This window comes from Crinia signifera, chromosome 2 (genome assembly GCF_055691185.1).
Source record: "Crinia signifera chromosome 2, ASM5569118v1, whole genome shotgun sequence".
NCBI lineage: Eukaryota > Metazoa > Chordata > Amphibia > Anura > Myobatrachidae > Crinia > Crinia signifera.
The window spans coordinates 15,733,093-15,877,271 of record NC_139218.1 but is presented as its reverse complement, the minus strand read 5'-3'; the positions used below and the strand labels follow the sequence as shown (position 1 = coordinate 15,877,271).

Here is a 144,179-nt window from a genome sequence, read left to right as displayed (position 1 = left end):
ACCCAGAGGCAATTGAGAGGGCTAGGAAGAAGTTAAACCACGCTTTAACCAGATTTGTCTTAAGGCAGGGGGGAGTGGCAGTGAGACACCCAGACATTGTGAAGGAAAAACCAGGCATGTACAGGCCAGATGGGGTGCACCTCTCAGAGGAGGGCATGGCGGTGTTTCTGAGTGATATTTTTAAACAGTTAATTTAGTTTTGGCTTGTGTAGTTTATAGGGGATGGCGGGGCATTGGTACTAGGTGTCCAGGACAGTAGAGGGTACCATTGCTGTGGCGGGACAGCACCCTCGACCAGGATTCTAGAAGGGTGTCAGGTGGTCCCTGCGTGGTATTACCCCTCTCCTTGCCAGGAGGGCGGACGGGCCTCGACTCAGCGCGGTGGGGCGACGAACATTTAGGCGGATATGTTCGCATCAGGCCTTAGAGGCGGGGGGATGTCCACGCAGGGCGGGCTGTGCCTTTGGTAAGGGGTGTTTAGGAGATTGGGAACGACCTGGTCATTGCCCAGGGTAACACCCCTGAACGGTCTCTGGTCTCAGGTGCCTGGTCTTTGCCATCCCCTTTATCAGGGGTCATACCAGTTTCTTAAATAAATAAGTATGACCGTTTAAACTAAGCTTTCGGTGTCGCGTCTTTATTTTTAGATAAGTGTGTCCGTGTGAAGTTATTTCTAGGCCGTTACGTAGATATAAGAATACAAGCAACATATTCACTAGGCTGCTTAGGTGGAACGAGGGCTGTATAAGCCCAAGTGTAGTTAAGAGACTGTGAATTGGGCTGGTGTAATAAAGTTTAGTGAAAATGACTAGGCATAGAAGGAGGGGTTAATGCAGGGCGGGAAGCCCCCACCAATGGGTGGCAAAGGGGGTAGCACCCCAGGTCAGGGGTATATAAGCTGAGGTAGCAAAGGTTACACTTCCTCTTTGAGTTTTGATCCCCACCCTCCCTCTCCCTTATTCATAAAGGCTTTGCCTCATCAAAAATTTGATTCAATTGGCTAAATTTCTTAATAGGCGGGACAGCACCCTCGACCAGGATTCTAGAAGGGTGTCAGGTGGTCCCTGCGTGGTATTACCCCTCTCCTTGCCAGGAGGGCGGACGGGCCTCGACTCAGCGCGGTGGGGCGACGAACATTTAGGCGGATATGTTCGCGTCAGGCCTTAGAGGCGGGGGGATGTCCACGCAGGGCGGGCTGTGCCTTTGGTAAGGGGTGTTTAGGAGATTGGGAACGACCTGGTCGTTGCCCAGGGTAACACCCCTGAACGGTCTCTGGTCTCAGGTGCCTGGTCTTTGCCATCCCCTTTATCAGGGGTCATACCAGTTTCTTAAATAAATAAGTATGACCGTTTAAACTAAGCTTTCGGTGTCGCGTCTTTATTTTTAGATAAGTGTGTCCGTGTGAAGTTATTTCTAGGCCGTTACGTAGATATAAGAATACAAGCAACATATTCACTAGGCTGCTTATTGGGTTTGTAAGGCATTGCTTTGCCTAGGGTTTACACAACGGGGCCTAAATCCCAGAGGCAATGGAGTCGCCTGCCGATGGGCTCAGGCCCAGAAGGGGCACCTACAAGTACAGCAGCACTTGTGTGGTTCACAGCGGGATTCAAGTGCAGGGGCGGATTGGCCATGTAAGTCACCGGGAAGTTTCCCGGGAGGCCGGACAAAGGTGAGGCCGAAAATAGACATGGCTCCACCCACTCGCGGGTGGAGCCATGGGCTGGGACCACTAGCATAGGACCGGCACTATGTACTTGCAGGGGCTATTTCCTCCCTCCTTCCCCTCTCCCCGAGTCTCAGCAGGAGCATGATGTCAGGTTACGGTTACACAGCCCCCCAAGGATAGCGGAGCCGGCTCCTGGCCTCCTCCTGCAGCCAGACACTGTTTGTTTAGTGTTGTTGTGGTTTAAAGGGGCGTGGCCACGGGGTCCGCGATTAGGCCACGCCCCCCACTTTATCTGGTTAGGGACGGCTAGTCTCAGACTCTGAGTGCAGCAGCAGCCAGCCTGGTCCTTCCTATTGCTGGCTCCTGGCCTCCTGCGGTCTCTGGAGCAAAAGGTAATGCTTGTTTTGGTACTAGGAGGTCAGAAAGTGGTGTGTGTGTGTGTGTGTGTGTGTGTGTGTGTGTGATATGGTGGGAGAAAACAGGCTATGCATGTGTATTTGTGCAAGGACTGAGGGGAACCATCTGTGTGTATTGTGTAGGGATTAAGGGGGGCAGGCTATTTGTGTGTACTTGTGTAGGGACTGAGGGGAACAAGGTGTGTGTGTGTGTGTGTATGTGTGCGAAGTGACATAGCAATGAGCGCGCAGAGACCGCAATGGCTCTTCCCACCCCCCACCCCAGTGAACTGTTGCGCAGTTCCACCTTTAAGGGGATACTGCAACCACATATTTCATGAGCCTGGACAGCAGCATTTTGTTTTGGGGCCAACACCAAGCGAATCGTCCTGATTGGCTTTGGGTCTGTGGGGGTAGGTGGCTCACTGTTGCTCTGGGAGATTTGTTTCCTAGCTCCAGCACCCCTTTGGTGCTTGTCACCTTCAAGGTCAGCCTGCACCTTCTCTCTGCCACTCAGATTGCCCAGTTCCATCAGTAACAGACAGCAGCTTTAGCAACTCATTACTGACCTCTCCCAGGCTAGGACCAGCGGCATCAAAACCTGCACCACACTCCCTCCATCAGTGTCCGCTCCCCCCAGCTGGCCGCGTCCGCAGCTGGGCACCATCCACTGAATGGTGGCAGCGCACACAGCAAATTACGGCTTTAATATCCCCGTAGTTGAACTCAGCTTCTCCTCCTTAGAGTGCATTACAGGGCATTACTGTGTCTGGCATAATGTATTCAAGGGCATTATGATGTGTCGCATAATGTATCACAGGCATTATGATGTGTCGCATAATGTATCACGGGCATTACAATGTGTGACATAATGTGACACGGGCATTATAATGTGTGACATAATGTGACAGGGGCATCAACTTAGCTAGGGCCTGCTCTGCTCCCTCCTCGGGCACCTCCTCCTCTGATGCGTCTGCAGCCAGGTGAGGTGACCAGTCTCCACGGCTCCTCTGAAGGCCGTAGACGCCGATGGTGTGGTCACACACTCAGCTGCTACCCTGTCATTCGCCCGTGCGTGCCCCTGTTATTTCCAGCATTTTACTGCAGTGTAAAGAAAGGTCCTGCAGCATCGTTAGTTATACTGCGGGCTGTAAATAAGCAGGAGCTTTGCAGCTGTAGCAGACACTCCCCAGCTTTCTCTATTGCCGGGACTCGATTGATGTCACTGACTGCCCCGGCTTCCAGGAACAGCAGCGGGAGAAGGTCTGCGGCTGCCGGTACCTACTATGGAAGAGATGGCAGGGGCGTACAGCTGTCCTGCTGTTGCCGTAGCTGTATCAGAGGTCAGCGGCTATTTCAAATGTCCCGCTGGCTCGCGAGCCAATTGAAATTGGCGGCAACCTATCAGGCAGTGGTGGCTCCTAAATTGGCTGCTGGACTGTGTGCTCGCAAGCCGGCGCGACATTTGAAATAGCCCCTGACCTGAGCCGCTGGGTTGCCCACCGCTCCCATTAAACCACTCTGTCCAGCTGTAATGGGGACAGCAAGTGCACTGCTCTGCCCAGGGTGCACTCGCTGAAAGGATGTAATACCCCATGGCAACCAGCATTTAACTACCCCTGGCATCAAGCATGTATTCCCCATCCCCAGTGGCAACGAGCATTTCACCGCCCTGGCAACAAGCATGTAATAGCCTGTAGCAACGAGCATTTAACTCCGCCTGACATCAAGTTATTCCTTGAGGCAAAGAGCATGTACCTCCTGACAACCAGCATGTAGGTAAGCACCAATTATGTGGCATAATATGCAATATGAATTCCGGTGTGTGGTGTAATGGGCATTACGGCATGTGGTAATTGCAATAGGCATTATAGCGTGTGGCATAATTATGGGGCATTACCATGTGTGGTCTAATGTGTAATGGGCACTATGGTGTCAGAGTGTGGCATGTGAGAGTGTGAGGGACCTACCTATGGGTAAGTATAGTAAGATAGGTAAGTATCAGTATGAAAGGGCTTTGGATGTATTAAAGTTGTATTTTTCATGTGTCAGTGTGTGTGTTTATTTTACTATTTTTAATACTGTAGAACTACAAGTGCCAGCGGGCCCTTTAATGCCCCGCATGCTCGGACTTGTGGTTCTCCAAGTCCCAGCATGCGGGGGAAGCTTGCTGGGACTCATAGTTCCACAGTATCAAACAATAGTTTATTCTATTTTTCAGCCCGGTGACCACAGCCCAGGGTCACCGGGGACAGCAGCAGTCTTCAGCTTGGTCTGGTAAGTCCTGGAGGATTGGAGCCTGGGGCCAATTGTAAAAAATCGGGGAACCCCTAGTTGCCGGGTTTCCTGATTTTTTATTACCAGCCCCAGCTCTTTCAGCCTGGTGCTGGTTACGGCTGTGGGGGGGACCCCACGCCGTTTTTTTTTATTATTATTTTTTTTTCTATTTTTTTTTTTTTTACACACTGCAGGCTGCCTATTCGAATTCGTATTAGCGGCCGTATATATGGACGCTAATATGATTGGATACGCCATTGGTGGATTACAAAGCAGTCGTATTTGACTGCTTTGTAAATTATCCTCCGGAACACAAATTTGCATACGGCTGAAACAGTCGTATTCATTCGTATTAAGAAAGGGAAATTTCATATTCATATTCTTAGTAAATTTCCCCCTATGTATGTGTGAAAAATATATAAATACATACCATTATGGAGCATTTATGGTCTAGGTCCTTGCTATAGTGGTATATCCACTTCTTAATTATTCACTTTTTATTTTATGTATTTTTATACCATGTTCATGTTATTGATGTAATTCATCAGCATTTATAACTATTGCTAAAATAAATATATTGTGTTTCCCTTTCATCAAACCAAGTGCCATTTCTTTGTTTGTTATTTCCTTGGGTTGTGTAGGACTGACAATCCTACTTTTAAGTGGCTGCTATTGACAAAGTACCCCTGGCAGCGCTTGCTTACGTTACCTTGGTAACACCCCCTTCTATACATACATACAAACATACATACATACACACACACACACAGAGGTGAGCCAGCCATGGTACACGTCGTACTGTTCTGAACAAATTTAATGAAGTCCATCATGGCTTCAATCCAGTGCGAATAACGAAACAAAAGACTGCGCTGTACCAGCAATGTTTCAGCACTTTATTGTGCTTTTGTCAAGCATAATACATGAAAAGTGTACAGGCAAACCTACTGTATATATGCAGATTGTTTGAGTGCAGCAGGGACAGCAACTACAGGTGTCAGCTGTCCCTTGACAAGGGCTGGGCTGTCAGCGACTTGCGTACATGTGCAAGGGTCTTGGGCGCACCTCATGTGGCATTATGTGTGTAAGCAGCACCACAAGTGGCATTGTGTGTGTAAGCGGCCCTGCAGGAGGCATTATGCGTGTAAGCATAACCTCACAGGGCATTATGCGTGTTAGCAGCACTAAAATTCCATGGGGGGGGAGCAATATGTATAATTACGCTACTGAGGGAACGCTGGTCCCACCAGGAGAAGATGCATCTTTTGCCATGGAACCCCTGGCATAATATGTAATGGGCATTAAAGTGTGTGGTATACCATGTACTTGCCATTATGGTGTTTGGTATAATGTGTAATGGGCATTACAGTGTGTGATATTACATGTAATGGGCATTACGGTGTATGGTATAATGTGTAATTGGCATTACGGTGTGTGTTGTAATGGGCATTACGGTGTGTGGCACAATTTGTAATGGCAATTACGGTTTGTGGTATAATGTGTAATGGGCATTACGTTGTGTGGCATAATATGTAATGGGCATTACCCTGGCATAATGTGTATTGGGCACGCTTTTTTCCAGGCTAGGATACACCCCTTGTAATTAGGCTCCACCCATTGTTGATTTGGTGCCGCCCACATGAGGCCACTTCCAGATATTTTCCAGGGCCACTTTTAGTCCCCAATCCGCCCCTGTTCAAGTGTGACCACTGCTCTTCCAATGTAGCTTTGTGGTGCTCTCACTGCTGCACAGTTAATCAGCTCTGTACCAGGAGCCCTGCAAACACAATAGGGGACAGGACGGTTCCTGTCTGGTACCACTAAGCCTACACATTAGCAAAAAATAGGGCACCCGCCGCTGCTGCTAAACCGTAAGATGGGACCCACCTCTGACTGTTAGGTTAGGGTCTAGTGCAGGTGTGACTGAGGAGAGCTGTGGCAGCGGCGGATCTGGGGCTGCCATCAGCACTAAGGTGAGAGGATCTGATGCCCAATCACATCTGCCTCAGTGATGGAGGCGTGATTTCATATAGGCAGAAAGCATATCCCTGCCACTAAGGCATTTCTATATTTGCCCCTTATACCACTTTTTTAATGGGCTTTTACAACCTGCAACTTGGCCCCACCCCCTGTTTCTGGACCTTTAACATTGACAGTGGGAGGCACTGCTCTTGGCGCCTCCGAAACCAAGAAAAAAAAATGATGGGGTAAAAATTATTAGAATGATATAAAGCATATACTTATGACACATAATATGTTCCATAAGTATTTTCTTTGTAATATATTATTATGTTAATAATTTATGACAGGGGAGGCACTGCATCTCCTGCCTCTCCTGACTGCCCGTCCCTGCAGCATGGGCACTGATTTTACAATGGTTTACACGTAAGTGGCCCTGCGTGATCCATAGTACATACCAGAGGATCTTAGGGCCTGATTCAGATCTGTTACCAAGTCTGAGATTTTTTTGCAGATGGACAAAACAATGCTGCACTGCAGGTGGGGCAGATGCAAAATGTGCAGAGAGAGGTAGATTTGGGTGCGTTGTATTGTTTCCGTGCAGGGTAAATCATACCTGCCTACTTTTTTTACTCCTCTCTGGGAGAAGTCCGGAGAGGAGTGAAAGGTACGAGGCTACGTGTCGGTGGCGGGACGAGGCTGACACCACCAAGCCTACAGTTTGCAGTGAGCCCTTTGAATGTCACTGTGTATAATATATGTTTATGGGGAATAGTAAAATAAGATTTGCAGGAAACATCTTGAGTCTGTTTTCTGTATCTGTTCTATATAAACAGCCTGGTAACCTGAAGGTGGTGCTTCCTGAGCAGCCTGGGGGAACAATATGGGTTTAACTTTAAGGAAATGGCTAGGGCTTGGGAAAATAGTAATACATTGCCAAATGTGATATATGTTACAGGGTGAGTTACTGGTCTCTGTCTGCTGTAGGAGATACAGTTATGGCCTCAGCTCATTTACAGTGAAGAGCAGAAGAAATAAAAGATTTTGCACCTTGGCCAAATAATGCTTCGGTGGGACTGAGTATAGTCAGCGATTTAAGTGGCAGAAAAAAATCTAGAGCATCTGTGAATAGGGGTATCGTACACCTCAGTGGCGTAATTATAAAATTTCCGCCCCCCTGCCGCAAATTCGGGTTAACAACCCCCCTCCCCCGCGCCCTCCCTGTGCACAGTACCTCCTGCCGCGCCTGGTAGAGATGGGTCGTCCGCGAACGAACCGGTTCTTTTGAACGGATCCCATTCAAGAACGAATGAGCCGCCGATCCCAAAAAGGTGATCCGTTTCAGTTTACAATGCATTTTCCTGATCTCAGTGCTGCCACCTGTGGCAGCTGAGATGTACTACCTCTGTAGACTGAGTACAGTGCTGTGACTACAAGTGATAGAAAGATTAGCTGCTGCTGCCAGGGATGGCCATCGGTGCAGACGCCATCGATGGTTGCCATCGATGGTGATTCTGCACCCAGCCATCGATCAGTGTTTTCACTCGGTCATGTACAGGTATATTCCCTTTTTTTTTTAAAGCGAGTCGAGGACCCGTCCAAAAGATACGTATCTTTTCACTGAACGATCCGGTGGTTCCCGGCTCAGCTTAAGGATCCGTTTTGCCCATCTCTAGCTGCCAGTGCTTATGTCAGGTTCTGGGTCCTGCAGCACATAAAAAGTGAAATCTCAGAAAATGGCTGCCCCCATAATGCAGACAGTTTTTGAGGATGCTAGAGTAGGCGGTGTACTCCTCTAGCAACCTTAAAAACGGTCTGCTGTATGAGGGCAGCCATTTTCTGAGAGTCACTTTTTATATGCTGCAGGAGCCGGGACCTGACGGAAGCGCCGGCCGCGGCAGGAGGTACTGTGCACAGGGAGGGCGTGGAGTACGATTCGCGGCACCCACACCCCTCCCCCGCGATCCCCCCTCCCGCAATTCACGGCATCCACCCACGACCCCTCCTCCCGTGATTCGCGGACACCCCTCACCTCCTCCCTCCCCCCCACCCCCGCGCGCAATTCACGGCAACCCCAGGATTAAATGGCACATGCAAAACACTGGCACGGCTATGGTCGACAATGAAAAAGGTTGACATGAGTTTTTGAAGATTTATTTTTCTTTTTTTGAATGTTTTCATATTCATTCTCATGTGTCGACATGGACACCAATGAAGTGCCACACTTATGTCAACATTTACATGTGTTGAACTTTCTGTGTTGATTTTTTCTTGTAGCAATTTTTTTCCAGTGACAACTATGTGCACGTCAACCTACACATCATCAACCAATTCTTTGTATAATATATAACACCTGTTCTGTTTTACTGTAGGTGTTTTAAGTCAGATCTTTTACTGCTACTATTACTGTTTATGTAAATGCATTCTGAATGACAGCAACATCCTACCATCCTTCTACAAGAATATATAACCAACTAGGTGATTCATCGTGCCCCGTGCCCCCCCCCTCCCGCAATTCACGGACCCCCCGCGCATCCCCCCCTCCCGCGATTCACGCCCCCTCCCACAATTCACGTCACACCTGCGCACCCTCCCTCCCGCAATTCGCTACCCCCCCTTGCGCAATTCACGCCCCCTCCCACGCTTTGTGGACCCCCGACCTCTCCCATGAATCGCGGACACCTGCGCCCCCTCCCTCCCTTGATTCACGGCACCCCCTGCACCCCTCCCGCAATTCACGGCACCCCTTAGCCCCTCTTTAGTCCCCCGTATACTCACACACCCCTGGGGAGTCGCTGATGCTGCTTTGCCCACATGCCCCTATCATGCCTCATAGCCCAGCCTCCTGCTCTCATGCACCCGAACTCCCACCCAGTAGGAGGAGACACTGACTCAGGGCCACCATCTTGTACTCCTGTACTGCCACGCTGGACCCTCACCCACTGGCAGAAGCTGCACAGTATCTCCCACCCTCCCCTTTAGTCCCCCTTTATGCCCACACACCCCTATCACTACCCAGCCTCCTGTTTTCCTGTGTCGTGACCTCCGCCAGTAGGGAGCCGCTGACTCAAAAACACCCTACTATACTATTGCACACACACCTAAACAACATGCACACACAGCCCCCCCCCCCCACAAATGTCACTGTACCATCCACACTATCAATGTACATCTTACTCTGTAACCGCTTTTTAATTAAACAAAACAATACACACCCCCTTCCACATCATATGCTCTCTATTTAACACATTTCACCTATAACACAAGTTGCAATACAGGGCATCTTTCATACAATTCTAACCATCTTTCTCATATACAAATGTTCACAAATTAAGGGGGCGCAGCCCCTTACGACGGTGTGAAGAGCGCCCGTAGGGCGCGATGAATCACCTAGTATGTGCAATAAAAGCCTTATAGTGTTTTCATTTTTCATTACTGCAAAAATCTAGTTTCTATCGATATTTCCCAGCACACTGTAATGTAATAAGAGATAAATCCTCAACTACTGGTTATACGCAGGCGACGTGTGAAAGTTTTTGTTGCTGCCGCGGCAGGAAAGGGGGTCAGCCAGGAGTCGTATCCCAATGAGCAGGATGACAGATGTAATAGGTTTGGTGGAGTGATTTACATACACGGTAGATGCTTATAATAATGTGCTATTTGTGTGTTGTATATGAACAGTTACTGTATGAGAACGAGAACAAGCTGCATTACTTATACTCACCCTGTTCCTGCTGAGGAAATCCTGAATCCTGCACAAGTGCTAAACAATACTATGCAGATACAGACAGGTGAATAACAACACGCAATATATTACAGTATCAGTACACAAATCTGTCTGAGCTTCCTCTCCTATATACCATTCCAACTCACTGTGGACCTGATTCATATTTGTAGGCACACCCGATAGGCCGCATACAAATACGATATTTGGGTGTCTGCAGAGCACAAGACCCGTTCTGGGCATGGGCAGTATGGGTGTCGGACTGTTGCAGCCCCCAGGATTGACAGACTGTGGTGTTTGGCGGCCATCATTTTGCCCCCATTTTAAAGGCATGATGAGTGGGTCTGTGTTAGAGCGCTGGGGCGGGGTTACACACGCGGCCGTTTACTCTACTCATCGTCCACCGCCTCTTACCTTCAGGCCAATGATGGTCCCAGAACCCTGCTGTCTCCGCGTCAGTCCTGAAAAGAGAAAGGCGGCGGTACTGAGCCTCCGGGGGGGGATGGGGGAAAACAGGAGAATTAGGAGAATAGGATGGTCATCATTGCCACTAGTGGCCTCCACCTGTGTGTGCGGGACACGGTTAGTGCAAACTGGGTGGAAATGCCCAAGGGAAAAAGGGGTGGGTCAGGTATGACAGACACACTGCACATGAAATATCCTCCCTGGATATAGGCTCATCCACTGGATGGTGGGAGTTTTAGGACTCCACACCTGGAATAGAACACAAAGGACAACTACGATGGTGCTCTACCCACAGCCTACCTACAGCAACCTAGTGCACTGCAATGTATAGTACATAAACACATAAGCCTAGTGCACTCCAAGCCTAGTGCATGACTATCCTGTGCTCCGAGCCTAATGCCTGACTATAATGTGGCCAGGCCTAATACAGTATCTGTCTATCCAGTACCCCTGGGCCTAGTGCCAAAACTGTAATGTGGCCCTGGGCCTAATGCCTGATGATCATGGGGCCACGGACCTAAAGCCCGAATGTAGAATGGCCGTAGGTTAAGAGGGCCCAACTATCTTTCCCCTCTGGTCCACCTCTTCTTTCTTCTGCCACTTGCCCATACTACCCAGCGGTGCTTCGGCTTTCTTCTCTCCGCATGCTGGGAGTCTTCTGTGATGATCCTTGCATCTTCCGTCTTCTTCCGCAGCCTTCGGAAATCCTGCCGATGCTTCTGCCATCTAGTGGCTCCGGCAGTGCCCTCTTTCTCTTTGTGGTGACCTCATGTTATTCACGGGTGTCAGGCGCCTTTAAATTCCCTGCCGTATTCTGACCTCAGATGCCAGAGGCGGGCCTAAGTACGGCGAGACGAACAATGATTGGCCTGCAGCGGTCATTTCCTATTGCCCGTCAAGTCAATAAAGCACATCGGAATATGCTGCTATATAAGAATCTGTTAATAAATAAATAAAATAATAATTCAGGAGCCAGGATAAGCTTCCGAATAGCGGTAATTTCGATAGGCCGTCTGAGACACTGGAGGCACAGCTCCCCCTTCTGCTTTTCTGGGTGCTGGGAGCAGTGAAGCCATGCCAGCACTGGGGCACATTTCTACACTTGCATCACAGACACCAGTGTTCGGATCCACTGACTTTGACGTAGGTGGGAATGTACCAAGCAGTGAAGAGAGCGCAGAAGTGGACCTAATCAGATTCAGGGTAGCATTTATCAAGTATAATCTATAAAGTGATAGGTTGATAGCTATAAGCCACTTCCCCACTAGTCCACATAACCAAACTTTGTTCTGTTTGAAACATCACCCCTTGTAAGATTACATCGGTGGCTGTGACCGTTCTTCATGTAGCAAAGTCTTCTTGATGGATCCTTGTGAGGAAACTTGGAGGACCAGCAGCATCTCCTACCTAACTGTACGTTACTGAAGGAGTTCTCCGTCACCCAGCATACAACTCCTTCAGGCTGCAGGGCTACACACCTACACACTATCATTGGCTACCAGACAGGACTCCGTCTGGCCAACACATCATTTGTACATGTAAGCTCTATCCAATCTAACTGTTATTTTTCTGTATTATTAATACATTATTTAAATTGCCTTGTGTGCACCAATATCAGTTTGTATTGTTACTGTTCATCCTAAATAACCCCCCCCTTTTTTTTTCTTTCATGCATCCATGATCTGTTGCGCCATTAGTCTATACACTAGCCCAGTGGTTCCCAAACTGTGTGCCGTGGCTCCCTGGGGTGCCTCGGGACACTTGCAGGGGTGCCTCGGGTTGGTGGTACAAGACCATCTAAAATTATTTATGGCCAATTATTTATGGACAAAACCAGTTCTGGTGACTGCCAATCATAAAATATGTGTACAAACAGAACCCTTTACAATATAACTGAACCTAAGGATCACATATAAACACAATTCACTTAATTTTATTTTTCTTTTCTACATTTTTTTGGCCTAGGGGTGCCGTGAAAAAACTTTTGTATTCGAGGGTGCCGTGATTCAAAAAAGATTGGGAACCCCTGCACTAGCCATTCCCCTTATCAGATTCTTGGAAAAGCAGCTGGAGAAACTGAAGGAGGAGCTGAAAAGGATTGCATCTGCTAGGCATGTCAGACTTGTGGATCAAGCCCCTAATTTGCTTCGGCAGGATCCAAGGGTCATCTATCTCTTGAAATCAAATCACAATTGGTTGACGACTACACTTTTCTTCGATTTAATTATTTTTTTCCAACTGACATAAATCTGAAGAGATGCAAAGAGCTGTTGATGAACAAATAGTCAGCTCAAGCGGCATGTGACACCACAACATATACTCCATCAGATTCAACTGCAGCTGCTAGAAAAAAACCTAAATTTTCCAAAGGGAACCACTGTCAAAGCGTATGACATCTGATCAGGTCTAAATGAACTGCCTACAAACAGGGACATGTCCACCATAACTGCATCTGATACCATCACCAGGGCTGCCATTAGGGGGATGCTGTGGGTACAGCTGTCCTGGGCCTGGCCCCTCTGAGAGAGAGATGGGCCTGGGCCACTCATTTTGCCCATTGCACCTCCCTCCACTGTGCTGTGCTTCTTTACAACCGGATCGCTGGAAACCAATTAATATGCGGCACCAGGTGGTGAGCCAATCAGAGCTAGCATACCATTAGCCAATCAGAGCGGCTGTCCGGTACGCAAGCTCTGATTGGCTCACCACCCAGTGCCACATATTAATTGGCCACCAGCATCCTGAATCTGATGTCATGGAGCAGGGCTTCTTTCAGCCACTGAGCAGCACAGGCAACACAGCGGAAGGGGGGATGGGGGAGCCAGCCGGTAAGTGAAGGGGCCTGGACTAGAAATCAGTCCCAGGCCCCAAAATTCCTGGTGGCAGCCCTGACGATCACCATTTAAAGAACGATTATTTTAGTGATAGCATCCAAATAGGCATGTCAAACAGTCCTTTTGCCTACAAATTCCACCAGGAAGAATATTGCCAGCAATTACATCCACAAAATACAGATGCGTCTGTAATGGTGGATTTCAGCAGGGACTAATGCATATTGTGTGAAGAGGAGGATGTACTGTACACACTGATGAGGGTGAGTAATCAGAGGATGAGGATGACATCTTGCCTCTCTAGAGCCAGTTTGTGCAGGGAGAGATAATTTCCAGCTTGTTTTGTGGGGGCCCAAACAAACCAATCATTTCAGCCACAAGTGACAGTCCCTGTGGCTGAAATGATTGGTTTGTTAAACTGTGCATGTCTTGTTCAATCTGTAAAACATAACGGTGACAATTCCATCTTGCACGTCTTTTCTTTGCATTATGGGCAGTTTGGAGCATGTCTTCATAGTTTTTAACCCTTTGAGTGCCAAAATCTCTGTGAGGGACGTGCAAAAAATGCCAGCTTCACACATTTGTTATATAAATTCAAATAAAAAATATGTTAAAAAAGATTACATTTCCTATATAAGGTAACATTACAGGTCATTATGATGAATACAAATGTTTGCTTGGCAATTTTCACACCTATTTTGAAAAATTCACTTGGCACTCAAAGGGTTAAACTACCACCCTGCCTGGATGAATACATTACTGTTGTGAGCTGTGAGCTGGTCCAAACGGAATGGAAATTAGTGGAAATTAATGTATTTGAGGTTAGTAATACCGTAGGAACAATAAAAGGCCAATATTCTATGATGCTAGCTGTATTTATGATTTTTCCCAAGTAATTCAGATCCAAAACTAGCAAGAGCCAGCAAAAGCAAGTGCAGATCCAAAATGAAAATGAAAACCAAAAAAAGAGGCCGGTGCACATCTCTAACAGCTTAATTTTACCACTCTCTCTGTCCACCCCACCTCCATATACATCCCATAATAAGGGTGAGATGTAATAAAATACATTGCCGCCCTTCGCGCCCCCCCCGCCGCGATGGCAGCGCATATGTACTAACATATGCGGCTGGCATCGCGGTGCGGTAACGGAGCCCCCCGCGATACCTGTACTCTGGTCTGCGGGGGGTCTCTGTCACCTCCCAGCCGGCTTCTGCTGCCTACACGCCGGGGACAGCTAAGCAGGCTGTCCCCGGCACCTCCTCCTCCCCCCTGCAGCCGGAAGGACGTCCGGCTGCGTTGATAGGGGGAGGAAGGGCTTACCTTCCGGAGTCCAGGAGGACCTGCAAGAAGGTAAGCCCAAGGGAGGGGGGAAAGGGGGGGTCGGCGAGGCGGCGGTGTTGCGGCGACGTGGAGGGCGGCGAAAAGAAGCCCATAGGCTTCTATAGGGTATCGCCACCCAAAGGTGGCGATACCCTGCCCTGCAATAATGGTGCGGCCGGGTAATAGTACATAGGAAAATGCGGTAAAACGGGGGTTTTACCGCATTTTCCCTTTAGTACATCTCGCCCTAAGACAGTACAGGTGTTATGAAGCCCTTTTTGGGCTGCTTAGGCTGATTAAGATCCCCAGTCCATCCCGGATACAAGTCGTATTATACTCATTACAAGATAGTACAAGAGAGCGAGCAATTAACTTTTTTTCCAGCCAGAAACCCCCTCTCTAATCTCTAGATATTTCTAGAATAGATTCTGTTATTTTTGGCCACATTGCTAATGTCACATGTCACTAGATAGTTGGTCCTCGTCCAGATTTGGCACAGGCAATGAGGGAGTCACATCCTGTTAATCAGGAAGGCAGACAGAAATACGGATACGTCTCTCTGCTCGCAGTTTTGTCACTACAGAAAGCGCTAAAGAAACACTTCTAATATATTGTCCTTCTATTTTGTTGATGACACAGGGGCATATGTACTAAGATTAATAAAGCGGAGAGAGATACCAGAGAACCAGCTCCTGTCTGTTATTTTTCAAACACGGCCTGTAACATGGCAGTTAGGAGCTGACTGGCTGGTACTTAATCTCTGTCCAAGGTTTAGGGCAGTATTCAATGAGAAAAATTCTCTGTGTTTTATGGCGAGTTTGTGCTTTTCTCGCGTTGGACGGAGACTTTTGCTCTCAAAAAACGGGCAACCCTATTCAACGTGCACTTCTCGCCGTCTTTCTAAGTGATTTTCGCCATGTCTCTCCGTGTAGCAATTCTCCATCTTTTCATGGAGAAGTGGAATGTGAACTTTTAAAATAAAAGTTTTTTTGTTTTAATTTTGGTGTAAAAAAATCAGGAATTTTATTCTGTGAAAGGGCATGCTATTTTTATTCATGTGCTTCATTAATAAAAATATATATATATATATATATATATATACTAGGTGATTCATCGCGCCCTATGGGCGCTCTTCACACCATCGTAAGGGGCTGCGCCCCCTTAATTTGTGAACATTTGTATATGAGAAAGATGGTTAGAATTGTATGTAAGATGCCTGTATTGCAACTTGAGTTGTAGGTGAAATGTGTTAAATAGAGAGCATATGATGTGGAAGGGGGTGTGTATTGTTTTGTTTAATTAAAAAGCGGTTACAGAGTAAGATGTACATTGATAGTGTGGATGGTACAGTGACATTTGTGGGTGTGCGGGGGGGCTGTTTGTGCATGTTGTTTAGGTGTGTGTGTAATAGTATAGTAGGGTGTTTTTGAGTCAGCGGCTCCCCACTGGCGGAGGTCACGACACAGGAAAACAGGAGGCTGGGTAGTGATAGGGGTGTGTTGGCATAAGGGGGACTAAAGAGGAGGGTGGGGGACACTGTGCAGCTTCTGCCAGTGGGTGAGGGTCCAGCATGGCAGTACAGGAGTACAGGATGGTGGCCCTTAGTCAGTGTCTCCTCCTACTGGGTGGGAGTTAGGGTGCATGAGAGCAGGAGGCTGGGCTATGGGGCATGTGGGCAAAACAGCGTCAGAGACTCCCCAGTGGTGGAAGTTACGGTTCAGGAGAGCAGTAAGCTGGGTAGTGATAGGGGTGTGTGAGTATACAGGGGACTAAAGAGGGGCTTAGGGGTGCCGTGAATTGCGGGAGGGGCGCGGGGGGTGCCGTGAATCAAGGGAGGGGGGGCACAGGTGTCGGTGAATCGCGGTAGAGGGTGGGGGTCCGCAAAGCGTGGGAGGGGGCGTGAATTGCGCGAGGGGAGGTTGCGAATCACGAGAGGGGGGGTGCGCAGGGGGTCCGTGAATTGCGGGAGGGGGGGGGGGGGCACGGGGCGCGATGAATCACCTAGTTGGTTATATATTCTTGTAGAAGGATGGTAGGATGTTGCTGTCATTCAGAATGCATTTGCATAAACAGTAATAGTAGCAGTAAAAGGTCTGACTTAAAACACCTACAGTAAAACAGAACAGGTATTATATATTATACAAAGAATTGGTTGATGATGTGTAGGTTGACGTGCACATAGTTCATAGTTGTCACTGGAAAAAAATTGCTACAAGAAAAAATCAACACAGAAAGTTCAACACATGTAAATGTTGACATAAGTGTGGCACTTCATCGGTGTCCATGTCGACACATGAGAATGAATATGAAAACATTCAAAAAAAGAAAAATAAATCTTCAAAAACTCATGTCAACCTTTTTCATTGTCGACCATAGCCGTGCCAGTGTTTTGCATGTGCCATTTAATCCTGGGGTTGCCGTGAATCACGCGCGGGGGTGGGGGGGGAGGGAGGAGGTGAGGGGTGTCCGCGAATCATGGGAGGAGGGGTCGTGGGAGGATGCCGTGAATTGCGGGAGGGGGGGTAGCGGGGGGGGGGGTGTGTGTGGGTGCCGCGAATCGTGGGAGGGGTGTGGGGGGTTGCAGTGAATCGCGGGAGGGTGGGTCGCAGTGGCTTGCCGCAATGACAGGAGGGGGGGTCAGGGATGGGGAATCGCGGTTGGGGGGTCGTGGGGGGGCACCGTGAACCGCGGGAGGGGGGCCCGGGGGGTTGGCGTGAATCGTGGGAGGGGGGGTCGCGGGGTGCTGCGAATCGCAGGAGGGGGGGTCACGGGGTGGTGCTGCGAATCTCGGGAGTCACCGGGGGTGCCGCGAATTGCGGGGGGTGTGCTGCAAATCGCGGGAGGGGGGTCGCGGGGGGTGCCGCGAATCGCCACAAGAAAAAATCAACACAGAAAGATCAACACATGTAAATGTTGACAAAAGTGTGGCACTTCATTGGTGTCCATGTCGACACGAATGAATATGAAAACATTGAAAAAGTGAAAAATAAATCTTGTCAACCTTTTTCATTGTCGACCATAGCCATGTCAGTGTTTTGCATGTGCCATTTAATCGTGGGGATGCCGTGAATGGGGGGGGGGATGGGGAGGGAGGTGCATACCCAACATGACCCTCTCCAGGAGGGACACATTGTTCTGTTTCTGGACTTTCTTCTTAATTTATGGATTACCATCACCTGTGCTTAAACACCTTTCTTATCAATTACCCTGTATAAAATGACAGGTGATGACAATCATAAATTAAGATGGAAGTCCACAAACAGAGCATTCTGTCCCTCCTGGAGAGGGTCATGTTGGGAGGTATGGAGGTGTGGGGCGCTCACCTGGTGTGTCTGGTGAGTAGCTGTGTCTTTGCTGTGTAACATGGAGAGGCAGAGGGTGTCTTGCACTGTCTGTGGGCTCACTGGGCTGGTTCTCTGTCATGTGAGTCAGTCATGTGAGTCAGAGGCTCCACCCAGCGTTACAGCTCCAGACACACTTTGAGTGACAGATGTAGCCAAATATATAAGAGATATATTTTTTACACAGAGCAGCCAGCAGGGGGTCGGGAGCCGAGCCGCTCATTAGATATTCATATATTCACTGCACCCGATCATTACATATGCACGATGGGGTGCAGTGAATACACGGTCCCCTGTTGGCTCTCCCAGGGGGCAGCCTGTGCTGCCTGGCTCCCGGGGAGCCCACCTCCCCCCACATATGTTCTGGGACAGGCAGGGAGACTTCCATCTCCCTGCCTGCCGCCGTCCTCAGGCTCCCTGCAGCATCACCTCATATGCTGTATTCGCTGAGACTCGCCGCGAGGGGCGGCGAGTCTCAGTCACATTGAATAGTGTATAAAGTGCAGTGACGGAGAGTCTCCAAACATGGAGAATCTCCGCAAAAACACGGAGAGTGCATGGCGAGCGAAAAAACCCGCTCGCCATGCACAGAGAATATTGTCATTGAATACTGCCCTTAGTAAATCTCCTCCACAGTATGAGAGCTCTTGCCCAGCATGTTTCCGACTCAGTAGAGTTCATCTGATTTGAGGAGATAAATTTCACCGACTGCAAACATTTTTCCGTAGAATTATGATTTTGGGAAGCTGCATGCCAGGAACAGAGGAAATGGGGATGGCGTGGCCATTTATGGGAGGAAGGCAGGTGTCCCAGGAAAGGGTGGGTGTCATGTAACCTCATGCTTAAGATTTAAGCATTTGCTTAGTCACCAACCAGGAATGCCCACTACTTTTTTTATGACATTTCTGCCAAGGTGACCAGTAGCTGCTGATAACTATGACCCATCTGTCAACTTAGACATGTGGTTAATCAGAGCCATGGGTACTGAAGGGGGTGTGGCCATATCTGGATAGACTTGGCTCCACCCCCCAAAAGGAAACAGTTTAAAGCTGGCCATACATCAGAAAGATCGATCTTAAGATCGATTGTGTACAATTTCCCTTGAAATCCCCGGCAGTCCTTGGTGGTTTTTGGACACACAATCTACACACAATCGATCATACAATCAATCATACAATCCATCTACTGCATGATTGTGTACACAAGATGTGCACACAATCTGCATACAATCCATCTTACAATCAGTCATACAATCCATCTGCTGATTGATTGTATGATTATGTACATAAGATGCACACACAATCTGCATACAATCCATCTTACAATCAGTTGAGATTGTATGATTGGGTACAATATCTTTCTGATGTATGGCCACCTTTAGTCCCCCTCAATAGTTGATCTCAGCCCAGAACCAGCTTCATCAACAGGCCAGGGCTCCCCTAATTAAGATTCACCGCCCTCCCTTCTCAAGGGGGCCCTGTGAGCAGCCAGTCATTAGGATTTCTGACAGGAGCACGATACCATACCCCACATAATCACGTAGGGATATTTAGATTGGCGCAGTTCTCTCTTCTGGCTACAAACACCCAATACTTAATGCAAGCCTCTTTTTTTAATGCTCATTTGTAACACCCTGATGAAAGGCTCAGAGTAGTGCTGAAACGTTGGTGAAGCCAATGGAATGACACATTTTCCTTGGGCAGGGTTGTCTTCTGGGAGTTTGTAATAAACCCAAAATCTTCAGCCATCGGTACCTACTAATTTAACCTATAAATCAAGTTGCTGAAAGATTTTGTTCTTGGAAACCCAGTGTCTCCAGTGATGACCACATTATTTTTGAAAAATGTACTAAATAATTGTAACATGTCTATAAGAATATCATAAGAATATTTTATTATAAATGTGTATAACCAAACCTTCATAGCTGCATGTTGGTGTCTATGGCATTTTTAACAAACACATAAGGTTTAAATATAATATAAATATAATACAATCCAAAACAATCAGATAAACCTTAGTTGACATCACAGAACTGAAGTTTAATTAGTGTTAGACAATGATTACTGGCACTGCAGCATACTTGCTTACTTTTGATAAAGCACATCAGTGAGATTGTGAAGATGGCATCCCGAGAGGCGTGTCATAAAATTACTTACATCCAAATGTAGAGAAGACATAAAGTAGTCAGTAAGAATGTACTCGTTAAAGAAAAGACACTGACACCTTATTTAAAATGCAGGTAGCCAAAGGAATTAATGGGGTAGTTGTATGAACCATGGCAACCAATCAGCACTGAAGTTAAATCTATAATTTGCATACAGTAGTATAAAATTATACAGAGCAGCTGATTGGTTGCCATGGGCAACTTTTCAACTTGCTCACTTCTGCTCCCTTATCGCTGCTTTGTATATCTGCCGCATTGTGCTTTATAAACAATGCATGAGAATGATGCTGATGGTATATCTATATAGATATATATATTCTCCCCCCCCCCCCAAAAAAAAAAAAACATTAACAGCTGCATAATATGTTTTAGGTGAAATCAGGGAGTTTAGTAGATTGTTCAGGTAGTCCGGGAGATGGATGGTATTTCAGGGAGTCTCCTGCAAAATTCAGGGAGGGAGGGAGGGAGATTGCTGGTATTTCAGGGAGTCTCCTGCAAAATTCAGGGAGGGAGGGAGATTGCTGGTATTTCAGGGAGTCTCCTGCATAACTCAGGGATTTAGGGGGATTGCTGGTATTTCAGGGAGTCTCCTGCAGAATGCAGGGAGTTAGGGAGATGGCTGGGATTTCAGGGAGTCTCCTGCAGAATGCAGGGAGTTAGAGAGATGGCTGGTATTTCAGGGAGTCTCCTGCAGAATGCAGGGAGATTGCTGGTATCTCAGGGAGTCTCCTGCAGAATGCAGGGAGTTAGGGAGATGGTTGGTATTTCAGTGAGTCTCCTGCAGAATGCAGGGAGGTAGGGAGATTGCTGGTATCTCAGGGAGTCTCCTGCAGAATGCAGGGAGTTAGGGAGATGACTGGTATTTCAGGGAGTCTCCTGCAGCATGCAGGGAGTTAGGGAGATGGCTGGTATTTCAGGGAGTCTCCTGCAGAATGCAGGGAGTTAGGGAGAGGCACTGGTATCTCAGGGAGTCTCCTACAGAATGCAGGGAGTTAGGGAGATGGCTGGTATTTCAGGGAGTCTCCTGCAGAATGTAGGGAGTAAGGGGGGTGGCTGGTATTTCGGGGAGTCTCCTGCAAAATGCAGGGAGTTAGGGAGATCGCTGGTATCTCAGGGAGTCTCCTGCAGAATGTAGGGAGTTAGGGAGATCACTTGTATCTCAGGGAGTCTCCTGCAGAATGCAGGGAGTTAAGGAGATGGCTGGTATTTCAGGGAGTATTCTGCAGAATGCAGGGAGTTAGGGGGATTGCTGGTATTTCAGGGAGTCTCCTGCAGAATGCAGGATGGTAGGCATATATTGTATGAACTACATAATTTCACCTAGTCATTTCCTCTTTCTAAGTGTTCCTGAAACAATGGACCAGGAGCAGCTCAGAACCCCCTGGAGATCCTCTATTTCCCATGAGGCAACCACTGCTGCAATGCATGATAATCATTAAAATGATGTTTCCAACCCAAGGACGTTTGTGGATTAATAAACAGTGCCATGCAAATACAAAGCTTTATATTTACAGTATAGCTTATTGAATGAGCTATAGGGGCAGTTATGGCACATTCCTCATGCCCTCTGCACGTTCCCGTGGCCCTGTTGCAGCCCATTTCTAGACCTTTTCCCTATGAAAGAACTAACATAACAGCCTGCAGATGCAGGCAGGCCTGAGATTCCACCGAGTCTGGCCACAGCTTTAAAGCGGCGATCATTGTGAAGGTGAAACCAGAACCAACCAGGTTGGACTTTGATGAGACAATTATACCTAACCAGTATTGGAGCAGCACTTATAATGGCTATATCCACTTTAATAATAGATATAAGGAATAAATTATTAACATGTAATAAAATGCAGCAGTAGCAATAAAGGGCCTGATTCGGACCTGTTTGCTGGGCTCCGCATGTTTACAGCCTAGCGAACAGGTAAACGCTACTCGCCCGAATCAGGCCCATAGTGTATTTTTCATGATTTCTCTCTTTAGCTTGTGCCCTAATGTTCACAGCTCTTAGCTGAGGAAACTTTTTTCTACATCATATGAATTTCCCTTATAATACTGCGGACACTAGGGGGCGATAAATACACTCACACATTGCATACGCGATGCCACCCACCATGTGTCTTATATTGTAAACGTGGTGGCATCCTCAGTGGCGCAAGATTCTGCATAAGATGCACTGAGCGGAATTGGGGTCTTCCTAGCTTAAATGTAGGCTAAACACCCTCCTCCACCCTGTATTGCACCCAAACGCATCCTTAGCTTCAGACTGGGTAACAGGGCTGCCACTAGAAATTGTGGGGCCCGGGATTGATAACTAGTCCCCCCCTCACATACCGCTGCCCCAGCTGAATCCCACTACTTCTGGAGTGCAGTCTTCAATCAGGGCTCATGGCCCGGTAGCCAATCACGCACATCTTAAAGCCGGTGCCGCATTTTAAATGACCACCAGCGTCCGGAGGTGAAGGAGAAGCCTGCACTCTGGGAGCAGTGGGCTTCAGTTGGGGCAGCTCAGCGGAGGCAGTTGGGGGGTTTGGTGGACAGAATGAGTGCCCCAGACCCTTCCCTCTGTGTCAGAGTGGTCGGGCCCAGGCCAGCTGTGCCCACAATACCCGCTTGATGGTTGCCCCGCTGGGCCATGAAGTGGCCACCAATTGAATGCATGGTATACTGTATATCCCACGATTCACTGCAACCCCCCGCGTCCCCCCCTCCCACGATTCGCGGCACCCACACCCCCCCGCAACCCCCCTCCCGCAATTCACGACATCCACCCACGACCCCTCCTCCAGTGATTCGCGGACACACCTCACCTCTTCCCCCCCCCCACCCCCGCTTTCGCGATTCACTGACACGGCTATGGTCGACAATGAACAAGGTTGACATGAGTTTTTGAAGATTTATTTTTCTTTTTTGAATGTTTTCATATTCATTCTCATGTGTTGACATGGACACCAATGAAGTGCCACACTTATGTCAACATTTACATGTGTTGACCTTTCTGTGTTGATTTTTTTACAGTGACAACTATGTGCACGTCAACCTACACATCATCAACCAATTCTTTGTATAATATATAACACCTGTTCTGTAGGTGTTTTAAGTCAGATCTTTTACTGCTACTATTACTGTTTATGTAAATGCATTCTGAATGACAGCAACATCCTACCATCCTTCCTCAAGAATATATAACCAACTAGGTGATTTATCGCGCCCCGTGCCCCCCCCTCCCACAATTCACGGACCCCCCTGCGCACCCCCCCCCACGATTCACGCCCCCTCCCACGATTCACGACACCCCCCACGCCCCTCCCACAATTCACGGCACCCCTAAGCCCCTCTTTAGTCCCCCGTATACTCACACACCCCTATCACTACCCAGCTTCCTGCTCTCCTGAACCGTAACTTCCACCACTGGGGAGTCGCTGACGCTGTTTTGGCCACATGCCCCTATCATGCCTCATAGCCCAGCCTCCTGCTCTCATGTACCCTAACTCCCACCCAGTAGGAGGAGACACTGACTCAGGGCCACTATCCTGTACTCCTGTAGTGCCACACTGGACCCTCACCCACTGGCAGAAGCTGCACAGTATCTCCCACCCTCCTCTTTAGTCCCCCTTATGTCCACACACCCCTATCACTACCCAGGATCCTGTTTTCCAGTGTCGTGACCTCCGCCAGTGGGGAGCCGCTGACTCAAAAACACCCTACTATACTATTGCACACACACACACCTAAACAACATGCACACACAGCCCCCCCCCACACCCACAAATGTCACTGTACCATCCACACTATCAATGTACATCTTACTCTGTAACCACTTTTTAATTAAACAAAACAATACATACCCCCTTCCAAATCATATGCTCTCTATTTAACACATTTCACCTATAACTCAAGTTGCAATACAGGCCATCTTTCATACAATTCTAACCATCTTTCTCATATACAAATGTTCACAAATTAAGGGGGCGCAGCCCCTTACGACGGTGTGAAGAGCGCCCGTAGGGCGCGATAAATCACCTAGTATATATATATATATATATATATATATATATACATATATATATTTTTTTTACACAGAGCAGCCAGCAGGGGGTCGGGAGCCGAGCCGCTCATTAGATATTCATATATTCACTGCACCCGATCATTACATATGCACGATGGGGTGCAGTGAATACCCGGCCCCCTGTTGGCTCTCCCGGGGGGGGGGCAGCCTGTGCTGCCTGGCTCCCGGGGAGCCCACCTCCCCCCCACATACGTTCTGGGGCAGGCAGGGAGACTTCCATCTCCCTGCCTGCCGCCGCCCTCAGGCTCCCTGCAGCATCACCTCATATGCTGTATTGGCTGAGACTCGCCGCTAGGGGCGGCGAGTCTCAGTCACATTGAATAGTGTATAAAGTGCAGTGACGGAGAGTCTCCAAACATGGAGAATCTCCGCAAAAACATGGAGAGTGCATGGCGAGCGAAAAAAAACGCTCGCCATGCACGGAGAATATTGTCATTGAATACTGCCCTTAGTAAATCTCCTCCACAGTATGAGAGCTCTTGCCCAGCATGTTTCTGACTCAGTAGAGTTCATCTGATTTGAGGAGATAAATTTCACAGACTGCAAAAATTTTCCGTAGAATTAGGATTTTGGGAAGCTGCATGCCAGGAATAGAGGAAATGGGGATGGCGTGGCCATTTATGGGAGGAAGGCAGGTGTCCCAGGAAAGGGTGGGTGTCATGTAACCTCATGCTTAAGATTTAAGCATTTGCTTAGTCACCAACCAGGAATGCCCACTACTTTTTTTATGACATTTCTGCCAAGGTGACTAGTAGCTGCTGATAACTATGACCCATCTGCCAACTTAGACATGTGGTTAATCAGAGCCATGGGTACTGAAGGGGGTGTGGCCAGATCTGGATAGACTTGGCTTCGCCCCCCAAAAGCAAACATTTTTAGTCCCCCTCAATAGTTGATCTCAGCCCAGAACCAGCTTCTTAACAGTCCAGGGCTCCCCTAATTGAGATTTACCGCCCTCCCTTCTCAAGGGGGCCCTGCGAGCAGCCAGTCATTAGGATTTCTGACAGGAGCACGATACCATACCCCACATAATCACGTAGGGATATTTAGATTGGCGCAGTTCTCTCTTCTAGCTACAGGCACTCAATACTTAATGCAAGCCTCTTTTTTTAATGCTCATTTGTAACACCCTGATGAAAGGCTCAGAGTAGTGCTGAAACGTTGGTGAAGCCAATGGAATGACACATTATCCTTGGGCAGGGTTGTCTTCTGGGAGTTTGTAATAAACCCAAAATCTTCAGCCATCGGTACCTACTAATTTAACCTATAAATCAAGTTGCTGAATGATTTTGTTCTTGGAAACCCAGTGTCTCTGATGATGACTGCACATTATATTGGAAAAATGTACTAAATAATTGTAACATGTCTATAAGAATATCATAAGAATATTTTATTATAAATGTGTATAACCAAACCTTCATAGCTGCATGTTGGTGTCTATGGCATTTTTAACAAACACATAAGGTTTAAATATAATATAAATATAATACAATCCAAAACAATCAGATAAACCTTAGTTGACATCACAGAACTGAAGTTTAATTAGTGTTAGACAATGATTACTGGCACTGCAGCATACTTGCTTACTTTTGATAAAGCACATCAGTGAGATTGTGAAGATGGCATCCCGAGAGGCGTGTCATAAAATTACTTACATCCAAATGTAGAGAAGCCATAAAGTAGTCAGTAAGAATGTACTCGTTAAAGAAAAGACACTGACACCTTATTTAAAATGCAGGTAGCCAAAGGGATTAATGGGGTAGTTGTATGAACCATGGCAACCAATCAGCACTGAAGTTAAATCTATAATTTGCATACAGTAGTATAAAATTATACAGAGCAGCTGATTGGTTGCCATGGGCAACTTTTCAACTTGCTCACTTCTGCTCCCTTATCGCTGCTTTGTATATCTGCCGCATTGTGCTTTATAAACAATGCATGGGAATGATGCTGATGGTATATCTATATATATCTATATATATATATATATATATATATATCTATATCTATATATATATATATATATATTCTCCCAAAAAAATAAATAAAACATTAACAGCTGCATAATATGTTTTAGGTGAAATCAGGGAGTTTAGTAGATTGTTCAGGTAGTCCGGGAGATGGATGGTATTTCAGGGAGTCTCCTGCAAAATTCAGGGAGGGAGGGAGATTGCTGGTATTTCAGGGAGTCTCCTGCAAAATTCAGGGAGGGAGGGAGATTGCTGGTATTTCAGGGAGTCTCCTGCATAACTCAGGGATTTAGGGGGATTGCTGGTATTTCAGGGAGTCTCCTGCAGAATGCAGGGAGTTAGGGAGATGGCTGGTATTTCAGGGAGTCTCCTGCAGAATGCAGGGAGTTAGAGAGATGGCTGGTATTTCAGGGAGTCTCCTGCAGAATGCAGGGAGGTAGGGAGATTGCTGGTATCTCAGGGAGTCTCCTGCAGAATGCAGGGAGTTAGGGAGATGGTTGGTATTTCAGTGAGTCTCCTGCAGAATGCAGGGAGGTAGGGAGATTGATGGTATCTCAGGGAGTCTCCTGCAGAATGCAGGGAGTTAGGGAGATGACTGGTATTTCAGGGAGTCTCCTGCAGCATGCAGGGAGTTAGGGAGATGGCTGGTATTTCAGGGAGTCTCCTGCAGAATGCAGGGAGTTAGGGAGAGGCACTGGTATCTCAGGGAGTCTCCTACAGAATGCAGGGAGTTATGGAGATGGCTGGTATTTCAGGGAGTCTCCTGCAGAATGCAGGGAGTTAGGGAGGTGGCTGGTATTTCGGGGAGTCTCCTGCAAAATGCAGGGAGTTAGGGAGATCGCTGGTATCTCAGGGAGTCTCCTGCAGAATGTAGGGAGTTAGGGAGATCACTTGTATCTCAGGGAGTCTCCTGCAGAATGCAGGGAGTTAGGGAGATGGCTGGTATTTCAGGGAGTCTTCTGCAGAATGCAGGGAGTTAGGGGGATGGCTGGTATTTCAGGGAGTCTCCTGCAGAATGCAGGATGGTAGGCATATATTGTATGAACTACATCAATTCACCTAGTCATTTCCTCTTTCTAAGTGTTCCTGAAACAATGGACCAGGAGCAGCTCAGAACCCCCTGGAGATCCTCTATTTCCCATGAGGCAACCACTGCTGCAATGCATGATAATCATTAAAATGATGTTTCCAACCCAAGGATTAATAAACAGTGCCATGCAAATACAAAGCTTTATATTTACAGTATAGCTTATTGAATGAGCTATAAGGGCAGTTATGGCACATTTCTCATGCCCTCTGCACGTTCCCGTGGCCCTGTTGCAGCCCATTTCTAGCCCTTTTCCCTATGAAAGAACTAACATAACAGCCTGCAGATGCAGGCAGGCCTGAGATTCCTCCGAGTCTGGCCACAGCTTTAAAGCGGCGATCATTGTGAAGGTGAAACCAGAACCAACCAGGTTGGACTTTGATGAGACAATTATACCTAACCAGTATTGGAGCAGCACTTATAATGGCTATATCCACTTTAATAATAGATATAAGGAATAAATTATTAACATGTAATAAAATGCAGCAGTAGCAATAAAGGGCCTGATTCGGACCTGTTTGCTGGGCTCCGCATGTTTACAGCCTAGCGAACAGGTAAACGCTACTCGCCCGAATCAGGCCCATAGTGTATTTTTCATGATTTCTCTCTTTAGCTTGTGCCCTAATGTTCACGGTTCTTAGCTGAGGAAACTTTTTTCTACATCATATGAATTTCCCTTATAATACTGCGGACACTAGGGGGCGATAAATACACTCACACATTGCATACGCGATGCCACCCACCATGTGTCTTATATTGTAAACGTGGTGGCATCCTCAGAGGCGCAAGATTCTGCATAAGATGCACTGAGCGGAATTGGGGTCTTCCTAGCTTAAATGTAGGCTAAACACCCTCCTCCACCCTGTATTGCACCCAAAGGCATCCTTAGCTTCAGACTGGGCAACAGGGCTGCCACTAGAAATTGTGGGGCCCGGGATTGATAACTAGTCCCCCCCTCACATACCGCTGCCCCAGCTGAATCCCACTACTTCTGGAGTGCAGTCTTCAATCAGGGCTCATGGCCCGGTAGCCAATCACGCACATCTTAAAGCTGGTGCCGCATTTTAAATGACCACCAGCGTCCGGAGGTGAAGGAGAAGCCTGCACTCTGGGAGCAGTGGGCTTCAGTTGGGGCAGCTCAGCGGAGGCAGTTGGGGGGTTTGGTGGACAGAATGAGTGCCCCAGACCCTTCCCTCTGTGTCAGAGTGGTCGGGCCCAGGCCAGCTGTGCCCACAATACCCGCTTGATGGTTGCCCCGCTGGGCCATGAAGTGGCCACCAAGTGAATGCATGGTATACTGTATAATTCAAGTACACAGTCTGTAGCCTGATCCCTAGAGGAGTAGATGGGCGCTCAGGCAGTGGGGCCCACTGGGAGTTTCCCCTATGGGCCAGTCCAACCCTGCGCACTGGATTATGCTGATTCTCATTCTTTGAGAAAGTCCAACGGTGAATTCCAATTCTTCTGTGAGGGCTTCAAAGAAATATATAGGTTTTATGTCATTTGAAGCAGTCCAGAATTTACCGCTCTATAATTTTTTTGGGTTTGGCAACTTCCCAAATGTTGTCTATCACAAGGATCAATGAGCCCTACTCAGCACTGTCTTACATTAGGAGAACATGTGGAAGTGTCCAGCTTACGTATGGGCCTTTACTTGTGACAGGTAGGATTCGCCAGTTTATTCTGATCTCATATGCCATTTGCCACACACAGCATAAGCGCAATGCACCATGAAATCCACTCTTAGGGGGCGCACTGTGACATTGAGATCTGGGACTCTGGAGAAGCCGTATGAAGTCGTCCACAGCCAATGCCGGAATAGGTCTAGCGATGAAGCGGTTGCGAGGCCTTCCTTCTCCTGGCGCGGCAGCACACCAGCGTCAGAGCCACCACCAACACCAATAGAATGACAACAATCATGGCTATAATGATGGGCTGGAGGCTGGTTGCAGGGGCTAAACAACAATATAGAAGGGAAAATAAATGATGCGTTCAATAAATGGAAAATACATGGAAGAAATTCACATTTATTACAGCAGTTTCCAGTAGTGATATAATACAACACAAGGATTTATTGGGCCAAAGAATAACTCTTATCAAACCACGGCTGTTCTGATTTGTGAATACAAACCTCAGCTAATAACAAATGGACATGAAAATGAGATTATAGCAATTACAACACTGGCGTACCTATAATGGGTACAAGGAGTGTGATCACTTGGGCCCCTGGGTCGAGAGGGGCCCAAACACCCTGCACTTAAGTAAGTTTCTAACCTCTCTTTCATTCTAGCGCTGGCCGTGCAGCACAAAACTCACAGGGGAAAGGTGTCCCGCAGCCATCTCCTGGTGATTCGCACATGTGTAATGTTTGTGGTGACCTGCGGATGTGCACCAGCGGAGAGGATGAAGTCCTCTCTTCCAGCACCTCCGCATCAGCAAATAGTGGAGTTGAAGTGAGCAGTAGAAGCAGGAAGGAAAGGGAGGAAGAAGAAGAAGAAAGCAGGAGGAAGAAGGAGAAATAAGAATAAAAAAGGAAGACAAAGGGCGGTATTCAATGAGCCTGATTCGCCAGGTTTTTATGGCGAATTTGTGCTGTTTGGCGAATTTCTGTCAAAAACGGTGAATCACCCTATTCAATGACCACATGGCGAATACATTTGAAGGTTTTTTTCGCCATGATTCACCGAGTAGCAATCGCTATCTTTTTATGGTGAAGTGGAATGTGAACTTTTAAAATAAAGTGTTTTGTTTTTTACATTTGGTGTCAAAAAATCAGGAATTTTATTCTGAGGAGGGGCATGCTATTTTTATTCATGTGCTGTAAGCACATGAATATATATTTAATTTTAAAAATAATATATTTTTTTTTTTTTACACAGCAGCCAGCAGGTGGCGCCAGAGCGGAGCCGCTCATTACATATTCATATATTCACTGCACGATCATTACGCTCCTGTGTAGTGAATATACGCTCGCCTGCTGGCACCCCCGGGGGGGCAGCCTGTGCTGCCTGGCACCCGGGGAGCACACCTAACCCCCCACAAAGGTCTGGGCTAGGCAGAGAGACTACCATCTCTCTGCCTGGCACCGTCCTGAGGCTCCCTGCGGCAATCGCCGCAGGAGCTCATATTCGCCAGTCAGGGGCTCGCTGCCCCTGACTCGTTGAATACCGGAGCCCGCCGGCTCCGGAACGTGGCGAATGTGCAGCGAATCCAAAAAAGGATTCGCTGCACCTCGCAGGTATTCACATTGAATACCGCCCAAAGAGTAACAAGGAAGAAAAGAAAACAAAAGAAGAAGGAACAAAAAGAAGAAACAAAAGGGAAGAAGTAGAAGAAGAAAGAAGGGAGAAGAAGGAAGTAGTAGAGAAAGAAGAAGAACTGAAAGAGAAAGAAGAAGAGAAGTAAGGCAGAAGAAACAAGAAGAAAGGACTAGGAAAAAGAAGGAAGAAGAAGAGGATGAAGAAAAAGGAAGAAGAACAAAAGAGGGAAGAAACAGAAATAAGAAGAAAAAAAGAAGAAAAAAAGAAAAATGAAGAATAAGCAGAAAGAAGGAGGAGGAAGAGAAAGAGGAAAACAGAAATTATAAGAAGGAAGAAGAAGAAAAAGTAGAAATAGAAGGAATAAGTCATTTTAGTCAGTAAATTACGATGAAGTGAATTATCAATGGTTACGCATCAAGTCCAAAGTGAAAGTAAAATTATATTTTGATAATGTAGAACAAGGTTTTTTTTTATTATCTTTCATGATCATTTTGCTGCAAGTTTGGTGAATCTTTATAGTTGATAACCACTACAGGGGCACTTCCATAACGTGCCCATACCATGGACCATCGCTGTGCCCCCCCACCTCCCCCAACACACACAACCCAATACATTTGCAGGACATCCCAGACTGCGGATCAGCCCCTTTACGTGCTGTTGATAATATGTAGAAAAATACCGATGTTATGTATAAAATACTCACTCTTTATCTCGGACACTGTGTGAACGCTCTCCTTCCCCGCGTGTAGGACTCTGCATTGCACTGTGTCACTCAGCTGACTGTCTGCAGCTTTTATCAGTATCCAGCTGGTAACGGTTACCTGCCCGTCAGAGCTGCTGCCATTGGCGTAACCACCGCCTATGCCGGACCAGGAGATCACAGGGAGGGGCCGCGCCCTGGCCAAACAGGTGATGTTAAGGAAATCATTCCAGTGATCCTTGGATAAGGCCACATTCAGGGGTTCTGGAAGAGAAATCAGGATGTATTTACTGGGCCTCTCTGGGGTCTGTGTTATCTTCCAAAACATGTGCAGTTCCTCTTCCCTGCCTGGGGTGTCACTCTCTGCTGTGGTGCTTCTAGCACAGTGTAGTCTGTACTTCAGCACTGAAATACAGACCACACTGTGTGAATAAAATAGTACGCTTGGCACATTACAAAAATGGGAGCCGTAGCCTTGTGACCGTGGCATTGTCAGGAATCACACATTTACTGCCGGCTCGCCAGGACAAATGCATTTTCTTTAGGAACGTATTTTTCTGTCCATCTCTACATGAGCCCCACTGCGGTTACATATATGGCAATGTGCGCCAGGCCAATCCATTTAACCTTATTTCTTTTGCTTTATTATATCATTCAAGTTAACTTTTGAGACTGACAGCAACGTATACATGGCCGGACATGGGTTTCCTACTCTCCTAGCCAAGAATGAGACAGAATCCCACCAGACTGTGTTACCCGACTACTGCTGTACTTACCATAGACATGCAGAGTGGTTTTCCCTATGGAGGAACCGGACGGGTATGAGTTGAAGATACATTGATAGTCGCCTTCATCGCTAACTTTGGATGTCCCTATGGTGATTGTAGTCACATTCAGACCCTCCATAGTCATGTTAAATACGTTTTCATATTCGGGAAATATAAATGTCTGTTTGCCAGTGTAGAACGTTGCAATATTTTCCCTGTCCTTTTGCCATGTCACCTGTTTGACGTCATATTTGCCGCGAAGGAGGCACTTCAGAGTTACGGCTTCACCCAGCCTGACACTATTGTGTTTTTCAATCAGGACATCACCTATGTGTATGAGCAAAAAACTTATTTTTCCCACTCAACTATTAAATAAAATACATATTTAAGATATTCCGCCAAGTTATTTGCATCCCACCCACGATCAAATTACAAAAACACTGACTTCAAGTGGCGCTAAAAGTACAAACAGACATTGATTTTAAAAATTAAATAGATTTATTCTTAGCAGCATCCAGACAAAATATATACAAAAACCTCAGGGGGTATCAGAATCACATTCAACATCCTAGCATCTGACGTGCGACCTCTATCATGTATATACATTCTCATTTAGTAAACTTACCAACTAAACCTGAAATAAAGACTCGGAGACTTAGGTTTGGCAGAAATTGTTAGCTTATTTATTTAAAGCACTTTAAGCTAGATTCATTTATTAACAACGAATTAATTAATGGTGGCCCAGAAAGAACGGCTAATTAACTAAGCTCCACCCCACAATCTGCATATGTAATCAAACCTACCCTAACAAGCGGTATCCACTCGACCTACTGCATTGACTACCCACCCATCCGGGTAGGGTCGCTGCCCCAGAGCGGGTGATCCAGCAAAGGCCTAAGCCAATGAGAGACGAGCACACCGAAAACAAAACATATACGTTGCATCATCACTTAAAGAAGAACTAATTCCATTAACCTGCCGTTCTTTCCCGCCAATCAGCCAACGCAATTAATATCCACTCACAACAAGCCTACAAGGGAGAAAGGCCGGGAAAACCTTCAGGAAAGAGAGGAAGACTCCTCCCTTTCCTGTACCCATATCCCAGCTAACACTGCCATTCCCTGAATCCTTATTGGGCAACCGAGTCACATGCTTTCCAAGGTACACACAGCCTTGGATGTTTAACCCACTCCATGCCTATTGCAGACATTACGTTCATCATAATATGGTACAATAAATTGGTGTGTCACGGTTAGCCGTCAAGGCTTTAGGCGCTCACTGGTATGTGTTAGAATTATTTTCTGATGAAAAGCACCTGAATATAGAACTGTATAAGTACAGATCCACAATATAGGCAAGTGGTGGATAAAGGCTGCAATATATGCCTAGGATATTGATGGTGGATTTCTTAAGAGTGGAGAGCGGGAATCTCAGTCAGCACTAGCTCAGACGCTGCCCGGCATTAGACTGCGCATGCGCAGTCTAATCCCGAAATCCCGGGATTGGAAACTCCAATCCCGGGATTGAAATCCCGGCATTTTAGGGGCCAAATCCCGGGATTCCGCCAATCCCGATCCCGGGATTGGCCACCCTACTCGTAAGGCATCCACCATCAATATCTTAGGCCAGTGGTTCCCAAACTGAAACTTTTGGCTTAGGGGTGCCGTGAATGAAATTGTGATACTCTAGGGGGCCGTGATTCAAAAAAGTTTGGGAACCGCTGTCTTAGGCATATATTGCAGCCTTTATCCACCAACTGCCTATATTGTGGATAAGTGGATATGTACTTAAACAGTTCTAAATTCAGTCGCCAATAGAATCCTCAGGTGGGAGATTCCACTGGGTTATTGAGCTAAGTGTAAGACCAGGTAGGAGTTGCGCAGTACACACTACCACCAGTTGTATTATTCATGACATTCATGCTTTATAAAATACTTAGGATGCCTCCATGTGCAATTGGTCTCCTTCTGAATCACTGGCTCTATTAGCAATCTCTTACCGGTAAAATTAAGGCAGGGTTCCCCCTTGCTGGATCCGGTGGGGAATACATTCAAGACACAAGTGTAGCACCCTTCATCGTCAGTGTTGGTTTTATGCACGGTGATGGCAGTCTTATTTACCCCTGATAGGCTGACATTCAGCCGATTCTCATATCCCTTGGTGATCAGCGCTACAGAGTTTTTTTCGATAGTGGCCACAGTTATTTCTTTGTTCCCTGTTGTCTTTGTCCAGGTCACTTGATTGATCTCCTTTCCTTCTAACAAAGTGCACTCTAACGTCGCTCTGTCGCCAAATGCTACCTGGTCACTTTTAGCTTTCACACTAGCTGCAAAATCAATGAAGACCCTGTTACAGAACATTTCCAGCACAGACCACTCCAGAAGACAACATGCTTTATATACAGTGTGCCTCTTGTGTCATGTGACACTCACTATCCATTGGATAAATGTTATTAACAGATAATTATTATCGATGGACTAATTCATTACCTACTTTCTGAGACTCTTGCAAAGTACCAAAATGTCCTACTAGCAGGGCTGTCATCAAGGTAGCAGGGTCTGTGTTGCAGGGAGGGGGCAGGGTCTGTGCTGCAGGGAGGGGGCAGGGTCTGTGCTGCAGGGAAGGGGCTGGGCCTGCACTGCAGGGAGGGGGTAGTGGTCTGTGCTGCAGGGAAGGGGCTGGGCCTGCACTGCAGGGAGGGGGTAGTGGTCTGTGCTGCAGGGAGGGGCAGGGTCTGTGCTGCAGAAAGGAGCAGGGTCTGCGCTGCAGGGAAGGCGCTGGGAATGCTATGCAGGGAGGGGGCAGGGTCTGTGCTGCAGGGAGGGGGCAGGGTCTGTGCTGCAGGGAAGGGGCTGGGCCTGCACTGCAGGGAGGGGGTAGTGGTCTGTGCTGCAGGGAAGGGGCTGGGCCTGCACTGCAGGGAGGGGGTAGTGGTCTGTGCTGCAGGGAGGGGCAGGGTCTGTGCTGCAGAAAGGAGCAGGGTCTGCGCTGCAGGGAAGGCGCTGGGAATGCTATGCAGGGAGGGGGCAGGGTCTGTGCTGCAGGGAGGGGGCAGGGTCTGTGCTGCAGGGAAGGGGCTGGGCCTGCACTGCAGGGAGGGGGTAGTGGTCTGTGCTGCAGGGAGGGGCAGGGTCTGTGCTGCAGGGAAGGCGCTGGGAATGCTATGCAGGGAGGGGGCAGGGTCTGTGCTGCAGGGAGGGGGCAGGGTCTGTGCTGCAGGGAAGGCGCTGGGAATGCTATGCAGGGAAGGGGCAGGGTCTGTGCTGCAGGGAGGGGGCAGGGTCCATGCTGCAGGGAGGGGACAGGGTCTGTGCTGCAGGGAGGGGGCAGGGTCTGTGCTGCAGGGAAGGCGCTGGGAATGCTATGCAGGGAGGGGGCAGGGTCTGTGCTGCAGGGAGGGGGCAGGGTCCATGCTGCAGGGAGGGGACAGGGTCTGTGCTGCAGAGAAGGGGCAAGGGCTGTGCTGCAGGGAAGGGGCAAGGGCTGTGCTGTGCTGCAGGGAAGGGGCAAGGGCTGTGCTGTGCTGCAGGGAAGGGGCAAGGGCTGTGCTGCAGGGTCCGTGCTGCAGGGAGGGGGTAGTGGTGGGATACAGTTGCTAAGTTGACACTGTGAAGATCGACATACATTAGGTTGACCATGAAAGGTTTTCAGGGCTTAGGTTGACACAGCTAATGTCGACAGGGTCAGAAGGTTGACACAAGCATTAGGTCGACAATGGGAATGTCAACAGTCAAAAGTGTTTCACATTTTTTTGTACATGCTCGGCCCACTAATATACTCTCCCTCCACACAAGTCGGCTAAAAAAGAACCGTGAAAAACTCATGTCGACATTTTGCTTGTCGACCTTCTCATTGTTGACATAATACCTTTGTCAGCCTTCCGACCCTAGCCCTGTCGACCTATTTCACGTGTCGACCTTTAGTGGTCAACCTAGTGTATTTCAACCTTCATAGTGTCGACCGATGACCCATACCAATAATGGTCGGTGCTGCAGTGTGCAGAAGCAGCTGGCTGGAGAAGGGGCGTGTACATGTATGAGTGTGACATGTAGGTGTGTGTATGAGTGTGACGTGTGTGTTTATATGAGTGTGACATGTAGGTGTGCATTATTGTGAGGTGTGCAGGGGTTAAAGTGAGGTGGAACTGAGTTCCACCTCTACCACAGCCCCGAACAGTAATTCCAACAGAACCGCCTGTCCCAGCGGCTTCTTCTTCTGGCACGGCGTATGTGATGTCATTCCATCACCACAATGAAGAAGAGCCACTAAGAGGAGCAGGCTCTGTGCATGCTGAAGACAAGGTGAGAGGGGGCTGAAGGGACACAGAGGTGGGGAAGCTACTGGAGGGACACAGGGCATAGAGCTGCTGAGGGACATGGACAGTGAGCTGCTGGAGTGACAGATGTGTATAAGCAGCACAACTATGGACATTATGTGTATAAGGGACACTACTGTGTGATTTAATATGAATCAAGAGCACTACATGCGGTGTAATGTGTATATGATTGTGCTACTTTGTTGTGTAATTAGTTACTATTGTGTGATTACACCCCTTCCTTATCCCATTATCCCTTTTTGGGAGGTAGGGCACAAATTCCCTGGCACTGGTTTGGGCTCTGCCTAATGAGGAGGGGGTGGTGGTGGTGGTGGGGGGGGGGGGGGGGTCGGTGTTAGGGGAATGGAGTTCCGCCACCTCTCCAGGACCACTTTAAGCCCTGGAGGTGTGTATAACATGCATGTGTATGAGTTTGTGGCGATCACTGGAAACAGATCCGGCATTACCGAAGTGATATTAATAATCCTTACCACCGGCTCCGGTGACTGCAGAACACAGCAAGCAGACTGCACCGAGGTATCCCTCCTGGAAATAGAAGGAAAGGAACCAGAAATATAGAAACTGATGCTAAATACAGAAATAATTGTATACATAAACATTAAAGTACATGCAAAACATTTGAACACCCCCCCCCCCCATAGAGGTGAGGTGCAGCTTTTTAGTATTTATCAAAAATATTTTTTCAGTCATTTCATTAGTGTAGCGCTCCCTTCTCTCTCTGGTATTGGCTGCGGAACATTTAATATTCTTCATGGTATTTTTTTTAAGCGACCCTCATTGTATGTCTGGGGTCCTGTGCTGTATGTCTGGGGTTCTGTGCTGTATGTCTGGGGTCCTGTGCAATACAAGCTAGTGCTGAATATTTTTGCAAGACACTGTATATGATTCCCAATAAGAACCATGGAAATCCTTAAAACCTCAACGGTTATGTTCTGTACACACTTAACGATATTCGGCATCGGATTTGTGGACCCTCTACAGCAGTTTCCCAAACTCTATTACAGTGCAGGTTTTAAGGATAGCCATCCACAGTTACATAAATTTGACTAAGGCAGTAAAGCCCCGTACACACTATACAATACGCACCACTGCCGATATCATTAACAATATCAACAGTGCTGCTCAATGACCATTCCGTGGATCAAATTCCGAACTATATCGTTAACTAGATCCTTCAGTGATATTAACGGGACCCCACCAAACATATAACGATATCGACAGATTGGACTGCATGATCAGGGTACTCGTTAACAATCAATGAGAGCGCACATCGATAACGGTATAGTGATATCGTTAACGTGAATATCGTTCATGAAAATCGGCTGTGTACCCAGCTTAAGTCACTTGTGCTAAACCACGGATATCCTTAAAACTTGGACTTTCAGTTCGTTGGCAACTTCCTTATATACAGACAAACGCACGTGATGAGACCAGCAAAAATAATACATTCATTTTCAATAATGTTCTTGAATTGTTCTGCTGGAACAAACATGAGTACTCCCATTGCTGCAACTTCAAATTATTAATACAAAGAAGCAGGAGGGCCCTGCACACAATGTTTAGCATTAGCGTTAGATTTACAGTTCACATTAATCAAATCTCAGTCTATTTGTTTTATGAATAACCGCCGTAACACAAAGACCTGCCGCATCTAGTTCCGCAGCCACATAGGATGGTTCTGCCTATAATCTGGATTTACATTAATAAATGCATTGCTAATAATTAGTTATATAGAGAAATTTATATACATTTATGAATTTAATATAGAAAATTTTCAAATTAATATTGGATATTACTATCCTAAATTAAGATATTTGGGGCTTTTAGAATGGTTGATTTGTGCATTTTTTTTATAGCAGGGATAGGATGAAATAAATACTGTAGCTACATGTTAATTGCATAAATAGAAATATTTTGGAGTCATTTTAGTTCACTTAGAATAATAAAAAAAGGGTAGGTACTTGTGTACTTTCACGGCTCCCATCGCATGCCAAATGTAGTGGCATGCGATTTTTGCAGTTTTTAAGCATTTTTGAAAAATCGCATGCGATGCGATTTTTTACTATACGATGGACATCGAGGGAGCCGTGATTGTACACAAGTACCAAAAAAAGTATTTCAAAAACACCTGTAACTCCCGCCTGCAATCTTATACACCTGTCCCCATCCACGCAGCACCCACATCTAACCAGTCCCACATAAATTAACCCATTGTTGTGCACTTTGCAGAATAAAATTACAATAACAGCGTGTAATTATTGGCCCAATTAAGGTAATTGAGAAATTACAATTGCCATGTTAATCATAAGGGTGGGGGCTTCTAAGGGGTACTGAACCAAGGGCATTATTCACATCCAATCGGTCCCCTTTACGGTGTCCATGTTGACATACGGGTAAAAAATGCAGAAAATCATGTCGACCTTTTCACTGTCAACCTAGCCATGTTTACCTTCTGTGGTCGATCCAATGTCCCATACCCAAGCTAAAGCGTAACAGTATGACAGCGCTGTATGAGTAAATGTTCATGAATTGATTGCAATCTTTAGCCTTTATAAAATACTATTGATTTTCGAGCAGAGTATATTACCGCGCTGTTAGAGACTAATCGCTGCATTAACGGATCTTGTTACCAGGAAATGCGCTGCTGACATCGGTAACGAGGACGATAAAACGCTAGGATCATCTCAGGAAAGGGACATCAAGGAGCCGGGTTTCCTTTCAGTTCAGGGATTATTTATAATTAACAATTAATTGCATATGGGAACAATTCCAAAACTCGGTACTGAAGGCATTCTAGCAGTCCAGGTTTTCAGTATGTCCATGTTTGAGCACAAATAACTCAATTAGTGCCTCAGTCAATTTTATTGCAAGATTAACACCAGTGGCGGTCAGCCCAGGTCATGTATTAAGAACTGGGGTAGCCAGTCCTCGAGAGCTACCAACAGTGCATGTTTTCCAGGTCTCCTCACAGAATCGCAAGTGAAGTAATCAGCGCCACCTGTGGATCTATTAAAATGTGTCAGTCAGTAATGAGTGCACCTGTGCAGCAGCTAGGTTGTCTGGAAAATGTGATCTGTTGTTAGCTCTCGAGGACAGAAGTTGGCTACCACTGATTAAGAATCTCTGTCTGTAGAAGCAGGTGGTGTAATTACTGACCCAACAACATAGACTATGTCAGTGGGTATGATTACAGAAATCCATAAAACACGGGCTGCTGTTGGTGCTTGAGGTCTGGAGTTGAAATCCCCTGATTTATAGTATAAATGCTCTAATAGACTATATTTGGGGAAAACAAGCAAAGTGCAGATAAAGTTCTGTAATCATTGCAGCGAGGGAAATGCTGATAGAATTTCCTACAGGAAACAGATTATTGTATAGTATAGTAGTTCTCTATCCGAGATCCCCGCATCATGTACATGTCTAGTAATAAAGTCATAGAAATGTCCTAATTACTACAGTACATTACCCCAGTGTCGTGTCTGATACACCTATTTGTTGAAGCTACGGTGTCCAGCGTTGGATGCACCTACATACTGTCCTGACCGCCACTTGTGATGCCTAAGGCGTGTTACTCCTAATATTGAGTGTAGCTCCCAAAAATAACATTGCATAGATTTTAATTCAGAGCACAAAGACATTTAGTGGAAGAGACAAATAGAATTCGCTCCTTACCTTCCAGCCCATGGCAAGATCTGGATGTGTCTGTAAACCATTTCCTTAGTGTCCAGACATAGACCATGGGAAAAGTGCGCAATGCTGCCCTCTGCTGTCCTGCCTCACACTCGGACAAACCACTATTCATAATTATTGCTTATTTGTATACTGCCACCACTTACACAGCGCTGTACGTACACAGGATGGTTCTTACTATCGGACATTTGTTGGGCTATTGTACCTGGCATCGGCTCTCCCTTAGAGGGTATCACATCTAAGGCTGCCCTTTATTTAAATCACCGAATTTCCCCCAGATTCGCAAACTGGCAGAAGTCTTTTAAAACATCCGATCTTTTAGCCGTGCCGGGGGAGATGTCTCAAGGCTTCGAGAGTGATAAAGTGGAGATGTTGCCCCAAAGCATCCAACCAGCTCCTGTCATTTATTTAGCAAAGTCTCTGAAATAGCAGAAGCGGACGGGTTACTATTGGCAACTACTGCACTTTATCACTCTCCGAGGCTTGATACATCTTCCCCGATGTGCTATATTACAACTTGTTGGGCCCAGTGATATTACCGGTACGATCTATCCATCCGGAAATTCGCATGTATTGTATACTGCTTGTATTATAGGGACTAATTCGGGATGGATAGCTAATCAGAGAATTTGCAAATCGAGCAATTTATCGAATGACTGCACCTGGGCAAGGGCAAATAGCTAAATAATATCAGTATGCATAGAAGTTGCCGAGTAGTCGCAGTTTGATCGACAGGAACCTGGCATTTAGGGGCATAAACATGGTGTTTTCTGGGTGTGTTTGTGATAAAGGCGTGCCCAGGCATTTTTCAGGTGGGTCTGATGTCATCGATGATGTCAGCGATGACCACTTTGAGCCTGGCTCTTGAGCAGAATACGGGAAGCTCTAGACTGGCGCAGATGGAGAGAACTGGTCAATGGTTTTGCGAATCGATCTGCGATGACAGCGCTGTTTGCTATATATTTGCAATAGGGGTCTTTCCTTTCTATCTGGGCAGCGACTTTCTGCGCACAGTCCACTGCGAATTCTCCGATTACCGATCCACGCTGAATGAGGCCCATATTGCGGTACGCGGTTTTCTGTGCAATAACTGGAACGATTTTAAGCCAAACCCAAAAATGAGATCTGTTATAATTATAGCGCTATATACTTAGCATCAGGCTCAATGCGGGATTGAAACGCAGCACAGCGGGGTCCATGTACTAAGCCTTGGAGACCGATAAAATGGACGGGGATAAAGTACCAGCCAATCAGCTCCTGTAATTTTTTAAAACACAGCCTGTAACATGGGAGTTAGAGCATCAGCCACCCAGCTTCTATCTGCAAGGCTTAGTACATAGGGCTTATTCAGGCCTGACCCAATGTGCAAAAGCGCAGAGGAATGCGAGGAGTAAACCACCACAGAGACACAGGACCAGATGTATCAAACTTCAAGAAGTGATACAATGGAGAGTGATAAACTACCAGACCCTTACTGTCATTTTGCAAACAGTGTAATGTGGCAATTAGGAGCAGATTGGCTGGTTATTACTCTCCATTTTATCACTTTTTGAAGCTTGATACATCCGGCCCAATAAAAGAGAAAACTCCCCTTGCAAAATTGCAAATGGATCGGTATCCATTCGCAATTCCTAAACAATCCAACAGTTTTTGCCGTCTATGGAATTGTGGAGTAGGTCTGACCCTCCCACTAATCTGCAACTGAGACAGGCTGGACGTGGTCAGCGGTGACATCACACAGACTCTCCTCAAACACCTGGGCGCGCCAGCGTTTTTTCAAACACGGCCAGAAACCGTCCCAAAACGCCGGCTTCCTGTCAGGCAAGCGCCGGCCGCTTTGTGATTACGATCCATATGTATTTCCAGCCGCTATTTCCCCTCGCGCATGTGCGATGCGTACAGTACGCATGTGCAGTCGTTCAATAATCGCTCAATTTGCCAACTCTAATTAGCGATCAGTTCTGAATCAGACCCCTCTCGCTTATTTGTTCAAAACATGTATTACAGCATCGATTTTAGAAATTAAAACTGAACTTTAATACTGTCTCGTCACGTAGTGATACACCGGAATTAATTAAAATAAATAGATGTCATTGCATTACATATCGGCATAATGTATAATACATCAGAGTGCAATTACAGCGGTACAACGTGTTATCACAGGAAATCCTGGCATAGAAGGCCTGTATAATTATATTATTCAACAAGAATAAAAGACGGCGCATGAGATATGAGCTGGTTTACCATTAAGCAGCAGCTATGGTATCGGGGTAGTCAATCTATATAAAGAATTCTGAGCAAAAACACACAAAATGAAGCAGCGCTGATACTACAATGATTAGTTGACAAAAACTGTAAAAATCAATAAATGTTTTACTAAATATAATACCAATAAAGTGTCACAAGTGTATAACAATATTAAAATACAATAGTATCTTGCAAATAAGGGTGATCATAATTCTTCTTTAGTCACCCTCGAGAGAGAGGACGCTTGGTTCCAGTATTGTCGATTTCCTTCACTCTACAGCGACATTTGGGAGAAACCCCCTAAACTCCAGAGGACCTCAGTATCAACTGTGAGGGTCAATTCCCACCATCCAATACAACCATCCCTCCAGCGGCAAGCAATTGGGATACCGTACAGATAGAGAGGAGTTTGGATGCTATATTTTGGGACCCATCGCCACCAACACAACAGTGGAGCATAAACAAACAGTCCGGTAATGTGCATTTACCTTATAAATCTGACTGCCCTATAACTGCCTGATCACCCAATCCTGTGAGCGAGGCCTATTTGATTTTATTTCCAAGATACTATTGTATTTAATATTGTTATACACTTAAATCACTTTATTGGTATTATATTTAGTAAAACATTTATTGATTTTACCCTGTTTTTTTTCAATTAATCATTGTAGTCTCATTCATACACATAATTATATACATATAAAACGACAAAGTAGAAAACAGCTGCATAAGCATAATAACTTCTTCAGTAGATAATCTTCGATTTAAGGGGCTCCAGCCTCCCATGAAAACAGTGTTGGCAACTGGTATGAATCAGTGTCGACAGCCTATCTAGGTCAACACTAAATGGTTGACACTGACAATATGTCGACAGATGTTAAAAAGGTTATCATGGAATAGGTTGACACATTAAAAAGTTAGACATGATTTTTTCCACATTTTATCGGTATCAAGATCGACACCTAAGAACGTGAATCCACAATCAGTGTACCGAATCTCTCGCCGCGCTTCAGGCCAGGACACTATCGTTCCCACTCGGAGTGTGGATGGTAAACTACGAAAAAGTCCACAATATTTTTTTTTTAAATTGTGAAAAACGCAGACCTATCCACATGTCAACCTTTTGCTTGTGTCAACCTTTTGATGTCAACATAGACATTGTTGACCTGATCGTGTTGGCAACAGACCCAGCTGCATATGTCATCCAGCGATTGGGATGTAGACCTTTGGGGGAGGATGTATAGAGTTCTGAAAAGGTAAACCAGAGATTTGAGCCTCGTTCCTCTCCCCTTCGAGACGGCCGCAGTCGCTTCTGATGCAGAGGCCACAGGAGAAAACAGACCAACATCCAATCAGTCACGGTTAAAGTCTAGTCTTCGTTGGCTGTTGTCTTTTTTGGCGCTTGAGGGTCTCCTTTTGTTCGCTGAGCTTTGCTGGTCTGCCTAAGGATCAGAAGAATCAGGTTATTTATAATGCGGAAACAAGGTCACATAGCGGGAGCCCTACCAGATACGCACAGTAATCCCCTTATAGTGGGGACTGATTCGGAAGCCGCTGAAAACTGATTTACTTTTATATTGAAATGCGCATGTACAGAAACATGTTCAGGGCATTCTATATAAGAGCAGAGTTAGAATTGCAGGCTTTATATGTCTAAAATAGGTATGCTTGGATTCCTTAAAGAAAACACCCCTATCCTACATACCTAAAACTACCTAACTACACCCTTCCACCTCCCTCTCCCCCCTACCCGCAAATTACTAATGACCTTAATGCTGCTTTCCCACTGCAGACCAGTTTAAAGTACTGGTAATCTTAAAATGGTATTTAAAACGGTATTTAGCATTCCCACTGCAGCAGATTACCGTTTTAAATACCATTTAAGTACCATTCCCATTGCAGTGAACCGTGTAAAATGTAGAGTGCCTACCCCCCCCCCAGTGTAAAGAGTGCCTAATCCCTCCCCCCCCACCCCAAGTGTAAAGAGTGCCTAACCCCCCGTACCTGCCCTGTGCCCTCACCTCTTCTCCCCTTGTACTTACCTGCACGGGGATGCAGGTTCCAGGCAGTCCCAGTGCCTGATGAGAACTAGTAGTTCTCACTTTGCGCATATGTAATGAATGCACATGCATACTAATAAGCCGCTCATTACATATGCGCATATGTAATGAGCGGCTCTTTTACACATGCACAAAGTGAGAACTACAAGGTCTCACCAGGCACTGGGACTGCCTGGAGGCTAAATAACGTTTAAGAGGCATTCCCACTGCCTCTTAAACGTTATTTAGCCGTGTAGGACTCTGCTTTAAAAACGGGTTGAAATACCATTTAGCTTTAAACGGTATTTCAACTCTGGCACTTTCCCACTGCAGCCTTAAAACGGTAAATTGCACTGAAAATCGGCAATATACCGTTTTTTAGCTGCAGTGGGAAAGGGGCATAATATGGGTGAACCCCAGTTCTCCCACGTCAACAATATAGAAAACCTTCCGGCTAGATCATTAATTATCATGTATGAAGGATTATACATAAAGGATAACAGGGCACGTGGCGGAGAGGGCCGGAAACCTAACATCCCTTAGCTAACTTAACCCTATGCTCGCACGGTGGCCACCTATATAGAGAATGGTACTTGGTATAATCAGAAAATATATTGTACATCACACAAGGGGAATAAAAGAAAAAACAGGGTATATAAAGTGCAGTGCAATTGAGAAACACAAAATAGGGTACAGTATGTGAGGCATCCCAAAACTACATTCTAATTTGGATCACTAGTCCGGCCAGGTCTTAAGCTCCTGGAAGAGCAGAAGTGAACAAGTAGTCACAGCCCAGTTCACTTGGAGATAACCAGGAGAACGTACAGGATGTATGATCATATAATCCCATGGGTGGGCCACAGCGACATTGAGGCATTCATGTATGAAAAAATAAGGATCGGTAGATTTGGACAACATTACTGAGAAGTAAATATCCAGGGTGGGAGCAATCAAAGGAGCTTCATGTACAGGTATAGCCGCTGGAAGCCCGTGTAGGCTGGAAGCGGATAATGGCGGCAGTCAGAGAAACACCTTACAGGCCAAGATGGCCACGGACTCTCCCGTGCCCCAGCGACATGCGGCTGACTCTGGGTGTCAGGGTGCGGTGGGTTTTGCACTGAGCGGCATATCCCGCCTCACATGGAGGCTGAATCCCCCACCTCCACTGGCAGCCCAGTACAGGTGAGCGGTCACAGGATAGCTGTAGCGGCGAGCAGAGGGAGAGAACGTCTACTCCCACGTCTGCCAAACCCAAGGTCCGGGGGGTATTTAAGTGACACGTGGGGAAGTAAAAATGATAAATTATTGTTGGGACCCAGAAACATTCAGGGTACTTGTGTATTATCACAGCGCCCCCAATTTCCATCGCAGGTCATTGTACAACCAAAAATTCGCATTGCATGCGATGCGACCGATTTTAAGTCGTACATGCACCCAGATGCCCAATTCCTATGTTAAATGCCCCCCTGACCCGATTTTAGATTGTACACCCACCCTGATGGGTAATGACTATGTTAAATGCCCCCCCCCCCCTTGTTAACGCCACAACACTATCAACGCCAACCCGAAGCATGGCGAGCGAGGGGCGGCGGTACGCATCCTACGACCTTTTCATACCCTCACTATCCACGTCGGCGTGGAGTTGATTTTATATAGTGTGGCGAGCGCAGCGAGCACCGCAAGGGGACGCGTAATACTTGTGAAGCTATGTGCGTCCCCTCGCGGGGCTCGCCACACTATATAAAATCAACTCCACGCCGACTTGGATAGTGGGGGTATGAAAAGGTTGGAGGACGCGTACTGCTGCGCTCGCCACGCTTCGGGTTGGCGTTGATAGTGGGGTGGCGTTAACAATTTAACATACTCATTACCCATCAGGGTGGGGATACAATTACATATCGGGTCTGGGTGGGCATTTAACATTGAAATCGCGTTGCATGCCATTATAATGGCATGCGATGCGATAATGATATTTATGTCTTACCTGTTAAATATCTTTCTTCGAGGACGTCAGGGGCCACAGGGATAACATTGGGTCTAGGAGTGACGTCACGACCAATCCAGCACCAGAAAGGTTAAACTTCTGGGCTGCTCAGAGACAGCCCCTGGGCTCTCACCTCCTATACCCCGCCTCCCAGGCTAGTCAGTTTTTTTCCCAAGCCAGGCAGGAGACAAGATAGAAGGAAGAGAAACCCATACAGAAACACATTCAACAAATATATGTGTGTGTGGTTGCTCAATAGAGAAACCATAACTTGTAACAAGTATAAACACCCTCAACAGAGGAAATTTTAACTAAGTTGACTCAACGGAGTAACTCTTAATGTTAATATCATGAAGTAGGCGCGCCAGGGAGGGATCCCTGTGGCCCCTGATGTCCTCGAAGAAAGATATTTAACAGGTAAGACATAAATACCATTTTCTTCTGCGGTAGACGTCAGGGGACCCAGGGATAATATTAGGATGTCCTAAAGCAGCCACCTATGGGTGGGGGCGCGCCTGGGCCGCAGCCAATACACTCCGGCCAAATGCCGAGTCTTGTGAGGTAAACGTATCAAACGCATAGAAGCGTAAGAAAGTATGAGGGGTCGACCAAGTCGCCGCCTTGCAAAGTTGCTCTGCTGTCGCACCACCCCTAACAGCCCAAGACGCACCCACAGATCTCGTGGAATGAGCCCGGACCCCCGTCGGAACCGGAAGGGCGGCACCCAAATAAGCTTGTTTGATGACAGACCTTAGCCACCGGGCAATGGTCTGCTTCGTAGCAGGCCAACCTCTTTTCTGAAATCCATAGAGGACAAAGAGAGAGTTAGATTTCCTAAGTACTTTAGTACGGCGCACATAGATACGTAACGCCCGCACTACATCTAGGAATCACTGTTCAGGAGAAGCCTCCGGCCCCCGAAAGGCTGGGACTACTATCTCCTGATTAACGTGAAATTTGGACACCACCTTGGGAAGGTGTGAAGGGACTGTTCGAAGGACCGCCCTGTCAGGGTGGAAAACCAGGAGGAGACTGACAGGACAGAGCCGATAAATCTGAAACCCTCCTGGCCGAAGCAATGGCCAGCAGAAAAACAGTTTTCCATGTAAGCCAAGATAGATCCACTGATCGCAATAGTTCAAAAGGGGGACCCTGTAGAGCCTTAAGAAGCACAGAAAGATCCCATGGAGCAACCGGTGGGAAAAATGGAGGTTGGATTCGCAAAACCCCCTGCAAGAAAGTGCGGACGTCCTGCAACAACGCCAGCCTCCTTCGAAATAGAATACACAAGGCCGACACCTGTACCTTTAGTGAGGACAGTCGAAGGCCGGCCTCTAAACCCTTTTGCAGAAAGGACAGAATTCGAGACAACCGATAGGTTTTTGGATTAAACTGGCGTGAGCTACACCAGGAAAAGTAAGCTCGCCAGATGCGAAGATAAGCACCGGCCGAAGAAGGCCTACGAGCTCTGAGCATAGTCGAAATCACCCGTGAATTAAAGCCTTTAGCTTTTAACAAGGCGGTCTCAACAGCCACTCCGTTAAAGACAACCGCTGCAGATCGGGATGGAGGCACGGCCCTTGCGAGAGCAGATCCGGCCACAGAGGTAGCCGGATTGGAGGGGCCACTGACAGGGCCTGCAGATCTGAGAACCATATCCTCCGAGGCCAATGAGGGGCCACCAAGATCATCGTGCCCCCTTCTGCCTTCAATTTGCGAAGAACTCGGAGAAGGAGCGAAAATGGGGGAAAGGCATACATGAGAGTGAATGGCCACTGGGCTGACAGAGCGTCTACCATGCAAGCGTTCAGATCTTGAGACCTGGAACCGTACAGGGTGACCTGGTGATTGTGGCGTGATGCCATCAGATCCACCTCCGGTCTGCCCCACCGGTCTACCAACATCTGAAACGCTTTCGGATGGAGGGTCCATTCGCCGGCATCCAGAGTCTGCTGACTCAAGAAGTCCGCCTCCCAATTGAGGAGTCCCGGGATGAAGATTGCCGATAATGCCGGGATCTTGTTCTCCGCCCACTGGAAGATACAAGAGGCCTCCGCCATAGCTGCTCGACTCCGAGTGCCACCCTGGTTGATATAAGCCACCGTCGTCGCATTGTCTTACTGTACCTGCACCGGGTGACCTTGAAGCCAAGGCTCTGCCTGGCGGAGAGCCAGTAAGACAGCCCTCAGTTCGAGAGTGTTGATGGATAGCAAGGATTCCTGTGGAGTCCAAAGCCCCTGAAAGGATTTCTGACATGTGACTGCTCCCCAACCACGAAGACTGGCATCCGTGGTGAGGAGAGTCCACTTTTGAATCCAAAAAGGCCTCCCTTCCATGAGGTTCTGATCTAGAAGCCACCATGATAGGGAACTCCGGGCTGCCGGTGATAAGACAATCAGGTGTGACCGTATGTTGGAGTATGACCCCGACCATTTCCTTAGAATTTCCTGTTGTAATGGGCGAGAGTGGAACTGTGCGTACTCTGCCATGTCGAAGGTCGAGACCATGGAGCCCAGCACCCTCATGCAGGCATGGATTGAGACACACCTGAGCGAGAGAAGATGTTGAACCCGGGACTGTAGGGCCTTACGGCGGATCTCCGGCAAGTAAATCCGCTGATTTACTGTGTCCAACGGGGCCCCTAGGTGAATCATGGATTGAGTAGGGACTATGGATGACTTTGGCCAATTGATTATCCAGCCGTGGCGTTCCAGGACCGCCACGACTTTGGTCAAGTATGCCTGGAGAACCTGAGGCGACTGAGCCAGGATCAACAGATCGTCCAGGTATGGGAGAATCCGAACACCCTGGTGGCGAAGAGCACTGCACATCACTGCCATGACCTTCGTAAACACCCGGGGAGCTGTAGCCAGGCCGAAAGGTAGTGCCTGAAATTGAAAATGACAGCGCAAACCTGAGGAACCGCCAGTGTTCTTGTTTGATGGGTACATGCAGATACGCATCTTGTATGTCGAGAGATGCCATGTAGTCCCCTGGTTGCAACGCCAGCACAATGGACCGCAAGGTCTCCATCTTGAACTTCGGGACCCGGAGGAATTTGTTTAGTCTCTTTAGATTTAAAATGGGACGGAAGGTCCCATTGGGCTTCCGCACCAAGAAAAGACTGGCGTAGAAACCTGTGCCTTGTTGCGACACTGGAACGTGGGCAATGACACCTGCTGACAGTAGTTTTTGTATGGCCTGTTCCAGGGCTACGCGCTTTTCCAAGTCTTTGGGAGAACTTGTTGAAAAGAACGAGCTTGGTGGTCGACGGCGAAAGGTTATAGAATAGCCTTTGGAGACTACGTCTCGAACCCAAGCATCTGTCGTGGACTTCAGCCACATGTCCGAAAACTGAAGCAGGCGACCCCCCGCCCTGGGATCCCCCAGGTGGAGCGCCGGCCCATCATGCCAAGGGCTTAACCTCGGGTTTATGTTCAGCACGTCTAGTGGGCCAGGGACGTTTTCCCCTTGCCCTAGAGGGCTTTGCGGGTTGGGCCTGAGTCTTTGTGAACGACTGTCCCCTACCCCTGAAACGAAAGGACTGGAACGCCGGTCAAGGACGTGGAGCAGGAGTGGATGGCAGGAAAGCCGCCTTTGAGGCAGCCACCGTGGCCACGATTGTGTCCAGCTCTGATCCAAACAATAGAGAACCCGCAAAGGGTAATGCCTCTAGAGTTTGTTTGGACTCAGTATCCGCTTTCCAAGAGCGAAGCCACAGAGATCGTCGTGCCGCCACTGCCGAGGCAGATGCTCTTGAAGTAAGAGTGGCTGCATCTAATGCAGCCTCTCCCAAGTATAGTGCAGCCTGATGCATGATGTCAAGAATAGGAAACATGTCATCTACACTATCTCCCTCAGTAATAATATTAGTGAGGAGAGAAATCCATTTTACCATGGCCTTCGCCACCCAGGCAGATGCCAGGGTAGAAAGAAGGTTGTGCCAGCACTGGCTGTTTTAAGATAAATACACTGCACGGTTCTCAAAAAATTATAACAATTTATTAATATCAACAATAAAACAATATTAAAATAGTGAATCACTCTAGTAACATATGATGAGGTAATTGGAGCTAGCTATCACGGGGATAATCAGGTTTGTTTAGCTGTTCAGCTTAGGGTGAGTTCGATTTATGAAACAAGATAGTTTAGGCTGTATATTACCATCCCATTTGGCCCGATTGATTGGCCCGGTGCTGTGACACGATGTCCTGTGGTTGTCCTAGATTTTCAAGGACTCAGGGGTTCCCAATGGTATCCTCTTGTGTACGTCTGGAACAATTAGGGATCATGCAGTTATCCCACAGATAATTTGTAGTCCAGGAAAAGCGAGGGTCCTTTGTGTCAGGCCCCGGGGAAGTGTCCGGTCAGCAGAAAGGTCTGCTGTGGCCTTTCACTCCCCGGGCGCCTGTCATCCTGCCCCGATGTCAGACTCACCGGCGCTGCTGCTGCAGGAGCCGGCGACGTCGGGACGCACTCCGGCGGCGAAGGGGTGCCGCCGTCGCTCCAAGGCAGCATCACGCCCGGTTGCCTAGCAACCGAGGACGCTGTGCTCGCTCCCCGACGGAAGTGCTGGGGTTGCCCAGCAGCAGGAGACGCCGGGGAGAAGCATTGTGCGTCTCCTGCTTCTCGCAGCGGCGGGCGGCGCTGTCACGCTGTCCCAGCTGCTGTTATCAGCAGCAGCATGCTGATTGGTCCAGGCTCCTTTTTAAGGGAGCTGGGCCAGTCCATTATCGCCGGTTATAGCTTTTGCTACAGGCTGGTCACCGGTTCCGTGCCTTATTCTGTTTGGCCCGCTGCCAGTGCTTTCCTTTGTTCTGCTGCTGGTTCCAGGACATTCCCATCTGCTCCCTTGTAAGTGCCCCTGTTGGGGTCTTTATTTTGTATCGTTATTTGCCGCCCAGTTGGGCCTTTTTCCCTTGGTTCTTTATCTGCTTATTACCTTGCCCATCTTTTCATTGTATGCTGGATTTGTGCGACGGAGTCGCGATTGTTGGCGACTAGGTCGCTGGCGCTTACTGGCGTTAGGCAGGCTTGGCTAGTTGCCATTTATTGTTTTTCTTTAGTTAGGACGTTAGCTAGTTTTCACCTCTTGACTGTACCTTGGGGGGGTCCCGACTCTTTGTCCCACATAACACCTGGCTGTACCGGAGTCTGAGCGGGCCTAACCAGCTCACCCAAACGTTGCGGCTACAGGCGAAGCCTAGTTCACCGCAAGAGTCGGTTACCCAACCCAGGGGGTCAATAGAGAGAGTGTAGGACCGCCGTGGCTGTCCTAAACAGCAGTCACGGCTGCGGGTTAACACCCAAAACCTAACATTTTGTGGGATACGGACAGGTCACTTGGCAGAAAGGTGGGTGGTGGATGAACAGCAGTATTCACAGGTGCTCAACGCGTTTCCCCGGTATCACCGGCTTCATCAGGAGCAAGTATGTTTGTGTTGGATTCAGGGCATGATTTTATACCTGTTTGCTAATCATCTAGGTCAGTGATTTTCAACCTTTTTACCTTGCGGCACACTAAATAAGATTTTAAAATTGCCAAGGCACACCATGAGATACCCAGAGGGGAAAACACATTGGCCCCCACAGGAAAAACACCAAACCTATTGGCCCCCATATAAAAAACAATCACACTGATCCCCACAGGTAACAAAAATAAAATACATTGGCCCTTTACATGAAAAGAGGTGACCAGTAAATAACAGTTGAACTGGTGGTGGCTGTAAACTGGTTTGGGCATCTCTAGATCTGGGGGCACAATTGAGAACAGCTCAAGGCACACTAGTGTGCCACGGCACAGTGGTTGAAAAACACTGATCTAGGTGATTCACCTGTGCATTCAATTAGAAGCTAAAAACATTTCTAATAAGAGAACCGTGTATTTTTATAATACATAAAATATTCCCATTTATATAGGAGGCAGTCATATGATTTTAAGTATGTTTTATAAAACACAGAATTGCTTTTTTAATAAAAACAAAAATATATGGGAGGTTCGTTTGTTAGGGTCACGTGACCCGGAAGGGATTAACTGTATCACAATGAAAAGAAGAGATATATATTTGACACACAAGAGAGATTCCCCCAGCTGTGCCACACAGGTGCCCGGTGCGTCCCGCCGCCATGAGCCGATTGCCGGTATCGGCACCACCGGCGGCGATCCACACACGGGGTTCCGGGCACAACAAATGCGTTGCCGGGCAACAGACGCGGTCACGTGGGATCACGTGACTTGCGCCGTGCCCGGCAGCTGGATGGATGTTCCTAGCCGCGTCTGTCCGTCGGGGAGGACGTAGCGTCACTACATCACATGACATGTGATGTTCCCCGGCAGGGAGGCGGGGTCGGGCCGTACATCGCGTTGTCATAGCAACACCCAAGAGTCAGGTCTCTAAAGACCTGAACCGGAGCCCAAATGTATGAAAATTCGATGTTGTATCAATAACAATTCTTCGAATAAGATATATAAACATAACATGTCGGTATGATAGAGAATAGTACATATAACCTTTTAACATAATAGCAATTTAAGCGAATCAGACAAATAGCAGGTTATATAACAGACAGAATTCATTATTCAGTATAGACATAGAGAATTCTTTTGTTTGTAGATAACACAATAGTATACAAAGTAGTAATAATTGTATGTTATCCAATTGGATGAAAAAATAAAAAATAAATAAAAACCAATAAAAACCAATGGAGGATATGAAAATATGTAAGGATAATGATGATATTGGTAATAATATTAATGGGGGAAAAAAAAGAGAAGAATCGGATAGGTGCCTCAGTAGTAAATTATCAAAGGACAGTATTTAATTCAATTGTCTCATTCAATCCATCTGGATGTAATGAATTGAATTTTAGTGTCCAAAAAATCTCCCTTTTACACAGTAAATTAAATCTATCGCCACCTCTTGGGGTGTGTGCAATATGTTCCAAACCTGTGATGGATAAACAGGCTGGATTAGCATTATGATCCTATAGTGTCTGGATACACTATGTTGTGCGAAACCTTTCAGAATATTGCGTCTGTGTTCCATGAATCTTGTGCGTAAACACCTTGTGGTTCTCCCAATGTAGGGAAGATTGCATCCGCATCTTAAGAGATAGATTATATATGTGGAGTCACAGTTAATAAAGGATCTAGGCACATGGGGAAGATGTTCAAAGGGAATTATTATGATATTAGGTTTTTGAATATGTTTGCACATAGTACATTTATTTTTTCCACATTTAAAGAAACCCTTTGGTTTTTCCGGGAGCCATGTTAGATGGTCACTAGTCTTTTTTGGGGCTCCTGAGATAGGATCTTTTCGTAAATGGCTAGGTGCTAAGATGGTTTTTAGAGTCCTGTTCTTTTTATATATAATTTTGGGTTTCTGTGGGATAATTTTTGTTAGAATTTTGCCTTGATGTAGCACTCTATAGTTTCTCATTATTATATTTTTAATATCTCTTGCACAGTTGTTAAATTTGCTAATGAAAGCTAAATCCTTCGCTGCCTCCAAAGGGGATTTGTTATCTTTTTGTTTAATGAATTTTTGGGTATTATTTGGTTTAAGTAAGTCTTCTCTATCTAGTAGGAGTGTTTTTTGTAGTGCTTCCTCCAATAGGGAATCTGGATATTCTCTTTCACGAAAGGATTCCGACAGAGTATTTGCTTGTTTCAAAAATTGTTCTGTTTCGGTACAGTTGCGCCGAAGGCGCATAAATTGGCCCTTTGGAATACTGGTTTTCCATGGCATGTAATGTGCACTCTTAAAATGAACGTAAGAGTTGGTATTCACAGGTTTGACATAATTTGATGATATAATTTTGTTGTTTTTGATCTCGAGAGTCACGTCCAAGAAATTAACAAATGACTCACTAAAAGTGTGCGTGAAGGTCAAATTATACATGTTTTGGTTGAGAGAATGAACAAAATCAGTGGCAGAAGTGGAGTCCCCATCCCAAATTATAATAAGGTCGTCAATATAACGGTTATAGTAGACCAGACTCCGCACCCAGTCGCTCCCCCACACATGGGTCTCCTCCACCTCCCCCATGTATAGGTTTGCATAGCTGGGCGCGAATCTGGTCCCCATGGCCGTCCCCATCACCTGTAGAAAGTACTCACCATGAAATGTGAAATAGTTGTGTGAAAGTATTTCTATTAATAATGAAGTCCCTATGTTCCGACTCCAGATCAACATCCATTTCCAATCTTCTCTGTATCACCTCACATCCCAATCTATGTGGGATGTGGGTGTACAGAGCACTGACATCCAGTGTTAAAAAGGCATAGCTGTCTTTCCATTTGATGTTTTGAATTTTAGTTAATAGATCTCGGGTATCCTTGATGAATGACCTAAGAGTCGGAACATAGGGTTGTAGGAAAAAATCAACATAATGTGAAAGGTTAGCTGTGATTGAACTGATACCAGAGACTATAGGGCGCCCAGGGGGTGAAATAAGGGATTTGTGAATTTTGGGTAAAAAATAAAAAGTGGGTGTGATAGGATGTGTGGGTAGGAGAAATTTGTATTCTTCCTTGGACGTGACTCCCGATACAACTGCTTTGTCTAACAGTATTTTCAGTTCACTCAAAAAGACATCTGTCGGATCTTTTGTCAAAAGAGAATAAAATTTGGTATAGTATAGCTGTCTATAGGACTCTTCAAGATAATATTGTCTATTCATAACAACAACCCCCCCCCCCCCCCCCCCCTTATCTGCTTCTTTTATAATTATTTGTTTATCCTATTTTTTTCTTTTTGGTTTAGATTGGAAGTTTTAAATGGTTTAGTATTTTCTTTAAGGCAAAGTTCTTTGAAGTCTTCGAGGGTTATCTTATAAAAGGATTCTATGCTAGAGCTTTTGGCACTGATAGGAAAGAATTCCGATTTGTTATGGAATTTGGTCGTATTTGATTTCTGAAAATTGTAAATTTGTATTACGGTGGGTTCTGTGTGATTTTGTTCCCATAATTCCTCCAATTGTATTAGGGGTATTACATCTGTCTGGTCTAGGATAATTGGAATTGAGTCATCTTTTTTTAGGATTAACTCCTTCTGTGCAAAATAGCGTTTTCTGCATAGAGTACGTATGAATCTATTTAACTCCACAAAAAGATCGAAAATATTTGGAGGACTAGTGGGACTGAATTTTAGTCCTTTTTGCAGAACTGATAGATGGCTCTCATCCAAAACCCTGTCAGACAGGTTAAACACACATTGTATTTTGGGAGATTTTAGACTGTTTTAGATTTCGTTTTGGAGGCGTTTGCCTCCTCTATTTCCTCTACACTGTCGTCTCTTTGTCTTTTTGGGGAGTCTCTGATGTAATGTGGGTGATTTAGATCCCATCTGGATGTTTTTGGACGGGCTCCCAAAATAGACGAATGAGACTCCTGGTGTTTTCTTTGTTCTTGGATAGGTTCCATTTGGGGTTTCTTCACATAATTTTTTGAGGGACCCTCAGTTAAACGGGAATCTTTGTTCGTGTATCTATTGTGAGATCTATATCTATTTTGTGGAGAATCATAATTTTTTATTATTTAGTGGTCCACTGTGGCCATTATGATATGGGACATAGTTCCTTTCTCTATCAGCTGATTCTGTTCGATTTCTGGGTTCTGTCTGTCTCCTAAAAGATCTTACTTTGTCATTCTGGTAATACCAGAGGTCTCGTTTGAACTTTTTTTGTTTAGTTAAGACTAGGTCTTTTTCAAATTTCAATAGCCTGTCATTTATCTGTTTGTCTTTTTCAATAAACTACTCATCTGTTTTAAATCTATCCAGAGATTTTTTCATCTCCTCTATTTCTTTCTCTATAGAACTGACCCTATTCATTCTATACTTGACTAGTAATTTCATTAGGGAAAGGGAGCATGAGTCCAGAAGCTGATCCCATTCCAATTGGAACTCTGGGTCATTTTGGAAAATAGAATTCTTAAAATTTCTTAGGCCCCTTGGGATCATTTTTTTCCCAAGGTAATGCTCTAAGTTTGTAGCATCTAACCAGTTTCTGCCAGGGTAGGCCGTGCAACCGCCCCAGTTGTTGTAAAAATTAGCTTAAGAAAGTTCTCCAACTTTCTGTCAGCGGCATCTTTAAGAGAGGCGGTTGGAATGGCTAAAGTATTGGAACGCACAATCTTAGCGATATGTGCATCCACTTTGGGAAGAGTCTCCCAGCGAACTCTATCCTCTGGAGGGAGCGGGTACAGGGAATTAAACCGCTTAGGGAGCGGAAACTTCCTATTTGGTAACACCCAGGCCTCCCCAAGGACATCCTCTAGCTCAGAAGAGTTAGGGAACACTGCCCGCGTCTGCTTGTGACGTTTAAAAGATGGGCCCACAGACTGTACGGGTTCAGAGACCTCCTGTAAATTTAACACGTCTCTAACCGCAATTACCAGGGCCCCTACATCGACTTTTGCTGTTATGTCACCTCTAGAGGTGTCATCAGCATCTGCGTCGACTGTGTCGTCAACCAGCTGATCCTCCTCCTCATCAGTATCATCTGCATCAATATCCTGATGGGTGAGGGTAGAAGGAATCTCCCCACCCCGGGGCTTACGGGTTTTACCCTTTAAAGAGGCACGGATGCCCTGAACTGAGTCTGCCAAAGCAGGGGGGGGGGGGCACACATGGCCGAGACACGGATGGTCCCGGCTGCAGAAGAGAGCTTGTCTATTAACTGCGACATGACCTGGGTAAGCTGGGCCCAAGCAGGTTCCCGCGAGGAAGCTGTCACAGGGAGCTGCGCATGCGTCTTTATACATTGTAAGCATAACCCCTCTACAAGCTGGGGTACACCCGCTCTGCAACGCGTGCAGGACACCAATATAGGGGCCCATGTGTCGTCACCGCTTTCCTCTGACATTGTACAAGAGGCAGCTGACTAACATTTAACACAATATACTTTCTGACAGGCAGTGATAGTGTTAAGACAATATGAGACACAGCACACAGACAGAGCATACAATGCAAAATTAAAACCTGGCACTGGGCTCCGCAAAGCACTAAGGCCGGCAGGAGCATAAATTACTGTAACCTGGTATCCTTGAAGGAGAGGTACAGGGGGGATTTGCCCAGATGCCCCGGCCGTGAAGAGATGGAACTCCAGACTGGCAGAGAGCGCTCTGTGTCCTTCCAACACGTGCAGCAGGCAGGCAGGAAGAGATCAGGGCTGGAAACCCTGTGGGTACATCCTAGCTCCTGTCTCCGGGGGAGGGGCTGTGTGAGGAGATGCTCCCTCCCCCTACTAGCAAATGGCCACCGGGATTATATGACTCATGTGGCGCCGGTAAAATGGCGGGGATCCGGCGCTTGCCGGGCGGCCCCGCGTACTGACGCCACTGCCCACACTCAAAGTCTCCCTGGTGGTCCAGCGGGACAGAGTGCTCGACACTACAAGAGGCGGCGGTTCTGCCGCTTGCTAGTGCAGCCCGGCGATCCCCCTCGCCGACCTGCTCAGCCGCCATTAGACATGCGCGCGCTCCCAGCGGGGAGCGCGTTAGCTGTAAGCGGTGCTTACCGCTGTCGTCCCGGTCCCCGTCGCAGCTGTGCTCTCCAGTGCTTCAGAGCCAGCCGAACACCCCCGCTGTGGGAGCCACGTGGGTGGTATTTGGCTGCCGGGTCCCGGGTGATTGAGCGCAGTGCAGGGGTCTAAAAGACCCCCGGCGCTGCTGCTCTGTCACTGACTCCGGTCAGTGTAAAAATAAGAATAATAAAAAAAAGTAAAAGTTTTATGCTGCTATTATAGCAGCACCTTTCTAATGCGTGTTGGCTCCTGCCAGCATGATAAAAACTGACTAGCCTGGGAGGTGGGGTATAGGAGGTGAGAGCCCAGGGGCTGTCTCTGAGCAGCCAGAAGTTTAACCTTTCTGGTGCTGGATTGGTCGTGACATCAGTCCTAGACCCAATGTTATCCCTGTGGCCCCTGACATCTACCGCAGAAGAAATTAAAATTGTATACTCTGCCCGGGAAAAGCCTCAAATCGAGTCCATCGCATACCTTAATTAGTGGTATGCGATGCGATGGGCGCCGTGATAATAAACAAAGTACCACATTCAGATAGAAACTTTTTATTTTTTTTAAATGCTTAGTCCCGGAAACGCACATAATTACACTGGATACGATTGATATTTGATAATATTGATCTTTTGTGCTTCAAATACTTTAAAATACAAAAGACAAAACCACAATTTGCATGCCCCACCCCCTCCCGATGTGTGGCTGTTCCTCCCACCAAACCCATGATCCTGCAGTCAGTCAATCTGGCGCCACACAGCGGTTGGGAGTCGAGGAGCGCTTGTGTGAATCTGGGCCCTGAGCTGTATTCGCACGGCGGTGTATGTGCATTATATCGCGTACATTCCCGTGTCCGCACTTCTGTAGGTAACAGCTAAGCTTATGGGCCTAACTCAGATTGGATGGCAAAGCACATTTTTTCTCTAATGGCCCAAACCATGCTGCATTGCAGGTGGGGCAGATGTAACATGTGCAGAGAGAGTTTGGGTGGGGAGTGTTCAAACTGAAATCTAAATGACAGTGTAAAAATATAGCAGGCAGTATTTACCCTGCACAGAAACAGTGTAACTCACCCAAATCTAACTCTCTCTGCACATTTTACATCTGCCCCACCTGCAGTGGAGCATCGTTTTGTCCTTAAGAGAAAAAAAAAAAAGTGCTTTGCTATCCAGAATTAGGTCCAATGTACTGAATTGAACCCTGGGATGAGAACAAAATTGTTCTCTCTCTATAGAAACATACAGTACTCCGAATAACTCACCTCGTAAGTCTTCTTGGGGCTGTTGACTGGAGTCCGTTCTCTGAGGATTGTGCACAGTGCATCCATATATATATTTGGTTTTGTGAGCGGTGTCCTACAGAGACAGAAGAAAGCAGTCAGTACTCAGAGCTTGGTTTAATAAATATGCTACAGATTCAAATGGATCAGAAGCAGGTATGAGGCTACAGTATCTCACAGGTGTGGGATGTTAGATTAAAAAAAAAAAAAAACACGACTGGCAAAAGGTCGACACAGAAATGTTCAACACGAGTTCTTCATGTTTTTTTTATGTCAATTTGGATGATTAAGTAAGAAAAAAAAAAAATGTGATCACAGTACAAATTTGTTCTCAAAATGGGCAAAACAATGTGCAGGGCAGGTGGGGCAGATGTAACATGTGCAGAGAGAGTTAGATTTGGGTGGGGTGTGTTGAAACTGAAATCTAAATTGCAGTGTAAAAATAATGCAGCCAGTATTTACCCTGCACAGAAACAAAATAACTCACCCAAATCTAACTCTGCACATTGTTCCATCTGCCCCACCTGCAGTGCGCATTTTGAGAACAAATTTGTACCGCGAACAGATCTGAATAAGGGCCATTTTCAAACCTATTATCCGGATACCATCTCACACGGTCACCATTATGACGGTACATTTCCTATAGTCACCATTTCATGGTTTTAAATAATAGGGTCACAGCCAACATAAACAAAATCATAACCACACATCAAATTGTGTCTTTCACTCAGAAATAGCAGATACTCAAAAAAAGAAAAAAGGAAGGCCCGAGTCCAACAGATGCCTGAGCATAGGACAGTGCACTAACGTAGAACAGAAGCTCCACGAGGACAGCGCTGGGACTGGTGAATGAGGAAAACCTACTACAAGGTGGCCGGGTGGGAAATGCGGCTCTAGGCCCGTAAACATGAGTAAATATGGATGACCTGCAGCGACAGGAGGTTAGGATTACGCTAGCGGCAGGGTGCACGGCAGGGGGGGGGGGGGTGCAGTCATTTGGTCTACAGCATGATAGTAGACAGTCATTAGGTCGACATTCAAAAGGTCAACATGGCGTTTTTCACAGTCTTTTGCCATCCACTAGGGAAGGGGTGGCCAAACCGGTCATCGAGATCTACCACCAGTCCATGTATCAGCTGTAGTCACCACTAACTGTCACATTTCTTAGATCACCTAGCTGGTGCACAGCTGTAGTCATTACTAACTGTCACATTTCCCAGATTACCTAGCTGGTGCACAGCTGTAGTCATTACTAACTGTCACATTTTAAAACCTGCTGCATTCATTCCTACTATAGATCAACAGGTTGCCTGGAAAACACAGTGTTCGCTCAGTGATAGGCAGGCAAGGGGCAGACACATGGGATCCTGCATTTCCTGGGTGTGTCCACACCTGCTTGGGTAGACGCCCGCACCCATTTTCAGATAAAAGTATAGAATTACTTTTTATACAGGAATAAATGGGAAAAAAAACATTCGAGTATCGATCAAGCATGCGGGGATTTGCTCGGCGGGAGGACGCGTGCGTTCCGTGGGTGCCGTTTTCCTGCTCACTAGGCAGAGAAAATACACTGCCAAGCAAACAGGTCTGAATCAGGCCTAAAGTTACATTGTTCTGCCGCAGAGGAAGAGAAGATTGGCCAGATTTATCAACGGGTGATATGTGGGGTACACACCAGAACGATTTGGCCCAAAATGACCCAATATCGACCGATTGCATGTAAATTGGGCCAGTTTTGGGCCATTTCTGATCCGATCCAGATCTACTGTGCAGCCCTGCGGGTTGTTTCTCAGATCCTACCTGCAGCAGGTAGGTTCTAAACAACCATTCGAGTGGGTACGGGTCGCATTCGGATCGGGCCTGGATCGGATGCAGATCGTGAGCGAGTCGCACGCTCTGCATCGTTATGGTGTGTACCCAGCAATATTCTGGTTATCGAATGATAAATTATGAATGATAAATGGTTCTCCAACCAATCAGCTTTAAACGGTCATGTGTTTGAAAGATGACAGTTACAGATGTGTCCTGCTCCCATCGTTGCCGCAGCCGTGTTAAACAGACGTTCTAGTTGCGCTTAGTCGTGACTCATGAGCGTGCGTAATAAAATGGCTTCTCATTTGTATCACTATTTTCCAGAAAAATTATGTAATATAGCATTTCATTCGCATATTTCACATCGCACAGGGCCTTATTCTGGTTCACTCTCAGAGGCAAATTCCTTCTCAAATGGACAAAACCATGTGCACTGCAGGTGGGGTAGATGTAACATGTGCAGAGAGAATTAGATTTGGGTGAGTTATTTTGTTTCTGTGCAGGGTAAATACTGGTTGCTTTATTTTTACACTGCAATATAGATCTCACTTTGAAGTAAAACCCCACCCAAATCGAATTCTCTCTGCACATGTTACATCTGCCCCACCTGCAGTGCACATGGTTTTGTCCATTTGAGAAGGAATTTGCCTCTGAGAGTGAACCAGAATAAGGCATGCCGCATATCATTTGAACATGTTAAAGGACATTTTATTGGCAATGTGAAGAATACTCCGCAAAGCATATACCTGATCCTGCTTTGTTAGCAAAGCAAAAAGTCACAGAAATGGGCAAAGCCATGCTGCGCTGCAGGTGCTGCAGATGCAACATGTGCAGAGAGTTGGATTTGGGTGGGGTGTGTTCAAACTCAAACCTACATTGCAGTGTAGAAATAAAGCTGTCCAATACCACTTTCACATAAGAAATCCCGGTCGGAGGCAGGATCTCGATTTTAGATTAAACACGGGTCATCCATCATACAGAGGCTGACATGGGTTTGACTTTTCTTATAACCCAATTCAAATTGCCAGTTTCCCTTGACGCGGGTTACAAGGTTTGGTTCTTTCCTGCCGCACCTCATACCGGGACGGCACAGAAATCAATACCTTTATTTGATCCACTTGCAGTGCAGTGTGGTTTGCTCCAGACACAAAGTTAATTGCGGTTTTTACTTTATTGAATCTGACCCATAGAACACAGTGGGCGGTATTCAATGTGAATACCTGCTAGGTGCAGCGAATCCTTTTTAGGATTCGCTGCACATTCGCCACGTTCCGGAGCCGGCGGGCTCCGGTATTCAACGTGTCAGGGGCTCGCTGCCCCTGACTGGCGAATATGAGCTCCTGCGGCGATTGCCGCAGGGAGCCTGAGGACGGTGGCAGGCAGAGAGATGGAAGTCTCTCTGCCTTGCCCAGAACTTTGTGGGGGGTAGGTGGACTCCCCGGGTGCCAGGCAGCACATCCTCCCCCCCCCCCGGGGGTGCCAGCAGGGGACCTATATTCACTATACCCGATCGTAACGATCGGGTGCAGTGAATATATGAATATGTAATGAGCGGCTCGGCTCCGGCGCCCCCTGCTGGCTGCTGTGTAAAAAAAATATATATATTTTTTTTAAAATTAAATATATATTCAGGTGCTTACAGCACATGCATAAAAATAGCATGCCCCTCCTCAGAATAAAATTCCTGATTTTTAGACACCAAATGTAAAAAACAAAACACTATATTTTAAAAGTTCACATTCCACTTCTCCATAAAAAGATAGCGATTGCTACTCGGTGAATCATGGCGAAAAAAACCTTCAAATGTATTCGCCATGTGGTCATTGAATAGGGTGATTCACCGTTTTAGTCAGAAATTCGCCAAACAGCACAAATTCGCCATAAAAACATGGCGAATCAGGCTCATTGAATACCGCCTAATGGGTGGAATTCAATTGTTATATCGCACCTTATCTCCTGTCTAAAGAGACAAAGGCGATATTTAATTGATCTACTTTTTTTTTTGCACAATACAATATTACGCCCATTATGGTCAGGTTTAGCCACACATTTGCGCATGTCAGCTCATCACCCCCAGGGGATCACAAGCTGAAATGCTGGAGAAAGACAATTGAATACCGCCCAATGTCTCATGGTATCTTCTAGAACAGGAGTAGGCTCCCCTTAGAACACAAAGAGTAATCCGTTGTCTAGCTCTGTACTAGAATATCAGACAGCCCCACACAAACAATAGGACAGAAGAATAGAATCAGGTCATCGGGAGTCGCCCAATGGTGAAAGTCCACAGAATAACGGTCTCTCTCATCAGACCAGATGTATCAAGCTTCAAAAGTGATAAACAGCCAGCCAATCAGCTCCTATCTGTCATTCTTCAAACCCAGCCTGTGACATGACAGTTCAAAGCTGATTGGTTGGTGATCACTCTCCATTTTATTACTTTTGAGCCTCCTTACCTCGATTGTGGCGCCTCTGGTTGTGAAACGGGATTGGAGGATCTATTTAAAAAAAACAATGAAAAAGGAAATTTGTTCACCAGTATTGTCAAAGCAAACAAGAGACAACATCAATTCATTTGTGCATGATGTATTAACATAAGCCCAGACGATGGTTCCGAATTCGTCCCCAATGCTGTGGTATGCGCATGCACGATCATGCACAGTCCCCCCACAGTGAGCGCCTCTGGACAATGTTTTATTCGCCAGGGGGCTCGTAGCCTGAAATGCTGTCGGACCCCAGCGAACGCCCCCTGCCTGGCGCTGGGCGTGAACAGAAAAACAGTGGGTGTGCCTATAGAAAACACTAGACGGACCCCACCAAATGCAGGCGTCCCCTGACTCCTAGAGGCGGGTGGATGATGTCACATGATGTCAACACCTGCCTCCAATTCATGGGAAAGCGTTTATTTGAAAAGTTAGTCCTAGCTTACTTGTCACAGGGACCAGAGGGTAAAAAAAAAAAAAAAAAAAATTTGATGGTGATTAACGAGCGCACGCATCCCCTCGCAGCGTAGTGCAGGGTGGCCGTGCATTCAGCGAGGCGGCGTTTACCAGCGAAAATACGCAGCCTAGCGAGCAGGTCTGAATCGGGCCCCTTGTGTCCACCTGCTACAGCCAGGTTAAATACAATGGGGTAACTTCAGTTAGACGTGACTTATGTCGGCCATACTTCTATGGCCCAATTCCCTGTTCTGCTGATCGGCGGACAGCAATCATTATTAGGGGGATACTCAGCTATATGTAAATAAATCCCATGAAGCATTGTGGGTAAACACGGAACCCAAAGTGGCTTTTGGTGCAGGATCTCATTATTTCTGATGTCGAGTTTGTCCCACAAGCTGGGACCTGCAGAGACAAAACCTTTTGAAGATCTCATGTGAGACGAAACGCGTTGAGTCCCTCTGGACTTTTTATCTTACGCTGCTATTTACACAATTTTTTTAACTATTGATTGCCTAATTAGATTACCACTAGACCACTGCAAGACAAACCGGTCTTTGGATTTTGGCATTATTCACCAGCACAGACAATGGAGTCTTTTTACTTTCACTGCAGGAGGAATACACCTGGATGCGGTTTACCTTAGCGGATTTGAATGACGGCGTGCTAAGGGGCCTACACTCGAGGTGAGACTACTGAGCGATCTGAGCAATGTAGATCGCTCAGCACACAGCGCTGAACAGCACAGTGTGCTGAGCGATCTGTCAGGGCCAATGTTTTCCAGTGAGAAGGCGATTTCACTAGATTTATCCAGCATGCTGGATATTAATCGCCGGGTGATAGCGCCGTGCATCACTACTGCCCCTACACACGGAGCGATTTGAATAATGTAACACAGCATTTCATTCGCAGATACCACCGCACACAGGGCCTTATTCTGGTTCACTCTCAGAGGCAAATTAGTTCTCAAATGGACAAAACCATGTGCACTGTAGGTGGGGCAGATGTAACAGGTGCAGATAGAATTAGATTTGGGGTGAGTTATTTTGTTTCTGTGCAGGGAAAATACTGGCTGCTTTATTTTTACACTCATTTTGAAGAAAAACCCCACCCAAATCTAGCTCTCTCTGCACAAGTAACATCTGCCCCACCTGCAGTGCACATGGTTTTTGATGCAGGGGGTCCGTGCCCCGGCGTCGCGTTAAGAAGACCATAAGCTTCTATGGGGTATCACCAGCTTTTACTGGCGATACCCCCAGCAGAGAAAACGCGGTGTGAGGGGTTTTTACCACATTTTTGTGTTAGAGCATGCCATCCCTAGAAAGATTGCTTAGAAATGCCCTGAAATTGCCCGTGTGTAGGGCCCAGAACTCTAATATGTAACACTCGGCTTTATATGGTGATGTCATTATTCCTTTAACCCCTTCCTGACAGAGCCAGTTTTTGCGTTCCTGACAGAGCCCTTTTTTTCAAATCTGACATGTCTCACTTAAGTGGGGATAACTTTTTTTTGCTTTTACTTATCCCAGTGATTTTGAGATTGTTTTTTCGTGACACATTGTACTTCAAATTAGTGGTAAATTTGGGTCGATACAGTCTGTGTTTTTTTGTGAAAAATACCAAAATGTCGTGGAAAAAATGGAAAATTTTGCAATTTGCAAAATGTTAAATTTTCTGCTTGTGAGACAAATAATCATACCACTCAAAATAGTTAATAACTAACATAGACCATATGTCTACTTTATGTTTCCATCATTATTTCAACTTCCTTTTAATTTTTTTGGACACTAGGAGGCTTACAATATGAATAGCAAATTCTCAAATTTTCAAGAAAATTTCAAACACTGATTTTTTTAGGGACCAGTTCAGTTCTGATGTGACTTTGAGGGACTTGTATGTGAGACACCCCCATAAATGATACCATTTCAAAAACTGCACCCCTCACAGTATTCAAAACAGCATTTTGGAAGTTTGTTAACCCTTTAGGTGTTTCACAGGAATTAAAACAAAGTGTAGGTGAAATTTCAAAATTTCATTTTTTTTGCAGATTTGCAATTTTAATACATTTTTCTAAGGAACACAGTACATTTTACTAGAGAAATGTGACTAAAAATTGATTCCCCCAATTCTTTTGTCTTCATAAATATCCTATATGTGGCCCTAGTGTGCACGTTGACCAAACCACAGGCTTCATAATAGAAGGAGCACCTACTTGATTTTGGAGCCTCCTTTTTATGAGATTATTTTTTAGGCACCATGTAGGTTTCTAGGCACCATAAGATGCTAAAAGTTAGGAACCCCCCCACAAGTGACCCCATTTTGCAAACTACACCCCTCAGGGAATTCATCTAGGGGTATAGTGTACATTTCAAACCCCCAGGGGTTTCACCAATTGTGGTACAACTGGGCAGTGAAAATGAAAAATTATTTTTTTTACACAAAAATGCAGTTCTGGCTCCAAATTTGTCATTTTCAGAAGGTATGAAGGAGACAAAGCACCCCAAAATATGTGCCCCAATTTCTCCCGAGTACGGCAATGCCTCACATGTGACCAAAAAATACCATTTGGGTGCATGGCAGGACTCAGAAGGGAAGGAGTGATTTTTGGATTTTGCAGCTCAGATTCTGGTGGAATTTTGGTGGGTGCTATGTCGCATTAGCAAGACCCCCCAAGCACCAATACAGTGGAACCCCCCCACAAGTGACCCCATTTTGCAAACTACACCCCTCAGGGAATTCATCTAGGGGTATAGTGTACATTTCAAACCCCCAGGGGTTTCACCAATTTTGATACAAGTGGGCAGTGAAAATGAAAAATTACATTTTTTTACACAAAAATGCAGTTCTGGCTCAAAATTTTTCATTTTCAGAAGGTATGAAGGAGAAAAAGCACCCCAAAATCTGTGCCCCAATTTCTCCCGAGTACGGCAATGCCTCACATGTGACCAAAAAATACCAGTTGGGTGCATGGCAGGACTCAGAAGGGAAGGAGTGATTTTTGGATTTTGCAGCACAGATTTTGGTGGAATGAATGGTGGGTGCTATGTTGCACCAATACAGTGGAACCCCCCCACAAGTGACCCCATTTTGCAAACTACACCCCTCAGGGAATTCATCTAGGGTTATAGTGTACATTTCAAACCCCCAGGGGTTTCACCAATTTTGATACAACTGGGCAGTGAAAATGAAAAATTACATTTTTTTACACAAAAATGCAGTTCTGGCTCAAAATTTTTCATTTTCAGAAGGTATGAAGGAGAAAAAGCACCCCAAAATCTGTGCCCCAATTTCTCCCGAGTACGGCAATGCCTCACATGTGACCAAAAAATACCAGTTGGGTGCATGGCAGGACTCAGAAGGGAAGGAGTGATTTTTGGATTTTGCAGCACAGATTTTGGTGGAATGAATGGTGGGTGCTATGTTGCACCAATACAGTGGAACCCCCCCACAAGTCACCCCATTTTGCAAAGTACACCCCTCAGGGAATTCATCTACGGGTATAGTGTACATTTCAAACCCCCAGGGGTTTCACCAATTTTGATACAACTGGGCAGTGAAAATGAAAATATCAGATTATTACCTGGTAATATGTTTTCCTCTACTCCACCATGGCAGCCATTACAAATGGGTTCCTCCCCACTGGGTAGTGCTTCAGAAAGGGAAAAAAAGACACCAGCCCCTATAAGAAGGCCCCTCCTCCTGGCCTCAGTGTCTTTGCATTATCCAGCTTTAAACAAAAAACATCATTAATCCGCATAACACGTTAAATCATAACACATCGGGACGGGAATATATGCTGCCATGGTGGAGTAGAGGAAAACATATTACCAGGTAATAATCTGATATTTCCTCTACCTCCCCCATGGCAGCCATTACAAATGGGTAATACCCTAGCAGTTGATATATGGGAGGGCATACTCACGAAACCAGAGTTACTTCACTCCAGACTTCAAATTAAATAATAAGGTACTGCTTCAGCCTCCTTCCTTATATCACCGCACTAAGGACGCTTCTTCCGACCTTAGCATCTGATGACGACATCACATCCACACGATAGTATGAATGGATGACCACCCGGCTGCTTTGCACAACTCCAATACTGAGGCAGATCCTTTCTCTGCCCAGGAAGATGCAACCGCCCTTGTGGAATGGGCCTTCAGACCCACTGGAGGCTCTCTTTGCCTAATCTGATATGCTCTGCAGATACAGGCCTTGATCCATCTAGCCAATGTGGCTTTTGATGCAGCTTGACCCTGGTTTACTCCTTCCGTTAAAACGAATAAATTCTTCGACTTCCGGATGCTTTTCGTATTCTGTACGTAAATCTTCAGCGCTCTCACAACATCTAATCTGTGTAATTGCTCTTCTTTCACATTTGACGGATTGGCACAAAAAGAAGGTAGGATTATATCCTGGTTGATGTGAAAGTCTGATACAACTTTAGGTAAAAATTCAGGGTTAGTTCGCAGCACTACCCTGTCTTCAAAAAAATTCAAAAAGGGCTCCTCCGCCCAGAGTGCCTGCAATTCTGACACCCTCCTTGCGGAGGTTATTGCCACTAAAAAACTGACTTTCCAGGAAAGTAACTTAAGTGTAGCCTCTTGTAGCGGCTCGAACGGTGCTTCCGTCAAAACTCCTAAAACTACATTTAAGTCCCACGGTGCCACTGGCGACCTAAATCTTGGTTTGATCCTTTTCGCAGCCTGGACAAACCTGCGTATGTATCTGTTCTCTGCCAGATCCCAATCTAACATTGCTCCCAATGCTGATATTTGTACCTTCAAAGTACTTACTGCTAAGTCCAGTTGTAAACCTGCCTGAAGAAATCCAAGTACTGAAGCAACTTTACTCGGTATTTGTTGGTTTGAACTACACCAGGACAAGTATCTCTTCCACACTCGATAATATATTTTGGATGTCGATTGTTTTCTTGCTTTAAGCAAAGTGTTGATCACTGAATCACAGAAACCTTTAGATTTTAATGTAGCGGTTTCAGAAGCCAGGCCGTCAGTTTCCATGTTGGTGGCTGCGGTTGAAGTACTTGGCCTTGGACTAGGAGATCGGGCCATTCGGGCAGGAACCATGGTCCGTCCACTGCCATTTGCATCACTGTAGCAAACCACGCCCTCCTTGGCCAATACGGAAGTATCGCTATCACTTCCGTCTCCTCTCTCTGTATCTTTCTCAGTAGGCGCGGAATAACTGGAATCGGCGGGAAGACATACGCTCTGGACATGTTCCACTCTGCTGTCAGGGCATCTACCTGCTCCGCTTGTGGATCTCTGAACCTTGAGAAGTACCTTGGGACTTTTTTGATGCGACGTGTGGCCATAAGATCCACCTGTGGCCACCCCCATTTCTCTACGATCATGTTAAACAGGCTGTCGTTGAGCGCCCACTCGCCCGGTAGGCACTCTGTTCTGCTTAATGAGTCCGCAACCAGATTGTCTTTCCCTGCCAGGAAGACTGCCGAAATGCTGTGTACCTGACACTCTGCCCATTCCAACAACTGGGATGTTATCTCCATGAGACTTCGACTTCTCGTCCCGCCTTGACGGTTTTTGTACGAGACTACCGCCCGAATGTCTGATCTTATGTTTAGGTCTCTGGCTATCAGCAGATCCTGGAACTCCTGACACGCCATGACCACCGCCTTCATTTCCCTGAGATTGGAATGTGCGGCTTGCCACCTTGGAGACCACCGTCCCTGTGCAATGGACTGACCGCATGTCGCTCCCCAGCCTCCTTGGCTGGCATCTGTTGTTACCGTGACCTGGTTGACTACTGCAAACGATTTTCCTGCTTCTAGTCGTTCCACGTCTGACCACCAGGCCAAATCTGACTTTGCGGCTCTTGTTAATATTATCTTCTGAGTAAGATCTTTGCTGTTCTTGTTCCATTGTGACAGGAAGCAACTTTGGAATTTCCTTGTGTGGAACCTTGCCCATGGTACTGTATCTAATGCAGCTGCCATCAATCCCAGTATCTCCATGCAGTCTTGGGATGACACGACTGATCTCCTCATAATTAATCTTACTTGGTGTACCAATTTCTCTCTTCTGGTCTCCGTGAGAGACACTCTCATGTTTTGAGTATCTATTGATACCCCCAAGTATGTAATCTTTTGAACTGGCATCAGTTGACTCTTCTTTACGTTGATCAGCCATCCATGATGTTCCAGACATTTGAGCACTAACTCTGTGTGTTCCCTTACCAGATCTTCTGAATCTGAAACAATTAAAATATCGTCGAGATAGGGCCAGAGTTTTACTCCCTCCTGTCTCAGCTTTGCTATGATCACAATCAGCACCTTTGAGAAAGTTTGCGGGGAAGTCGACAGGCCGAAGGGAAGAGTCACGAATTGATAAGAGACCCCTTGCAGACGGAACCTGAGAAACTTGTGATGGTTTGCGTAGATGGGTATATGTATATAGGCGTCTTTTAGATCTATGGACGTCATGTAATCCCCACGTTTTAAGTCTGGGATTATCGATCTCACTGACTCCATCTTGAACGTTCGGCTTAACACAAACTTGTTCAAGCGCCTTAAGTCTAGGATGGTTCGAAAACCTCCTGACGCCCTTTTTTACCACGAAGAAGCGAGAAAACCATCCCTGCTTCACTTGCTTCTTCGGAACTACTTCGACAACTCCTTGTCTTAGCATTTCTTCCAGACTTGAAAATAGCGCCTGTCTCTCCCCCATGTCGCTGGGTACTGGAGACTCCACAAAGAGATTTCCTGGAAGACTCATAAATTCTATGAGATATCCGGACTGAATTATTTCCAGAACCCACCTGTCCGTGGTGGATTCTCGCCAAGCTTGGTAAAACTGTTTGAGCCTGGCGCCAACTCTCTGTATGACGGCGTCATTGTTGCTCCTTTTGGAAAGGAGCCTTCCCTTCTCTCCCTCTTTGGGCATGAAAGGACGCCCGAGACATCCAGTTTCCTCTCCTATAGGCCCTTCCTGGCCTATAAGCCCTGGAATATCTGTATTCCTGATGCTGAAATCTATTCAATTTTGCAGGAACATCCTTTTTGACAGCTTTATCCTGGGGCAACCAGACTGATTTGCCCCCCCCCCGAGATTTTAGTAATTAGTTCATCAAGCTGTTTTCCAAACAGATACTCCCCTTGGAATGGTAGGGATAGCAATTTATTTTTCGACTGCACGTCTGCCACCCATGGTTTCAACCAAAGGGTCTGATGTGTCGCCACTGCAGTGGCTCCTGCTCTAGCTGATAGGCATATGGAGTCCATAGTTGCCTCACACATAAACTCTACAGCCAATTGAACATCTTGGACTGTTTTAATAAGTTCGGACCTCTTAATTCCGTCCAAAATGTCCGCCTCTAATTGCTGGCACCGGCCTCGCATTACACGAGAGGTAACAGCCATAGCAGCTGCTGGCTTAAGGGATGCCCCTGCCGTAAGATACTGCTTTTTCAGACCCAGCTCCTTGGGGTCTTTGAAGATATTTACATCTTCCAAGGGAAGTGTAGTCTTCTTTGATAGTCTAGAGATAGCTGCGTCAACTTTTGGCGCCTCTTCCCATGTCGACACCTGATCCTTGTCGAATGGGTACATTTTTGTTACTCTGGCGGAAACAGCCACCCTCTTATCCGGGTGTTTCCACTCCTCAGCAATGATAGCTTTCAAAGTCTGAGACAAGGGAAAAAATTTCCCCTTCCTTTTCTTATCCTCGAACAACAGTACTTGTAAATTAAGGTCCTCTTGTTGATCCTCAATATTGAGGGCCTTATGGATAAGCTCTAACAGATTATTGATCATATCAGGATCAAAGTCCTCTGACTTATCCTGAGGTATGTCTTGATCCTCATCCGGATCCTGACCCAGCATCTGCGCACAGGTTATATGTCCTCCACAGAGTCATCCGACTCGTCACTTAGGACCACATGCTTCCTTTTTCCAGACATTTTACTCAGGTCTTCTTTTGTAACAAAAAGTCCCTGCTAATGCTGTTTTCAGCATATCCACTAGGTTCGTCATTTGAGCCATGGGTAGAGGCTGAGGGGCCTTACACTCCTCACAGAGGCTGCCCACATGCTTTTCAGGTAAAGTTTTATCGCATGAAAAACATTTAGGTGAGTGCATTCTCCTGTGTTTGGCTTTACTCTCCTTTTCCTTGCTGGTCTCAGACCTGCAACAGCCCAAACACCATGTTTCATAAATTTTCCAAATCAATGCACCATCACCTGAACACCACAAAAGAAAACAATTCCATAACCAAAACGACCAAAAACCAAAACCAAAGGGACCAATAACAAAAACCAAAACCAAAAGACCAAAAAAATAAAAATCACCCAAAAATCACACAGTTTGTGGCTTACCCTGATTTCTTAGCTGCCTGCCGATTTTTTTCTTCCATATTAAAGCCAGCGGTGCGCCCTGACACTAAATTGAAATAACAATTAAGTCCCCTGCACAGTCAGAAAAAGCCAGCAACACACAAGCATTGATTGCTGCACATACCTGCTCCAATAATGACCACACCTGCATGCAATAATAGTAACACCTGAATGCCTCCTTGTTACAAACCAACTCACTGCACAAAGAACAACTTAATAAAAACAAGGAATTTAACTCTGTGTGGCATGGAACTCAGGGCTGGAACCATGCCACACTTTAACTGAAATTAGCACAAGAGTAATACTTTAAACAAGAAGAAAATCAGGCTCACCAACTGTAGAAAATAAGTTTTCCTCCTCAGCACAGCTACCACGCCATTAAGCATGCTGCTATACACACAGGGACCCAGACGCCGGCTTACTTCCGCCCTTAATAGGACGGAGATCGCTTCACAAGCCGGCGCCGCGCACCGCCGCTGACGTCTGCCTGCTTTCACTGTGGATTAATGCAGACCAAGCGTGCTGCGGCAACGCTATCCCGCGCCGCCATTAGCAACACGCCTGCAGACGCCGCCGCCTGTAGCTGCCCCCGGAGGGGTCCGCATGCGGCCAGGGAGATCACATACCTCCACAAAGGGCTCGGCCTGCCCTCCCTCACTGCTGGATCGCCGGAGCTGCCGCAGGGGGACACAATTTTTCCTCTACAGCCTCCAGGGTAAGCCACCTCTCACACACTACCCGAAAGGGAAAAAAAGACACGGAGGCCAGGAGGAGGGGCCTTCTTATAGGGGCTGGTGTCTTTTTTTCCCTTTCTGAAGCACTACCCAGTGGGGAGGAACCCATTTGTAATGGCTGCCATGGGGGAGGTAGAGGAAAATTACATTTTTTTACACAAAAATGCAGTTCTGGCTCAAAATTTTTCATTTTCAGAAGGTATGAAGGAGAAAAAGCACCCCAAAATATGTGCCCCAATTTCTCCCGAGTACGGCAATGCCTCACATGTGACCAAAAAATACCAGTTGGGTGCATGGCAGGACTCAGAAGGGAAGGAGTGATTTTTGGATTTTGCAGCTCAGATTCTGGTGGAATTTTGGTGGGTGCTATGTCGCATTAGCAAGACCCCCCAAGCACCAATACAGTGGAACCCCCCCCACAAGTGACCCCATTTTGCAAACTACACCCCTCAGGGAATTCATCTAGGGGTATAGTGTACATTTCAAACCCCCAGGGGTTTCACCAATTTTGATACAAGTGGGCAGTGAAAATGAAAAATTACATTTTTTACACAAAAATGCAGTTCTGGCTCAAAATTTTTCATTTTCAGAAGGTATGAAGGAGAAAAAGCACCCCAAAATCTGTTCCCCAATTTCTCCCGAGTACGGCAATGCCTCACATGTGACCAAAAAATACCATTTGGGTGCATGGCAGGACTCAGAAGGGAAGGAGTGATTTTTGGATTTTGCAGCACAGATTTTGGTGGAATGAATGGTGGGTGCTATGTTGCACCAATACAGTGGAACCCCCCCACAAGTCACCCCATTTTGCAAAGTACACCCCTCAGGGAATTCATCTAGGGGTATAGTGTACATTTCAAACCCCCAGGGGTTTCACCAATTTTGATACAAGTGGGCAGTGAAAATGAAAAATTACATTTTTTTACACAAAAATGCAGTTCTGGCTCAAAATTTTTCATTTTCAGAAGGAATGAAGGAGACAAAGCACCCCAAAATCTGTGCCCCAATTTCTCCCGAGTACGGCAATGCCTCATGTGTGACCAAAAAGTGGCAGGACTCAGAAGGGAAGGAGTGATATTTGGATTTTGCAGCACAAATTCTGGTGGAATGATGGTGGGTGCTATGTCGCATTAGCAAGACCCCCAAAGCACCAATACAGTGGAACCCCCCCACAAGTGACCCCATTTTGCAAACTACACCCCTCAGGGAATTAATCTAGGGGTATAGTGTACATTTCAAACCCCCAGGGGTTTCACCAATTTTGATACAAGTGGGCAGTGAAAATGAAAAATTACATTTTTTTACACAAAAATGCAGTTCTGGCTCAAAATTTTTCATTTTCAGAAGGTATGAAGGAGAAAAAGCACCCCAAAATCTGTGCCCCAATTTCTCCCGAGTACGGCAATGCCTCACATGTGACCAAAAAATACCAGTTGGGTGCATGGCAGGACTCAGAAGGGAAGGAGTGATTTTTGGATTTTGCGGCTCAGATTCTGGTGGAATGAATGGTGGGTGCTATGTGGCATTAGCAAGACCCCCGAAGCACGGTGAAATGATGAACCTAATAATCCATAGATGTGTGGTATATTTTAAAACACTCCTTTATACATAGGCCGGGTTTGTCGGGGCAAGTGTCACACTGGAAAATAGTTTGCTTTCTTATTCCCTTTTTATAGCAAACTTTGCACCTTTTTTGTGTCCTGCCCTTTTTTCCAGTGGAGGGGATTTCATCAGGAAAATGCTGCCCTGGTACAATACGGGGGCCAGTACTAGAAGTACTGGGGCCCTCTGCCTGCTGGTTCCCAAATATTAGGCCCTTTATGACTTCCTCTTGAAAGTGCATAAATGTCCCCCTCTGGCCGGTAGAACGGAATAGCACGTAAGCGTTATACAGTGCCATCTGGATGATATACACGGCCAGCTTCTTGTACCAGATTTTTGTTTTCCGCAGGGCACTGTACGGCTTCAGTACCTGATCTGAAAGATCCACTCCGCCCATGTACCTATTGTAATCCAGGATACAATTAGGTTTTGAGGTGTGGGTACTGGTACCTCGTACAGGGACGGAGGTGGTACTGTCTCCGTGAATTGTTGTCAGTATAAGGACATCCCTCTTGTCCTTATATTTGACCAACAACATATTTTCGGTGCATATTCCCCTGCTTTCACCCCTTCTCATTACTTGGGCAATGTGCGTTTTTGGGAGACCTCTTTGGTTCTTGCGCACAGTACCGCAAGCTGCTGTACCTCTTGAACCAAGGGCCTTAAACAGGGGGATGCTGGTGTAAAAGTTATCCACATAGAGGTGATAACCTTTATCCAGGAAGGTGTGCACTAAATCCCAGACAATTTTTCCACTAACACCTACGAGGGAGGGGGGGCATTCTGGCGGTTCAATTCTTGAATCCTTCCCTTCATATACCCTAAACCTGTGAGTGTACCCTGAGGTGCTTTCACACAGCTTATACATTTTTATGCCATACCTTGCCCTCTTACTGGGAAGGTACTGGCGGAATTTAACCCTTCCTTTAAAATGTATAAGGGACTCGTCTATGCAAATGAATTTATCTGGGATGTACATGTCTTCAAATTTGGCACTGAAATGATCAATGACCGGCCTGACTTTGAATAGCCGGTCAAAGGTGGGATCATCTCTGGGTGGGCACTGTGCATTATCGTTGTAATGCAAAAATTTAAGGATCGTCTCAAATCGAGCCCGGGGCATGGCCATACGGTAAAATGGGGTGCTGTACAGAACATCTGTACTCCAATATTGCCTAATTTCTGGCTTTTTTACTATGCCCATATGAAACACCAGACCCCAAAACGTCATCATCTCTACTGCATCTACAGGGGTCCACCTAGCAAATGATGACGTGGGGTTTTGAGCAATAAACTGCTGGGCATATAAATTAGTTTGGTCCACCATTAAATTTATAAAATCATCAGAGAAAAATAATTTGAAAAAGTCAATTTCTCTGAGACCTGTGGAATCAAATTGGATTCCTGGCATGGCCAAAAACTCAGGAACCTGGGGCTCAAAATTGTCTGGTGGTGGGGTCCATACGAGATCAATTATTGGGGGGGGGGTCTCAGCTGCTCTACGGGGGCGTCTTTGAGGGGGTCCCTCATCACCAGAGGAGGAAGAGGAGCTTAAGGCGAATCCTTCAAATTCCCCGCTTGCATCACTGGCTGTGTCAGAGTCAGAAGCAAGCATGGCATATGCCTCCTCCGCTGAATACATTCTTATGGATGACTGGGATGACATTTGGGATGCCATTTTTATTTTTGTGTTACTGGTAGTGAAATGTTTCAACACGTGTATAGTGTAGGGGGGGGGTACAAACTTTATTTCAACCCGGGGGGTATGTAGTGTGTAGTGTGTATGTAGTGCAGAAAAAAAAAAATACTTTATACAAAAAAAAAAAAAAATTGAAGGGGTTACAAAAAAAAAAAAAAAATTGAAGGGGTTAAAAAAAAAAATTGAAGGGGTTAAAAAAAAAATTGAAGGGGTTAAAAAAAAAAAAAAAAAAAAAGGTCCTGCGCCAAAAATTGAGCACAGATGTTGGTCAGTAACGTCCGTCACTGAACAGCGCTCAAAGGCAACTTGAGGGAATTTGATCAAAAAAAAAATAGATCAACCCTGTGCCGAAAAAGATGATCAGTGATGTACGTCACTGATCAGCGCACAGCGGCCACAGGACACCCACAAAATCACAGTGTGTGTAAAAAAAAAATTAAAAAAAGACCCCACAGCACACACACAAAAAAAAAAGGTGATCAGTGATGCGACACTGATTACCAGTGAGGGGCAGCAGGTGCACAACCTTTGGTGCAACTGACAGTGCAACTGGCAGGTATATATAAAAAAAAAAAAACCTCTGCACCCCCAAAAAGTTGCTGATCACCTCAGATATAGTGATCAGCACAAAAGGCGGGGGCAGCAGAAACAAAATTTAGCACTCTCTATCACTCTCTGTCACTATCTCTCTCTATCTCTCTATCTCTCACTATCTAACACTCTATGACACTGCAGCAGCAGCAGTGACAGGTATATACAGTATATATATAAAAAAAAACCTGCGCCCCCAAAAAGTTGCTGATCAGTTAATTTATACTGATCAGCACAAAAGGGGGGGCAGCAGTCAAGTATATAAAAAATATATAGCACAATCTGTCACTATCTCTATCTCTCTATCTCTCTATCTATAACTATCACACTGCAGCAGCACAAAATATAGCACTCTCTGTCACTAGGCCTCTCTATCTCTCTCTCTCTATCTCTCTCTCTCTATAACTATATCACACTGCAGCAGCACAAAATATAGCACTCTCTGACACTATCTCTCTCTATCTCTCTCTATCTAACTAACGCTATTACACTGCAGCAGCACAAGTTCACAACACAGGAAGTCACAAGTAACAGGATCCAGGAAGCATCCAGCACACTACAAGCAGTGATGAAGCAGGCAAGATATTTGCAAGGATCAGGTAAGTATTTTGCAAGGTTCTGGTAAGTATATCGCGGCAGCTAGGCACGGTGACCGCACTGCACGCAATTCCAGACCGGAATGGCGTCTGCAGTGCAGTCACCGTTAGTTTAAACCCCCCTCCATGGCTGTGATTGGTCCGTCGGTCCGACGGACCAATCACGGCCTTTGGGGGCGGGCGGGGTGAGGTGGGGTGACACCAGTGTCACCCTTACACCCCGCGGTGATTGGTGCTGTACTTTACAGCACCAATCACCTCCGATCGCGTGTCACCGGCGAACGTTATTCGCCGGTGACACAAAAAACGCTGTAATTGGCTGTTCACACTGAACAGCCAATCACAGCGATCGCCGACGGGGGGGCGGCATCGCAGCCCCCCCTGGGCATGCACGGACATGTCTGCTGTCAGGGACAGCAGACATGTTGTAACTGTCACCGCGTCTATAGACGCGGTGACAGTTAAATGCCATGACGTACATTTACGCCATGTGTCGGGAAGTACTTCCCGACCATGACGTAAATGTACGTCAATTGTCGGGAAGGGGTTAAGATGTCACTTGTGTTTACACCTTCTAGCTCCCAAGTGTGATCCATCTCATAAGGAGTTTGATAGCTTTCAATGTTATTTTTCTGTGTTGTTGTTTTGATGTCAGAATTTGATGGGTTTCTTTGAAACATTTTATTAGTTTTAAAATTGCAAAACTAAAAATTCACTGGTGGTCATTACTTGTCGAGTCACAGGCGAACCTTATTGAGTATAAATAAAGTAACAATATTGTTTGATGTCTTTATTTAGAAATATACTTGTCAATTATTCAAGAGCGCCTGGTCATATTTGAGTTTGCTGCACTTAATGCTGGATATTCGTATTAATAGTGCATTTAATGTGCACTAGGGACAGCCCGGCAATTAATGCTCGGCACTGCTGTCCCCTTCAATCCCCCTGGCGTATGACTTGTTGTCAGGCATACAGGTACGCTAGCCCTGCTGCTGGCTCCGGGCTGCGCACAAGATCTCACGCACGCCCAGTGAGCTGGCCGGGGAAGAGACGTTGACGCATATGAGGAGAGCCGTGGATGCAGGACATACAGTAACAGCGTTTCTAATTGGCTGCAGGGGGGGGAAGGGTTTAATACATTGGGGTGAAAAGGGTTCCCGCTTCTCCTCGTTATGCAGGAGAAACGGGACCTGATATTTGAAAAATGTTAAATTCATTTTAATACATCTGGCCCATTGTTGCCAGGAAATAATAATGCTCCAACTCTGAGAGTACTTACTTTCTACCCAGATGGTGTAATACATAGAAGTAACCCGCTAGTAGTATTCCCAGTACAACTGGTGCACAGATCATTGCCAGTCGGATTAAAGAAAAGAGATGATGTTTATCCCCCATAACCTTTGCCATCCGAGAGGCATCTAGAAGAATAAAAGGAACATAACAGTTAGAACACCACAAGAAGCAGCAAAATCAGTTTGAGAACAATCGGTATTAATCCTCACAATTGGCGTAGCCGACAGGAAAGCAAAAAGGGGGGGGGGGGTGTATGAAAACTTTATTGGCACCTGCTTAAAAATCTGACAGACCATTACAGAAGACGACAGCCTTGAGCTTCCACCTTTTATTGATGCCACTCTAAGCACTTTTTATATTAAATTTCTGAGAGCTGGATATTGTGCCATTAGTTGGCATCCTGCTTCTAACTACTGGAATCTGAGCCCTGCATACAGTTGCCACCTGGCTATGCAGCGGATGTTCACGTCACCTCTTGCTGAATATTAAACAAACGTGTCCAGCTGGAGTTTCCTCAGAACATAGAAGAGGGAATTCACATAAAAAGTGCAGGAGGAGAGAGGATTCCATAGACTGGACGACAATAGGAAGTGGGGAAGAAATCTTGACCATTAGAATGTAAGCTCTCACGAGCAGGGCCCTCTGCCCTCTTGTGCTTTGTCCCCTCTTATACCCAGATCCAACCCGGTATTTGGAACACGGTTCCAAGCCAGGTTGGATCTGGGATTTGCACCGTTTACAGTGCGGTGCCGACCCACAGAGTAAACGAGGGCAGCGCTTGGAGATGACATTAACATACTATGTTGACCGTTGAGGTTGGGCTTCCCCATTGCTGTAAACGGGAGCCATTTACACTGCCCTCTTCCCAAGTCCTGGTCAGGACCTGAGTAGAAGTCCATGTAAAGGAACACGGGTTAACCCCTTTTACACCGCTGCTAACCCGGTTCCACAAGGGAAAAACCAGTGTTTTTGCGGCGGTTTAAAAAGGGGTAAATTTACTAAGATGGTATATTAATATTATCTTAATATTATCTTCTAGAAGGTGCTAAATAAGAATCTGAGTGGTTGCTATGGGCAACATCCAATGGAACATAGAACTTCCATCTTAGTAAATGTCCACCTAAAGGTGGCCATACACACACAGATTTATCTTCAGATCTGGCTGGTTGGAACAAAAACATGGTTATGGATGAGAGCAAATGACAGTTGACCATTTGCTTGGAAATGCTGGAAAACCGACAAACTGTCACTCATCCACAACCATGTTTTTGTTCCAACCAGCCAGATCTGAAGATAAATCTTACTAGTGTATGGGCACCTTTAGACTATTCTTTACCCCATATATTCTCCTTTCAGCAACACCTGACCTGATCTGGATAATTGAATATTACCATTCTTTGGAAGTTGGGTGGCAATTTGTTCTTATTAAAATAATCTGCCAATGTAATACGTTTTATAATTGTATCTCAGCAGTTTTCTCCTTTACTAGAAAATAAAGAAGTGGAACCAGCTGTGCCACAAATCATTGGTCAGCTGGCATCCTGACAAATAGGGAAATCACATTTGTGTTCCAGGAATTTACAGATTTTGATTTTATTTTAACCACTTCGGTGGTATGCCTTGAAAATTTCCGAGCATACAACCAGTAGGTAGGTGTGCACCACCTCTAGCGGCACCCTCCCATTGCTCTCCCTCCTCCTATCACTCCCCCCTGATCTCTGCACTCACCTGAGCTCCCCTGCTGCTGTTCCCGCCACCATCCGCACTGCATAAGTGACCAGGTGTAGGCCCCGCTCAGGGAGGAATCGGGAGCCGGATTCCCCCAAGCATTGCCTGTGGGTGGGTGGTGATAACAGGAGGGCGGGGTCGGACTGCCTCCACCACCACCACAGCCCCACCACATGTGTAGAATGGGTCCTGGGATTGCCTATCAAAAATGATTGAAAGGCTGTGGCTTTCCTGGGGAGGGACGGAGGTGGAGAAGTTTGGGAAAATACCAGATTATTACCTGGTAATATGTTTTCCTCTACTCCACCATGGCAGCCATTACAAATGGGTTCCTCCCCACTGGGTAGTGCTTCAGAAAGGGAAAAAAAGACACCAGCCCCTATAAGAAGGCCCCTCCTCCTGGCCTCAGTGTCTTTGCATTCTCCAGCTTTAAAACAAAAAACATCATTAATCCGCATAACACATGTTAACAGTCATGACATAATGGGACGGGAATATATGCTGCCATGGTGGAGTAGAGGAAAACATATTACCAGGTAATAATCTGGTATTTCCTCTACCTCCCCCATGGCAGCCATTACAAATGGGTAATACCCTAGCAGTTGATATATGGGAGGGCATACTCACGAAACCAGAGTTACTTCACTCCAGACTTCAAATTAAATCATAAGGTACTGCTTCAGCCTCCTTCCTTATATCACCGCGCTAAGGACGCTTCTTCCGACCTTAGCATCTGATGACGACATCACATCCACACGATAGTGCCTTGTGAAGGTATGAATGGACGACCACCCGGCTGCTTTGCACAACTCTAATACAGAAGCAGATCCTCTCTCTGCCCAGGAAGATGCAACCGCCCTTGTGGAATGGGCCTTCAGACCCACTGGAGGCTCTCTTTGCCTAATCTGATATGCTCTGCAGATGCAGGCCTTGATCCATCTAGCCAATGTGGCTTTTGATGCAGCTTGACCCTTGTTTACTCCTTCCGTTAAAACGAATAAATTCTTCGACTTACGGATAGTTTTCGTATTCTGTACGTAAATTTTCAGCGCTCTTACAACATCTAATCTGTGTAATCGCTCTTCTTTCACATTTGACGGATTGGCACAAAAAGAAGGTAGGATTATATCCTGGTTGATGGGAAAGTCTGAAACAACTTTCGGTAGAAATTCAGGGTTAGTTCGCAGCACTACCCTGTCCTCAAAAAAATTCAAAAAGGGCTCCTCCGCCTAGAGTGCCTGCAATTCTGACACCCTCCTTGCGGAGGTTATTGCCACTAAAAAACTGACTTTCCAGGAAAGTAACTTAAGTGTAGCCTCTTGTAGCGGCTCAAACGGTGCTTCCGTCAAAACTCCTAAAACTAAATTTAAGTCCCACGGTGCCACTGGCGACCTAAATCTTGGGTTGATCCTTTTCGCAGCCTGGACAAACCTGCGTATGTATCTGTTCTCTGCCAGATCCCAATCTAACATTGCTCCCAATGCTGATATTTGTACCTTCAAAGTACTTACTGCTAAGTCCAGTTGTAATCCTGCCTGAAGAAATCCAAGTACTGAGGCAACTTTACTCGGTATTTGTTGGTTTGAGCTACACCAGGACAAGTATCTCTTCCACACTCGATAATATATTTTGGATGTCGATTGTTTCCTTGCTTTGAGCAAAGTGTTGATTACTGAATCACAGAAACCTTTAGATTTTAATGTAGCGGTTTCAGAAGCCAGGCTGTCAGTTTCCATGCTGGTGGCTGCGGTTGAAGTACTTGGCCTTGGACTAGGAGATCGGGCCATTCGGGCAGGAACCATGGTCCGTCCACTGCCATTTGCATCACCGTAGCAAACCACGCCCTCCTTGGCCAAAACGGAAGTATCGCTATCACTTCCGTCTCCTCTCTCTGTATCTTTCTCAGTAGGCGCGGAATAACTGGAATCGGCGGGAAGACATACGCTCTGAACATGTTCCACTCCGCTGTCAGGGCATCTACCTGCTCTGCTTGTGGATCTCTGAACCTTGAGAAGTACCTTGGGACTTTTTTGTTGCGACTCGTGGCCATAAGATCCACCTGTGGCCACCCCCATTTCTCTACGATCATGTTGAACAGGCTGTCGTTGAGCGCCCACTCGCCTGGTAGGCACTCTGTTCTGCTTAATGAGTCCGCAACCAGATTGTCTTTCCCTGCCAGGAAGACTGCCGAAATGCTGTGTACATGACACTCTGCCCATTCCAATAACTGGGATGTTATCTCCATGAGACGTCGACTTCTCGTCCCGCCTTGACGGTTGATGTACGAGACTACCGCCCGATTGTCTGATCTTATGTTTAGGTCTCTGGCTATCAGCAGATTCTGGAACTCCTGACACGCCATGACCACCGCCTTTATTTCCCTGAGATTGGAATGTGCGGCTTGCCACCTTGGAGACCACCGTCCCTGTGCAATGGACTGACCGCATGTCGCTCCACAGCCTCCTTGGCTGGCATCTGTTGTTACCGTGACCTGGTTGACTACTGCAAACGATTTTCCTGCTTCTAGTCGTTCCACGTCCGACCACCAGGCCAAATCTGACTTTGCGGCTCTTGTTAGAATTATTTTCTGAGTGAGATCTTTGCTGTTCTTGTTCCATTGTGACAGGAAGCAAGTTTGGAATTTTCTTGTGTGGAACCTTGCCCATGGTACGGTCTCTAATGCGGCTGCCATCAATCCCAGTATCTCCATGCAGTCTTGGGATGACACGACTGATCTCCTCATAATTAATCTTACTTGGTGTACCAATTTCTCTCTTCTGGTCTCTGTGAGAGACACTCTCATGTTTTGAGTATCTATTGATACCCCCAAGTATGTAATCTTTTGAACTGGCATCAGTTGACTCTTCTTTACGTTGATCAGCCATCCATGATGTTCCAGACATTTGAGCACTAACTCTGTGTGTTCCCTTACCAGTTCTTCTGAATCTGCAACAATTAAAATATCGTCGAGATAGGGCCAGAGTTTTACTCCCTCCTGTCTCAGCTTCGCTATGATCACAATCAGCACCTTTGAGAAAGTCCGCGGGGAAGTCGACAGGCCGAAGGGAAGAGTCACGAATTGATAAGTGACCCCTTGCAGACGGAACCTGAGAAACTTGTGATGGTTTGCGTAGATGGGTATATGTAAATAGGCGTCTTTTAGATCTATGGACGTCATATAATCCCCGTGTTTTAAGTCTGGGATTATCGATCTCACTGACTCCATCTTGAACGTTCGGCTTAACACAAACTTGTTCAAGCGCCTTAAGTCTAGGATGGTTCGAAAACCCCCTGACGCCTTTTTTACCACGAAGAAGCGAGAAAACCATCCCTGCTTCTCCTGCTTCTTCGGAACTACTTCGACAACTCCTTGTCTTAGCATTTCTTCCAGACTTGAAAATAACGCCTGTCTCTCCTCCATGTCGCTGGGTACTGGCGACTCCACAAAGAGACTTCCTGGAAGTCTCATAAATTCGATATCCAGACTGAATTATTTCCAGAACCCACCTGTCCATGGTGGATTCTCGCCAAGCTTGGTAAAACTGTTTGAGCCTGGCGCCAACTCTTTGTATGACGGCGTCATTGTTGCTCCTTTCGGAAAGGAGCCTTCCCTTCTTTCCCTCTTTGGGCATGAAAGGACGCCCGAGACATCCAGCTTCCTCTCCTATAAGCCCTTCCTGGCCTATAAGCCCTGGAGTCTCTGTATTCCTGATGCTGGAATCTATTAAATTTCGCTGGAACATTCTTTTTGACAGCTTTATCCCGGGGCAACCAGACTGATTTGCCCCCCGAGATTTTAGTAATTAGCTCATCAAGCTGTTTGCCAAACAGATACTCCCCTTGGAATGGTAGGGATAACAATTTATTTTTTGACTGCACGTCAGCCGCCCATGGCTTCAACCAAAGGGCCCGACGTGTCGCCGCTGCAGTGGCTCCTGCTCTAGCTGATAGGCGTATGGAGTCCATAGTTGCCTCACACATAAACTCTACAGCCAATTGAACATCTTGGACTGTTTTAATAAGATCGGACCTCTTAATTCCGTCCAAAATGTCCGCCTCTAGTTGCTGGCACCAGCCTCGCATTACACGTGAGGTAACCGCCATAGCAGCCGCTGGCTTAAGGGATGCCCCTGCCGTAAGATACTGCTTTTTTAGACCCAGCTCAATCCTACGCTCCATGGGGTCTTTGAAGATATTTACATCTTCCAAGGGAAGAGTAGTCTTCTTAGATAGTCTAGAGCTGGGGTAGCCAACCCTAGTCCTCGAGAGCTACCAACAGTGCATGTTTTGCAGGTCTCCTCACAGAATCACTAGTGAGCTAATTAGCTCCATCTGTGTATCTTTTAATATGTGTCAGTGATTAATGAGTGCAGCTGTGCAGCAGCTAGGTTGTCTGGAAAATGTGAACTGTTGGTAGCTCTCGAGGGCTAGGGTTGGCTACCACTGGTCTAGAGATAGCTGCGTCAACTTTTGGCGCCTCTTCCCATGTCGACACCTGATCCTTGTCGAATGGGTACATTTTCGTTATTCTGGTGGAAGCAGCCATCCTCTTATGCGGGTGTTTCCACTCCTCAGAAATGATAGCTTTCAAAGTCTGAGATAAGGGAAAACATTTCCCCTTTCTTTTCCTGTCCTTAAATAACAGTTCTTGTAAATTAAGGTCCTCTTGCTGATCCTCAATATTGAGGGCCCTATGGATAAGCTCTAACAGATTATTGATCATATCAGGATTAAAGTCCTCCGACTTATCCTGAGGTATGTCTTGATCCTCATCCGGATCCTGACCCAGCATCTGCGCACAAGTTATGTCCTCCACAGAGTCATCCGACTCTTCACTTAGGACCACATGCTTCCTTTTTCCAGACATTTTACTCAGGTCTTCTTTCGTAACAAAAGTCCCTGCTAATGCTGTTTTCAGCATATCCACTAGGTTCGTCATTTGAGCCATGGGTAGAGGCTGAGGGGCCTTACACTCCTCACAGAGGCCGCCCACATGCTTTTCAGGTAAAGTTTTATCGCATGAAAAACATTTAGGTGAGTGCGTTCTCTTGTGCTTGGCTTTACTCTCCTTCTCTTTGCTGGCCTCAGACCTGCAACAGCCAAATACCATGCTTCATTAACCTTACAATCCAATGCACCATCACCTGATCACCACAAGGAAAAAATTCCCAAACCAAAACCAAAGTACCAATAACAAAAAACAAAACCAAAGTACCAATAACCAAAACCAAAACAAAATCACCCAAAAAATCACTGTTTGTGGCTTACCCTGACTTTTTGGCTGCCTGCCGATTTTCCTCTTCCATATTATAGCAGCGGTGCGCACTGACACTAAATAGAAATAACAATTAAGTCCCCTGCACAATCAGAGAAAGCCAGCAACCCACCAGAATTTAATTGCTGCGCATACCTGCTTCAATAATGACAACACCTGAATGCCACAATATTAGCACCTGGATGATTCCTTACAACCAACTCCCTGCACAATAAGAACACTTCACAATAAGAACACTTAATAAACCAATGATTTATACAGTGTGGCATGGAACTCAAGGCTGGAACCATGCCACACATAACTTTTCACATATAAGCAGTAATAGCTAGATGAATAAACAAGACCAGGCTCACCAGCTGCGCTTCTCTTGCAGATACCGGCTTCTCAGAACTATAGCGTGCTCACCGCCATAGCCCACGCTGCTGCTGCTGCGGTACAAGACAGATACACCGCTCACTTCCGCCCTTAAGAGGACGGGGAGCGCGTCACCAACCTGCGCCGCGCACCGCCGCTGACGTCCGCCTGCTTTCATCTTGGATTCACCCAGGCCAGGCGTGCTGCGGCAGCGCTATCCCGCGTCGCCATTGCACCCACGCCTGTGGCCGCCGCCGCCAGTAGCTGCCCCCGTAGGGGTCCGCATGCGGCCAGGGAGCTTTTCAAGTCTCCACCAGGGCTCGGCCTGCCCTCCCTCACTGCTGGACCGCCGGAGCTGCCGCAGGGGGACACATAAAGTAATCCTCGTTTTCCTCTGCAGCCCCCAGGGTAAGCCACCTCTCACACACTACCCGAAAGGGAAAAAAAAGACACTGAGGCCAGGAGGAGGGGCCTTCTTATAGGGGCTGGTGTCTTTTTTTCCCTTTCTGAAGCACTACCCAGTGGGGAGGAACCCATTTGTAATGGCTGCCATGGGGGAGGTAGAGGAAATAGGGGGGTGTCAGGTGCGTGGAGAGGCCAAGGACGGAGATGCATTTACAGTGTCCTTGGCCGCACAGCTTAGCATATATGACCGGTGCTGTATCAGGTATGGGTTATTAGTTGGACATATATTTATCATTTATTTATTTATTATATGTTTATTGATTTTTTGCTTGTTTTTCAATTATATTGTGGCAGAAAAACCTAATTATTCTGGGGTATGGGACACATGAAATAGGTCGACATGGTTGAAAGGTCGACAATGTGAATGTCAACATGAGTTTTTCACCTTTTTTGTCCCAAATTCGACGTAAGTCAATATGGACGCATCTCAGTGTCCCTGTTTGCCCTCAGCACACTATTATATTCTCCCTCCACGCCCTAGTGGATGTCGACTCATACAAAATGTGCAAAAACTCATGTTCACCCTTTGACTGTTGACCCCTTCATTCTGATATGCTTCCAACAGAAAGCCTTACGCATTTTGGTACTACATTATATTCTCCCAGAACTCACCTGCAAGTTCCCATTCCCTTGAAGAATCCCTCGCGCCTGAATGTGCGAGTACTTCTGATTCTAGAATGGAAATAAAGACATTGTTTTCCTATATCCTGTAACGATATCGCCATCTAGTGTCCATCCCAACAAATAGACATTGCTAGGAGGATATCGCCACCTAGTGCCCATCCCAACAAACTGTTACTGTAATACATGCGTCTTACACAGGGCTGGGCAACACCGGCCCTCCAGATGTTAGTGAACTACACATCCCAGGATGCTTTGCATTAGCTTTGCTATGTGGCCATGCTGAAACTGATGCAAGGCATGCTGGGATGTGTAGTTCATCAACATCTGGGGGGCCGGTGTTGCCCAGCCCTGGTCTTACATGTCACCATCAGCCGCCTGGGCGATCGTTATATCCCGACATTTATAGACTGTTCTAGTTAGTGGGAAAGGATATCGGAGAGATCATTGTATTACAGCTGTAAACTGCATGGTACTGTGGTGCAGTGGTTAGCATTGCTGCCTCACAGCGTTTGGGTTGAGTTGGACTTTTACTAGGGAATGATATGTGTGGAGTTTGTATGTGTTTGCCACCACAGTACAAAAATATATAGATATGTCAATTAGGTGACTACTGAAATGGGCCTTGTTGCGTACGTTAAAAAATGTATACTGTAAGCTCCCGTGGCATGGGGACTGGTGTGAATCTACGAAGTACAGTATATGTTTGGTGCGCTCTATTATTACTACGCAATAGTAATAAATTATAATAAAGATTATATCATTTACAATGTTGATTTGCAATATGAGGAGGAGGAGTGATATCACTGGTCACAACGGAGCAAAAGTACCTGCTAATAATTGCCACCTTACTGGCAGTGTTTGGAAAATGACAATTAGGAGCTATTTGGCAAGTACCTGGATTTCAAATTGAAATAAGGCTATTAGAGGTCAATTCTGAATGGCATGCTGTTTACACAGTAGCAACAGCCCTCGCATCGCACGCAAATCAAACACGTTGCGATGCGATCCAGCACTGTGTATGGGCACCTTTAAATAGAAAATAAATAAACCTGTGTGGGGTCCCCTCTTCTAAGCATGACCAGGCTGGGCTCTTTGAGGAGTATAGGTGACTGCATTAGGTCAACACCTAAAAAATAAGTTGACAGGACTAAGGTCAACAGGGTTGGAAGGACACAAGCATTAGTTCAACAGTCCAAAGGACGAAATCATGACCCGAATGATGACAGTCATCACGGACACATCTAAGCGTACCGCTGCGCTCGCAATGCTTTGGGCACGGTGCCTCGCTGCGCACTATTTAATTCTTCCCCATGGTGGATGGTAGGGTATGACATACCGCCTGTCGGCGCACAAAAAAAAAAAAAGGGAAAAATTCATGTCGACCTTCCATTGTCAACCTAATGCTTGTGTTAACCCTCCGACCCGGTCGACTTTAGCCGTGTCAACCTATTTCAGGCATCAACCAAAGCCCTATGGGGAAAAAGGTAGCGCTGGAACCAATGAGGATTTTGGTTCCAGCGCTACCTTTTTCTTCTCTGTTTTTTTGGGACCTACTCAGTCCCAGTGGTAGCTGCTTTACAAGACATCCCTTGCCAGCGCCCATATAGCTACCCAGTAGCTCCAGCCCTTTATCTCATCAACCGAAGCCCTGTCCACCTCCAGTGGTCAACCTAATGCATGAGGACCATAATAGGGTCGGCCGAATGACCCTAGCCCCTTTTTGAGCTGGCGGTGCCAAAAACATAGGGGGAAAATTATGTAGCATTTCCCTATATTTAGGCTCCTGGACTGGTCCCAAAAATATGGGAGGGATAAAAAGGACATCGGGGCCCCTCGTATTTCTGAAACTAGCACCGGGCCCCACTAGCCAGGGAGGTAATGCCACCGCCAGGGGACACGTTTATACCGGTCCCTGTGGCCGCAGCATCGCCCCCCTCTAGTCATCCTTGGCTGGAGTTCCCCGGGGACCACCCCCAATAAACGGCTTGCTTCCCCCTCCAGGTCACACAAGGGCCAGGGCAGAAGCCCATTTGTATGACAGCCACCCGAGCAGTTTTTCAAAACAGTATATGGTGTATGCTCGTATCCAGCCGGGTTCAAACAGGAATAATAGTAAATGTACCCCACAGAATGGGCTACAGTCATGTTAGAGGAACGGTCACTGTGACATAATAACTAGATGCACAGCCCCCGATATCCATCTCGTGAGTCCTATATGCCGCCTAGGAGAGGTCTGTATAGAAATGCGCTGCCCGGCCCTTGTACTAGGCTGTACCGAGCTCCACAAAGACACCTCGGATCAGCAGAGCTGTGCGCTGTGTATCAGGACGTAACCCTTACCTTGTGTAATGCGACAGGTGACACTGAAGTCGGTGGACAGTGATGACATGGAGTGGTGAATTGTACTCGTGACAGTGGTAATGCCATCAGTGGTGTTGGACTTCTCTTCTCTACTAATGACATGCCTCTCATTACGCCAGGTGATGACCGGTCTCTGCCTTCCCGAGGCGCTGCACTGTGTGACAATGACCTCACGCAGTCCTTCTGGTGAACTCGGGTGGTCTGCTGTGGGCATCGGTATACCGGACCCTACAAATGAAGCACACACTACGTTGCTGAAACTAGAACATTTCATGTATGTAGGCATAGTTCAGATCTTCCATCTGGGATAAAGTGATTAGGTCAACATAAAGCCGACACTGCTGAAATGTTGACACTGAACATGTCACTATCTGCAGAATGCTGATATGTTTACAATGCCGATACAGTTTATGGATGGTAGAGTTTGACTGCTGCAGCAGAGACTAAGGGTTAGGTAATGGAAGAGAAGGGTTAGACAGGGGGTTAGGCGGGGGGGGGCATCTTTCCCATTGGGCTGGTTCAGCTACTGCCCGGGGATCCTACAAGCATAGGGGCCCCAGAGCCGCCTAAGGCAGGGCAAGTAAAAAACATTGCTGACGGCAATCTAATTAGCGCTGGCCAGCGTTGCCAGTGAGGAGCACAGAGAGGGGTGAGGTGGTGTAGGTAGGGGCCCCACTGCACTGGGTTATATGTGTGTTGGGGGGGGGGGGTAGCGGGGGAGAAGGCCTAGTCTGCGGTAGGGGAGGATTAGGCTGTGGGAGCAGAGGGCTAGGGTGAGGCAGTGGGTGAGAAGGGCAAGTCTGCAGTAGAGGAGGGAGGATTAGGCAGCAGAGGGTGTGGGTGGAGGTGTAGTAGTGGAGGGTTAGATAGTGGGAGAGAAGGGTTAGGGTGTGGTAGTGAAGGGTTCGGTGGGTGGGGGAATATTTGCGATTCCAAGGCGTACCCAAATAAAAGATGGGTGCGCCCAGGAAACCGCTGAGTGTCCCCAATGCAGACGGCTAACTGCCTTTTGTGGGCGTCACAGGACGCCAGCCGCCCGCCCCGTTGTCGGACCCAGACTGATTTGCGAGCAGGCGAAAAAAAATCATGACTTCGGCCCCGTACGAACGGATGTTTATGCAAAGCGGTGGGGATGTGCGGACCGCGGCGGGCGGCGTTAGATGGCTCGCTAAGAAGCACATTTTCGCTGCTTATCAAGTCAAGATCTCGCTCCAGAGTCCGAGGCAGGCAGACGCGGCAGCAACCTTGTTGCCAGGCAACGACGGTGCTGAGCACTGCTTGCGCTCAGTGCTGCATGGGAGAAAGGGATCAAATGCGCATTTTGATCCCATAATCCAGAGATTGGAGCCTCCAATCCGGTGATTGAAATCCCGGCCAAAAATCCAGCCGATCCCAATCCCAGGATTGGGATCCCTACTATGCAAGTGAAGCTGCTGCTAAAAGCAGATGAACATCAGATTTTGCCACCACTCTTCATTGGTTAAAAATCTCACTGCAACCTGCATTATGAGCGGTACCGTTGCGCCTGCACAGTGCCACCATGGCACATGCGCAATCTGATGATAATCGCTTAGTTGCATGAACATCGGCGCTGCGAACAAACATGTGCCCTTAGTACACAGCTCCTTATCTGTATTCATAGACAACCAATCAGTGTAATGGCCTCTGGCTGTGCTGCCTTGTTTCCCGTCTTAGTAAATACCCCTAGATCAATGGTTGGCGACTTCTGCAGCCAATCAGAACGACTGTCCATTGTACTCACCATGGTGTCTCTTCTTTCTTAAGACCGGGATCTGGAAAGTGCATTCTGGGTGTATATTTCCATCTATGTATATTCCCTTCTGTACTACGTTACTCCTAATATCCTGCAAACGCTGGCGTGCCATTATCGCTGTGGGCTCCAAGTTGATGTTCAGGTCCTTTCCTTCGCCTAGGCATGTAACCTCATTGCTTGGTTCTAAAGGAGAGCAAAGAAAACTTACACATACAGTATTGCATTTTATTATAGGAATCTGGGCTCAAATGTATAAAAGTTGGGAGGAGAAACGGACTGTTTTCCAGGAGCCCAGCAGAGGGCAGCACCCTATGAACTAAGCAGAGGTGGGAGGGGAAACAGACTCTATACCGACATGCAGGAAGGTCGACAGGGTGATTATGTCGACATGGGGTTTTTACTGTTTTTTTGAGCCAACATGCAGCATTTCATGCCCTACCATCCACTAGGGCATGGTGGGAGATTAAAATAGTATGCCAAGCGTAGCGAGGCACCGCGCCCGAAGCATGTGAGCGCAGCAAGCCATGCGAAGGGACGCGGGGCTACGATTCGGTGTCCATGCCAACCCGACAGTTGGTATTTCATGCCCTACCATCCACTACGGCGTGGTGGGAGGATAAAATAGTGTACCGGGTGCAGCGAGGCACCGTGCCCGAAGCATGGCGAGCGCAACGAGGGGACGCGCTGGTATGTTTTAGTGTTTATGTTGACATTCCAGTAAAAAAAAAAAAGGAAGTTTACCTTTTCAATGTCGATCTAATGACCCTGTCGACCATAATGCTGGTGACCTAATTATCCATACCCCCCCCCCACCCCCCTTCAGTGATAAGATCCCCTCCAGATCACAGATAGAAAATAGTAAAAAATGTAACAATACAAAGGGGTCTATTTGCTAAGCCGTGAAAAGAGAGAATGTGGTTGAAGACAAAAATAGTAGCCAATCAGCTTCTAACTTCTAAGTTACGGGGGGTGTCTGAGAAATAACAGAAGCTGATTGGCTGGTACTGTATCTCCATCCACTTTCTCTCTCTCTCTCTCTCTCCAAGGACCAGATGCACTAAGAGTGGTAAAGTGGAAAATGATAATCAACCAGCCAATCAGCTCCTTCCTGTCATTTTTAACACCCAGCCTGTAACATGGCAGGTAGGAGCCGATTGGCTGGCTGTTTTCACTCTCCACATGTGGCCAAGAGACTTACACCCCTTTAACACCACCACAAAAACCTGCGGTTTTCCCTCGTGGACCCCGGTCAGCGGCGGTGTAAAAGGGGTTAACCTGTGTCTCTTTACACTGAACTTCTACCCAGGTCCTGACCAGGGTAGAACATGGGTCCGACCCAGATCCCATTTACAGCAAAGGGGGGGGAGCCCAACCTCCGGACTGCACACAGCCTCCGCTGCAGACAGCCTGTGTGCAGCCTCCATTCACCTCGCGGACGGGGACTGGGGTGCACGGAGGTTGGGGGCAGCCCAGAAGCTTACCTTGGTGCTGGGCTTGCCCCCAGCGTGGCTTGTTCCCAGCGCTTGGAGATGAGGTCATCTCCAAGCGCCTCCCCCATTTACACTGCGGGTCAGCACCGCATTGTAAACGGACCCAGTTCCCAGATCAGACCTGGCTTGGAGCAGTGTTCCAAATACCGGGTCGGATCCGGGAAATTGGTGTAAAAGGGGTATCAGTAAATAGACCCGAAAGTCTGTAATGTCCACCTTCAGATGACTTATTCTTAAGACTTACAACAGTGGACAAAGCGACACTGCATCCACATCCGAATGGCACTTACCAAGCTGTGTCAGGCAGACCTCTCCGGTGAAGGCCCCATTAGGATAGGTGTTAAAGATACAGATATAACATGCTTCATCTTCCTGTTCCAGCTTAGAGATGGCGATGGATGATGTTGAAGCGTCGCTTTGCACGACTGTGACGAGATTGACAAACGCATCGGATATACGGACCCCATATTCCCGGCTGTGAGTCACCATGTTCTGCCGCACGGAACCTCTCTTCTTCTCCCAGGTCACTTGCAGGACTTTTATCCGATGCTGGAAGTCACATGTCAGGCTCACGTTGCCGCCCAGTACCATAGAACCGGAGGCCGCGCACTGCACCGCCGGGGTCATTGCTGGTGATAACAGTACAACACGTCACGCTCAGCTGGGCATATAAACGGTAAGTAAGATAACCAGTGTATTCCATTACAGACACATTAACATGCCACAAATATACGTTGTACTGTATAACTTACAGGAGTCAGAGATACGAAGTAATATAAAGCGCTACTGTAACAAGGGACCTTACTCAGACTGCAAGTAACAGGGGGACTTGCGGGGCCTTGGCATGACCACATTTCCTGACTCTGACTGCCCAGCCTCTCCCTGTAAATCGGGCAGAGGTGTTTACATTATAACAATACGATCACAGGAACCATTGTGCACAGGATTATTCCAGCTGAATTAGGCCCCTTAGCAGTTCTGCAAACGAGCCGCTTCCTGCCCGCTAGGTACTTTCGGCTTGTGCCACATATTGCACTGACATCGCACATACAGTATATCACCGTTATCAGTGCAGACACATTCATTCTCCTTCAGGGGTCCATATAATATAGGATGTGATCTGGGCAGCATTTACAGCCCAGAATCGCATTGCAATACATAATCCTTTCTCAGAGATGTATGTACTTGCAGGTGCTTCGAAGCCTCTTCATTTGATAAATAAATCCTATGGGCCCGATTCGTGTCTGCAATGCGAATGGACAAGGACTGAGACACCACTGTCAGCAGATGCTGAAGTACCACTATTGAAATTGCACCAACCCTACGGCAAGGGCAAATTATTTTAGGGATGGGACATCGAAACCAGCGATGTTGCGTGCCCGATGTGCTAGTGTCGTCAATGTTTTGTTACTGATGGCAAACACATGGGAACATTGATGTGGTCTTCTGATGGCCCATAACTAATTGATGGAAAGCATATGCCGCAGCTGGGCGCTTACATAAAGCCACAGTTTGTATATGCAAAATCAGGAGAGTTGCCAGACCCGCCGCAAGTCCAGCGCCTCTCCGCTTGTGGGCCAATCAAAACACAGGGGCAGGGCTTTGCAGGTGGCTCCCCCCTCCCTATAAAAAAAAAAAAAAAGCAAACCATTGTTTTGCTGTTCCATCGATGGAGGGAAATGGTTCTCCCCCATCGATGTCAAAAGTATTCGACAGTGGCCATGAACCATCGATGATCGATGGCCATCCCTACATAGACCCTATGCGGCGGCACAGGACACACAGACCCTACGCAGCACGGGTTGGGATCATTTGGGGCGGGATGTATTAAAATACATCGCCGCCCTTCGCGCCCCCCCCCCGCCGCGATGCCGCCGCATATGTACTAACATATGCGGCTGGCATTGCGATGCGGTGACGGAGGCCCCCCGCGATACCTGTACTGTGGTGTGTGGGGGGTCTCCGTCACCTCCCAGCCGGCTTCTGCAGCATCCACGCCGGGGACAGCTAAGCAAGCTGTCCCCGGCGCTTCCTCCTCCCCCTGCAGCCGGAAGGACGTCCGGCTGCGTTGCTAGGGGGAGGAAGGGCTTACCTTCCGGGGTCCAGGAGGACCTGCAAGAAGGTAAGCCCAAGGGAGGGGGGAAAGGGGGGGTCGGCGAGGCGGCGGGTTGCGGCGACGCGGCGGGCGGCGAAAAGAAGCCCATAGGCTTCTATAGGGTATCGCCACCCAAAGGTGGCGATACCCTGCCCTGCGAAACCGCTGCGAACGGGTTTTAGTACATAGGAAAATGCGGTAAAACGGGGGTTTTACCGCATTTTCCCTTTAGTACATCTCGCCCTTGGTCTACAGCATGATGGTCGACAGTCATTAGGTCGACATGGGTCTAGGTCAAAAGGTTCGACAATGTCAAACTTATGACCTGTCGACCTAGAACCATGTCGACCTAATGACGGTCGACCATCATGCTGTAGACGAAATGACCGCATCCCCACGGCACAGGAATCCTGGATACATAGACAATATACAATACATGCTGCCAGGTACATGCAGCAGATGACAGAGACACCCACCGGCAGCAGCATGCGGCAGGAAGGACAGGAGTAGGATCAGTGACTGCATCTCTCCCCGGCTGTAGTATGAAGTTCCCGGCAGCGGTGTCTGGTGTAGAGTCCCCCCGGTCTGTGTGCACTGGGCGGAAGCTGCGGTCAGTCCCTGGAGCCGCCGCTGTAGTATCCTCCTGATACTGTGTACAGCGAGAGCAGTACAAAATCAAATCTACCGGGTCTAGAGTCCCATCACTCAAAGTTCTAGTAGCCCGCCCTGCACTGCGGTTATTGGCCGTTGCTGCTGCTGTCATTATTCAAACAGCTGCATTTTATGATCCGTTACTAGTTACTACGGCGGCCGGGCGGGGTCATAGTACATAGCAGCAGAGATCTGCCTGTAGTGTAACTTCCGAGACTCGAGGCTGGTTTGGTTTCACTTTCTGTTTCTGCGGCTACCATCAGCCTCCTGACAGACACGTGGGGATATTACTGACACGTTCTACACATGACCCTACTGAATTTCACCTAGGTTGTCTGTGTCGACCTTCTGCAAGCCGCCCTTTTGGTGTTGATCTAGACCAGTGGTAGCCAACCCTAGCCCTCGAGAGCTACCAACAGTTCACATTTTCCAGACAACCTAGCTGCTGCACTCATTAATCACTGACACATTTTAAAAGATACACAGATGGAGCTAATTAGCTCACTTGTGATTCTGTGAGACCTGCAAAACATGCACTGTTGGTAGCTCTCGAGGACTAGGGTTGGCTACCCCAGCTGTAGACCACATGTTCTCAAAGTAGGGATAGCCATCATTTCCATCAATAATGTTAAACTATGCAACGGATGACCATTAACCCCTTCAATGGTGTTTTTTTTTTTTACGGAGCGGGGCGAGTTTGTTATGGGGAGGGAAGGGGGTCGCGAATGGCTGCCGCGCTGCAGGTTCCCCCACTGCCAGAAGTGTCCCCACGGTCCATTGCACCAGCGCCTCAACTTTTATCAATGTCTTGCACACATACCACTATTATACAGCCTCCTGCTCTCATTCTCCCCCTTACTCCCTCCCAGTGGGAGGAGACGCTCACCCGCTGCCGGGAGCTGTATACTGTCCCCCACCTTCCTCCAGTTCTAGGGATGCCCATCGACCATCAATGATTTGAAATTATCGATGGTTTATGGCCAATGTTGAATACTTTTGCCATCGAGGACTAGATGGTTTTCCTACATCGATGGCAAAGGAGAACCAATCAAGTTTCAATTTTTTTTATGGTGCCGGGACATGGAGCATAGCTCCGCCCCCCCCCACACACACACCTGACAGTCCTGCCACCGAGTTCTGATTGTCCCACGGCCTATTCAGTCAGATATAATGGATGACCATCGATAGCTACAACAATCGATGGTTATCCAAGTAATATTTTACTACTATCGATTGCAGGGTGCAAAATCGCCATCAATGCCAACCACCGATGGCATCTGCACCAATGCCCATCCCTACTCTGCAACAGGCAAAAACCTTTACTACCCCTCATGCCCACACACCTCTATCACTGCCCTGCCTCCTGTTCTCCTGTCCCGTAACTTCCGCCAGTGCATACTGTCCCCCACCTTCCTCCAGTTCTAGGGATGCCCATCGACCATCAATGATTTGAAATTATCGATGGTTTATGGCCAATGTTGAATACTTTTGCCATCGAGGACTTGATGGTTTTCCTACATCGATAGCAAAGGAGAACCAATCAAGTTTCAATTTTTTTTATGGTGCCGGGACACGGAGCATAGCTCCGCCCCCCCCCCCCCCCCCCCCACACACACACACACCTGACAGTCCTGCCACCGAGTTCTGATTGTCCCACGGCCTATTCAGTCAGATATAATGGATGACCATCGATAGCTACAACAATCGATGGTTATCCAAGTAATATTTTACTACTATCGATGGCAGGGTGCAAAATCGCCATCAATGCCAACCACCGATGGCGTCTGCACCAATGCCCATCCCTACTCTGCAACAGGCAAAAACCTTTACTACCCCTCATGCCCAAACACCTCTATCACTGCCCTGCCTCCTGTTCTCCTGCCCCGTAACTTCCGCCAGTGGGGACCCGCTTACCCTGTGTTGCCCACATTCCCCTATCATGCTTTACCACCCAGCCTCCTGCTCTCATGCACCCTAACTCCCACCCACTAGTAGGAGACACTGACTCAGGGGCACCATCCTGTACTCCTGTGTTGCCACGCTGGACCCTCACCCACTGGCAGAAGCTGCACAGTGTCCCCTACCCTCCTCTTTAGTCCCCCGTATGCCCACACACCCCTATCACTACCCAGCTTCCTGCTCTCCTGAGCCGTAACTTCCACCACTGGGGGGTCGCTGACGCTGTGTTGCCCACATACCCCTATCATGCCACATAGCCCAGCCTCCTGCTCTCATGCACCCTAACTCCCACCCAGTAGGAGGAGACACTGACTCAGGGCCACCGTCCTGTACTCCTGTGCTGCCACGCTGGACCCTCACCCACTGGCAGAAGCCGCACAGTGTCCCCCACCCTCCTCTATGGTCCCCCTTATACCCACATACCCCTATCACTACCCAGCCTCCTGTTTCCCTGTGTCGCGCACACAACTCGACAAGCGTGCGCACAGACATTACAACAGAGCGCACAAAGCAGCAGTGGTCCCTTTTTGCAGTTGTGGACTCAATTAATGTGTGTTTCGCCCATTAACTACATTGTGGACTGTGTTTTAAATGTTTAATACCATTTTGAAGTAAAGTTAACACAAATGCTGAACGTCATTTTCCAGTTATATATAAGTGACGCACAAAAATTAAAATTTCCTTCCAAAGTTGCACAAACAAAATCTTTTGCCGCACACAGCCTTCGTAAAATTAGAGGGAACATTGATCGTGACCTCCGCCAGTGGGGAGCCGCTGACTCAAAAACACCCTACTATACTATTGCACACACACACCTAAACAACACGCACGCACACTCCTCCACACCCACAAATGTCACTGTACCCTCCACACTATCAATGTACATTTTACTCTGTAACCACTTTTTAATTAAAACAAAACAATACACACCCCCTTCCAAATCATATGCTCTCTATTTAACACATTTCACCTATAACTCAAGTTGCGATACAGGAATCTTACATACAATTCTAACCATATTTCTTACAAATTAAGGGGTTACAAATTAAGGGGTCGCAGCCCCTTACGACGGTGTGAAGAGCTCCCGTAGGGCACGATGAATCACCTAGTTTTAAAATAAATGGTGCCCTGGCTGTCCCTACCTGGAGCAATCAGTCCCGCCAGCTGTGCAGGATCTTGCCGGAAGATTGGCCGCTGTCAGTCCACGCTGCCTGCCGGGTTCCCCATGCTGTTGCACATTGGGCGTCTGCTGGTGACTTCACGCCGCACAGTCTTTGAACCCGGCGGCGGCTTGTGTTGGATCAGCTGAGTGCAGTGTGGGGAGAGAAATCCAATTGGCCACACAGTGCGCTGTGACTTGTCTCCCCCCACCACAGTCTCTACCTGAGCTGGGGGAGGTGGCCCTGCTACGTCCCTTCACTGTGCACCCTGGGATTTGTAGTCCTGGCTGGCCGCTCTCCCACGCTCCCTGGGGAGCAGTCGGCGGTGTTTAGAACTGCATCTCCCAGAGTCCCTCAGTCAGCAAGAGCTGATGTTTCAAAAAACCGGTACAATCGGTACAGTTTATTTCTCTTTCAATGGTCCTGGTGATACAGCTTCACATTGGGATGTAGGAGGGTCCGCAGGAGCCAGGCACCTATACCAAAGCTTTTAGAGAGGTAGGCTCCTCCCACTGCATCCCAGAATCCTCAGTTTGTTTTAGGTGCCCACCGTAGTGGGTGCTATACCGAAGAGGCTGCTGCGCAGCTGAAGATTAGAGATAGATAGGTGTTTTTAATTTTACACTTATTAGGTAGGACGCAGTGCTGAGGATTCTCACAGAATCCTCACACTGCCAGCACTGCAGGAGCTGACAGAAGAGCGTCCTGTCAGCTCCCTGCACACAGAGGAGACGCTGTCTGGTCTCTCTGTGCGGCGCTGACAGTTTCTTTTAAGAAGCTGCCTGGGATCCAGAGCGTCCCTGAACCGGCTTCACGCAGGTGAGGGTCATGGGGGATGGGCGCTCCGTTATAGTGGCGGCCATTTTCTGTGGAGCTTACAAGCTGAGCTCCTTATTGAAAAGATCAGCAGCTTGTCACAGGACAATTCCAAGTGGTCCCCATGCAAAGGGGAGACACTTGGAAGGAGGAAATCCAGCAGTGGGAGCGGCTACTGGGGGTAGTTTGGCACTAAGACTCCAGACCCCGCAGCAGCAGGGACAGTTGGTCTCTTCCCTCACTCTGCTTGGCGCCGCTTTGCGAGACGCTGACTGTGGAGCTGAAACGCTGTTTTCTGGCTGAGTGGTGGATTTCCTGGGCATCGCTTCCCCCTTCATCTGGAGCTTCAGACAGATAAGTGCTGTGATATACATTGACTTTGTATATAATGCCTGTCAGTTTGCACTGTGTGAAATTACTTTATCATGTCAGCAACAGTCTGTAGCTGTGGGGGAGGGAGCTCCATTTGCATTGAGCGCGTGCATTGTTTGTGCACTTCAAATTTCCCCTGAGCAGATGGCCAAGGGGGGATTGTGCCCTGCTTGCGCAGTTGTGAGACCCATTGGAAGTGAACCCCAGAGGGTAGAGCAAACAGAGCCTGCGTGGGCTAGTGCCCTGGGCAGGTCAGTAAATGCCTTAGTGCAGTTGTTGGACAAACAGAGATGTTGTGGTGTCTTCCCTTAAACCTGTGTCATCTTCTCAACAGTCCTCAGACTCCTTGCCTCTGACCCAAGCAGATCCTGGCCTATTGCAGGTGATGCAGGATACTGCTAAGGGTATCAGCAGATTTAATGCTCTGCTTGATAAATTTGACAATGATGCCGAGGGGACTCCTAGACAGTCTTATTCGGTCCCTCTGCTGCCTGTTGATTCAGGAGAGAAAGGATAGTGCACGTCAGATACTCCCTGGGAGCAGGGTGATGATTCTGAGGATACCTCGACCGCTGGGGTGGAGGATTTGATTGCTGCTGTTAAGCAGGCCTTGAATTTGTCTGAAGAAGACAAGACTCCTTTTAAAGGGGCAATGTAGAGAGGCTGTTACCTTCCCGGCAGATGAAGGTTTACAGGATCTTTTAGAAGGGGCTTGGAAAACGCCCGATAAGAGGCTTCAGATGCCTAAATGGTTTTTGAGTCTTTATCCTATGCCTGAGGTGCATACAGATCTCTGTAAGAAAGTGCCGGTTGTGGATGCTTCCGTAGCCAGACAAAAGCTACTGTGCTCCCAGTCCAAGGGGGTGCGGCTTTTAAGGACCCCGTGGACAAGAAGCTGGAAGGAAACCATAAGGCTATATTTGAGGGGGTGGGGTTTACTCTCAGGCCCCTCATAGCATCAGCTTGGGTCTCAAAAGCCATGATTGTATGGGCTAGTGGTTTGTGCACTATGGTGCACGCAGACCCGAGTGTTTTGCTGCTTGCTGAAAAATTAAAGGCAGCAGCTGAGTATGTCCTAGATGCTGAGGAAGAAGCTCTCAAGATGGCTTCAAAAGTGTCCGCCATCTCAGTCACTGCCAGGAGAGTCCTGTGGCTCAAAGCTTGGGAAGCGGATAATGAGTCATTTCGGCCCTCCCCTAAAGGAGGTGCGTCCTTTCAAGGACAGTCTTTTAAGGGTAAATTCCAGTCCAGTAAAGGAAAAGCCCCAAAATCTCGCTTCGGCTCTTCCCATAACAAACCAAGCACCAAAGGTGATGAAAGCCCTCAGCATGACTGCCTGGGGAAACCCCCATCTGTCTTCAGAGTAGGGGGTCGTCTTTTAAGGTTTCGGGAAGCTTGGGCCTTCTTGGATCAGGATCCTTGGGTGTTAGACATTGTCTCACAGGGATACAAAATCCCTTTCAGGGGTCTTCCTCCAAGAAGATTCTTACCCACACCACTCCCAAAAGAGTCACGACTCCGAACTGCTCTTGTGGGGGCAGCTCAGTCACTTCTAGAAAAAGTAGTGGTGATCCCGGTGCCACGGGAGGAATGGAAAAAAGGCTTTTATTCCATTCTGTTTTTAATACCCAAACCAGACAGTACCTTCAGATCCATCCTGAATCTGAAGTCATTACATCTCCACCTGTGGGTGGACCACTTCAAGATGGAGTCTGTGCTTCTCAGCCTAGACCAGGGAGAATTTTTGGCGTCCATGGACTTCCAGGACGCATATTTACATGTCCCAATTCACCTGGAGCATCAGGCTCTTTTGAGGTTTTCAATCGGAGACCGACATTTCCAATTCCAGGCGCTGCCCTTTGGACTGGCTATGGCTCCAAGGGTATTCATGAAGATCATGTCGGTAATGGAGGCTGTTCTCCGTTTAAGAGGTGTCATTGTGATACCTTATTTGGACGATCTGCTGTTCAAAGCGGAATCAGCAGAGACCTTACAGAAGCATCTGGCAGAGGCTATTCAGTTTTTGCAAGCTCACTTTACAGAAGTGACAACTGGTCCCAGCACAGAGGATTCAATTCCTGGGAGTCGTCCTGGATACTCAGTTACATCGAGTATTCCTGCCAGAGGCAAAAGCCAAGGACATATCACTCCTGGTAAGGTCGGTTCTGGAATTGCTGGACCGTCGGTCTGGAAATGTCTGAAGTTGCTGGGCAAGATGGTGGCGACTTTTGAGACGCTGCAGTATGCCAGATTCCATTCTCAGGTCTTTCAATGGAACATCTTAACATCTTGGTCGGGGAACACGCAGACCATGAAGTCAGAAAGGGTGACGCTGACTTTGGAAACCAGGTCCTCTTTAAAATGGTGGACGGATGTGAATTCCCTTCAGTGGAGTCGCTCTCTTCAGTCTTGGGACTGGCTGGCAGTCACTACTGACGCCAGTCTCGGGGCAGGGGGGCAGTAGTTCTGGACCTGAGGCTTCAGGGCCTATGGACTGCAGTGGAGTCATCTCTCCCGATAAATATCCTGGAGCTTCGGGTGGTTTAGAAGGCCTTATCCCTGGTGGAAGACAGACTGAGGGGCCTCCCCATAAGGATTCAGTCGGACAACGCCACGACTGTGGCATATCTGAATCATCAGGGCGGCACATGCAGCATGCTGGCTATGAGGGAGGTGTCGGGAGTTTCGGCTATCTAAATTGCTTGAATTCCTTCAGAATGGATTTTCTTTGGGGCTGAGTCTCCAGTCTCTTAAAGTCCAGATATCGGCTCTGTCGATTTTCTTTCAGAAAAGGATGGCTGTGCTTCCGGAGGTGCAAACCTTCCTTCAGGGAGTTTCTAGATTAAAACCACCATACAAACAACCGGTGGCACCCCGGGATTTGTTTCTGGTGTTGGAGATTCTTCAAAAGCCTCCTTTTGAACCATTAAGGTCGGCTGACCTTAAGTTTCTCACTTGGAAGTTAGTGTTTTTGTTGGCTGTTTCCTCTGCAAAGAGAGTTTCGGAGTTGGGAGCATTGTCTTGTAAGCCTCCCTTCTTAATCTTTCATGATGATAGGGCTCTTCTGAGTACAGTACCCCAGTTTTTGCCGAAAGTAGTTTCTGCTTTCCATTTAAATCAGGATATTGTTCTTCCTGTGCTTCAACCCCCAGAGGGTTCCAAGAAAAGGGACAAATTGAGGAATTTGGATGTGGTGCGCGCCTTGCGCATTTATGTGGATAGAGTTAAAGTGTTTTGGAAGATGGATACTTTACTGGTCTTGTATGATGTACACAAGATAGGTTGGCCCGCTTCAAAACAGACCATTGCTAGGTGGTTGAGATCAGTTATTACTTTTCCATATACTAAAGTGGGTATGCCTGTACCGGCCAGAATAAACGCACATACTGTACCACCAGGTCTGTTGCTACCTCTTGTGCAGTTCGCCATGGGGCTATGGCTGACCAAGTATACAGGGCCGCCACTTGGTCATCTGTTCACACTTTTGCCAAATTCTACAGGTTCCATGAGTTCGCGTCGGAGGACGCTTCATTTGGGCGAGCAGTGATGAGAGCTGCAGACCTGAGCGTACCCACCCAAAGGACCGTCTCTTCAACGTCCTAATGTGAAGCTGTGTCACCAGGACCATTGAAAGAGAAAAAGGGATTTTTTGTAAAACTTACCGTTCAAATCCCTTTCTCTGATATGGTCCTGGTGACACAGCGATCCCTCCCTTACGCTCAGTAAGTATTGCCAGTGTTCATAATGTATCATGTTATGATGGTAAAATTGAAGTTTGTGCATATAATATGTTCAGGCGTTTGTAATGAGTTGATGTATTCCAGTGGCTTTGAAAGTTGAACTGAGGATTCTGGGATGCAGTGGAAGGAGCCTGCCTCTCTAAAAGCTTTGGTATAGGTGCCTGGCTCCTGGGGACCCTCCTACATCCCAATCTGAAGCTGTGTCGCTAGGACCATATCAGAGAAAGGGATTCGAACGGTAAGTTCTTACAAAAATCCCTTTTTTAGCCGGTACAGACCGTTAGAAAAATGGTACTGTACCGGCTAAAACTGTACAGTTGGAGGGTATGTAATGTTTTATCATATCGATGGTCATCCACTTTTTTGGGACTGTTTGGCCAGTGGGCCAATCAAATTATGGATTTCATGGGGCGGGGCTATGCTCAGTGTCCCAGCACTTTGAAAAATAAAAAACAACGTTAATGGAGAGAAACCAAAGTATTCAACATCGGCTATAAAACATCAATGATTTTGATGGCCATCCCTATCTCAAAGGTGGTCCTCAGGATTTTGCAGGTCCCCTCAAAGAATCAAGTAAAAATATAAGCTCCACCTGTGGAACTTTTAAAATGGGTCAGTTAGTAATGAGAACACCTGTCATGTTACCTGGAAACCGTGAACTGTGTGGGGTCCTGAGGACCAAGTTTAAGAACCACTGACCTAGACACTAGACCCAGTGACGGATCTAGACTTTTCTTTGGGGGGGGGGGGGGGGGCAGTTTACTGTTTAATCTTGACCCTCCCCTTCCCAGTCTCGACCCCTCCCCCTTAGTCCTCACTTCTCCCATTGTATGACTGCCGCCCTTCTCAGGGGAAGCTTGTGACCCCCTAGCCCCCCACTAGTTATGGCCCTGCTAGGGGGAGATCACCCCCCCCCCCCACCACCACTGTATCTGTCCATGACAAGACCTTTCAACTGCTTTCCCAATAGTTTAGATTAAGCAAGTTCAACCCCAGCTGTGGTAGGATACAAAAGACACAAAAACCACAGTCCACGCACAAACCGCCCAACTGTCCCAATTTCTTGTGGGACAGTCCCATTTTCTGGGACTGTCCCAACTGCAGGTAGCAGTGTCCCGCAGGGAGGGGTGTGGAGATTTAAGTCTGTTTGAGTATTAGGTGTACTTTTCAACCCTTAACCCACAACTGGATTTATTACTATGGGCCAGATGTACTAAGCTTCAAAAGTGATAAAATGGAGAGTGATAAACAGCCAGCCAATCAGATCCTGCCTGACATTTTTTCAAACACCGTCAGTGACATGGCAGGCAGGAGCTGATTGGCTGGTTATTTATCACTCTCCATTTTATCACTTTTGAAGTTTGGTACATCTGGCCTATGTGAGGGAGAAGGCACAATTATCTCACATACATTAAACCCCAGTGGTCCCTTATGTAAGAGCATTATTGGGTACACAGTAATACTTAATCACTGTTTGGTGGTTCCCAAACCAACATTGATGGTTTATGGCCGATGTTGAATACTTTTGCCACCGATGGGGGAGAACCAGATGGTTTCCCTCCATCGATTGCACAGCAGAATCGATGTTTTGTGGGGGGGGGTTCCCCAAGGTGCCCGGACACAAGCATAGATCGCTGACAACCCTGAAGCCCCGGCCCCACATTCTGATTGGCCCACGGGCCAGTCAGTGAAACAAAATGGATGACCATCGATAGCTAAAACTATCGATAGTTACCCATCACATAGTGTGTTACTATCAATGGCTGGTTGCAATATCGCTGTCGATGGCGACAGCACAGATGGCCATCCCTACACGATGGATGCGTGACATCACTCGCAGAAGCTACGGACTGAAACATGGCCGACCTGGCAGCGGAGCTAGGAGAGGCTCGTCTTCCACTCCAGATGTCAGAATTTGACCATAGAAAATGATCAAAGACAAAATATATAAATGAAACACTGGATCCAGATTCCCCAAATAACCAGCAGGGGGAACAAAAATAAAAAATAAACATGGAAAAAACTGAACTCGCACAAAAACAGGGGTTATAGGCGCATAGATTATAGATACAGCAAAACAAAAATCATTGGAGCAGTGGCGCAGAGAAAGAACCGCACATGCATTCAGCATCAATATAACAAGAGCCGGTCTGGTGGCACAGAAGGAACACTAAGCAATTTAACGTTCCTGATGCATATATTGGTGTGTGCGTTACCATAGTTGCTGACTTTTTGGCTGCCCTCTCCGGGAGAGGGCAGCCAGCTCAGTAAAGCAGGGGGGCGGGGCCATCTCCAGGAGGGGAAAGGGGGAGGGGAAAGGGCCGGTTAAGGGGCAGAGCCACAGGGCCTGGCTGTCCTATGAGGGGCGTGTCCATAGTGATCTCAACATTTTAGCCCTGCCCCCCGCCGTGATATGCCTGTATTTCAGGCATTGCATGGCAGGGGGCGGAGCTAAAAAGCCGCAATCGCGTCATTTAACCCGGGGTGGGGGTGTCTGCCGGTGATGAAGGGCAATGCGGGAGGGTTGCCCCAGTTTCCGGGGGGCCGGGAGGGGGACCCGATTTCCGGGACCCGATTTCCGGGACCCTCCCGCGTTACTTTGCTGACTGCAAGAAATGATTGGCATCTGTAACAAGTGCATTTTCATATTGCACCTTCCTGGAACAACGTCTGTCAGAACTTCACCATTATGTTAAAAGAGAAGTAGTTTATTTCTTCATTTCTGCTTTTACTGATATACGGGGGGGGGTTCCACCTCCTCCAGTGCACAGACTGGCAAACCCGGAAAATTCTCGGGAGTGCCACTGCCTGCGCTCCCCCTTGCCGGGCAGCGTCGCTGTCTTGAGCATTGAGATCAGCGCTGCACTCAGCTTCGGCATTTGCCCGGCTCCTGCCTCCCTCCCCCCTGCTGTGTGCCGGGGGCAGGGCCGGGCAGCGGCTATTACACAGATCAGAGCCGCCGTCCGGACCCTGGGGACACAGTGGTGGGGATTTTTTTTTTAGGGAGCGCTCCCCAGAAAAAACTCGCCCAGTTGGGAGCGCTCCCTAAAAAAAAAAAAAAACACTGAAGGGGTTAATCCCTGCGTATGGTGCAGAGTATACAGTCCTTTTGCATACAATGTATCATATGCGATCCCAGTTACGGGTTCCAAGACGATCTCCAGATACGATGCCTGCAGGACAATGCAAGGAATCCAAGGTAAATCACAAAGTTACACGATTTATTGGCCTGATGGGTCGAAATCGTGTGAAAATCCTGGGTAAATTTGCTGAGATGGGCGTTCTATTGAAGATGGGATGTTTCCCATAGCAACCAACCATATTCTACTTCTTCTTTTTGTAGTACCTTCAAGAAAACAATAGATAGAATCTGATTGGTTGCTATGGGCCACACCCCGTTTTCAATAGAACTCCCATCTTAGTAAATTGACAGCTCCCTGTCTATTCTTGCAGATGACTACAGATGTGTCTCAGAGTCACCTGTGCCGTGGTTGCTGCACGGCACAGGTGACTTCATCCATCCTTATCGTACATCCTGGAGACTCTCTGACAGACATGCCTTAAGGCAGGGGTGGGGAACCTCAGGCCTGGGGGCCGCATGCTGCCCCCGTAGCCGTTCTGAGTGGCCCGCACACCCACCTGGTGGCTTTGCCGGGAGTCAAGTACAGGGGAATTCTCGCAAGAGGTCGGTAGTTCTCGCGAGATTCCTCTTAATCAACAGCAGCCGGAGACTGTCAGTCCTATTCAGAGGCAGCCGCCGGAGCGTGGGACGGCTGCAGCAGGACAATTTGTAAGAGACATTTTTACATATGGCCCCCGAAGGATTTTTTTTCCCCATACAAATGGCCCTTGGCTCAAAAAAGGTTCCCCACCCCTGTCTTAAGGCAACCTCTGTCTGACCGGTTATGGTATAAACCAGGCATGTCCAAACTACGGCCCTCCAGCTGTTGTGAAACTACACATCCCAGCATGCCTTGCAATAGTTTTAGCATTCCCTAATAGCAAAACTGTGGCAAGGCATGATGGGAATTGTAGTCTCACAACACCTGGAGGGCCATAGTTCGGACATGCCTGGTATAAACAGTCGACAGCGTCTATATCGACAGCTATTAGGTAAACACCAAAAGGTCAACATGCCCAAAATGGACAGACAAAAAGCTTGACAGAAGATAATGGTCAACATTGGAAAATGTAGACACATAAAAAGGTCGACGCCAGTTTTTCATATTTTCTTGGTGTCAGTGTCGACATCTGAGCACGTGACCCATTTGCGAATGTGCCGGGCCACACCTGGTGCCGGCTACGCACAGGCTGAGCGTCGCCTACACAGGACTAGGCCACGCACACACACAGCCGCCATCGGACACACATACAGCAGCTGGCCAGTCAGGAGCTGTTCGGGGGCCGCCTGTTGCCCACCCCTGCCCTGTGACGGGAGAATATAATAGCAGAAGCATGGCGAGCACAGCAAGGCACCTCCCCATTGTTTACCTAAGCCTTGTGTCGACCTTCTGGCCCTTTTGACCTATTCCACTTATCGAACTAAGCCCTGTCAACCTTTAGTACGTCGATCTTCAGAGTGTTGACACATACCCCTTTCTCCCGAGCTCTCCTTCTACAAACTCCCTCACTGTCTCTCTCACCGCAAATCGCTTTCCTTTTCCCCTTTTCCCCACATCTCATTTATATCAGCAGTCAATTTTATTATATTGATTTAGAAATTGTGATAGAGGGGAGAATACAGAACCATTTATCAACTGATTTCCTATTTCTCTCAGTAAAGGCTTTTTGTAAAGAAGTAAAATCTGTTTATTTATTTATAAAATTTATTTCACAGTAATACATTGCAATAAAGCCAAGAAGAAGGTATATGACACAAGACACTGCAAAAACTCTTATCCATGCACTCATTATATCACACATTGGGCGGTATTCAATGAGGCTGATTCGCCAGGTTTTTATGGCGATTTTGTGCTGTAAGGCGAATTTCTGACTAAAACGGTGAATCACCCTATTCAATGACCAGATGGCGAATACATTTCAAGGTTTTTTTCGCCATGATTCACCGAGTAGCAATCGCTATCTTTTTATGGTGAAGTGGAATGTGAACTTTTAAAATAAAGTGTTTTGTTTTTTACATTTGGTGTCAAAAAATCAGGAATTTTATTCTGAGGAGGGGCATGCTATTTTTATTCATGTGCTGTAAACACATGAATATATATTTAATTAAAAAAAAAATATATATATATATATATATATATATATATATATTTTACACAGACCAGCCAGCAGGGGGCCGGAGCCGAGCCGCTCATTAGATATTCATATATTCACTTCACTCGATCATTACATATGCATGATCGGGTGTAATGAATATACCCGGTCCCCTGCTGGCACCCCCGGGGGGCAGCCTGTGCTGCCTGGCACCCGGGGAGCCCACCTCCCCCCCACAAACGTTCTGGGGCAGGCAGGGAGACTTCCATCTCCCTGCCTGCCACCATCCTCAGGCTCCCTGCGGCGTCCGCCGCAAGAGCTCAAATTCTTTGGTCAGGGGCAGCGAGCCCCTGACTCGTTGAATACCGGAGCAGGCGAGGCTCCGGAACGCGGCGAGCAGTGGCGAATGTGCAGCGAATCCTAAACAGGATTCGCTGCACGTCACCAGTATTCACATTGAATACTGCCCATTGACTATTGCAATGGCCTCCTTACCGGTCTTCCTAAGAAAAGACTCTCACCACTACAATCCATTCTGAACAAGGCTACGAGGCTGATCTTCCTGGCTAGACATTCATCGTCTGCTGATCCGCTCTGTCAGTCCCTCCACTGGCAGGGCAGCCGAGAGGGGGGGGGGGGGGTTGGGGGGAAGGCTACTAATTACCAGGGCCCAGGCTTGCTGGAGGGGCCCCGCAGGGTCCGACCCCTCCCTTTCCCCTCTGTCCCTCCCGGGTAGCAAGAGCAGCACACACTTCTACAGCATGTGCTGTGCTGACAGCAGGCTCAGCATGAGTGTCGCACTGCCAGCGTGAGAGGTCATGCTGAGCCTGCTTTCAGCACAGCACATGCTGTAGGTGTGTGCTGCTGCTGAGATTACAATTTTAGAGTTTTCTTTCACCCTCCTTTAAACATTTTGGGGGCGTGGCCTAAGTGCGGGAGGTGGCCACACCCCCACACTTAGGCCACGCCCACAACATTTTACCGGGGCCCGGCATTCCTCTCGGCTGCCCTGTCCACTGGTTGCCTGTATATTATTACCACATTCAATATAAAATACTTCTACTTAAATACAAAGCCATTACTCTGACTACACCGACTTATATTTCTTCACTTACCTCAAAATATATCCCCACCCAACCTCTTCGCTCTGCACAAGCTGCGTCTCTCATCCACACTCATTACTCGCTCCCACTTAAGGGCCCCATACACCTGCGATCACAATTAATTGCTTCTCAGATCCAGTGAATGTTTTCCCCTAGATAAATTGTTTCTTCAATCTATTTGACTTGCCCACACACTACAGATTTGTTTCAGTGATCGGCAGATTTTTCCTGTTAGAATGCCCACACATACAAAAATGAAACTCCAATAAAACCAGATTTTTTTTAAACCTGTTTAAAAATTTCCAAACTGTCTGAGGCGCAAAAGATCCTGATGGTGATCTTTTGCGCCTCAGACAGTTTGGAAATCTCAATTTTGTATTCTATTGTATTTTGTTTGGTTGTTGGGTGATGACCACGAGTTAGTACGGATTGGGGGCAGCAAAGCGCCAAATAGGGGTCTCATTCTATACCATTTATTGTTTCTGTTTAAAAATTTGATTCAGCAATCGATTGGCGATCCCTATTAATTTTTTAATAGGTTTGCCAAAAGGAGGAGCCCACACATTAAAGATTAATTGGGACAATCATCTCCAGAACGGAGGATTGTCACAATTGATTGCTGATGTATGCCCCATACACTTGCAGGATTGTTGTAGGGCAGCACCCACCCTATGGAATGCCCTTCCACGCACACTAGACTCTCAACTAGCCTTCAAACTTTCAAGCGTTCCCTGAAAACTCACCTCTTCAGGCAAGCCTATCATATTCAGGACCCCACCCAAACTCCAGTAGCATTTATATCTTTTTGCATCCCAGCAGCACTGTCTTGTAATCTGATGGGACTGCCATGCTATGGAATTCTATCCTTATGTATCCCTCCTATTATCCCTATAGATTGTAAGCTTGCGAGCAGGGCCCTCCTACCTCTATGTTGGTTTGTATCTACCCAGTTTGTTTAATCACTGTTGTTTCCAATTGTAAAGAGCAGCGGAATATGCTGCGCTATATAAAAACCTGTAAATAAATAAATAAATAAATAAAATATGAGATACAGTACATATTCTTTCATATCACTTTCACACATTGTCATAGTGCGACACTTGCAGCCATTCACCTACAGGAGATATCCGTGCATGGAATTGTTCTATGTAGTGTGGACCAGCCACATTTCTTATCTGATCATTGGTCCAACCGTCAACCATACAGTAGTGAAGACAGAAATATAAAGTGCACTGGGGGAGATTTTGGGCAAGGAGACCTTTGCTACATTGACATTGCATTCATTTCTGAACCAGGGCTTAAGAATTAGCTTGATGAAAACTTCTAATAGGAAATATTGAGGTGTTTCCCATAGCTGAGGAATCCAAAGGTGGGCGCCATCTACGGATTGTTTGCAAACTGCACATGCGTAGCGCCAGGCATACCCACCGTGACAGAGGCTTTGGCACAGCAAGATCTCTCATCTGCGAAACGAACGTCACTGGGCAGAAACAAAGTGGACACGCTAGCAGGCGCGTAGCCAGAGTTCTGTCCTATTAGGATGCGTGCTTATGACAAAGATGCCAGCTCCAGTCGTATCTGTTGCACCCAGAAAGACAGCGGTAGTCATTGAGGGGTAGATTTTTTTTTTCTTGGTGAAGTGATAAAGTGTCTGGTTTTTATCACCGGCCGTTGTTGCTTCTGTACAAAGGTCACTGTCCCAATTATATGTTATGGCATAGTAACGTTGGTTTGTAACTGGTTCTTTGACTTGTTTCCATTTCTAAAACCTTTGAAGGAAAAAAAAAAGATATTCACTTTGTCTGAAAAACTTTGGATACATGGGGGAGAAGGGTACACAAAAAATGTGCTGGAGCGTAGAGAATACCTCCTATGTGTGCCACAGCGCGTACCTCCTATGTGTGCCACAGTGTGTACCTCCTATGTGTGCCACAGCGCGTACCTCCTATGTGTGCCACAGTGTGTACCTCCTATGTGTGCCACAGCGCGTACCTCCTATGTGTACCACAGTGCGTACCTCCTATGTGTGCCACAGCATGTACCTCCTATGCGTACCACAGTGCGTACCTCTATGTGTGCCACAGAGCGTACCTCCTATGTGTGCCACAGCGCGTACCTCCTATGTGTGCCACAGCGCGTACCTCCTATGCGTACCACAGAGCATACCTCCTATGTGTGCCACAGCACGTACCTCCTATGCGTGCCACAGAGTGTACCTCCTATGCGTACCACAGCACGTATCTCCTATGCGTTCCACAGCGCGTACCTCTATGTGTGCCACAGCATGTACCTCCTATGTGTACCACAGCGCGTACCTCCTATACGTGCCACAGAGCTTACCTCCTATGCATGCCACAGAGCGTACCTCCTATGCGTGCCACAGAGCATACCTCCTATGCGTGCCACAGCACGTACCTCCTATGTGTGCCACAGTGCGTACCTCCTATGCGTACCACAGTGCATACCTCCTATGCGTACCACAGCGCGTACCTCCTATGCGTGCCACAGCACGTACCTCCTATGTGTGCCACAGCATGTACCTCCTATGTGTACCACAGTGCGTATCTCTATGTGTGCTACAGCACGTACCTCCTATGCGTACCATAGCGCATACCTCCTATGCGTGCCACAGAGCGTACCTCCTATGCGTGCCACAGAGCGTACCTCCTATGCATGCCACAGAGCGTACCTCCTATGCGTGCCACAGAGCGTACCTCCTATGCGTGCCACAGAGCGTACCTCCTATGCGTGCCACAGAGCATACCTACTATGTGTGCCACAGCACGTACCTCCTAGGCATACCACAGCGCGTACCTCCTATGCGTGCCACAGAGCGTACCTCCTATGCATGCCACAGAGCGTACCTCCTATGCGTGCCACAGAGCATACCTCCTATGTGTGCCACAGCATGTACCTCCTAGGCATACCACAGAGCGTACCTCCTATGCGTGCCACAGAGCGTACCTCCTATGCGTGCCACAGCACGTACCTCCTAGGCATACCACAGAGCGTACCTCCTATGCGTGCCACAGAGCGTACCTCCTATGCATGCCACAGAGCGTACCTCCTATGCGTGCCACAGAGCGTACCTCCTATGCGTGCCACAGAGCGTACCTCCTATGCGTGCCACAGAGCATACCTCCTATGTGTGCCACAGCACGTACCTCCTAGGCATACCACAGCGCGTACCTCCTATGCGTGCCACAGAGCGTACCTCCTATGCATGCCACAGCGCGTACCTCCTATGCATACCACAGCGCGTACATCCTATGTGTGCCACAGCACGTACCTCCCATGCGTGCCACAGAGTGTACCTCCCATGCGTGCAACAGAGTGTACCTCCTACAGTATGTATGCCACAGTGCGTACATCCTATGCCTGCCACAGTGCATACTTCCTATGCGTGCCACAGAGCATACTTCCTATGCGTGCCACAGAGTGTACCTCCTATGCGTGCCACAGAGTGGACAGGGTACACATTACACTTTGTGGGGGCCATGTGCTCAGCTGCCAACATTGACATCAAAAAACGTCCAAAAATCTAATGTCACATTTTTTCATGTTTCAACCTTTTGTCAGCGTCTGCCTAGTGCATTCTGTATATTTAATGCTATTGCTGTACATGTGTATACCAACATCATTATATTCTCCCATTGCAGTCACTGTACTGATGTACTGTAATACAGTATACAGGATACAAAAACTCACCCAGTGATTCCGTTTTCCGGTGTCTTTGGTGGATAGAGATTCCGGCCATCACTACTAGAATGATACCAACAAGGGTGCACGCTACGGCGATAGGAATGGCTAAACCATCTGCACCCTGCGATGAACCGTCACCTACTGTAAGATACAGAGCAAGGTGTTATGTACAGAATAAATCTAGTTGTAGACAATTGTTTACATTAATCTCATTCACTCACAATATTCAGCTTAGCTTGGGTGAAAAAACCCTATTTACTAAGAGGTGATTTTAGTGTAATTTAGAATCCTCCACAAATATATTGGCAGATCCTATAGGTGTTGACGTAGGTGACAGTGGCCAGGGCCGAAACTAGGTTTTCCAGCGCCTGGGGCAAGGCAGTCATTTGGTCGTCGTACCCCTGCCCCCTGACTGGGGGGGGACCAAATGACTGCCTTGCCCCTGGCGCCGGAGGCTTAGCGAACCCTGCGCCCACATACCTCTGTTGTGCAGCGGGCTCTGGGGACGGGCATCGGGGTCCGGGGCCAGGCAGCAGGGGTTCCGGTCCGGGCAGCGGGGGTTCCGGTCCGGGCAGCGGGGGTTCCGGTCCAGGCAGCGGGGGTTCCAGTCCGGGCAGCGGGGGTTCCAGTCCGGGCAGCGGGGGGATGGGCAGCGGGGTCAGGGGTGGGCTTTCACTTGTAGTAAGCTACGCTATTTGCCTGGTGGCAGGAAGCGCTGCTGATTTTGAAAAGACTTGCTGGACGCTGATTGGCTGAGAGAATTCAGCCAATCAGTGTCCGGCAAGTCTTTTCAAAATCTACTTCCCGCTGGGCAAATAGCGTAGCTTGCTTCCAGCTGCCGCTACGCCCATCCCGGACCCCTGCTGGCCGTCCCCGGACCCCCGCTGCCCATCCACAGACCCCTGCTGCACGTCCCAACAGTGCCCCCGCTGCCCATCCCTGGACCCCCGCTGCCCATCCATGGACCCCCGCTGCCCGTCCACGGACCCCCGCTGCGCATCCCCGGACCCATGCTGCCCGTCCCCAGGACCCACGCTGCGCGGCCCATCAATGCCCCCCCCCCCCCTAGTTACGACCCTGCACTGCCGTGTGATGGAGGTCAGTGCCCATGCAATACTGCCTTAGGGACCCCACAACAAAATTTGCATAATAGTTATTAATAATAACGCTTTTTCTCCATAAGGACTATAGGCGCTTAACAGATAGAATGAACATAATACAGTACAGGAACAATGAAATACAGAAAACTTTTCATAAAAAATACTTAAGGGTTAGGGTTAGTCAGTTTTTGAAGGGTTCTAGAGTGGGGGCCTCTCAATCTGTGCGGGGAAGTAAGTTCCATTGACTCAGATCCACATGGCTAAAAGCTCGACCTCCAAATGAATTATGGGATATTCTAGGTACTGCTAAAAGTCCTTCATCTACATATCGCAGTAATTGGGTAGGACAGTATGGAATCAGAAGCTGCTTCAGGTACCTTGGGCCTTGGCCATGTAGGGTAGTTAAGATGGAATTGGTCATCTTACTGCATGGATCAGTAAAATCAAGCCTGCAGCTTCCTATTGGTTAGTACAGTCCCAACACATCAGGTCCCTATTTCTGTCTCAGTGGCCCTGTGGGTGTAATAACGTGTCAATTAAAGGAAGTGGATCCAATCTTACGGGTATCGTCTATAACTGCGGACAGACGCCTCTCAGAGTTAAGAGCCGGGTAGCGCACCACGCAGATCACTTCCGTTACTTCCAGGATACGATAACCACTTTTGGTAAAGTTACTTATCACGGTGACGGTTCTGTTGGAGTTTACAATAGTGTAAGTTTCGGGGGTTATTTGCAGGTTGTCCGGAAGCTTCCATGTGATGTCAGGGGTTGGTTGACCAGTGGCGGTACAGGTGATTATATGTAGCTTCTCGGAGGTATTGGGATTGGCGATCTGGTATATTTCCAGCCAGGGGTCTGATATTTTCGTTTCTAAGCATAAAAAAAAATCACATTCGATCAAAATGGTCATAACAGGTGGAGATACCAATAAAAAGGTCCTATAAATATAAAACTGAGGTAATCTCAGTGCACTATTACCACATATATAGGGGGAAGTTGAAAAATGATGTACCGGTAATACGTAATGAAATGGTTATTTTTTTCTAGTGATATTTTTCCTGAAAAAAACAACACAGTTCAGTTCGATAGTCGGTGGTGGTCCCCCGCAGTCAGAACATACTGTACAATTATTAGAAAGGAGAAAAGAAGAGTCTTTTGGGGGCACTCTTGTATAATGTGCACACATTCGGAGCTTGTCTAGGACCAACGTGCACGTTTCACCCTCGGGGTACCCAGAGGATCTCACTCTGACAATGATGAAGGTGAAACGTGCACATTGGTCCTAGAGGAGCTCTGGATGTGCGCACATCAGGTTCCTCACACCAGACAGCTGGAAACTGATTATTATATCTATCTATAGATATGTTATCCTCACCATGGGAATCCATTTCCCATATCTTAAATGGGAGATAGAGACTGTCAAACTCCCCAGTACTATTTTGACTATTCTTTCACTGTTCTCAGAGCCCATGCAAAGTGGGGGATTTAAGACTGTAGGAAAAAGTATATTTTAATTTTCTCCTTACCCATCACAATCAGATATAACATTAAATATCTGTCCAATGATATATAACCGATTAAGATTGTTAAATATAACTGCTGCTCACAGCTGATCAGAGCGGGGGTTGTGCAGTGTGGCCACAACCCCTATGCCAGATGCTCCTCCCATCCACTTGAGGCTCCACCCCCTCTGACAGGTCCCCAGTTTGGTACCTCCAAAAGTTGGTATGTACGCTGTCTTTTGTGGTTTTGGGTGTGAACCCACAGCCGTGACCACTGTTTAGGACGGCCATGGCAAGTCTTACTCTGCCTCTGTTGTCTAAACACAAAGATGGCAGGCACCTAGATGTTCACCTTAATAGCCACGTTTGGAGGGGTGAATTAAGTCCCCCCCCAACTCCGGTGCCACCAGGTCTTATGTGGGACAAAGTACCAGAGATCTTTACAAAAAAGACAAAAGGTAAAATAGGGAACCTAACAGAAAAGTGGAACTAAAACTGAATGTCAGCTTGCCGAATATAACTAACGCCACTAAAAGCACCAGTGACCTAGTCGCAAAACGACTGGTGACCGAGTTGCATACACAAGATAATATACCACTGCGGCCCTCTCTGTTAGCACCAGAGAGGTAACATAAAAATGACTGGGCCTAAAATGGCGAACAAGATAAACCCAGAATAGAAAAAAGTAACCAGGTCTCCAAATGGAGAACTTATGGCACTGGTATAAGGAACAGCTGGGCTGGATAGGAACTTCCAGGAGACAGGGCACCAGGAACAAACAGGAGCCAGTAAGGAGCTGAGAGCAGGCAGGCAGATAGCTCTAAACTGAAGCTATCACCAGTGGGGTGGTGCCAGAGCCATTCCTTTAAAAAGGAAAGGATGGCCAATCCCCACAGAGGGCCCAGCCCAGACTAATCACCCCCAGCTGTGGGCTGGCACGCTGGCCTTCGTCCCGATTGTTGCTCGGCAACCGGCGAGCAGGGGAAAAGTCCTCTGCTGCCGTCACCCAGCGGCATCCCCCATTGCTGGGCAACCGCAGGCGCTTCCGACAGAAGCAGTGCCCAGCCGCATCGTCCCCCAGCATTCCTGGTTGCTCTGCAACCCGACCAGGGGACGCCGGCACAGGAGGGAGCGATCGGCCGCGAGCCGCCGCTGCCCCAGAACCTGCGTGCAATATTGTCTCGTCAGCTCAATTCTGAGCTGCCAGCAGACACAGGGTTAACCTATCATACAGTACATACTGGAACTGAAACTCTTATCAGTCATTCTCTGCCTACTGGCACATGATTTGAAAGTAGATTTCGATTTTGGAGACATACATCTGCTATTCCAGCTTACCTTCTCTTTATAATAGTTCTCTGATTAAATGCAACAGTGGTGCAGATGTATTAAGCCTGGTAAGGTGATAAAGTGGAAGGTGATAATGTACCAGCAAATAAACTCCTAACTGTCATTTTTTCAAGCACAACTGATTGGCTGGTGCATATGACCACCCTTGGCCATGTTTTATTCGAAATACAAATAATAAATAGGGCCGATTTACTAATCTGCCCTATTTACTGATTTATATTTGGTTGATGGTGTAGGCGACCGCATGCTGCCAGATTCGTATTTGTATTTAGCGGCCGACCATTGAAGGATGTGGAACAAGCAGGATGTGGAACAAGCATGCCAGGTGCCTTAGCTTTGCACGCATCCTGTATGAGGACAGGGCGGGCAGCTGACATCCGGTGGCATCAGCTGCCCACCCCCGGCAGCCACGTCACTGCCTCAATACCATGGGCACAACTACTCGCTGCCGCCCCACACCCACTGTCCGCACTGGTGGGTGCAAATGGGACGGTGTCTGCACATGCGGAGAAATGTATATGCGGAGACGCAAAATATTTGAACAGGGGAGCGAACGGACCAGAATAAGTTCCTGAATACAATGTTACCTTTTTAACAGCATAATATATTCTACAGATAACACCGGTCAACAAAAAAACAGTTTTCAGTCTTTATTTTAATGACTATTTTCTGATTCTCTATATAGAAAAATAACCAGAAACTTTTTTTTTTTAAACTTTGCTTTTGTTCCTTTTACAATAAATAATTAAATATTAAAATGTTTGAATTACCATATAAGGAGGAGCGAGTTTTGGTAAGTAAGGGAGGGGACGAGCGTGGGAAAAGCAAGGTGAACTTTTTTTATCAAGATGCGATGGAGTTTGAACATCATTATCAGGGGCAATACAATGAGAGTATGATGGGGGATTATATTTAGAGGCTAATATGAGTTCATACAATCACAGACGAAATCCGAAAAATATTAATTTATAAACCTTTTTATACATTCTGTTGCAGTAATTATTTGGGTTTTTTTTAATTGTAAAAAAAAAAAAAAAAAATATTTCAGATTCACAATAAAAGTTTGTTTTATTTCTACATACAATAAAAGGTATGAAAATAGGGAAATATTCTTAAAATCCATAATTTAATTCTGATAGCTACAAAAGCATAGTTTTGGGGGTAAAACTAATTTTTCTTTTATTAGTAATGTGGAAGAAATAAAAATCAGATATGCAGAACGCAGACTCAAAATTCATGTCGACCGATGTAATGGTTGAAGATTGTTAAGGTGTGTGTACATGAATTGGCACAGGGGTCGGGTCAGATTTGTAAATAAGCAAGCAACTGGGCAAAACCATGCTGCACTGCAGCGGGGCAGATGCAACATGTGCAAAGAGAGATAGATGTGGGTGATGTGAGTTCAAACAGAATTTAAATAGCAGTGTAAAATTAAAGCTAACATCTGTGGGCTACATGCAAAAGCAGACAGTATTTACCCTGCACAGAAACAATATACATGCATTTGCGCCCCATTCATGGCAACATGGTTTGTTCCGGAAAAAAAGTAACTTGCTTTTTCACTTTACTGAATCTGTCCCTGTAACTTAAGTCATGGTTGGCTCCTGAAAATCGGGTCCCCCTCCCGGCCCACCGGAAATGTGGGCAACCCTCCCGGATACCGGCGGAGTCCGGACCCCTGCATTTCCCCGGTGGCAGAGTTTTAAATTGCTGCGACTCACGGCTTTTCGGATGATGGGGGGGTTAAATATGCAAATTCCTCCGATTTAGCCCCACCCCCTCCTCAGAGATCTGCAATTTGCAGTACTGGGGGCAGGGACTAATAATGTCTCCAGCAGGCCCCGCCCCCAGAAGTGCCGTTGACAGTCTCCTCTCAGCAGTTCTCCCGGAGAGGGGACTGTAAAAGTCAGCAACCCTGACTTAAGTGATATTGAAAGTAAAAGTACATCTGAAGCATTAGTGTCTACTTACTAGAGATGGGCAAAACGGATCTTTTCGCGGACCCGGGTCGACCTGGGTCGGTCGGTGAAAAGATCTAGATCCTTTGGGCGGCTCTGCGGCTCAGTTTGTGTAAAAAAGACAGTTATTTATGGTTTGAGTTAGTGTACCATACCTCCCAACATGACCCTTTCCAGGAGGGACACAATGCTCTGTTTCTGGACTTCCTTCTTAATGTTTGATTGTTATTACCTGTGTGGAAACACCTTTCTTATCCATTTACCTGTTTAGAACAGGTAATAGCAATCATTCGTTAAGAGGGAAGTCCAGAAACAGAGCAAAGTCGTAGGTCAGAGATGGGGAACCTTTGGCCCTCCAGCTGTTGTTGGACTACACATCCCAGCATGCCCTGCTACAATTTGCTATTTGGCCATGATAACACTGTTGCAGGGAATGCTGGGATGTGTAGTCCAACAACAGCTGGGGCCAAAGGTTCTCTAACCCTGACCTAGGTGGTGCACTTAACATAGATAGTCGTTTGGTCGACTGATCTAGGTCGACATTAGGTCAACAACACTAGATCGACATGCTGAAAGGTCGACGTGGAACAAGATCGACATGGTTATAGGTCAACATGAGGAAGGTCGACAGGTCATAAGGTCGACATGGGGATTTTCACTGTTTTTTGAGCCGACATGTGCCGACAGGCGGTATTTCATGCCCTACCTTCCACTAGGGCATGGAGTGAGATTATAATAGTGTGGCGAGCGAAGTGAGACACTGTGCCCAAAGCATTGCGAGCAATGCGAGGGTCCGATTCTCACTTCCAACTGTGTCCATGTCAACTGTGTTGACATTCGGGTCAAAAAACAGCGAAAACCCCATGTCGACCTTATGACCTTCCTCATGTCATCCTAACGTCCATGTCTACCTTTTCCCATGTCAACCTTTTCCCATGTCGACCTTTCTGCATGTCGACCTAGTGACTGTCTGACCAACGCTTGTCTGACGAACAATCCAGTTCCCAGGACCTGGGTAGAAGTCCCGTGTAAAGGGACACGGCGTGTCCCATTTACACTGCCGCTGACAGGGGTCTGACCCGCTGAAGACCCGGGGTTTTGCAGCGGTGTAAAAGGGGTATTAATTTGCTCGTTGCCAAGGGAGACTAAATTTGCTCATTGCCGAGCCCCCCCTCCCCCCCCCCCAAAATGAAAGTTAAAAGAAGGCCCCCTCCCCCTCCAAATTAAAGTTAAATGTACTACACAGCCCAGCAAACAGAGATCTAGTAAAAAAAAAAAAACACATGTGCACTGCCTAATTTATGTCTGTGTGTCTGTGTGTTCATACTTCTACTACACACCTTTCTGTGATGCTACTGGTGAACTCAGGTGAAGCAATCTTGAAATGCCTGCCAGTGCCAATGCCTCTGCTCTGCTCTGCTGTTGATGTGTAGTCACCAGACCTCCCTCAGGGCTTCCAGATTCAGAAGAATCTAGATCTGCACGTGACACAGCAGCAGCAGCAGCAGCACAAGCAGCCAATTAGAAGAAAATATCTCAGCTGCCAAAGGGGGCAGTGCTGAGCTCAAGCAATGCAATGTGCATTGTATTGTATGTAATGCTAAGCGAAACGGATCCGGATCACCATTTTGGGATCGGCGGCTCGCTCGTTCTTTTGATGGATCCGTTCAAAAGAACCGGATCGTTCGCGAACGACACATCTCTACTACTTACCATAGACATCGAGGCAAGTTCTCCCAGAGTTAGCTCCGAATGGATACACGTTGAAGATCAGGGCCGTTTCTAGAGGCGGACAAGCCGTGCAGCAGCCCGGGGCGCCGCACGGCTTGTCCGCCTCTGAAACAGCCAGGGCGCCCGGCAGTCTCCCCCCCCCAAAACCCTGTAGCTGCCAGCCATAGCCGCCGCCGCCGCTGTCTCCCCGGCCGGCCCGACTACACGCTGGAGAGGGGAGGGGAACGCATCGTGCGTCTCTCCGTCCCCTCGCTCAAGTCACTGGGCTGCCGCTGTCAGCCAATCAGATCTCGGGCGCGAGATATGAATGGCTGACGGCTCAGCTAAGGTACACACACTGAAGGGGAAGGAGAGAGGCAGGATGCGCTCCCCTCCCCTCGGAAGCAGCATTACAAAAGTGAGTTTGGCACTGTGGGGGCATATATTTGTGATACTGTGGGGGCATATGTGTAGCACTGTGGGGGCATATATTTGTGGTACTGTGGGGGCATATGTGTAGCACTGTGGGGGCATATGTGTAGCACTGTGGGGGCATATATTTGTGGCACTGTGGGGGCATATGTGTAGCACTGTGGGGGCATATATTTGTGGCACTGTGGGGGCATATATTTGTGGCACTGTCTGTGGGGGCATATATTTCTGTCACTGGGGGCATATGTGTAGCACTGTGGGGGCATATATTTGTGGCACTGTGGGGGCATATATTTGTGGCACTGTCTGTGGGGGCATATATTTCTGTCACTGGGGGCATATGTGTGGCACTGTGGGGGCATATATTTCTGTCACGGGGCATATGTGTGGCACTGTGGGGGCATATATTTCTGTCACTGGGGGCATATATTTGTGGCACTGAGGGGGCATATATTTGTGGCACTGTGGGGGCATATGTGTAGCACTGTGGGGGCATATATTTGTGTCACTGTGGGGGCATATGTGTAGCACTGTGTCTGTGGGGGCATATATTTGTGTCACTGTGGGGGCATATGTGTAGCACTGTGGGGGCATATGTATGGCGCTGTGGGGGCATATCTGGCACTGTGGGGGCATATTAGTAAACGGCATCAGTTGTGCGGCAGCGGCACATGGGGCATAATGTGTAATGGGCATTACGATGTGTGGAGTATTGTGTAATTGCCATCACAGTGTGGGGTCTAATGGGCATCTTGGTGTGCGGCGTAATATGTAATCGTCATCACAGTGTACGGCGTAATGTGTAATTGGCATCACGGATAAATAGTGTATAATGATTTAAGTAGCCTGTCGTTGTTTGGCCTTGATCTGTGAGGCGTACTAGGTCACTGTGTGTGGCCTTCAGCCGGCCAACCTAAGTGCGGGAGGACAATAACAATTCCTGCAGCAACCAATGTCTGGTCATGCAGGTTGCAAAAGTGTGATATAAGGTAATTGTTTTCCTGCTAGACCACGCCTCACATTAAGCCACACCCCTTTTAAAATTAAGCCACACCCCCTATTTCGGCGCGCGCCTACGGCGCGCGCAATTTCTATTATCCCATGTTATGTATGGGGGGGGGGGGGGCGCATTTTTTTTTCTTCGCCCTAGGAGCTAAATTGTCTTGAAACGGCCCTGTTGAAGATGCAGGTGAAGCAGCCCTGATCCTCCAGGGTGACTGAGTTAATAGTGATGGCGGAGACATTGAGAGTATCCACAGTAAACTGTTTCATCCGCTGAAAGTAATAGCCAATCAGCTTCTCCCCGTACTTCTTGCTGTAGGTGGCCACCGGGCCGGTGAAATTGCCCGATTCCTTCTGCCATGTGATTTGGAAAATGTTCCGGTGGCTGGTAATCAGCTGGCACTCTAGGGTCACAGCGCCCCCTACTGCTGCCGCTTGTGTCTCCACAGTCTTTACTTTTATTGAACCTTTTAATAAAACAGAGATGACAGTTAATGACAGCACAGATACATCGCACGCTGCATATAACAAACCGCTAAATAGATACGATTAGATTTTATCGTATCTAATCCCCTTTTCCACAATCCAAGCCCAAATGTTTCCAATAAATAACATTGCATTGCAGAGAATAATTTTGACTCATTCCTTTCAATGGGGTTTAATTACTAAGATGGGATGTTGCTATTGGAAACCCAGCAGAATCTCCTTATTTATTTAGCTATCTTTTAATAGATAGACTCTGATTGGTTGCCCATAGCAACATCCCATATGAATAAGAACTTCCATATTCGTACATAAACCGGGTCGCTTTCGCAGGTCCCACTCCGCCTAGTCAACCCATGCCCCAACTTACGGGCAAATTTACTAAAGCATAAAAAACTGCTGTTGCCCATAGCAACAATCAGATACTGTCTATCAGAATATGATTGATTGCTATGGGAAACATCGTCGCTTTTGGGGGACTAATTCAGCAAGAAATGCTAATCAGATAATTTGCAGTGCACTGTGAGGAGAAAGCCGCCACCAAGACCACTTATTACACAATATGTGCAGTGAAAGGTTATCCGCAAATATTAAGTATCCCCGGAATGTATAACAGAAGAACCACAGCAGGAATCTCCGATCCCTGCTGCAACCCCACCAGCAGCCACACACCTCCACATAGGTTTCTATTGGGGGGGGGGGGGGGGGTGCAATGCTGCCCGATGTATCAATATTGGGCACATTGCGGTGGGCTACCGCTATTCTGACATGGCGGTAGTCCATAGTGGTCTATGGGCTACCGACTGCACTGCCGGTTGGGCAGTGTGGTCAGTTGTGTCATCCAAGGGTCAGCGCTAACCGCACATGCACAGACCCCCAGCACGTGGAGCCAGTGTCCTGCATCTGCTGGGGCATACAACCAGGAGAAAGGATCGCACTGCATATGCGATACAGTAGAAACTGGGCCCCTATTAGAGAAGGAAGAGCAAGAGTTTCTGCTGTCCGGGGGCTGACAATGGGAAATCCCCTGATGCTTAAAGCATTGCATTGGAAAGAACGTTGGTGGGAGAAAGTACTGTAGCTGTAGTTCACAGGCAAATCTGTGTCCCGTGTGTGTCTCCTCGGTGCTGTAAGTTGTCGGTCTGTGTGCTCATCATAGAACCGGAATCTGATGTGACGGCCGTTTCGCATAGTGAGGCTTGATCACATGCACTCTGAAAACCACTATGGGCGAAATGTAATAGGGTGCTTTTTTTTTTTTTTGCGATTTTTCCCGCAAAATATGCCGTTTTCGGCCATTTCCCGAAAATCGCAAATTTTATAGGGTGCGATTTGCGGGAAAAATCGCATTTTTTAAAGGTGCGATTTTAAGTTAGACTAAAAATCGCATCCAGATGTTTTCCCATTAAAAAGGATAGAACTCGCATATTTAATGGGTTGCGATTTTTAGTAAAGCTTACTAAAAATCGCAAAAAAAATAGACCAGGTTCTGCCTGGCGCTTTTATCAGAAACATGCACAGATCATTGAGATCTGTGCATGGTTCTGTTGTAAAAAAATAGTTAAAACAAAAAAAAAGGAAAAAAACGGCGTGCGGTCCCCCCCCTAAACATAACCAGCCCCGGGCTCAAAAAGCCGGTGCTGGTATCATAAAATCAAAGGAACAATCAAGTTGGGGTTCCCTGGATTTTATAAAACCAGCACCAGGCTCAAGGTCCGGCGCTGGTTCCCAAAATACGGGGGACAAAATGACTAGGGGTCCCCCGTATTTTAAGAACCAGCACCGGACACAACCAGCCAGCAGGGTAATGCCACAGCCGGGGGGAGACTTTTTATACAAGTCCCCCCGGCCAAAGCATTAACCCCCTGGCTGGTCAGCATGGGCAGGGGTCCTGGGGAAGTGGGGACCCCCCCAATGAAGGGGTACCCCCCCTCCAGGACTTACCAGCCCATGCTGATAGTCCGGGGCTGTCCTCGATGCCCCTGGGCGGTGGGCATCGGGCTGATGACTTGTGTAAAAAAAAGGATAAAAACTATTGTTCTTTACTGGCGAACTATGAGTCCCAGCAAGCCTACCCCCCATGCTGGGACTTGGGGAACCACAAGTCCCAGCATGCGGGGCATTAAAGGGCCCGCTGGCACTTGTAGTTCTGCAGTGAAAAAAATAGTGCACAAAATCACACTGACACCCTGTAAAATAAAACTTTAATACACACAAAACACACACACACTGATACTTACCTACCTTGAGCCCGTAGGTCGGTCCCTGGATCCTGGGTCCGGGCTCCGGGGCTCCAGGGCAGAAGAGTCCGGTTCCGGGGCCTTGGTCCTGGTTCCGGGGCTGGTCCTGGGGTTCCGGGGCTCCTGGCGTGAAGAATCCGGGGTCCGGGATCCGTGGTAGTCCAGAGGGGTACCTAAGGAGGCAAATCCTACTCACCTGCTCCCCGGCGGCGACCTCCGGTGACAGCGCTGCTCCCGACTGGTACCCGGCTTGAAGGACTTTGCCCGGCGCTGAGATGTTTCCTCTTCGCCGTCTCTGAACAGAATGATTTCTCGGCCAATCAGGAGCCGAGAAACTCGGCTCCTGATTGGCCAGAAATCATTCTGAATACAGACGCCGACGGAGTAACATCTCAGCGCATCCAGAGCAGAGATGTTACTCCGTCGGCGTCTATATTCAGAATGATTTCTGGCCAATCAGGAGCCGAGTTTCTCGGCTCCTGATTGGCCGAGAAATCATTCTGTTCACAGACGGCGAAGAGGAAACATCTCAGCGCCGGGCAAAGTCCTTGAAGCCGGGTACCAGTCGGGAGCAGCGCTGTCACCGGAGGTCGCCGCCGGTGAGCAGGTGAGTAGGATTTGCCTCCTTAGGTACCCCTCTGGACTACCACGGATCCCGGACCCCGGATTCTTCACGCCAGGAGCCCCGGAACCCCAGGACCAGCCCCGGAACCAGGACCAAGGCCCCGGAACCGGACTCTTCTGCCCTGGAGCCCCGGAGCCCGGACCCAGGATCCAGGGACCGACCTACGGGCTCAAGGTAGGTAAGTATCAGTGTGTGTGTGTTTTGTGTGTATTAAAGTTTTATTTTACAGGGTGTCAGTGTGATTTTGTGCACTATTTTTTTCACTGCAGAACTACAAGTGCCAGCGGGCCCTTTAATGCCCCGCATGCTGGGACTTGTGGTTCCCCAAGTCCCAGCATGCGGGGTAGGCTTGCTGGGACTGATAGTTCGCCAGTGTAAAACAATAGTTTACATTCTTTTTTTTACACAAAGCATCAGCTCCATGCCCACAGCCCAGGGGCATGGAGGACAGCCCCGGACTATCAGCATGGGCTGGTAAGTCCTGGAGGGGGGGGACCCCTTCATTGGGGGGGTCCCCACTTCCCCAGGACCCCTGCCCATGCTGACCAGCCAGGGGGTTAATGCTTTGGCCGGGGGGACTTGTATAAAAAGTCTCCCCCCGGCTGTGGCATTACCCTGCTGGCTGGTTGTGTCCGGTGCTGGTTCTTAAAATACGGGGGACCCCTAGTCATTTTGTCCCCCGTATTTTGGGAACCAGCGCCGGACCTTGAGCCTGGTGCTGGTTTTATAAAATCCAGGGAACCCCAACTTGATTGTTCCTTTGATTTTATTATACCAGCACCGGCTTTTTGAGCCCGGGGCTGGCTATGCTTAGGGGGGGACCGCACGCCGTTTTTTTTTTTTTTACAACCAAAATCGCATATAAGAAAATGCGCACATTTTCAGGACTGAAAATGCGCACATTTTCAGGACTAAAAATCGACCTAAATCGCGGCAAATCGCATTTTTTGCCGCTAATTCGCATCTCATTACATATGCGAATTAGCGTCTAAAAATGCGATTTTTAAAGGTGCGATTTCTGGCGAGTTTGGAACTCGTCCAAAAATCGCAGCCTATTACATTTCGCCCCTTGTGTTCAATTGATTACACATTAAATCGAAACAATAGTAAAGTGCTGTTCTCTTACAAGGTAAAACGAATATTTCCTGTAAAGAAGAAACGTTTATCAATTTTACCCAATATTATTTGCCCATGATGGGAAGCAGTGGCGTAAGTTTGTCCCAGTTGCCCGGAGGCAAGATGAATATTGGTGCCAAACCCCCCCACCACAAACACACACAAAACTTTATTAAAAATATATATAGTCTGTTATGAAATATAGATTATATACTGTATGTATATACAGAAAGTGAAGAACACATATATATTTCAGAACTCAGCCACAGAAGCGATTTTGATGGCTTTTAATTAATGGATTTAAACTGGCAGTGGTGGAGAGGTGCCCCCTTGAGTGCAGGAGCCCGGCGGCAGATGACTCCATTGCCTCCCAGAGTTCTGCCTCTGATGGGAAGGCTGCAAACTGCAGGAATATGCCGCATTTTCAACAAGTAGGGCTGCGAGTATCGCCTTGAAAAAGCTGTAAAGCGAAATGTGTCGGTGACTACCAGCACGGACACCCTTCCATCTGGACGCCAACCTGCACTAAATCACTATTACCGGACCAGCTTTCCTAGCACTCCCTCAGCCGTTTACCATCAGGACCAGATTAAGCCAGCACCACCAGAGGGACCTTCCACCATCAGGTGTATTCCTGGCAGGAGAGCGCTGCCTCTCCCAACGGTCCACTTTGCACTCAAAAATACCAGCTGCTTCACTCATTGGTATCTAAAGAAAGCATCCTAGGAACGGACACTCAGCAGGAGCCACATTGGATTAACTGGGTGACTATGGCCCTTATTCTAGTTGAATCGGACGGATGCGTATTTCGGACAGGAACCGAGTGTTCTTAGCCCCGCCTACCGCTCACATCGTCCGAATGCGGTAAGACGCCGAGAGAATGGTCCGCGAGTGAATGTTTCATATGAACACCTCCTCCATCAGTGGGAACCTCCCCCATTCTCCGTTGGTCGCTCGGTCCATCAAATGATGGACCGAGCGGTCAGGCAGCACCGAGTGCTCCAGACCACTCGGACATCTTTTCATATGAAGGCAGGGATATGGGCAGGCAGCTGGCATCCGGCTATGTCAGCTGTCCGCCCCCAACACGTGCGTCACGGACGGATTACCATACGTACGCCCAGCGTTTTCATGGGAACGCCCATGAAACATGGGGCGTACGCATATTGTAATGGTACCCAAACAGCCGTTCAGGCCCCTCTCCACCCCCTGCTCGGATGGCGAGGCGTTCACACATGCACAGATACGCCTCTGCACATGCGCAAACACCAAACATCGGCTGTCCGACCGCACTTGGAGCCATCCGACTCAATCAGAATAAGGGCCTATATCCGTGCACTTGCCTTTTTCACTATACCAGCTATACTGACTATCATCCATTTTAATTAACTTTATTTTTACCTTTTTATGCTTTTGTCTTATTTTTAAGGTATAAATAAAATAACCTTGGTATTAATTCTAACACCTGTTGCATGTATATAATTTTTAGCGCAGTTAAAACACCCCTTTCTTCTATTTGCTATTTTTTGGGGGCGTGACACCCCAAATTATATCTAACTGCAGCTAGGCATCACAACACCTCTCTAGGTGCCCTCTCAGGATACCTAGTATCATCTCCTTTCCATTGTATGCAAAAGGCCGCATACAATGTATCGTATGTGATCCTGTATCGTATGTGATCTGGTTTTTATCACCGGCCAATCAGCTCCTATCTGTGAAGTTACAGGTTTGGTTTGAAAGATGACAGGTAGGAGCTGATTGGCCGGCGATAAAAACCAGACACTTTATCACTTCACCAAGCTTAATAAATCTACCCCTGAATGTGATAACTCGCCCTAGTGGGTGGAGCTTTTACTCTCTTATACCTAAATTGATAGTTGAGATAGAAGCATTGAGTTAACACAGAGACAATGGGCGACTTTTAATGAGATGCGAAAATGTGATTTTGGCAATTAAATTCGCCAAAACGGCCGAAATTGCCCTTTTTCCAAAATTTGTCTATTTAATGAGATGTGAGTAACAGGGAAAAAACGTCGAATTTGTCTCGAAATCGCACTTTCTGAAAGTGCGATTTTGAGTAGCGCCGGAACTCGCATCCAGATGTTTTTCCATTTAAAAGTATACAATTTGCGTATTTAAGGAGATGCGAATTCAGGAAAATGTGTCTAAAAATTGCAAAACATTTAGACCAGGTTCTGACAGGCGAATTGGCCAGAACCATGCACAGATCATTGAGATTAAGAAATGTGTTAAAGTGTTTTTTTTTGGGAAAAAATGGCGGGGGGTCCCCCCTCCTGAGCATAACCAGCCCCGGGCTCATTAAAAGATTTATTGCACTGTTTCTTTGGTCTGGAGTGCTGCGTCATTCTGCAGGAGACTCCCTGAAATAGCAGCAATCTCCCTCTCTCCCTCATTAGTCTAGCAATCTCCCTCATGTCACCTAGTCCACATTACACTATTACATTTTTTGGGGGAAAGGAATGAGAGACAGATACATTTACATTGAATCATCAGCACCATTTCCCAGCACTTTACCAAGTATAGTAGCTCTTACTAACTGCTTTGGGCTCATCTACATTTGGATATAAGTAATTTAAAAAGATTCCTCTCAGATGTAGCAGTACACACCCACGCTTCTAGGTGCCACGTTCACAATCTCTCCATATATGGAACTAAACACGCCCTTTGGGTGGAGCATGACACACCCCCTCAAATTGGGCGCTTTGCAAAATTCTGCTACCAACTATAATCTCCCTGAAACTAGTTTTCAAAAGTAGGCAAGTATGAAATATCTATATACATATTATATATATTTTTATATATATATATATATATATATATATATATAAAATATAACAAGACAACAGTGCGCAATACTGTATATAAGAATAAAATGCCAGTGTCCAAAAGGGCAGCAGTACCACACAACACAATGTCCATCCACGTATGAGTCTTTATAGTGTGCACTCAGGTGTAAGGATAGACCCGGCAGCTCCAAGCTCGTTGTCACAGCTGACAGCAGCGGCGGCGATACAATCCACAGGGTAACTCTGACGAAGTCGATGAGTCATCTCTGACCGAAGTTACCCTGTGGATTGTATCGCCGCTGCTGCTGTCAGCTGTGACCGCGTATAGAGTGTAACCACTCCAACTTCTCGCCCTGTCTGGTACGTTATTCTCGCAGCGGCGGTGGCGATAAAAATCCACAGGGTAACTGGAAGCGGTACATCTGTCAGAATGAACTTAGGTCTACAGTCAATAGGTCGACCCCACTAGGTCGACTGGCAGGAAGGTCGACCTGACTTAAGGTCGACATGGGCCAAGGTTGACATGACTTAAGGTGGAATTTGCATAAATGTCGACATGAGGAAGGTCGACTGGTCATAATGTCGACATGGGTTTTTCACTGTTTTTTTATCCGAATGTTGACACAGTCGACATGGACACAGTTGGCAATGAGAATCGGACCCTCGCATCGCTCGCTTCACTCGCGATGCTTCGGGCACGGTGCCTCGCTGCGCTCGGCACACTATTTTATTCTCCCACCACGCCCTAGTGGATGGTAGGGCATGAAATACCGCCTGTCGGCACATGTCGGCTCAAAAAACAGTGAAAAACCCATGTCGACCTTATGACCAGTCGACCTTCCTCATGTCGACCTTTATGCAAATTCGACCTTAAGTCATGTCGACCTTGGCCCATGTCGACCTTAAGTCAGGTCGACCTTCCTGCCAGTCGACCTAGTGGGGTCGACCTAATGACTGTAGACCTAAGTTCATTCTAATAGATGACCGCTTCCCATATATATATATAGGAAAGGACTGGCTGGGGATGAGCGCACGCAACCAACACGGCACTCCATGTGCAAAATAGTGTGTGCCGTGTTGGTTGTGTGCGCTCATCCCCAGCCAGTCCTTTCCTACATTATTTCTACAAAGGCACCCGGGCAGCTGACAGTGTTGGAAATATATATATGGGAAGCGGTCATCTATTAGAATTTTGTTTCCATCTATTAGAATGAACTTAGGTCTACAGTCATTAGGTCGACCCCACTAGGTCGACTGGCAGGAAGGTCGACCTGACTTAAGGTCGACATGGGCCAAGGTCGACACGACATGAGGGCTGCGGGGCTATTGTTACCCGTCCCGCTGCGTCTGCCATGGGACCTTTCGCGGCTCTCCGTCTCCCTGCTCTTCCGGCTCCGTCTGCAATAAAAAATGTGAAACACAGAAAATGGCTGCCCCCTTAATGCAGACCGTTTTTGAGGATGCTAGAGGAGGCGGCCTCCTCTAGCATCCTTAAAAACGGTCTGCTGTACGGGGGCAGCCATTTTCTGAGTGCCATGTTTTTTATGACAGCAGGAGCCGGGAGAGCAGGGAGACGGAGAGCACACATGGCGGCAGGCATGGAATTATACGGCAGACGTATTACTGCAGTAAAAATAAAAATGTGTATTCTTTTAATTAAAAAAAACAAGAGCAGCACACCTTACTTAGCAACACCCCATGAATTATACAGCACTCTTGGCTCATCCCTGGACTACAGCGCATTTAACAGCCCTTGCAGTAAAAACAAAACTAAAAAACACCTTATTTTTATTTTCATTAAAAAAAGGGCAGCTCCCCTGGTCTGATATATGACACATGGGGCCAGGGCCGGTGCTACCCACTCAGCAGCTCCTGCAAAGCAGGGAGGCGCCATGCTGAAAAGGCGCTGTCTCCCTCCCTGCTCTGCTAAAGCTGCCTCAGCCCTCACTGTCCCTGCCTCCTGCACACCGCCCACAGTGACTGTCTGACAGCGGGCGGTAGTATGGCGAGGCTGAGCAGCTCCCTGCACCGGGCACACACTGTCCTCCTCCTGCGACCTGCCCCTCTTTCTCACGGACACTTGCGCTGAGGCATGTAGTGCTGCCTGTGAATGCCTGGATGACATGTGATGTCTGGATCCGCCCCCTACCCATTGCTCCCTGCGTCTGTCAGCTGTCAAACAAATGACGAACAGGCAGCAGCGCCGCCCTTTTTAATAATTGTAGATTTTTTTAATATTAATTTAGACACTTTTTAAATAATGGGCTGGGTTATGTGCCTAAAGGTGGCCATACACGCTGCAATAGCAGAGTGCGATGCGATATGCGCTCCTGCGGGCATCACACAGACCAAAAAGTATGTGCTGCACACACTTTTTGTACTGCTTTCGGATCACATCGCACACACATTGCATGCATGCCATGCCATGCGATCTAGCCCATAACGTATGCGATTCTTGCAGCGTGTATGGGCACCTTGAGTGCCTGCAACATTTTGCGGACACAGCACTGAGATGGTATATGCATACATGTACATGCACCCGAGATCCTCCATAGGATCGCATGTTGCATACGCTGCCACAATCGGGCTGCAGCTTGTTGCAATGGCAATGTGAAAGGGCGCAAAATGTATGGTTTGCAGGAGGGCGCCGGACACCCTAGCACCGGCCCTGCATGGGGCACCCCTGGAATTATACGGCACACATGGGGGCACCCCTGGACTGATATGGGACACATGGGGGCACCCCTGGACTGATACAGTACATATGCGGGCACCCCTGGACAGATACAGTACATATGCGGGCACCCCTGGACAGATAAAGTACACATGCGGGCACCCCTGGACTGATACGGCACACATGTGGGCACCCCTGGACTAATAAGGGACACATGGAGGCACCCATGGAATTATACGGCACACATATGGGCACCCCTGGACTCATACGGGACACATGCGGGCACCCCTGGACTGATACAGCACACATGAGGGCACCCCCGGACTGATACGGGACACATGAAGGCACCTATGGAATTATACGGCACACATGTGGGCACCCCTGGACAGATACAGCACACATATGGGCACCCCTGGACTGATACGGGACACATGCGGGCACCCCTCCCCCCCTCTGTAGCACTATGCATAAATCACACCCCCCCCCCCCACAGGTTTCCCCCTCACCCCCCTCAGCTGTCTGAAATCACCAGCCTGTTTGAAAATGGCGCAGACCGCCGGGAACTATATATCCCCAGGTCTTGCGAGAATCCGACATCGGGAAGATGACGTCTGGCCTCATTTTGGACTCGGAAAAATGGCGGCGACCATCGAACTCCTCGGATACGGCCTCAGATCAGGTAAGTTCGGGGGGGTGGGGGGGGGGGGGGGTTCGAATCTCTAGGATCCAAACCCGTCCATCCCTAATATATATTAGGTAGAACATACAGTGTGGCCTAGGTTGAAGACTGGACCTTGAAGTACACCTGTCCTCACCTATAACCCCCATTCCACTGATCTGCCACAGTCTAACAAGTGCTGAGCTGTTTATGAGCCTGCCAGGCACCCAAACCACCCAAAGGGCATCTGTAATTTAGCATGATTACTGATGATTTTTTGACTGGTTACTTTATCCCTCTCCACTTTATCTCTATCCTAGCAACAATGGATATCACTCACTAGTGCCATGACGATGTTCAAACCTAGACAAACACCTAACCCTGGTCACACTAAACCACAGAACTTTGGCCAAGCAGACATACTGTCTCACCTATTATATAGATACTAATAATCCCGCTTTAAGCAAATGCTTCGAAAGCTATTAAGGAAGCTAATGTGACAGAAAGAGATGTAGTTTCACTAGCTGACAGCAGATGGCAGTGTTTCGGTGACACTCAGACACTAGACATATACATACAGTAGATGCTAAATCTTACATAAAGGTCTCAGTGTGAGCACTCACCGCGCACAATGCCGCAGAGCCAGAAGATCACACAGACAGTCTTCATTGTTCAGGGGGAACAGAATGAGGTTTAAAGCAGGCGTGTAACAAGAAGATACTAACAAATATGTAATGGAATTTCCACTCAAGTCCCCTCCCCCCACACACCCACACACACAAACCCACACTTCTCATTTCCTGAAACAGAAAGAGGATCTCCTGTAAGTCTATACAGTGAACACACCTAACATCGACATGGCTTAGGTTAGCACATGAAATAGGTTGACATACTTAAGGTCGACACAAACATTAGGTCGACAATGGCTAGGTCGACAGTCCAAAGGTTCATATGGCTTTTCACTTTTATTTGAGCCGACGTGCATGGAGGGAGAGCCATGGGAAGGGGATCGCGATGCTCCAAAACGGTGTTCATGTCGACTATGTTGACAATTTATACAAAACAAAAAAAGCAAAAAACCCATGTCGCCCTTTTGGCTGTCGACTTTCAGTGGTTGACCCAATGACCCCATACCCCCTGGAATTCCAGGTTGAATTATTAGACGTGAGGCCCATTTATCACAGATTGCATATCCAATGTGATCTGGGGCAGTATTAGCTCTCAGGATCTCATTACAATATCACATTAAACCTCCCCATAAGGGTTGTGAGCTTAGCTGTGTGGCAGGTGAGGATGTAGGAGCGGGGGGATGAGGGGAGATGGGGCGACATGGGCAGCAGTACCCTGGTGCAGGTAATGGAGATAAATAATGTAATGTATTATATATATAATATATACTATGACTATAGGGGACATACAGCACAATGGGTAATAAGACATGGGTAGTCATGTCAGCAGCCGTCTTAATGGATTCGGTATAAAATGCCGGCGGTCAGAATCCCGGCGGTCGAAATACCGACGCCGGAATCACGACAGCCAAAATGCCGACAAGGGGGGCCGTAGATTGCCCCCCCCTTGAGGGCTCGCTGCGCTCGCCCCGTAGCTGGCCCGGTGCCTCGTTGCGCTCAGCACACTAATTTATTCTCCCACGATGGGTGTCAAAGTGCCAAAGGACAAAGGATTCCGGCGTCAGTATTTCGTCCGTCGGGATTCCGACCACCGGCATATTGACCGCATCCCGTCTTCGTTGAGACTGCAACAGCAGGTACACACATACTAAAGGGTAACAAGACCAGGGGCGGATCCAGGAGAAAATGACAGGGGGAGCACCATGATAGGAGAGGGTTTGGGAGGAGAAAAGGGGGATTAGTGGTGCCAGTGTACATGCTAAGAGAGCGGCGAGAGAGAGGAGAGCAGAGAGAGGGCGGGAATGGGATTAAAAATAGGCCCGGGCATTTAAAGTACACAGGCCCACCTTGGCGACAAAAGGGAAGGATGTAGTTATGCGTGCGTCGAAGGTGCGCTACGGAAAAGGAGTGTGGCCACTCAAAAGGGGGCGTGCCCTTGAGTGTAGTGTACCACACCATATACAACTTCTACACATTATGCAACAAAATACTAGACCCCATTATACTTGCAAAGAAAGGAGAAAAAGATTATTTTTTGTTGGGGCACTCTTAGACGGAAACTATGTAACGTAATTTCTAATTTATGAGGGTACTTGTGTAGTTTCACGGTGCCAGCATGGCGCTGTGCGTCTGAGTCACCTTGCCATGCTGGCACCGTGAAACTACACAAGTGCCTTTATGAGAAATAAATGGAGGTAGGGCAACGCGAAAGACTCCATCTGTCAATGCCCCTGATTCAGCAGTCAATGCTAGTATTACCACATAAGGGAATGGGGATGTGTTAGGATAAGAGTGAAGTGTATTAAGAATGAACTTTTATTATTATCTCTAAAATAGTTACTAGACAGACATATATTAAACACACAAAAGTTAAATATAAATCAAAAACACTTGTTACGTTGGTATGCCGCAAATATAGGGTTCTAAGTGGTTCTGCCTCCAATCTCTATACTAATATTAAGGGCCTTATTCTGGTCGATGCGTAATTTTCCGAATTCTTTCGGATGGCGTTTTTTACCCGTCTGCGAATGCGTGGGCAACGCTATGCGCATGTGCCACGCACGGTCTCCGTACTCATTCTCACTAATACCGTACAGAAAAGTGCACCGCATTCACTCGGGAAATATGGGCGTAATATGGGCGTCATTCGGAAGTACACAGGGGCGTAGTTTCAAAGTGGGCTAAACTGGGCGTAAACATGGGCTTACACGAGGGAGTGCACTTATTCTGGTAGGCGTGCATTCGGACTGAACACCGACTGCAAACTAACCAAAAGGCAGAAAATATGCGGTCTCCATAAGCAAGTATTGCTTTGCGGACACCACTCGGTCATGCGCTAGGCATTCGGAACGCCCAATTAGTATGCCCGCACCTGAACCAATGTCAGCTGAACACAATACAATCCACTCCTCTACTCATTACTCATTAATTACACTCTTGTCATTGCTTCAATTGGAACCATTGCAGCTTAAATGGACCATTACAAAACACACAAATCTATGCTGAAAGCACGGCAGCATTTTTTACACACATTTACACTGCAAGCAATGGACAGAACTTGCTATCACTAAAATAAATATCCATGTCACTTTTACATTCACCAATAACAGCACACATTTGGGGATCAAATGAAAAATTTATTACAGTTAGGGAAAACATAAAATTTTAAGAGCATGTTATTTGGCACATGCCAGTTCAGATAATAGTCGTGAGTTTTGCGTTAATACACCGCATCGGTGCGTACGGGCAGGTTCCCGTCCGTTCTGACGCTGTAAGACCGTGCAGAATATGTGTGTGTCCACCGCACACGCAAGGTTTGGATGTCGTCCGTAAACACGCCCTCTTCTTAAAGTGTGAGTCCGTCCAAATGCGGAGGACCGGTGGGCGTTTCTTCGTACGATGTCCGCACAGCGTGGCGTGCGGTCCGCTCCGAAATTATTCGGAAATTTACGCACCAACCAGAATAACCTCCCAAGTTATTAGCTAGAGCAGGGGTTCCCAAACTTTTTTGAATCACGGCGCCCCAGAGCATGAAATAATTTTCATGACCCCCCTAGGCCGAATGTTTATTATTGATACATTCAGGAAAAAATGTAAAATTAAGAGGGTGTTTTCTGTTATCCTGTGGGGAGAGAAGGGATTTACTTCTTTCGTCCACAAATATTATGATTAGCAGCCACAAGAACTGGTGTTGTCTGTTACATTGTTCATAAATAATTTAAGTTGGTCCTGGGCCACCAACCCAAGGCACCCCTGCAAGTGTCCTGAGGCACCCCAGGGTACCACGGCACACAGTTTGGGAACCACTGAGCTAGAGAGAGAAAGTTTTTCTCATAGGTGACTGGTTCAGCCTAGCCCTAGAGCAGGGGTGGCCAACCCACGGCTCGCGAGCCGCATGCGGCTCTCCTCCCATTGATCTGCGGCTCAGGGGCTCCGACGTACACAGCACCGCGGGGACACATAAGCAGTAAACCGGCGCATATAGTGGCAGATGCAAGGACCATGGAGGCCCTGGCGACCGCACTCGGAAGCAGGCTGCTTGCCGGTATACGTGGTATGTTGTGTCCGCAGAGAGAAACAGTAGCGACAATCTTGCCCAGCCCACCAGCGCTGTGGCGTCACGGCATCGCGCGCCGTTGCAGGGGACACACTGACCACGTCCATAGAGCGCTTGGGCAACTATAAAGTGGGCGGAAGCGCGGTCGGTGCGGAGCTGCTGTGCTCGGTACAGGGAGTTATGAGGACGCCAGCTGTGACCGCCAGGTAAACTGCTTGTGTGGCATTGGCTGGCTGGGATGTTCATGCTGCTGTCTCCAGCAGTGTGGGTAGATGAGCAATACATAACATCACGTTATTGTGTCCATATCCTCACATCCATGTCCCCTGCTTCACTTACTGCCCTCATCCGTTCAGCCATGTACACCTGCTCGATCAACTAATTCATGACCAATTGCCCCATGCCCTGCCTAGCTTCTAACATCCATGTGCAGTTGGTTGACCAACTGCCCCATGCATGTACACCTATGCCATGTCTAATGGCTTCCATATGTGTGCCCTGCCTGACCAGTTGCCCGCATATGTACCCCTCCCTTATTCCCTGGCAACACAGGGAGCATTATATGTATTAGCATCACCACAGGGGACATTGTTTGTATTACCGACGCCACGGGGGGTATTATATGTGTAAATGGCACCATGAGTATTACATGTAAGTAGCACCATGGGGGCAGAATATGTATTAGCAGCACCGCAGGGGGCATTCGGGGCCTGATTCATGGTTAATCATCTCTCCTGAGTGAGGTGTCAGAGGTTTCAAATGGTCTTTTATGGAATAAAAAAAATAGATGAAGTCACAGTAACATGCAGGTCAGCGTTTCAATGTCTGCAAGCTGTTTTTCGTTGGGACAGCAGCCTGTGTGTGCCGGAAAGTGTGGTCTTTTTTGCAATACACTTTCCTGCACACACAGGCTGCTGTCCTGACGAAAAGTTGACCTGCGTCTATTTTTTTTTCACTTATAAAGGACCATTTGAAAAATCAGTGTAGTGTCGCCTCTAAGTTCCTTGGGACGCTAGTAATTATATATACAGGACGGCACCACGGTAGTTGCTATGTTATTTAGAGTGCCAAACTAATTGGATTGGATAAATTGTGTATTTTTAATGTGTGTGTCTCACTAAAACTAAAAATAGGTTTGACACAAGGTAATTCTACAAACGTCATTCCAAAGGTGTGAACACAGAAACGAGACAAGGCCTTGTGCCAGCTAGGCCATAACTCATTTAAAAATTGGGCATGGCCTTTTGGAATCTAGGCCACGCCCATTTTTGCACGGTGTCGGCTCTTTGTCTTACCAGAACATACTTTTTGGCTCTTTGCCTCTGATTGGTTGGCCTCCCCTGCCCTAGAGGAATGTAACAAATGTAACAACAAATCAGTTTTCCACAAGGAATGAATAACAAATGTATCAAACAGTGGCTACCACAGAGTTTATTGTGAAGAAACACTGGGTGACATTTATTAGAGATCGATGTTGGGTTTTGGGCGATTTTTTTTCTCAAAAACGTCCGTTTTCGCATTTTTTCCCAAATCGACTACTTAATAATAGGCAATTTGCGGCATAAATCGCACTTTTTGCCGCTAATTCGCTTTTTCTGAAGTGACGATTTCCAACATCGCATCCTGATCACCAATAGAAGGTGCATGGAATATAAGCTCTGTGCCGATTTCACCAAAAGAGGGTGCTGTGGAGTATGTGTGGCCAGTATATACTAGGATAGGAGTCACCAATAGAGGGCGCTGTGTGGAGTGGATAGAATATCAGAGTAACCAATAGAGGGTGCATTGGTAACTGTAGCAGTTCCCACCAATAGAGGGTGCTTTGGATCGCTGCTCACCAATGGAAGGGACACTGACGGGTGATGCAGGGCGATGGTGTGGGCTTGGTACAGGGGGTGCCCCCTTCTTTGGCGCTGCCAGGAATTGGGTGCTGGGAGAGTTGCAGGGCGTCCATCCTCGACTAAGGCCCCTAGGGGGTAGATTTATTAATATTCCCTTACCGTTCCTTAAGGGCGCAGGTTTGCTTCACCACTTTATTGTGGTGAAGAGAACCTGACTTTCGCCCGAATTTATTATTGTGTGGCCGCACGTTATGGGAGTGCGTTATCCCCTCCTGCCGGGGATACGCTTCCTCCCATAACGAATGATGCGTTGGCGTCCGGTGGCGTCTTCTGCGCCAGATACCTTGGTCTCACGTTGTGTACCCGGCGCATGCGCAGTTTTCCGCTTGCTGGTCTCCGGCGTCTGCAAATTCAAATGTTCGCCGGGGATGCTGTGTACCCGGCGCATGCGCAGTTTGAATTTGCAGATGCCGGAGACCAGCAAGCGGCGAAGAAGAAAGCAGGAGAGCCCCGCAGCGCCAGATAATTCTGGCGATATGCCCATGCGAAAAACAGAGGAGCGCGCGGCCATCCAGCATCTTAATAAATAAGGTATATTAGGCAGGCGCCCAGTTAGATAACGTATATAACGTTATCCCTCCTTCCCCATAGCGCCGCCGTTACAGCACCCGCACAGCGGGTTTGATAGATGAGGGGAAGCGCTATCCCCTGCTTTAGCTCATGGGGATAGCGCATATGCCCCATAGCCCTGTTTGATAAATCTACTCCCTAGGGCGGGGACAGCTTGAAATCAGGGGAGGAACAGGGTACCCGTTTCAACTGCTGCAGCTGCTGGCTCCCACCGATCACGAACAGCCCGCTCGTCTGCCTCTGCTGGCTCTGCCCTGGGACCCCTTCCTCTGTTCTGCTGCGATGGCCGGGCACCGCAAGGTAACCCCCCAGCAGCTTGTTGGTCCAGTGGGAGGGCTCCGGGTGCGCGGGGCACCACATGCGGCTCTCTGCTCCTTCTATGGGTGCTGCCCCACAAAGCTTCATCTTCCCCTCTGTGCGCCACACTGCTTCTCTTCTCCGCCGCCTGTCCTCCCTGCATGCGGCCTTTGCCTACCAGCGCTCCATCCTCTGGCTCGGTCTTCCTTCTCTGCTCTTCCTGCATCGACTCCGCCTCTCCTTTTCCTGCGCCGCGGTAACCAATCCGCCCCCTCCTGGGTCCCGCTCTGACCCGTCAGAGGTCCTATTGCTCGGCTGGTCTCCTGTCTCCTGCCAGTTGTTTAGCAACCAGGTGAGGTGGGTTAATTAACCCTTGCAGCTCCGGTAAAGGGGGACGGGGGTCCTTAACTTGTGGGGTACCACATTGACACGGGTAGGGAGGGAAGGGGGCAGCTGCATGGAAACACCCAGCATTTTATGGGCATCCCCATGAAAACACTGGGAACGCAGATGGGGCAATGCCTGCTCAGGGGCGGGGCGGCTGACGTCACATGATGTCAGTGCCAGCCCCCTTTTCGGCCATCTCCAGATTTTTCACTGACCACTATCGGGATTCCCTCCATACACATACCTTATGTGTCACTAATTGCACACCGTCCCGCTATCCCACCTGCGGGTTGCAGTGTCCCGCGAGTGCGGGGGTAGTTGAGGCAAGCCGGCAATCGCTGCTGCTCTGCAGGTGAGCCAGTGATTACTGATTAGATGACATGGCAACTAGTAGTACAGAGGAGTTCTGGTGCTGGGCCATGCCCCATCCGCTTGAGACCACGCCCACTCCTAATTATCCTTGCCGCTTTGTTCATTGGACATTGAAAGCTCACCATCAAATGATGGCTGAGCTTCCGCCATTGAATCTTTCAATGTGATGTTCAATGACCGGCGCATCAAAAGAATTTAATAGGAATTTTTTTTTTGTGCATTCACAAACATTTTCAGCATGGCCACGCATGTGCAGAAAAGCTGTATTATGGCTGGCTGGGGGGCGAGACCATCGGAACACCATCAAATGTTTACCATTCAATGGTGGTGAACTTCGGAATGCCACAATCGAATAGTAAAACTATTACTATCGAAACAAAATCATTAATGGTAGTAGACTATCACGATGCGATGTCCATTCCTAGTAGAAATTGCTGATTCACTGAAAAGGTGGCTTTTCCCTGTTGCTGTCTATTCACAGAAGAGGCTACAACAGAGAAATCTCAGATTTTCCCAGTCTGCATCACTTCCCCATACACTAGTATTAATAGAGCAATTCTTGTAAGCACAGAAAGCATATCTTCTTACCAGCAAGGACTGGTGTCACTCCGCCTCCTGCCTGTACTCTCCGCCCTCTTCTGCTATACTGACCGGTGACCATAGCAGTAGAGTATGGGGCACACTGGGACTCTGGTACATTATAGGAATCCAGCATATGCCAAGTAGGGATGACTATCGAAGCAAATGCCATTGATGGTGATAGTGCAAACAACCATAGATGGCAGCATACTAGTATATGATGTATACTGATGGTCATCCCTTTTGACTGACTGGTCCATGGGCCAATCAGAACCTTGGGGTGGGGCTTTACAGGTGTCAGTGGTGGAGCTATGCTCAGTGTCCCAGCCCCTTGTCTAAAAACAAAAACTATTTGGTTACGCTTTGACATTGATGGAGAGAAACCATCTGGTTCTCCCCATAGATGATAAAACTTCTATATCGGTCATTAATCATCCATAATACCAAGTCCCTATCAGACTACTAACTACCCGCTGCCCCTTCCCAATACCCCCAACCCTTGGGCTCTCTCCTGTGTCCGAAATGCTACACGATGGTATTATACCCTATTGAGCTTCAGGTGTTGCTGCTGATGGGGGTGGGGGGGGGGTGGGGGGGGGATACATCGTCGATCTTATCATCATCTGTGTAAAACATGTGCTTTATTAAGCATGACATTCTAATCAAAGACCTTTTTTTACAGAATTGTGAATCTGTGCTGTGACCTCTCTCTTTTCCTGTTTCAGTAAGTTCAAATCATTATGGATAGATTAAAGCAAATAACAGCTGTTATCACACAAGAATGACCACACAGTCACAGAATAAGATCAGAATTATCACAGTAATTAGCAGGTGTGTTCAGGGCCGCCCCTAGAAATGTTGGGGCCCCGCCTCCATCTACCCTCCCCCCCCCCAATTACCATTACTTACCAGCAGCAACCAGCAGCAGTGGCGCGCCATCTCCTCCTTCACAGACGGTCGCGAGCGCACAGTGCACCCTGAAGAGCGCCAAGCCCCTCTGTATCCTAGGCATGGCGCTCTGCAGGCTGCACTGTGTATTGTGTGTGCCTTGCTGAGGGGCAGCCGGGTGGGGGAGGCGTTGTGCGGGGGGCAGCTGCCACTGTGGGCAGCTGCCCTGGGCCCGGGACAGCTGTACCCACGGCACCCCCCTGTCGGCGGCCCTGGGTGTGTTACCCGCTGGTCAGTGCCCACAAATATATAATCATTACTTGTAATTCCTCTAGTAGCTGCTGTGCTATTATTAAATACCCCCCCCCCCCCTTGCATGTATCATGGTGGGACCACAGCAGGAATCTCCGATCCCTCCTGCTCTGAAGAATCCCCCAGAGATTTCTATGGGGGATGCAATGCTGCCCAATGTATCAATTGATACATCAGGCAGCATCGCGTCAGTTCCCTGGGCTACCACCCTTCTGAGATGGGCTACACACCGCACTACCCTGCTGGGTTAGGCTGTAGGAGGGGAGGTTAGGCTGTAGGACAGGAGGGTTAGGCTGTAGGACAGGAGGGTTAGGCTGCAGGGCAGGAGGGTTAGAGTTAGGCTGTTGGACAGGAGGGTTAGGGTTAGGCTGTAGGACTGGAGGGTTAGTGTTAGGCTGTAGGATAGGAGGGTTAGGGTTAGGCTGTAGGATAGGAGGGTTAGGCTGCAGAGCAGGAGGGTTAGGGTTAGGATGTAGGACAGGAGGGTTATGCTATAGGACTGGAGGGTTAGGGTTAGGCTGCAGGGTAGGAGGGTTAGGCTGCAGGGCAGGAGGGCTAGGGATAGGCTGCAGGGCAGGAGGGTTAGGGTTAGGCTGTAGGACTGGAGGGTTAGTGCTAGGCTGTAGGATAGGAGGGTTAGGCTGTAGGACTGGAGGGTTAGGGTTAGGCTGTAGGATAGGAGGGTTAGGGTTAGGCTGTAGGATAGGAGGGTTAGGCTGTAGGACTGGAGGGTTAGTGTTAGGCTGTAGGATAGGAGGGTTAGGGTTAGGCTGTAGGACTGGAGGGTTAGGGTTAGGGTTAGGCTGTAGGACTGGAGGGTTAGGGTTAGGCTGTAGGATAGGAGGGTTAGGCTGTAGGATAGGAGGGTTAGGCTGCAGAGCAGGAGGGTTAGGGTTAGGATGTAGGACAGGAGGGTTATGCTATAGGACTGGAGGGTTAGGGTTAGGCTGCAGGGTAGGAGGGTTAGGCTGCAGGGCAGGAGGGCTAGGGATAGGCTGCAGGGCAGGAGGGTTAGGGTTAGGCTGTAGGACTGGAGGGTTAGTGCTAGGCTGTAGGATAGGAGGGTTAGGCTGTAGGACTGGAGGGTTAGGGTTAGGCTGTAGGATAGGAGGGTTAGGGTTAGGCTGTAGGATAGGAGGGTTAGGCTGTAGGACTGGAGGGTTAGTGTTAGGCTGTAGGATAGGAGGGTTAGGGTTAGGCTGTAGGACTGGAGGGTTAGGGTTAGGGTTAGGCTGTAGGACTGGAGGGTTAGGGTTAGGCTGTAGGATAGGAGGGTTAGGCTGTAGGATAGGAGGGTTAGGCTGCAGAGCAGGAGGGTTAGGGTTAGGATGTAGGACAGGAGGGTTATGCTATAGGACTGGAGGGTTAGGGTTAGGCTGCAGGGTAGGAGGGTTAGGCTGCAGGGCAGGAGGGCTAGGGATAGGCTGCAGGGCAGGAGGG

General features: G+C 47.6%; 3 protein-coding genes across 5 annotated transcripts; all 3 read right to left on the bottom strand.

Annotated features, from left to right (window-relative positions):
- Positions 1 to 25,566: 25,566 nt before the first annotated feature.
- LOC146059413 (CD226 antigen-like) lies at positions 25,567 to 40,073 on the bottom strand. The gene is made up of 6 exons (XM_083171620.1): positions 39,992 to 40,073; positions 36,790 to 36,844; positions 33,983 to 34,309; positions 31,993 to 32,310; positions 31,220 to 31,480; positions 25,567 to 29,211 (listed from the first exon to the last, which is right to left on the bottom strand). The coding sequence occupies exons 1-6, from the start codon at positions 40,001 to 40,003 to the stop codon at positions 29,081 to 29,083; spliced, it is 1,104 nt and encodes a 367-aa protein (XP_083027746.1). The 5' UTR covers positions 40,004 to 40,073; the 3' UTR covers positions 25,567 to 29,080.
- A 1,949-nt stretch (positions 40,074 to 42,022) lies between these two features.
- Positions 42,023 to 95,661, bottom strand: LOC146059412 (uncharacterized). 3 transcript variants are annotated; one of them, XR_014470231.1, is made up of 10 exons: positions 95,351 to 95,655; positions 93,070 to 93,408; positions 91,278 to 91,472; positions 89,495 to 89,743; positions 87,143 to 87,202; positions 78,695 to 78,833; positions 63,344 to 63,385; positions 59,061 to 59,154; positions 43,394 to 43,698; positions 42,023 to 43,360 (listed from the first exon to the last, which is right to left on the bottom strand). XR_014470231.1 is itself a non-coding variant. In XM_083171616.1 (9 exons), exons 1-9 carry the CDS (start codon positions 95,397 to 95,399, stop codon positions 43,609 to 43,611), a joined length of 1,257 nt encoding a protein of 418 aa, XP_083027742.1. In that variant the 5' UTR covers positions 95,400 to 95,655; the 3' UTR covers positions 42,023 to 43,608. The 3 variants fall into 3 exon arrangements, 2 of the variants coding, with proteins under 2 accessions (XP_083027742.1, XP_083027745.1); XM_083171616.1 differs by having other exon boundaries at positions 42,023 to 43,698; XM_083171619.1 differs by lacking the exon at positions 87,143 to 87,202 and having other exon boundaries at positions 42,023 to 43,698; positions 95,351 to 95,661.
- Positions 95,662 to 110,243: 14,582 nt separating this feature from the next.
- Positions 110,244 to 133,952, bottom strand: LOC146058369 (OX-2 membrane glycoprotein-like). Its single transcript, XM_083170653.1, has 6 exons — positions 133,872 to 133,952; positions 122,814 to 123,112; positions 120,842 to 121,016; positions 115,253 to 115,561; positions 113,598 to 113,732; positions 110,244 to 111,658 (listed from the first exon to the last, which is right to left on the bottom strand). Exons 1-6 carry the CDS (start codon positions 133,915 to 133,917, stop codon positions 111,600 to 111,602), a joined length of 1,023 nt encoding a protein of 340 aa, XP_083026779.1. The 5' UTR covers positions 133,918 to 133,952; the 3' UTR covers positions 110,244 to 111,599.
- Positions 133,953 to 144,179: the final 10,227 nt, after the last annotated feature.

Excerpts from the sequence above, each read along its gene's own strand:
- LOC146059412 (XM_083171616.1), bottom strand. The coding sequence starts at position 95,399 with ATGCAGTCACTGATCCTACTCCTGTCCTTCCTGCCGCATGCTGCTGCC. Across the intron at positions 87,203-89,494 it reads CACCTGTCGCATTACACAAG|AATCAGAAGTACTCGCACAT; the intron begins GTAAGGGTTACG and ends TTTCCATTCTAG. Across the intron at positions 59,155-63,343 it reads CCAGAGGCGCCACAATCGAG|GACACCGCTCACAAAACCAA; the intron begins GTAAGGAGGCTC and ends CTGTCTCTGTAG.
- LOC146058369 (XM_083170653.1), bottom strand. The coding sequence starts at position 133,917 with ATGAAGACTGTCTGTGTGATCTTCTGGCTCTGCGGCATTGTGCGCG. Across the intron at positions 121,017-122,813 it reads CCTGCATCTTCAACAGGGCC|GCTTGTGCTGCTGCTGCTGC; the intron begins GTTTCAAGACAA and ends TTCTAATTGGCT. Across the intron at positions 115,562-120,841 it reads ACCAGTAGCATCACAGAAAG|AAACGAAAATATCAGACCCC; the intron begins GTGTGTAGTAGA and ends TTTTATGCTTAG.
- LOC146059413 (XM_083171620.1), bottom strand. Across the intron at positions 34,310-36,789 it reads TGCAGTCACCGGAGCCGGTG|CTAGTGTGAAAGCTAAAAGT; the intron begins GTAAGGATTATT and ends TTGATTTTGCAG. Across the intron at positions 31,481-31,992 it reads AACCACTCTGCATGTCTATG|AACCCCTGAATGTGGCCTTA; the intron begins GTAAGTACAGCA and ends TTTCTCTTCCAG.